Source organism: Eulemur rufifrons, chromosome 7, assembly GCF_041146395.1.
Source record: "Eulemur rufifrons isolate Redbay chromosome 7, OSU_ERuf_1, whole genome shotgun sequence".
NCBI classification, from domain to species: domain Eukaryota; kingdom Metazoa; phylum Chordata; class Mammalia; order Primates; family Lemuridae; genus Eulemur; species Eulemur rufifrons.
The window spans coordinates 143,529,388-143,673,566 of NC_090989.1; the positions used below are offsets into that span (position 1 = coordinate 143,529,388).

At 42.6% G+C, this 144,179-nt stretch overlaps 1 protein-coding gene across 1 annotated transcript; it reads right to left on the reverse strand.

Annotated features, from left to right (window-relative positions):
• Positions 1–41,954: 41,954 nt before the first annotated feature.
• TRANK1 (tetratricopeptide repeat and ankyrin repeat containing 1) lies at positions 41,955–115,413 on the reverse strand. The gene is made up of 23 exons (XM_069475502.1): positions 115,282–115,413; positions 111,355–111,481; positions 108,227–108,377; positions 105,623–105,741; positions 102,564–102,647; positions 102,204–102,342; positions 99,962–100,093; positions 88,137–88,307; positions 78,289–78,450; positions 75,190–75,444; positions 73,398–73,574; positions 69,876–72,758; positions 67,308–67,507; positions 66,874–67,011; positions 62,542–62,688; positions 61,455–61,611; positions 58,205–58,293; positions 53,935–54,038; positions 53,692–53,824; positions 49,273–49,418; positions 45,386–48,435; positions 44,646–44,744; positions 41,955–43,549 (listed from the first exon to the last, which is right to left on the reverse strand). Exons 1-23 carry the CDS (start codon positions 115,410–115,412, stop codon positions 43,449–43,451), a joined length of 8,895 nt encoding a protein of 2,964 aa, XP_069331603.1. The 5' UTR covers position 115,413; the 3' UTR covers positions 41,955–43,448.
• Positions 115,414–144,179: the final 28,766 nt, after the last annotated feature.

Consider the following 144,179-nt stretch of genomic DNA (forward strand, 5'->3'; position numbering starts at 1 on the left):
TTACTCATATTAAAGTTAAATAATGAGCACAATGAGGCTGTTTGGATAACACAAAAGTTTGAAATGAGGGCTTGTAGAAGAAAAAGTATTATGTTAAGTCATAGTCTCCAGAAAGTAAGGTAATCCAGAAGTCTATCAGTCATTAAAAAGATATAGAGAGAAAAATGTTCAACTGCAGTAACTTTCAAAGGAATATACTGCAGTGAAAATAAAATAACAGTGTTGAGAAGGTCTTTTGTCCTTAGTACTCAATGCTAGCAAACAGGGTGAGACGGACACTCAAAAGAATTAGTGGCACAATTTTTGAAAAGTAATTAGCTTTAAGATTCTATAAAGATATTTACACTCTTTTTCCAATAATTTCCTTTCTAAGACTCAGTCCTAGGGAAATAATCTTAGATACAGAAAGATGAGACTAACTAAAATGTATTTACTAAATGCCTATGGTTAGACATTATGGTAGGTGTTTCTGATCTTGAAAAACCACGAGTTAGATATGATTTAATGCTATTAATTCCGTTTTACACAGTGTCTAAGTAACTTATCTAACATCACACGGCTAGACATTCAGCCCAACTTTATCTAATTCTGAAGACCATATTCTGTGTCTTTGAAATCTCTTATTTATCAAGAACTTATATTCAGAAGGATCATCATTCCCCATACTTTTTGGTATACCATCTTCATTCCTTCCTCTTACCTAGAGTCATAATGGCTGTGAGAAGTTGAATGGGAATTTGAGGCTTCCAGAGGCACATCTTCAGCTCTCAGCTGGAGGATACTAATTAAATTCCAAGCAAATGTCCTCAGATGAAATTTGGCTCTCTTTACGTCTCTGAAATTGTTAGAGGAAAACATCTGGATCAGACAGGAAATTCTGAGAAAACCCAGGAATGCAAGTGTGGGAGCTCATTGTAAACTTCCCAATTCTCAATGAAAAATTCCATTTTTAAGTGCATTAGAGACAGATGTCAGTGCACCATGGGAATTGCCCATAAGAAATCAGCTCAATGGGAAAAAAACGTGTTTCAGAGACATAAAAATCAATGCTGCTCTGTTAATAGATGCCAATGACTCCTGTGAGACCTAAATCGTGGAACACTCAGCATGACTCAGGAACATTCCAGGGGACAGATAATAAGACTCCCAAGGCACTTGCCTTCTGCTCAGCCTGCATGAGACTAGCTCACGTGAGTGAGAAGTACCGAAGAACTCCGGGTAGTCAGGTCAGAATAACAAGGAGCTCTCTCCAAGAAAGAATTCATAGATGGGGCTGCTGTGCCACATTCTCCATTCCAACATGCACTCTGTGGACAAGAGCACCATGAGTGATGGTCGATGTCTGCCACGCTGGTTTAGAGATAAAGCCCAAGATCACTTAGGTGCCTACTTCCCTTGTTGAAAGCCAGGTATAGGGCTTGTTGCCCTGGTTAAGATGTGGCTTTATGCCATGGAAGGAAACAGTAATTTTTGGCTTATTCAAAAGATTAAAAAATATGAAAGAGAGTGATGGCCACTCATGGCCATTGCTGGGAATCAGGCTGTACCTGTCTTCTCCCTGGCTTGCCACACTCGCCCTCGCTGCTCCTCGGGCCTCAGCCCCTGCCAGCTTTGTGTAGGGCTTTCTGAGCGTGGGTGCAGTTAAGATCCTCGGTGATCCTTTGAATTCCCCTAGGATTTGCATCCTTCCCAGAAGCTGCATGGATAGAAGCCACAGAAAAAGCAGGTCACAAAAAATGCCTTGAAACTCTACCCCACCAGCCAGACCAGCAGTCTTTAAAGAAAGGGCCCTGTCCTTCTGAGAATCTAGGTCCTTGGTATTGTTTCTTTTCTGAGTCATCTGAAACTTAAGAATTCAGAAACCCTAGAGAATAAGAAAGAAATGTCAAATAAAAACTGAATAATAAAAAGGTCATATTCAATTACCATATTAGATGTTTCTTTTCTCCAATTAAAATTTTCTTATTCTCCAGTCTTTTGAAAGTAACAAAAAAAAAAACTTAAAGAAAATATACAGAATGATAGCAAACTGAAAACACAGAATGGAAAGAAATGGTGTGTAAATGGGAAATTTGGGGGGTCATAATGTTTACACCTTCTTCTCTCTCAGCCCCTGTGTCTAATCCATCACTAAATCCTGTCAATTTCACCTCCAAAATGGCTCAAATAATCCATCTATATCTTTCCAGCTTTATTCTTTTTTTAATTTAGAGACAGGGTCTCACTCTATTGCTCAAGCTAGAGTGCAGTGGTGTGACCACAGCTCACTGCAGCTTTGAACACCTGGGCTCAAGTGATCCTCCTGCCTCAGCCTCCTGAGCAACTGGGACTACAGGCACGTGCCACCACACCCGGTGAAGTTTTTTACTTTTTGTAAAGACAGGGTCTCGCTATGTTGCCCAGGCTGGTCTCTGATTCCTGGCCTCATGTGATCCTTCTCCCTCAGCCTCCCAGAGTCCTGGGATTACAGGCATGACCCCCACCTCCAGGCCCTACATTTTTCCATCTTAACAACCATCACCCTAGTCCAAGCCATCACCACATTCTGCTTCTATCACTGCCATAACCTCCTGACTCAAATCCCTGCTTGGATTCTTGCCCTGAACCCAGCTAGTCCACACCAGAAGCCAGAGAGGCTTTCTTAGAATGCAGATATGGCCATGTCATGCTCTTGCATAAAAGTCTTCAATGGCCAATAAACATTTGAAAAGATGCTCCCTTGTTACTCATTAGGAAAATGAAAAATTAAAACCACAGTGACATATCTCTACAAAATAACCAGAATAGCTAAAAATTTTTAAATGTAAAATATTGAGTAAGTATGTGAAGAGATTGGAACTCTCATACCTTGCTGGTGAGAATGTAAAGTGGTGTCATCACTTTGGAAAATAATTTTACAATATTGACTAAAGCTGCATATATAACCATCCTGTGGCTCTACAATATACCATTAAGTATATATATCCAATGGAAATCAATATTTCCCTAGACATGTTCAGGTAAGGCTGCGCAAGGCTTTGTCAGGTCTGCATTACAGTTTGACTTCTTTCTCTTCCCCTTCTTGCTTCCTCCCTCTTCACTTTAAATATTTTAATTCCTAGTAAATATCATGAACCCCACGCTCTGTCTCAGCATCTGCTTTAGAGAATCCAACCTGCAACAATCATTTCAGTGGCATCATGGAATTAACACAGAATTTGGAGCCAGACACACCTGAGCTGGAACACTAGCACTGGTGCTCACTGCCTGGGTGGCCTTGGGACCACTGCTAGCTTCCTACCCTCAGGCAGTCTCCTCATCCAGTGGAGACAATAAGATCTTCATTGCAAAGTTGCTTTCAGGATGAATTGAAGTAATGTTACATGACAGAATGTTAAAATGGGAGTTGGGAATGAGATGCCAAGCTATAAATATCAGATATCAAACTGAACTGAGGAACAGACCACCCCATAAGACTTTCAAAGTAGATATCCCACAGTGGATTACATGACCTTTGCGACTCCTCACCTATGTCAATTTATGAAACAGTAGGCTTTGAAACTCACATGTCACTTCTGGAGGTAAGGATGGGTCATACTTTTCACTTTGCTTCAAGACAAGAAATAGGGGCTTCAGAAAGCTGACGGCCCTACAATTAGGGAGATACAGTGGGCTCTTATCTGATTCCCACCAAGGAAATCAAGAGGGCAAGAGACAGGTTGAATGGAATGGATGAAGGAACGACAATACTGTAGTGGGATTACCCTATGCTCCCAAATCTTCTACAGGCAAAGACTTGAGAGTATTTCCCATGAGTGGGCTTGGGGAGTGGACAAGAGAGGGCCAGTCTGTGAGTCATCTTAGGTATTGCCTGGGAGGCCAGCCTAGAAGGACAAACAGAATTTAGCATTGGAAAGGTTGAAAATACTCCCTGAGAGTCAAACATCATGCTGGAGGTTTTACCTACATTATCTCAGCTGACCTTGAGAAACCATAAGGTAGCATTACAATAAAAGATTCTTCACCCTGTCAGAGAGAACAACTGGTTTACCCAAGGATGAAGGTTTTAAAGAATCCCAAAGCACCCTGCAAAAAAAGGAATAAGTATCTTATAGCTGCCACATCCAGAGACTGGTACGTTAAACAAGATACACTGGTAATGTACCTTATATAGGGCCTCCCACTTAGTTGGCATTTAATAAATGCTACATTCCTCCATGAACCTACATAGAAAATAGCAGCACTATGGAAATCAGAACAAAAAGAAAAAAAATGGCAAAGAGCTTGAAGAAAACACAATATTGTGAGACTATTCAGGCAAGGACATCCTTGGGTAGTTGATTTCCTCACATAAAACTAAAGTATGATTCATTTAGAGCTACTTAAAAGACTGGTGGGCAACTCTGAAAGGAAAGGTGATTCTCATCCAAATCTGTATAACAAATACACCTTGAGCACAGAAAATTTATGTTCTGCTCTGGAAACTTTTCAATGAAGGGAAAGTTGCCATGCACAAAAACACAACAGAATAAATGACAGCATTCCACATGGTTTTCTGCTATAAAAGTAATATATAAAAATCAATAACAATACAATGACTCTGGAAACTACTGGCAGTACCTACTAAAAATGAACGTATGCCAACCATATGATGAAGCACTTCTACTCCAAGGCATATACCTAACGGAAATGTGTACATATGTTCACCAATAGACATGTACAAAAAATGTCCACAGTAACCCTATTCATAATAGCTCCAAGCTATAACCTACCCAAATGCTCATCAATAATAGAATGGATTAAATAAATTGTAATATGTCCACATAATGAAATACTATATATCAATAAAAAGGAATAATTTGGAACGGCAAGCAACAATGTGGATGACTCTCACAAACACAATACTAGATTAATATTAAAAATATATATAAAGAGATACAAGTAGATCTACCATTTGATCCAGGAATCCCATTACTGGGCATCTACCCAAATGAACAAAAGATATTCTATAAAAAAGACATCTGCATTCGAATGTTTATAGCAGCACAATTCACAATTGCAAAGATGTGGAAACAACCCAAATGCCCATCATTACATGATGGGATTAGTAAACTGTGGTATATGTATACCATGGAATATTACTCAGCTATAAGAAATAACGAAGATACGACATCTCTATGGTTCTCCTAGAGAGAGTTGGAACCCATTATATTAAGTGAAGTATCCCAAGAATGGAAAAACAAGCATCACATGTACTCACCAGAAAATTGGTTTCCCTGATCATCACCTAAATACACATCTGGGATCGATACCAATCGGATATCAGACTGAGGTGGGGGTGGGGGGAGGGGATGGGTGTATGCCTACATAATGAGTGCATTGCGCACTGTTTGGGGAACGGACACGCCTGGAGCTTTGACTTGTGGGAACAGGCAGTACATGGGCAACGTATGTAACCTGAAATTCTGTATCCCCCATAATAAGATGAAATAAAAATAAATATAAAAATATATATATAAATAAATAAAATATATAAATAAGTTATAAATATAATTTGTAAATACTAAATTTATTATAATATAATATACAAAATATATATTATATAATATATTATATAATATAATAAATATAAAAATATGAATAAAATATATAAATAATGTATAACATAAAGAAATATATAAATAATATGTAAAATAAATAAATAAAATATACAATATTAAAAATATGTGTAAAGAACTCAACTCAACAGCAAGAAAACAAATAACCCAATTTGAAAAATGATCAAAGGACCTGAATAGATATTTCTCAAAAGAAGACATACAATGGCCAACAGGTATATGAAAAAATGCTTAAAAATCACTAATAATCAGAGAAATTTAAAATAAAACCACAGTAAGATATCACTTCACACCAGTTAGAATGACTATAATCAAAAAGACAAAAGATAAGTATTGGCGAGGATGTGGAGAAAAAGAACCCTTGCATACTATGGGAGGAATATAAATTAGTAAGCCATTATGACTATTAAGGCAAGGCATCCTTAGGTAGTTGATTTCCTCACATAAATCTAAAGTATGATTCATTTAGAGCTATTTAAAAGACTGGTGGGCAACTCTGAAAGGAGAGGTGATTCCCATCCATTTTGAGCTTCCATGGAGGAGTCTCAAAAAATTAAAAATAGAACTACCATCTACTCTAGCTACCCCACTACTGGGTATATTTACAAAGGAAATGAAATCAGTATGTCAAAGAGATATTTGTACTCTCGTGTTCACTGCGGCACTATTCACAGTAGCCAAGATAAGTGTTGGTCAACAACTTTATTGTTCATTAACTGGTGAATGGATAAAGAAAATGTGGTATACGTGCACAACAGAATACTATTCAGCCTTAAAAGAGAAGGAAATTCTTTGCCAAAACATGGACAAACCTGAAGGAAACTATGTTAAGTGAAATAAACCAGGCACATAAAAATGAATACTTCATGATCTCACTTATATGTAGACTCTAAAAAAAGTCAAACTCATAGAAGGAGAGTGTAGAATGATGGTTACCAGGGGCTGGAGAAGCAGGGGGAATTGGGGAGATGTTGGCCAAAGGATACTAAATTTTAGTTAGACAGGAGGAATAAGTTTGAAAGGGTGACTATAGGTAACGACAATATATTATGTACTTGAAAATTGCTAAGAGAGTAGAGTTTAAGTATTCTTACCACAAAAAAATAAGTATGTGAGTTAATTATTAATTAATTAGCTTGATTTAGCCATTTCACAGTGTATACCTATACCAAAACATCCTATTGTACACCATAAATACACACAATTTTTGTCAATTAAAAGTTAAATAAAAAAACATAATATTGAGCAAAAGAAGACCAATACAAAATATGTTGCACTATACGATTTCATTTATATAAAGAACAAGAATGGGCAAAACAAATATAGGAAGTTAGAAGTCAGGGTAGTAGTTCCCTTGGGGAAACTGTGAGTAGGAGAAGGCACAGGGTGAATTCTAGGATGTTATTCATGTTCTGATTCTTGATCTGGGTGCTGGTTACACAACATGCTCAGTGCATGGAAATTCACTGAGTCATTTTCTTATGTTCACTTCTCTGCATGGTATGTTCAAATTAGATAATCCCATTTCTCTACATAAGCAAAAATCAATCAGATAATCTTGTAGGAAATAAAATACCGTTCACACTACCAACAGAAACACTCAAGAATCAGAGTTAATAACAGGGAATGACCAAGTTACTTGCAGAGAAAATTTTACAACTCTATCAAAGAACATAAAAGAAGAACTGACTAAATGGAGAGCTATACAATCTTCATTGCGAGGACAACAACATGGCAAAGCTGTCAATTCTTACCCAATAATGTATAAATTCAATAAAATACTTAGAATAGTGATTCTCAAAGAGAGTTGCACAGACCAGTGGTTCTCAGATTTTGTCGTGCATCAGAATCACCAGGAGGGCTTGTAAAAACAGCTTGCTGGGTCCCACCCGCAAAGTTCCTCATTCAGAATTCTTCAGGGAGAGGCTGAGGCTTTGCATTTTGAAAAAGTTCCCAGGTGATGCTGATAGCACTGGTTCAGCACTTAGACCCTTAGAGAACCACTGCACTGGAGTCCAGGACCCCCTCCCCATCCCACAGAAAACCCACCCCCCACAGGTGCACTGACGCTTAATGTTTTATTGTGAGACCTGCACTCTACGGACTCAAAGTGAAGAAAGTTTGGGCCTTATCAAAATGCTAATTCATCCAGGACAGTGAGAAGGATTAGACATTTCCAGCTTTTGAATGGAGTCATCCACGCTGCTCAGGACCATCTTCTCAACTCCAGGTTACTCCTCAACCCAGTGGCTTCTATCTCTGCTGTTCTGCTAACACAATTGCTGCTAAGGGCTTCAGAGACCTTCTAACTATTGAACCCAGAGGGAATTTTCCAATCATTGTGCCTCTCGCTCTCCTACATTTGACACGAGTGACTCCTCTCCCCTCCTAAAACCCTTTAATACCCTTGACATTTGTGGGTATCTACCTTTCTGGCCATTCTCTCTTTACCTCCTTCATAGAATCCATTTGCTTTTTCACCCTTTAAATGCTGCTTGCTCCACAGCTTGAGCATCTGCTCATGCTCCTCAGACTACCTTCTCATGCCCACACCCTCATCCCACCCCTTTCCCCCAAGCGGATACTCATCTGTCAGTTCATCACCCAGAGGGTCTCCATTTAGCTGTCACACAGGCATCTCAAATCCAACACGCATCTTCTTCAGTGATCCCTAGCTCAGTGAATGGCACCAACATCAGCCCAGCTGCCTGAATCAAAAACTTGGAAGTCAACCTTGACCCCTCTCTCTTCCTTAGCCCCCATAGCTGATAAATAGCTCAGTTGTGAGCCTTTGCTAATTATAAGGTCCTCAAAAGGGAATTCTCTACTCCCCTACCTCAGACTCCTCACAAGTCACTCTGATTCATTCCTTGAGACTCAACCCAGTCATCTCCTCCCCCTGAAGCACTCCCTAACAACCTCCTTTCATGCCCCCGTAATTCCATAATCCCCAATCCTTACAGTATCTCTGTACTGACCACAGTGTGGTGTAGTTGGCTGTGTTCCTGTGTCCCATAGCTCTTCTCTGTGTTTTCATTTAACAAAAAATACTTATAAAGCACCTTCTATATGCCTGCACTGATAGGGGTCTTTAGGAGTCATCAGTGAGCAAAACAGATGAACAACTCTGCCCCTGCTGGCTGGAAAGCAAGCTCAAAGCACACTGGTTACCACTTCATTCAACTGCATCCTGGACTACAATTTCTACTACTGGCTCCAATCCAGTGAGACAGAACACTCACACAAGTTAAGTGAAGCAACTTTACTACTCACAGATAGGCAGCAAGAAAAAATAGAAGCCTAAGATTCACAGCCAACCAGTGCCCCAAGGCTCAGGAAAGCTGCCCAGGGTGGATGAAATCTCATCTTTCCGGAAAGCAGTCCACCCTGGGTTTTATACCCTGGGGGCAGCATGACATGCTAAGCTAAAGCGTTAAAGGACATCCTGTTTTAGGAGGGGCAAGAACAGCCTCAGCCATTCCAGCCAGTTCCTCCTGATCTCAGGATGTTGCATTCTCAGCACATTCTACAGTTATTCCTGAGAACTACAGCAAGAAAGGGAGAAGAACTAAGTCCAAGGCAATCTGGAGAACTGTCCTGCATAGGCCTTACATTCTAGAGCAACTGTGTCTCCAGGATTTAGCCAAGGCATGGAATATAGGCTTGATAAACAGTTCTTGAATGAATATATTTACACTGTAGTGTGGATAAAATAATCATAGCCTTCTCCAGAGAAGTCTTAAAGGAAAGAGAAGAGCAAACGTGGGGAAAGGCAGAAGAGGGGGCATACAGGGGAAGGCCAGCAAAGGGGAGGAGATGGCTCCCACATGGACCTAGACAATAGTTTCCAAATTAAAACCTGGAAACTTACAAAAGAAAATGCCTGTAGGCTCCGTTCCATGCATTGCCTACATCATTCTGTAGAGGGGCCCTGCTGGATCAGACTGAGAGCCTGCTTCTCTCTGCCAGGGGAACTCAATACCATGCTGCCAGGAGTCACCTCCTCATGTTGGATGCCTGTGGTGAGCTCAGGAGAGAGGGGAGTGATGGGCAGACCCAGGTGTCAGTCCCCAGGAAGCAAGAGACCAATGAGGGGCCTGGGGAGTCCTCAGGACCAGGGGACGAGAATAATGGGAGTGCACTTCTATTATTAAACAACAAATTACAACATTGCTGAGGAGACTTCAGTCTAAAAAGATGACTACTGAAAGGGGAGGATATTGAGGCAAAGGCAACAGCAGAGTCCTTTCTCCATGTCTCTTCTGACATGCTTTAGTGATTTTATTTCACGGTACTTAGGCCTACATATCAGTCCCTGACCACGTTAATCTTCCTCAACTGTGATCACCCACAGAATAGAGACCACCTCTCCTTCACTGCCTCAGCTCTGCCCAGCACCCTTTGTTAACAAGGTAGGCTGGGAAGGTGGAGGGAGGGATGGCGAGAGCCAGGCCAGGCTCTGCCAATGACTAGGTCTGTTTCCTCTTCTCTAATTTTATCATCATCAGCATCATCCAGTACTATGTGGCAGGCATTGTCCTAAGTATTTCATATACACTAATTCATTTAATCCTCACAACAATCCTAGGAAGTAGGTACAAGTACCATTCCTGTTTTAGGAACCAGAAGCACAGAGAGGCTAAGTAATTTGACTAAACCCACACAGCTTGTTAGTGGTGAATCCTGAATTTGAACCCAAAAGTCTGACCTCAGACTCCACGATCCTAGCTAATGGGCTCTATATTGTTTGGAACATTGATTAATACGTGGTGCTGCTGAGAAGGATTCTGAAACATGTCTGGACTCAACAGGAAGGTACCACAGTTGATTAGCAATGTCTGCAATGGTGGCATATATGCCATCTTTTTTATCCTTGTATTAGATAACTACCAAGACTCTCTCCCTGACCAAACTTTAGTTAGGCTCCTCTGAATCCTCTTTTCAACTAGACCTCAACCTTGGCCCCATCCTGTCTTTGACCTGCTTAGTCCACTCTTAGAAAGAAGCAGCTTTGGTTAAGTTATGCTGTGAGTTTTTAGAAAAAGAAAAGAAAAAAGAAACCTCAAGATGTCAATGGCTTACGGCAGCAAAGGATTACTGCTTGTTCGTATTGCATGTGGGCCATGAGTCAACCCCAGATCTGCCCCACACATCTTGTTCATTCTGGGATCCAGGCTAAACGTGCAGCCACTCTCTGGGACACATTGTTCTCATGGAAGAGGTAAAAGGGCAATGGTGGAACTTCTGCTGCACTTAAAGCTTATGTTTACACGCGATAAGTGGCACAGCAAGTCCAAATGGCCAACCCTGATGTCCTGGGTGGAAATGTAATCCATCCCAAAGCAGGAACACCTGCGAGGGGTGCTGTGGCCACAAGCCAAGTGGAGAGCAGCACTAGCACCTGGGAATGATCAGACAAGTTACCACAAGGGTGCCTAGTTCTGCCTCAGCTCTTTCTACCTCAGCTCCTCAGCTGTAAAGTGTGTGTGTGTGTGTGTGTGTGTGTGTGTGTGTCAGGGTGAAAGGGTAGGGAGGAGAGGTAGGAGGAATGGCTCTCTAAGGTCCTTTCCAGTCGCGATGCTTTATTTTATAGTCCCGCCCCGATACCTGAATTCCCCTCTTACCTGTCCGACTGGGATTTAGAACCATGGATTTCTCTTAGCACACCAAACTAGACACTTAACATACACCAAGAGTGTTTTTCCCCTTACACCTGAGGCTGGTGGTTTTCATGCACTGCACGTGACCGGCAAGCACTCCCAGTTTTACAGGGCTAGGCTGTTCCGCACGCGACTCGAAAGAGCAGGGTGCCCCCTGCTGGCTGGGAAGCAGTCCTGCCCCCAGTCCTGCTCCCCGGGGGCAACTGCAGACTCAGGCTTGCGTCTTTCACATCGCGTCCGCCCTGCTAACACTGCCGGCTCCTGGGTCCATCCGCCGCTGCGAGTGATGACTGGTGACCCTGCTTGAAACCCTCACAGCTGGGAGAGCCTGTGCGCGGCGGGGGAGCCTCGCCCCTGCGGTCTCATTGCCTCCAGAACCCCACAGTGTGACTAGGGCGAGTGCCATCCGCCCCTTCGTGAGCCATCCCCGCCGCCCGGGGCAAACCACAGCAGCACACGTGACTTTCCGTGCCAAGTGGTCTGCACAATCTCAGAGCAGCAGAAACTTGAGGGAGAGACAAAGGAGGCGCTCTGTCTGGAAGGAGTCCGGGCCTTTTCAGAAGAATGGCCCCCCGGGATGTGCCTCCCTTCCTCACTCAGTCTTTTTTCCTACTGAATCCCCGTTTTTCCCGTATTCCTTATCCTCCACAGGTCTCTCAATTTGGTGTCCCCAACCGATACCTTATTCAAGTAACCCACCCTTCCCACGAAAGGGGGACGGTCCTGCACCCTGCAAACTCCCACAGTGCCTGAGGCGGGTGCCCACCGAGGCGGCCCGCGGAGGGGGCTCCGGTCCCGCGAGGGAGGGCGGAGGGGGGTGCTCCTCCACTAGAAATGCTGCTCTCTTTGCTACCCCGCAAGGATGGCCCCAGCTTCCAAAAGAGCCTTTTGATTCTCTGTCTTCCCTGAAAAGGGGACGGTGGTGTTACCAGTTCCTACTTTACCTGCACAATTCACTGCATCGTCTTCTCTCCTACTGGTTCTGAAACCCCAGTAGTTTAGGACACTGTGATGGACACTGTGATGGATACTGTGATGCTCTGCCCAGAACCTCCAGGGAATGACTTGTTGCCTCAGCTGCTGGGAGGGCTGTCAGGGGACAGTCCTGAGCTGTCAGCCCCTTCAGATATTGCCTCAGCTGCAGAGTCATCTCATCCAAGGTCACATAGCTCATGTTCGATGGCTAATCAAGGTAGGGTATAAAGGCCTGGCCGTCTTGACCCAACTCCAGACAACTCTGAAGCATCATTCTAGTTACAGAGCTGCCTGTGAGGCCAGACAAGGCTGTTGTTGGGCCTGCTTTGCAGCTCAGCTTTCCTTTGGCTCATTTCTGCTTCCTTCTGCTCCCTTTCATGAGTGTTGGTCCCAAGGGCTCCACTTCATCCACATCCTGCAGGCTAAACTCCATCTCAGAGTCACTTTCTCATGGAACCCAACCTGCATCAGACAGTAACTCTGAAAACCACTGATACATGTACGTACACAATTAATACATATACAATTAATAGATGATTCCTCTTGATCTTACCTTTCCCTGTCACCCAAAACCAAGAACATCCAAAGGTATGTTTTTACATTTAGAGCAGCATTTCTCAACCTGAACACTATTGTTAGTTTGATCTGGAAAATTCTTTGTTGTGGGAGGCTGTTCTGTGCATTGCAGGATGTTTAACAGCATCGCTGGCCTCCGCCCACTAGATGCCAATAGCACCTGCTCAGTTGTGACAACTAAAAATGTCTCCAAACATGGCCAAACATCCTCTGTGGAGCAAAAGTGCCCCTTGTTGGAAATTACTGATTTAGAAGAAGCATTCCAGCAGGTAGATTGAGCAAGTTTAGGAAAGCATTTGGACCTTGAACATATTTTTTTACTTAATATGTAATGCCTCTTCTTGAGTACCTTGCCAGAAACTCAATCTCCAATTGCCTTCTCAGACATGCTTGTCAAAAGCACAGCTGAACAACAGATGCTTGAGAAAAGGGGAACTTCTTAGCTCTCCATTCCTCTAAATATTTTTCATCTCTTTCTCTGCAACAATTCAGATCCAAGAAAACAGCATGCCTGGACCACAGTCCTTGGGTTTAAAATGATGATGATGATGATGATGATGATGATAAAAACTTCCCCAGAATAGGTTCATTTAATAGTGATTTTACCAAGGGTAAATATAAAATGGCCCCAGGAACATGCCTGCCTCTTTTATGGTTGTTCAAGGGCCAGTCCATTATATTCAGCATTCCTAAAAGATGAACCCAGAGAATTTTATAAACCATACTCTTTCTTTCTTTCCTTCCATATTTTATTTTGTGGGTCAAAAGTACTATATCAAATTTCAAAAATACTGTATCAAATACCCCCTGTCCCTTTTACCAGGGTGATGAGGAAGACATACCTTATGACCATTAAGATAACAATGCTCTTATCAAAGCCATGTAATTGTTGGGGTCCTGGGAAGTGGAGAAAGAGAAGGGGAAAAGTGAATCTTTTCAGAAATCTACCACAGTATTAACATATGATTGTGGTCCACCCAACATTACTTCCTTTGGGGATGCCCACCTTTCTCCACTTTAGTTGGTGCTTGTGAATTGCCAATCACAGGGCCTTGCCTTTAAGACCATAGAGCAGGGCAAATGACCCATGGTTGGCCAACCAGATTCTCTCTCCTGGTTATTTGACTCTCAATTGAAAAAGTGCAATGTCTGAAGCTGTTGGAGCTGAATTATCTATTATTACTCCAGATAGTCCATGAATTCTTGCTGCTAAGATCTCTGGTGCCTCATCAGTTTCTATCTTTTCTTCAGACTTTTCTGTACACATGCCTCTAAAAGAATTTTGAAAAATCATATCCATTCTCACACATTTTTATATACCATCTAAAACATTTCAACATGAGTTTATTTCATTGTAGGGAATGTCATTTCTAGTGCATTGTAAATATTGACTCTTAAACCAAAACTGTCGCATTGCTTTTCAACTACCCAAAAGAATATAAATGCCAAAGCACTTTGAGACACATCATCACAATTTTTTAAAAAATATATGAACAAGTGGCTTAACAATTGGAAACTATATTACTCTTTCTTCTCCTTGAACTTATAGTTCCATTGCATATCCCCTCAGAATTCTATTCTACCTTTACACTAGAAAACCTCTAAGTGATCCTTCCATCATAGTTTTCTACAAAAAAATACGTACTATGAAATTAGTCTTTTAGTTTAATTATGTTATATTAATCACTAATATATCTCCACTAATATAATATGTAATTTAATTATTAATATACTATTATTTTCAATTTTATTATATTAGATAATTATATTATTATATGAAAACAGTTGTTTAAAACTACATTTATGGTCCTATTAATTTGATAAGCAATTATTAAACTAAAAAGTTAAACTTTTATTGAGAATGCATCTCTTAATGAGTTCAAGGGGAGATGGTGAACTATTTTTTTGTTTGATGCCACAGATATTTTTATGCCTTAGGGCAATGCAGCAAGAAAAACACAGGATGAGAGGTAAGATTTGTTTTATGGGAAGCAGAAGAAGGGCATGTTTTGATCACATCTGGGATTTAATTTATAGAGGTACTGAGTGATGACATAGAAAGGTCAACATCATTGAGAGTTTTATTACTCACAGTTCCCAAGAGAAGGGGTCACACTATGCCATGCAGGGACACATGGAGAAGCACCAGGATCAGTCAGGAGGCAGAAGGAGCAAGGTGAACAAGTGACCCAGAGCCTTTATTGTGGTTTTTGCCAGGAAGGAATGGGAATGACAGGGTAGGCAACCTTGAGTTTGAGATTGTTCAAAATAAAAAGTATTAAAAATAAAACCAGGGTGAGGAAGTTTAGGAAAAAAATCTGAATGTGTTGATTTACAAAGTGTATAAAAGGGGAACAATATTGCTCTTAGAGGTTGCCTCTGGGTTCAATGGTTTGGCTAAAATAGATGTCCTAATGGATGACGTAAATGCATTCCTACAACAAATATTCACTATGCTTAGAATATTCTACATCAGTGCTGTGCGCTGGGGACACAAGAGTGAGCAAAATAGGTATGATCCCCAATCCACAGAAAGCAATGGGCCAGCTACAGATATAGACAAGTGAAAGGCAATAACAGAATATTTTATGGGCACAGACAAGTGCTCAAATCTAGACTTTGAGTACAGGGTAGTCTTCACAAAGGAGGTAAGAGCCAAACGGAGACTGAGCAAAAAGCCAGAAAGGAAGGTGTTCGTAACTATATATTAAGATATGTTTTATATATTGCCTGACCTCAGGGATAGTTAATGCTAAAATCTAAGCATCTCCTGGAATCATCACTCTGATTTGGCAAGCATTTGACCAGAGCAAAGATGTTTCCTTTAGAGATGTCTCTTCAGGTGCTATAGATTGACTGTGTCCCCTCAAAATTCATATGTTGAAGTCTATGTGATAGTATTTGGAATTGGGGCCTTTGAAGGGGTGATGAGGGGATATTTGGAGATGGGGCCTTCGGGAGGTATTTAGAGATGGGGCCTTTGGGATTACTGCCCTTATGAAAGAGGCCCCAGAGAGCTCCCTTGTCCCTTCCACCATGTGAGGACACAGCGAGATGACAGCAGTCTGTGAGCCAGGAAGCAGGCCCTCACCAGGCAACAAATCTGCTGGCACCTTGATCTTGGACTTCCCAGCACCAGGACTGTGAAAAATAAATTTCTGTTGTTTACAGGCACCCAGTCTGCAGTATTTTTATTATAGCAGCCCAAACTAAGACACCAGGCATTGCTCCATTCTCAGTAAACCAGACTCATTCTTCTTTCTCCATCCCATGGAGTGGGGCACGAGTGTTAGGCTAGAAGCCATCTTCCAAAAGTGACAAAGTAATGCTCTGGGGATTTATCAGCACTGTCTTATAAACAGTTGCTATGACAACAAGAACACAAGACAGTCACCAACTGCATGCATCTCAGCAGGTTTTTCAGGCGCCCCTAAATGCTGCCCCCACGGAGGCCATGCTGTGACTGGACACTGTAGAGGTCTGTGCTGAGACGGTGGTTACGGGAACTTGGTATGTGGCATGTGAGAGAAGAAAGAAAGGAAGAGCCAGGGAATTTGGCAAAGAAACCCATAATATGAAGTGATAAGCTTTTGCCTTAAAGTAACAAGTTAAAGTTTAATGAGTCTGAGGAGTAACTGTGCCTGAATCAACATGAACTCAAGACCTTGAAGCTTCCCTCCTGCTTTTGAATTTGCCGGACTGCTTCGGCATGGAGCGTGCCCAGTGCAGTCTTGCAGCCCAGGTTGCATGGTTTCGCTGAGCATGAGGGGGCAGGGTCGGCAGTCCTAACTCTTGGCCATGCAAGAAGGATAAGACTGAAACATTTTTCTGACAGCAGCAATGTCTTCCTGGTTTTCCCATTGGGAGCAGCATGCCAATTATGGGCACTAAATTCTCCGTGGGACCTTGTTCAGGAAAAGTGAAGAAATGTGTGTATAATACTGGGGTGTGTGCCCCATCTAGTCCAGTGGGGGGCAGTTAGGAGGGGCATGAGGGGACCAGGTAAAACTGGGACTGTCAGAAAAGCAAGCTCCAGGAGCAGGCAGCACAGAGCTGTTCGCTGGGCATGTCAGCAGCCACCGCCGTGACCCTTATGCCTATGGTTGTCACATCCCAGCCAGTACAGAGCCCCTGCCTGACTTGGCATCCTCTCCCCTGGCTTCTACCTCCCCCTCTTTTTTTTTTAGGGTCTCTCATTTTGAAGCCTTGGCTAGCCAGCCAAGCAACGCAGCCATGCCACAGGCAAACCTGGTGGAGAGCTCAGAGCGCAGGTGAGCAAAGCCAATTTCTGCTGAGTAGGAAAGCTCTCACCCAGAGCATCTTAGTGCCTGGGTGGTGTTGGCCAGTAGGTCCTCGAAGGAGAGAGAGGAAGAGAAGCGCTTGTGAGGGGGCAGTGTCAGCCTCTCCCCACACTTGGGAAAGGAGGGAGGGCCATCCAGGCAGGCTCCAGGTGCTGAGGGTGCAGCGATGAATAAAATAGACAAAATTCTGACTCTCAAGGAATTTACATTCCATCAAGAGAAGACAGACAATAAAGAATAAAACGAATATATAAAGTAATTTCTAATTGCAGTAAATTCTATAAGGTGAATAAAGCAGAAAGCTGTGACGCAGAGTGGCTGAGGGGCTAGGAAGGGTGAGCATGGGCTTTACAGCCGAGGACTGCAGTAATCATCCTCCAAGGGAAGAAGAGAAGCACTTTGGGAGTGTGGGGGTGGAGTGGAGGCAGATCCTCTGTCATTTCAGCAGATTGTTGTCATCTGGGCCCGGTTGCCAAGCAACCCAGCCATGCCACAGGCAAACCTGGTGGAGAGCTCAGAGCGCAGGTGAGCAAAGCCAATTTCTGCTGAGTAGGAAAGCTCTCACCCAGAGCATCTTGGTGCCTGGGTGGTGTTGACCAAGGAGGTCCTCGAAGGAGAGAGAGGAAGAGAAGTGCTTGTGAAGGGGGCAGTGTCAGCAGTTCCAACTCTTGGTACCTGGAAGGGAACAAGACTGAAACATCTTTTCGACAGCAGCAATGTCTATAGCAACCATGCCTCACACTACACTAAGCAAATGTTGGCCAGAAAGATCACTGGACATCTCTTGTTCACATTCTCCCTTTCAGCTGATTGGCCCTGTGTCTTCATTGAATTCCTGACCCCACACCCTGACTGGCCAACTGACAGTCACAGAAGCACCTAGCAGCAGGGGCTCTCCCTGGAGGGCCCTATTTATTGCTCCGAAGCATGGAGACCTCTACTGAGCAAGGGGGATGCCCCTCCTGCACCTTTTTCAATTTGAACACACCCTCAACTGCCAGCGTCTTAGGTACGCTTCTTCAGCTCCAGTGGAGGGACATGTGCGTGGCACTACTCAAACTCTCGTCACTGATGATCAATCGACATCCTGGGCACTGGCAGCCTGGACAGCTTCAGGGTGTGTTTGCTGATGGCTTGGGCCTTCTCAGAAGTCAAGGGGCAACCTTCTTTCTCTCCTTATCCAAGAGTTTTAGTTCTGATGTCATGTGGCCAATCATCAGCCTCAGATCCTTGCATAAAGGGAACCCATATCTACCCCTCCTGGTTGTCCAGAACTGTTAAAATGTGAAAGCAAAAGGGACTTAATAAGTTAGTGGAAAATATTTGGAAAGATGCTGGAGAGAACAGAGGGGAGTCCAGAACGTGGGACCTCTTTTCTTCTGGTAGCACATGCCAATTCCAGAAGAGCCAGTTAAGAGGATAAGCTGTACTTTGGCACCTTTGTGGCCCTAGGGGCACAAAAATGAAGTCTAGAGCCCACCAAGGGTGAGGTCAATGGTAAACTCCCACATTTTGAGTTGGGACCCTAAAGGCTATATCCCAGGATTGAAGGTGAATCAGAACTAAAAACATTCCTTGCACATAAGTCATCTGGGTGGTCCAAAGAAAGTAAATCCCTGACCACGGACTAAGGCAATGTGGATTTTTAGTGCTCCAGGTGTCCAAGCCAGACAAACTTAAAATCCACTCTGGAGAAAAATAGCATCATTCTAGACTTGAAATGTGTTTACAAACAATTTTTCAAATGCATTTTCTGGAATACAATCAAAGAGAAAGAAGACGATAAGGAAGAAAGGATGAGAATAAGCAGAGAAAAAAACAAATAATAGAAATAGGCCCCAAAGAGTTCCAGATTCTGGAATATCAAATACAGACTTTAAAATAACTTTGCTTACTATGTTTAAGTACATTAAAAACAAGACTGAAATTTTTGGTGCTATAAAAATATTACATAGCAGATTTTAAAATGAACCAAGTAAGAAAATTCTAAAACTAAAAATACAATAACTGAAATTTAAGGGTAGGATCATCTGCACAGCTACTCAAGTAAAAATTGTTCTTAACTTCTCTCCTTTTTCAGACAACCATCCCCTACATTCAGTGCATCAGCCAAGTCCTATAAGTTCTAGTGCAAGATAGATTTCAGATATTTTCACTATCACCATCGTCATCTCTCACCCGGGCTCCTGCAGTAGCTCCTGAATGTTCTTACTCGTTACATTCTCGCCATGCATTTTTCACATTGCTACCATGGTGATGATCTTTTCAAAACATTAATAAGATCACATCTCACTCCTGCTAAAAACCCTTCAGTGTCTTGACATTGTTCCTAAAATCCAAACTTCTTGCCCTGGATCACTAGCGTGATATAGACTCTTTGCTTCTCTGACTTTACCTCATGCCATTCTCCCCAGTAATCACTACATTCCAGCCACATTGGCCTCCTTTTTGTTTCTGGAACAAACAAAGCTCTCCCAGCTTCCCCTTTGTACTTGTTCCCTCTGGTGGGAATACTCTTTCCCTGGTTCTTGCCATGGCTTATTCATTCTCATTTTTCACATCTCAGCTCAAAGTTATCGCCCCAAAGAAGTTTTCCATGACCTCCCAATATTGGCTTACTTTCCCCTAGGTACCTAGTTTTTTTTTTAAATTTCAGAATATTATGGGGGTACAAACCTTTTGGTTATATATAACACCTTTGCATCACCCAAGCCAGAGCTACAAGTGTGCCCATCCCCCAGACACCCATTAGGTGTGAATTTACCCATCCCCTCCTCCCCACTCCCACCTGCCCGGCATCTGATGAATATTACTTCCATGTGTGCACCTAAGTGTTGATCAGTTAGTGACAATTTGATGTGAGTACATGTGGTGTTTGTTTTTCCATTCTTGTGATACTTCACATCGAAGAATGGACTTTAGCTCCATCCAGGATAATACAAGAGGTGCTAGTTCGCCATTGTTTTTTTATGGCTGAGTAGTACTCCATGATATACATATACCACATTTTATTAATCCACTCATGTATTGATGGGCACTTGGTATGTTTCCACGTTTTTTTGTTAGTATTAGTAATTTTTATTAAATTGGATGATGAGTTCACGTGTCTATTTTACTTTTATGGTTTATAATATATATCAATATATATATAATATTACACAATAAATAAATGTTTACATGTATCACTTCCTTTTCCATTCATTTTTTTTTCCAGAATATTACAGGGGTACAAATGTTTAGGTTACGTATATTGCCTTTGCCCTGACCGAGTCAGAGCTACAAGCATGTCCATCCTTCAGACATTGTGCGCCGCACCCATTAGGTGTGAATACACCCACCCTCACATCCCCCTCCCACCTGCCCAACACCCGAAGAATGTTTCTACCATATGTACAAATAAGTGTTGATCAGTTAATACCAATTTGATGGTGAGCACATGTTGTGCTTGTTTTTCCATTCTTGTGATACTTCTCTTAGTAGAATGGGCTCCAGCTCCATCCAGGATAATACAAGAGGTGCTAGATCACCATTGTTTTTTGTGGCTGAAAAGTACTCCATGGTATACATATACCACATTTTATTAATCCACTCATGTACTCATGGGCACTTGTGCTGTTTCCACATCTTTGTAATTGTGAATTGTTCTGCTATAAACATTCTAGTGCAGATGTCTTTATTATAGAATGACTTTTTTCCTTTGGGTAGATGCCTAGTAGTGGAATTGCTGGATCAAATGGTAGTTCTATTTTTAGTTCTTTGAAGTATCTCCATATTACTTTCCATATAGGTTGTACTAGTTTGCAGTCCCACCAGCAGTGTATGAGTGTTCCTATCTCTCTGCATCCATGCTAGCATTTGTTGTTTTGGGGACTTTCTGAATAAAGCCATTCTCACTGGAATTAAGTGATATCTCATTGTGGTTTTGATTTGCATGTCCTTGATGATTAGAGATGTTGAGCATTTTTTTACATGTTTGTTGACCATTATTCTGTCTTCTTTTGAAAAGTTTCTGTTCATGCTCTTTGGCCACTTTTTAATGGGGTTGTTTGATTTTTTTTCTTGTTGATTCTCCTAAGTTCTATGCAGATTCTAGTTATCAGCCCTTTATCAGATGTGTAGCATGCGAATATTTTCTCCCATTCTGTACATTGTCTATTCGCTCTAATGATAGTTTCCTTGGCTGTGCAGGAGCTTTTTAATTTGATCAGGTCCCATTTATTTATTTTTGTTGCTGCTGTGATTGCCTTTGGGGGTCTTCTTAAAAACAGTTTTATTGAGGATTACTAATGCAATCTCTTTACTGGCATTTATATTTACCTATGTAGTCCCCTTTATTCGTGTTATTTCTTTGTATGACTTCAAGTTACTGCCTAGTGTCATTTCATTTTAGCCTGAGGGCTACCCGTAACTGCTCCAGTTAGAGCAGGAAGGTAAATCCAGTTCCTGCTACTCCATCTTGACCAGAAGCAGAAGTCTTACCCTAAATATTCTTTATCACACCACCTTGTTCATTTTCTTCACAGAACCACACTCAAATTATTTCACTTGCTATCTCTTTACTTAACTCTCACTTATCTTATTCATCAGCATATAAACTACATGGGCAGGAATTTTTTTTGTCTTATGTCCACTGTATGCACATTTATTATCTGGCAGATGCCTGGCACATAGCGAATTCTCAACAAGTATGTGTTGACTAAATAAATAAATGAGCCCACAGCATCCATTCTCTACCTTCCAACTAAGCCAACAAAGGTCCAGACACTTTCCAGATTGCTCTTTGGGAAGGGAATACAGCCCATCACTAGAAGATCCCTTTGTCACCCCTCCCCACTGAAGCCAGCCAGCACTTCCTCTTCACCTTCTTGCTGTCCCTCTCTTCCCCAAAGGACAAAGGGCCAGATTTGTCCTATTAACACTTTTTGTTTGGGTTGTACAATGAATGTTTTTCAGTCAGTGCCAAGATTTTATAATTGAGGGATTTCACTGACAAATATGGATTTCTAGCTTTTCTTGATCAACCAGAGCTGGCAACGCTGTTTACTACTTGGAAATGGTCTTCTGAAGTGTGGCCATGCTATCCTTCCTAGAAGGGTCACATCCTCTCCTGCTTACCACAATCCCCACCCACCCAGCCTCACTGCCCTTACCTGGAGCTGGAATTGGCATTCGAATTTAGGACCTGGTTTGGCATTTAAAAAGAAAACTTTCTCCAATCCACAGGAAATCCTGGATTTCCAAGACAACAAGACCCTGCTTGCCTTCTTGATTAAGCCCAGAAGAAACAAAGACATCAAATGTCCCCATTAGCTTCCCTGGCACATGATATTGTACCCTTTACAGGAGAGCCTATGAAAGAGACTGATAAAGGCTAAATTTTGAATCCACTATCATAATGAAGAGTAAGTTCAGCTGTGAATGACACATAACCCAAGAAGGCATTTAAATAACTGAACAGAAGTTTATTTCTCTCCTCCTGGAAGTTCCAAAGCAGGAAATCCAGAGCTGGTATGACACTCCCATGGTGGGTCTCCAGTTTCCTTGGATCTAGAACTCTGTCTTGCATGGCCCATCCTTCCAAAGCCACTTTATGACCCAACATGACCCCCTGTCTCTAGTAATTGTGCTCACATCCCAGACAGTAAGGAGGAGGAAAAGGAGAACATAGTATTCTTTCTCTTAAACACTTCCCAGAAGTTGAACAAACACACTAATCCTGTTTCCATGCAGTTCTGATCAGAACTTAACCACTTGATGGCCTTTATCAAAAAAACCCAAAACAACACATGTTGGCGTGGGTGTGGAGAGACAGGAACACTAATACACTGCTGGTGGGACTGCAAACTAGTGCAACCTCTGTGGAAAGCATTATGGAGGTATCTTAAACAGATTCAAGTAGACCTGCCATTTGACCCAGCAATCCCATTACTGGGCATATACCCAAAGGAAAAAAGGTCATTCTGTAACAAAGGCACGTGTACCCAAATGTTTATAGCAGCACAATTCACAATAGCAAAGATGTGGAAACAACCCAAATGCCCATCAATACATGATTGGATTAGTAAACTGTGGTATATGTATACCATGGAATACCACTCAGCTATAAGGAATGATGAAGATACAACATCTCTATGGTTCTCCTGGAGAGAGTTGGAACCCATTATATTAAGTGAAGTATCCCAAGAATGGAAAAACAAGCATCACATGTACTCACCAGAAAATTGGTTTCCTTGATCATCACCTAAATACAAATCTGGAAACGACACCAATTGGACATCAGACTGAGGTGGGGGGTGGGGGAGGGGATGGGGGTATGCCTACACAATGAGTGCATTGCGCACCGTTTGGGGAGTGGTAACACTTGAAGGTGCTGACTCGGGAAAGGGGGGGTGGGGAAAAAATATGAAACTATTGTTTTTAACTTGCACTGTTCACTTAATAATTTATCATGAATATTTCCCATATTATTTCATATCATTGTACAAGAAATAATGTATACATTATGAGGACATACTGTATCTAACAAGATATACTGTTAGACTCTTTGATTCTGTAAAATTAAATAAAAAAAAAAAAACAGAATCCTGAAGTGACACTCCATCAATATTTGACATCTAATAAACAAAAATTAATTATAGCAGCAGAAACAGATACAAGAATGAGTATCGACTCAATATTTAGCAAGATAATTAAACATTTGATTATAATTTATGTCTTTAGAAAAAGACAAAATTTGGGCTCCCTCTAGTTTTTATTTTTTCTGAAATCTGTTTCCAACAAGCCAAGGGAAGCTTTCCTTTTATCTATTGAAAATAAATGTAGGCATTGGTCACATGCTAATTCATATAAGCATAAAATGTGTACTATATTAGCTATGAGCATTTTAATTTTATAAACTCATAGCAGCAGTACATCAGACATTAAATATACCATTTTTAGATATTGTTTTACACATAGTATTATTTCTCTGAGATATTTCATAGTTAAACTTTAATTAAATTAATAATAAAATGAAAAATCTGAAATAGCAATTGCCAGTTGAAAAATACTGCTAACTTAACAATGTCATAATTTCGCCTAATTATTATTTCACTCTCTAAAATATATTGTTTAATAAACTATTTTATTAAATAAAAAAAAAAAAAAGAACTTAACCACTTGGCTACCCTTAGATAAAAAGAAGGCACACATATACTCTTTATTAGCTGGGTTCTTATGACCAGCTAAATACCAGGGATTCTGGTTTTATAAAAGAAAGGATACTGAGAAACCACTTGCAATCTCTGATGCTCCAGTATAGAAAAATATGGAAGAAAAAGACCTCAGAAGAATACAGCTTGCTTCAAGGATGATTTTCACTTGCTCTAAAGTTCCTTTTCCTCACCCCACTCCAAGGATCCTTTCTAATAAGCACTGGGGATCAGCCAGTGTTGCTGGAGGATCCAACACAGACAGGACTCCAAACCTTTATGTAATCTCAGGAAAATGTGGAGAAAAAAACGGAAAAAACTGAGATTGAATTTTCATACTAGCCTGGTGAAATGAGGGCTTGTACCAGTAATTAAATTACAATACAGACTAAGGAAGTTCTGTTTTTCTTACCCCGGGAAGACACTGAACAGGAACACCTGCTACTGCTTTCCCAGACAAATCCTGTAAAATGTGGAGCTCCAAAGTTGGCAAACTTTTCAGGGTAGGATAACCCATCTGTACCCGGGAAAATGGATCAGCTTGTGGGCCAGCTCCATGAGATTCCCCGGATCCCATTTGGTGTGAGAAACAGGCTGAATACAAAGATAGGGAATACGGAGACACATGATCTTGCAGGAAGAACTCTGGCTGAAGCTGGGTGTGGGAGAGACTGAATTATGAGCATCTCTGCAGTTGTCAATCTCTATTAGCTTAACAAACACACCACACACACACACACACACACACGCACACGCACACAGTGCTGTATTGTAAGCTAGCCGAGAACCTACTGAGTTCAGCTGGGAACACAACCCTGACTCCTCTATCATCTGATTTTCTTGAAAATAGCTGCCAGGGAAAACAAGAAAATGAGGAACAGGACAGGAAAGAAAACAACTGGAGGAGAAAGAACATACACCAGAAATGTGTTTCCATGGAATGCGTGAAAATTGTGACCATGATCTAAGAAATTAATGAAACAATCATCCCTTTAAAACAGGAGGTCAAAACAAAAATTAAATATTCAGGGAAGAAACAACATTACAAGACGTTTCAACATAGATTAAAATATATATCAAAACTCAAGAAAGAAGAAATAGCCCAATTGCAGAAACATAAGCCAATTTGGAAGGAGCAAAAAAGATAGTAGGGAATATGGAAGACAGAACAAAGAGTTGAAAAAAAAAAAAAACAAAGAAAATCTGCAAGGCAAAATTTAAACTAAACAAAGTCAAAGTACAAACCTGAGCAAATATTTGTAAGACGTGATGAGTAAGAAACTAATTTTCTTTCATATAAAGAATGCGATCTTAATGTGTTCAGACTGCCATAACAAAATACCATAGACTGGGTGGCTTATCAACAACAGCAATTTATTTCTCACAGTTTTAGAGCCTGGAAGTCCAAGATCAGGGTGTCAGCATGGTCACGTTCTGCTGAGGGCCTTCTTCCAGGTTGCAGCCAGCCAACTTCTCACTGTCCCCACACATGGAGGACAGAGGGCAGGAGAGCTGTCTAGGGTGCCTTTTCTAAGAGCACTGATCCCATTCATGAGGGCTCCACCCTCATGATCTAATTCCGTGTGGAAGGCCCCATTTCCTAATACCATGACATTGGGTTTTAGGATTTTGACATATGAATTTGAGAGGACACAAGTGTTCATTCCATGGCAAGGGCATACAATAAATAGTGAAAAGACCAGCAACCCAAGAGAAAAATAGTCAAAGAATAAGAGTAGACAGTTCATTGAAAAATCAATACAAACAGATTTTAAATGTCTGAAAGAGCTCTCTCATAAACTCAATAATAGTATGGGAAATGAATATTAAAACTCAGATTGCTGGATATTACTATTGCATTGGCAAAGGTCAAAAAGTATAACAACACATTGGCAAGGACATAGGAAAATATGTTTCTCATATGTTGTAAAAGGAAGCATAAATTAACCCCTCAGTCGATGGCAAGTTGGCAAAATCTATCCGAATTTCAAATGCATATGCACTTTGACCTGCCAATTCCTTTTCTAAGAATTTGTCTATAGATTTGCTCTCATGTGTATGCAGATATGAATCTACAAGGATATTAATTCCATCATTGTTTATAATAAGAACACATTGGAAACAATCTAAAGATCCATCAACATGAGATTTGTTACACATACATATGTTGTAGTTGTGGGAAAAAAATGAGACAAATCATTATATACTGATACATGCAATACATACAAGACTTGTCATTAAGTGAAAAAATAAAAGGCAATAGTGTTGGATGGAAAACTGGGAAGTCAGTAGTCAGAGGAGGAAAGAAGACTTAATATCCATAGTATACTCTTTTGCACTGATTTACTGTTTTACCTTATGTGCTTATAGATAAAAACCCAGTCAAAAATAATTAAATTATATTATCCAAAACATCTATTTCAAGCTCAATGATAAATAATAAGAGGTGTTTACTTAAGAACCAATCAAAACCAAGAGCAGAACAAACTCTCCAGATGCAGCAGCTGTTGGGAAATACTATAGACTGGTATTAGTGACCCCCAATTCTTCACTCCTTGTATCTCTGCCCTTTGTCTTTCTCAGGTAACCTGCAGTGGTTTCATAATGTAGGTGGGACATAATTCCACCCCTGACATCCATGTGACTTGCTGTAGCCAGTACAATGAGGCAGAAGTGATGAGGTGTCAGTTCTAAGACGAGGCTCTAAGACAGCAAGCACATCCCCAACCTTTTTGGCACCAGGGACCTGTTTCATGGAAGACAATTTTTCCATGGACTTGTTGGGGGGGAGGGGATGGTATCAGGATGATTCAAATGCATTACATTTATTGTGCAGTCAAACCTCTCTGCTAACGATAATCTGTATTTGCAGCTGGTCCCCAACGCTAGCATCACTTCTTCAGCTCCACCTCAGATCATCAGGCATTAGATTCTCATAAAGAGCACCCAACCTAGATCCCTCACATGTGCAGTTTACAGTAGGGTTCACGCTCCTATGAGAATCTAACGCCACCGCTGATCTGACGGGAGGCAGAGCTTATGTGGTGATGCAAGTAATAGGGAGCAGCTGTAAATACAGATGAAGTTTTGCTCACTGGCAGGCTTCTTACCTCCTGCTGTGTGACCTGGTTCCTAACAGTACCAGTCTACGGCCCAGGGGTTGAGGACTGCAGCTTTAAGAGACTCTGTGTGTTTCAGCTTGCTCTTATGCCTCTGTTATCTCCTTGAGAAGGATATGCCCAGCCTAGCCCACTGGTCCCAGAAGGAGGTGGGAGATGCGTGGAGAAGATTTATTCCAGCTACAATGGCTTAGCCAAGCTCAGCCTGGAGCAGAAACCCTAAGTGACCCACAGATGCATGAACAAGCCTAATTCAGATCACCCAAGCCCAACTTCATGACCTGTGGGCTTTAATAAAGATGGATTGTTGTTTTAAATGACTGTTAAGTTGGATTTTTACACAATAGCTGCTAACCAATAGGGTTTATATCAAGGTATTTTAATCATATTACCTTGGGTGAGGCACAGCAAGGCCAGAAGCAGATCAAGAGAGAAATGGGAAATAATCTTACAGTTTACTCACATGTAGTTATAGTCACAGGTCCCTGGGGAGAACGCAGCACACCATGCGGGGACACTCAGGGAGAGCACTGGGGTTGGTCACCAGGCAGAGGAGAAAGGGAACCTTAGGCAAGTGCCTTATGATAGTTTCTGTGGGAAGGGCAGGGTGAGGCAGGGTATGCAGGCTAGTTTGGCTAGTTTGAACAATTCCAGAATTAGCCAGTTTTAACAAGTTCTGGGGCAGAGGGTTGTCCCTGGTCATCTGGTACCTGCTCCTGGGGTGACTGGGGCAGAGGAGTGGCCCAGGTGCATTGTGGCCCTGCGTGTGAGAGCCTGATGTAGGCGCTGACTGGGGATGTGGACTTAATTGGCTTCTCAAGAAGGACAGCTGACCAGCCTCTAGACAGGGCCTCAAACCTTGATCAACAGTGTTTTTTTTTTTTTAAACTATAATATACAAGGTCATAGTCCCTGTGGTCTCATGGATTTTATCTTGCAGGATATATACTAAATAGCAGCCAGCGGCAGGGGTCCTGGGGAAAAAAATCAGAAAAGGGATACATTGATCATTATTAATTATTGGAACTAAAAGTCCATCGAGGATGGTCCAAATACTATGGCTGCATAACAAGCTAACCCAGAACATAGTGGCTTAAAACAATGATGTTTATTTTGCTTACAGATCTGCAATTTCTGTAAGCACTCACTCTCCCTGTAGGGCTCAGTGAGAACAACTTGTCTCTACTCCATGTGGCATTATGAGGAGCAGCCCAAGGGCTAAGGGGTAGAGTCATCTGAAGGGCTTGTTCACACACATTTCTAGTGGTTCGTGCTGGCTGTGGGCTGACACCTTAGGTGGGCCGTTGGCTGAAACACCTACGTGTGGCCTCTCCATATGACTACTTGGGCTTCCTTACAACATGGTGGCTGGAAGAGCCAGGTGAAAGAGAGTCAGGTGGGATCCGTATCACTTTTTATGCCTAGCCTTAGAAATAATGCAGTTCTCCTTCTGCTATTAATATATTCTATTCCTTAAGATAGTAACAAAATCCCACCCAGGTTCAAGGGGAGAGGAAATAGACTCCATCTCCTGATGAGGAGTGTAAAAGTGCTAGGAGAGCATGGGGATGAGAACTAGTGCTGTGCCAGCTTTGGGAAGATACAATCTACCCCAGGGGATGGGGAGCACAGGAGTAATGAGCAGGAGGTGTCTCTGAGCTGAGGGCGGTGGGCAGGGGCATGATTAAGCTTGGCTGTGAAAAGCCTGAGAGAGGAAGCAAGCAACGCCCTGCCTGTGGAGGAGACCAACCTGGGAGGTGCTGCTGGACAGCAAGGAGCTTTCATGGCCTGCCTGGCAGTTGTCCTCTTTCTTTAGTGGCATCTGCGCTGGGTGCTGCTGAGGGCTGATGACGGCAGCGTGTGGTGGGACAGGTTAAAGGTGTAACTGAAGTTTTGGGAGTCAGTGCTGCCTGATGCTGCATCAGTTCCCAGATGGGGTGCCCTGGGCTCAGATGGGCGGTGCGCAGAAGTGGCAAATCTGAGCACCATCATGGACACAGTGGGGGCAGCAAATAACATCCCTCTTATTTGCATAGTGGTATGGAGGTGTGCAGCAGTGCACCAAGAGGCAGCGAGGAAAAGCCACCTCTTTGATCTCAGTTTTCACATCTACAAAATGGGCATTACCTGCTTTTCAGGGTTGACCAGAAGATTAAGTACAGTGATATCTGGGATATGTTAGGTTACAAAATACCTGTTAGTGGGGGCTCCACAGAGAGGCCGTGATTGCTGTGCTTGGAGATCTCATGAGCATTCTTAAAGGAAAAGCAACTAAGTGCCAATTCTTTGACCAGGAATAGATTGATTCCCAGGTGTCGACATCATCTTGGGATATTAATTCCTGGGAGCATTTACAGGGAAGGCAACAGTGTCTCACAGGGGAGATGATCCACTTCTTGCTCCAAGCCTGACAGAGCTCAGAGCCTCCCACTCACTGCGGAGGACCTGCAGGCCGGGTTTCCCAGAGAAACCAGCTCACTCACGCTGCAAGGGTGGTGCCTGCGTTTGAAGCTGAGACTGACACACAGCCCCAGATTCAGGCTGGGAGAAGGCCAGGAGCCACGCTCTTCCCTCTCCCCGGGGGCCTCCCCTTGTTTTCTCTGTTCTCCCCTGTCCCCTCTCAGGAGCTCAGCTCAGGTGACCTGGCTCCTCAGCGAGCCAGCTGTCTTGCTGGGCAGTGCAGAGGAGCGTGCTGGGACGGGGAACAAAGGAGGCGGCACTTGAACACTCTGACACTCAGACGCACCCACTCAAGTGCACACTCTTGGCCCTGATTCTGTGTTAAGCTGTGAGCCAAAAATATGTCTCATCTAGATGGGAAAATGTGTCTAGATTAGCATTGTTTGCACTCCCCACACCCCCACCACACCACCAAACTTTGGACTGTGTGTGCACTAGGTCCGCTCCCAGCCTTCCCCTCTTTTCTCACCTGCCTTCTGCCCCTTGGGGCCAGCTCTAAGTTCACTTTGGAAGTCTGCAGAACTGGCTCAGGGGGCCCAGAGAATTCTTTTTAATGGTCCTCTGGCTCTTGCACTCCCTCCGAAACATAGGTCCAATTCAATTCAACAAACATTTATTAGGCACTTGTTATAGGCCAGCCCCCTGCTTACTGCCAGGACAAGCAACTAGGAAGCTCTTGATCTAGAGCAGCATGGTACGACAGGACTTTCTGGGGCAATGGGAATGTCCCAAACCTGTGCCATCTGATAGAGTAACCACTGGCCACATGTGGCTACACTGCACTTAAAACGTGGCTCGTGCAACTGTGGAACTGAATTGTCCATTTTACTTAATTTCCATTCATTTTCATTTGTGTTGCCATAGGTGGCCAGTGACTGCTCCGTTGGACAGTGCAGGCTGGGAGGCGGCAGGTGTGTGCACGAGAGCCCTCTTCCGCCTTCCGCTCTGAGTCTCCCAGCAGAGGCATGGAGGCCACACGCTGAGGGCACAGAGCATCAGCCCCCACCTCAGAAAAAGAGGGTAATTTTCATAAGGGATTAGGGAAAGTTTCTGAGAGGTGGTGGTCTGGGAGAAGAGCATTAAAGGAGGGAAAGGTCAATCTAGGTGGGAAAGGGAGTTCCAGGCAGACACCAGCACTGGGAAGAGGCACAGAAGCTGGAAAGTGCAGTATTCAATCAGGCTGGACTAGGGGGCTGAGGAGAGCTCAACTGGCAGGGGACACACCGGGGGCACCCTGGTGCCTCTGGGCAAGGGAGCTAGTCATCAGGTGAGCTCCAAGAAGCAGGCAGCTATATCCAAGACACAAACGAGGGGGAAGCGGGGCAGCCCTGGGAGGAGGTAGGAGCCATGGTCCCAGCAAGCTGGAGTGAAGACCTGAGCAGGGTGGAGGCAAGTGTTCAGGGGAGGGCAGTGTGAGCATCTCCTCGATGCCACTCCTAGCAGCTCCTACTCTGTCTTGCATCCCTAGCACCCAGCTAAGTTTCAGTCGATAAAAGGGGGTCAAAGTGCATAACAAGTGCCTGATAAATGTTTGCAGGAAGGAAGGATGAAATTGAGCAATCTCTCAGGCTTGGTGATCAGTTAGAATTTAGCCATGGAAATGAAACAGGGGTAGAGCTTCATTCCCTCACACTCCAGAGCCTACTAAGGGCTGCACACATAGGCATGGGGGATCAGGCAGAAAACAGCCCTGGCTCTGCCGGCGGGGAGAGCCCAGCCTCACTGAGGGATGCAACCAGCTTCCTGTGAGGCTCCTGACTGAGAGGAGGATGGCCCTCCCTGAAAATCAGGAAATTGGGAAGAAAAGCCAGTGGGCAGCCCAGAGTGTTTTGTTTGGGGCATGCTGAGTTCAGTGTGCAAGAGAGAAGCCCAGTAGGAACTCAGAAGTTGGGGCAGCGAGACTTGATTGTGAAGTCCTGAGCATAACAGGGAAATTGAGGCTGTGACAGTGGTGGGGATGTCCAGGGAGTAGAAGCAGAAAGGACAAGATGGAGGCAGGGGCAGAGCAGAACAACCTTCAGCTGCCCCACAGTCAGCCTGCTGTCTGAGCCCCCGGCACCTGCAGCGTTCTGTTCACCGGGATGACATAAATCCCTGGGTCCCCGTTGCTCAGCCAAAACGTGGCCATCACAGGCCTTTGTCTCTGTGATTGCCAACTGAGGCTAATGGACTCAACCAAACCCATTCTCCTTCAAATGTTGCTCAGAAACACTGACGCCTTTACCCGGTGTTATGAGCTGAATTGTGTACCCCAAAATTCATATGTTGACGTTCTCAGCCCCAGTACTTCAAAATGTGACTGTATTTGGAGATCCGGTCTCTAAAGAGGCAATTAAGTTAAAATGAAGTCATTAGGGTGGGCCCTAATCCAGTATGACTGAGACCCGCCAATACCTTGATCTTGGACTTCCAGCCTCCAGAACTGGAAGAAAATAAATTTCTATTGTCTAAGCCATCCAGTCTGTGGTATGTTGTTATGGCAGCCCTAGCAAAGTAATACACCTGCTCATTGTTGGTGGGTGACAGCCTTAGGCACGAAGTCCTCTAGTTCCCTTCTTATGCCAAATAGGTAGCCCCCTCCCCATTGAACAGAACCTCCTCTGCCCCTCTCTGCAGGACCCCACCCCCACACACCTGCTCCCCTCAGGACAAGGACGATACAAAGATTTTTAGATTCTTTCAGGTTGCAGTCTCCCACTTTAGTTTTTAAAATATCTCCTATAATAAGGGTAGACAAAACAGTGTTTGTCCCTTGGCAAAGACTCCTTCTCGGATGTATTTCCAGACTGCAATTTACTTGGACTAAACTGCAGTGGTTTTAATTCTACCTGGACACCCCCAGGCAGCCTGTGCATTTTTTTTTTTTTTTTTTTTTTGCCTATGAATTAAATACAAAGAAGGAACAGAGGGATAAGAAATTCAGCCACATGTACCCTCTTCCTCCAAGCCCCAGTCCAGCTGTGACCTTGAGACCCAGGCCACATTCCACCTCCTCAGCATATACAGCCTGACAGCCCAGCATCTCCGGAGTCTACTTTTGGTCTAATAGGATTTCTGCATCTCTAAACATTTTACCTGAAAGCTCTTGATAGGAAGAAGATTCGAGTTCTATCAGGAAAGTGCCTCAGTTACAATGCCAGGTCTCCCTGAAAACGCTCACCTGACTTGGGTTCTGAAGAGCCGAGTTTGGAGGAGCCAGGGGAACTGGTGATCGAGGGCAGCAGTCCTGCGGTCGGGCCCAAGGACTCCGATGCTTGGCATCGGGCATGCGTAGTCCCGGGATGACAGACTGCATCTTCTGCCCTTCAACCAGCTGTTCTGCCATCTCAAAGCCCCAGCCAGAGAGGGTAAAGTGTTTGTCCCCTCGCTCTGACCCAGAAAAAGTCACCAACTTGAACTGTACTTCTGTCGCCAACCCCTCACCCTTTGTGAAATCAGGAACATTCCACATGAGGGAATCTTTGCCTTCCTTGGATGGCCAAGCCCTGTGTTGTCCCAGGGGTCCATCTTCAAGGCCAACAAGACCAGTGAGAAAGATCCCCAACCGTGGGTCACCACTGTGGCCCTCACCCAGGAGGATGGACTTTGGGAGCCCCTCAGCCTGCACGGGATAGATAACCAGAGCTGCCACGGCAGCCCCACCTCCTTCCCTCTGCCAAATTAGCACCTGCAAGGTCGGCGGTTAAAATAACCAAAGGACCCCAGAGAATTGGAAGCATACTGACATCTGCTTGAAGGAAAACTGAAGGGAGGAGGAAATTGGTGGAGTAGAGGATGGGAAAAAAGTGTCCTCATGCTCAAGAAAATGTCCACCCTCTCTATGCCTGTACTTGCTGGGAGACCTTGTGGGCGACTGCTAGAGTGGAGGGCCTGAGGGACACGGCTAGACAGGGCGCTCAGAGCCTTGTTTCCATCTGCGTAATAGATGTACTAATGGCATCTCCCTCATGGGGTTGTCGTGCATATTCAGAGGCAGTCCCCGTATGAGGCAGTGCGGAAGGACTCAGGTAATACACGGTGGCTATTAGCAAAAGAAGCTGGGCAAGGAAGCAGGAGGACACCATCAGTTGTGATACTCACAGGCAAGGATGTTCTCAAGGAGCAAGGCAGAAGGTGTAGAGCAAAATAAATGAGAGCAAGATGTAAAAGGATCTGGTGATAAAGTTCAAGGTGTAAACAGTGGACAACCTCAGAAGCTGAGGTTCCCTCTTACGGGCAGCTGGAGATGCACACCAGGTGGTTTTGGGTCAGTTGGATGAGAAGACAGGACCAAGCCAGACCAGTGTGGGACCTCAAGGGATGTCGAGAAGAGCAACCTTTCCTACCAGGCTACCATCACCATGGAGCACACATTACCTCTTAATGTTGCTTTGTAAACACCGGGTGGGTGAAGTGGGTTCTTTTCTGACCACCTCTTTGAGATACAAGTATTTTCCCTCTTACACCTCTCCATTGTGATTTCTAAAAATTTCTTTATTGTTTTTTGTGACAACAAACATAATCCAAGCTATTTTTTAAAACCTGATTCTTACAGAATACTCAAGATCACCACCACCAATTTGGAACTAAATTTTTGTTTATTTTTACAAAAATGAATTGAACCACAGAGCCCTCTCTGCTGCTTGAGTTTGCAGTGATCTTTGCCATAGTTCCACACCAGCACATTTAAGTCTTCTAAAGACTGAACCACACTTGTGGTATTTAGCCATGCCCCGGCAGAATACTTGAGTTGTCTCCCATTTCGCACTCTCCCAGACACTCCTGCCGTGAACATTTAACTGGGCACTTGTAGGAATGTTCCTCTAATGTAAATCCCTAAAAGTAGGAAACTGGTTATGTACATACAATGAAATATTATTCAGCCTTTAAAGGAGGAAAATGACAGATGCTACAATATAGATGAAACTTGAGGGCATTATGCTAAGTGAAACAAGCCAGTCACAAAAAGACAAATACTGTATGACTCCACTTATATGAGGTACCTAGTCAAATTCACACAGACAAAGTAGAAGAGTGGCTGCCAGAGGCTGGGAGGAGGGGAAAATGGGGAGTTAGCGTCCAGTGGGTACAGTTTCCATTTTGCAAGGTGCAAAAGCTCTAGAGATATGTTGTACAACCATGTGAACATACTTAACACTACTAAACTGTACACTTAAAAATTATTAAGATGGTAAATTTCATCTTATTGTTATTTTACTACAATCAAAACTAATAACAAAAAAAGGAGAAAAAGACCCCCCCCCCAAAAAAAACTCCAAAAAGTGGGAATGCTGGATCCAAAGGAGAGTCCATTTTTAATTTTAACGGATATTGTTGAAGTGCCCTCAAGAAAGGCTGTTCTGATTCTTGTTGCTGTTACAGTATGTGAGTGGCCCCTTCTCCCACAGCCTCTCCAACGCAGGCATTATCAACTTTCTCTCCGTCATGATTTGGTGATAGCAGATGGTAGGGAAGGGGGACAAAAACTGACACACTGTACTTGAAGTATAACAAAAGAAGGTTTGTCTGCTCAGCCCCGCTCCAGATACTCAAGAGTGACCGCAAAGTAAACTCGGTTGCAGCTTTCTGCAGGGTAGGTGCCATCTCTGCGAATGCCTCCAGAAACTCCAGAGTTATTCTAGTTCTCTTCCCCCATCCCACTCCCTAACCTTAAAACGATGACTCCAAAAATCACAGAGTGGCCTACATTTCCCTGAAACAGCTGTCCTGCCGAATCTCTAAAACTTGGGTTAAAAATAGTCTCTGTCTCTAAAAGAAGGCCGAGTCCCTGGGAACAAAGCCCTCTTAGAAATATCCCCACCTCCATAAAGAGCACACAAAAGCTGACCCAGCGTGGTCCCTGGAGCTTCTCATTGCTCGTGACCCCTCCCTGCCATGGAAACAGAGCCCTGCTTGACATCTTTTCATGTTCTCCGTCCATCTGTGGAGGGAAAGTAGGAAGGGAGGGAAACAATGCAAGTACAACCTAGCTACCAGCTTGTGTCATTATTTCCATTTTACAAATTCCCAAACGGGCTCAGAGACTTAAAGTAAGGTCTGAATTCACAGTCAGTACGAGAAGCCAAATTTTAATCCTAGGTCTTGCCCCAAATATACCAAGGTGACAGCACCCTGTTCCCCATTGCAACCCTTCCCCTCTAAAGGTTCTATTATATATTCAGGTCACATCATCCATGAGAAGAGAAAGATGCATGTGTCTTAAGCAGAGAACATAGAACTCTGAATAGGGCTAGAACTCTGCGGCACCAGGAGACAGGTGTCTAAACAACAACCCACCTCAAGAACGCCTGGTACCTTGCTCACGGCTTCCCCCTCCTCCTTCCTGAGCCGGGAAACACATTTTCCTGGGTGGTGGGTGGAAGTGAGGATCAGCTGTCTAATGTTGTTGGCAGGCCTGGTTTCTCTGCTGCAGAAAGGAATTAAAGTCTATCAGGTTAAACAGAGGGGTTTCCAATGAACTTTAAGCTCTGTGCCGTTATGGGGGTGCTGGGTATGGAGGTGGCTCCTCATTCTGCCCACCTGGCCTTTTGTTGTACAGTCAGAATCTCTGAAGCAGATTTACAGTGACAAGATCAAATGAAACCGGTCTCAACTGCCTAGGAAAGACATTTGTGGCAGAAAGGAGAGCGGTTGCCTGCTGTGCTGATTTACCCATCCTCCCAACTGAAGACTGACCCAGGGACAGATTTCTGGCAACTACAAGGCATTGATCCAGAAACATGTTTAAGGCATCCCAGGCCCCAGATAAACCTGCTGAAGAAGGCCAGGGAGAATTTAATGTATTTTATTGCATGCATGTGTGTGTGTGTGTATGTGTGTGTGTGTGTGAGAGAGAGAGAGAGAGAGAGAGAGAGAGAGAGGTGTCAGGTATAGAGCAGATTATGATGGTATCATGGCTGGAGAATCTCCGAATGCCAGATTCCTGTCCTGCAAGGACCCTGAAGGAGATAGATGCATGAGGAGAAATGACAAAGAAGAGTAGCACGATGCTGTGTTGTTAGCTAAGCATCGTGCCCCAGACCTGCAAAAACAGTACATATCCAAGTGCCCCTCCATTCACATTTCAGTACCCAGGTGCCCCCTGCCCAAATGGCCCTGAGCCTCTTCCCCACTGATGCACTGGGTCCAAGGAGGCAGGGCGGGGTGGGACCAAGGGTGGCTGGTTGGGGGAGAGGGGTAGAGATATGGGATGAGTTTGGATGTGTGGCTGAAATGTCCACACACATACCAGGGAGAGCCCCATGGTATAGGACAAAGCAAAGGGTGGGAAGAGAAGCGGTCAGGAGAGAAGTCTCCATTTATACCCTTACCCCAGATCCCACATATTTTAGGGGCAGGCCTGTCCTCATGTGACATGTGGCTGCCAGTGGGCCAGGGGAAGCAGAACCCAGGAGCTGAGTGAAAAGAACCCTGTAATGGTCAGAGGAACCCACCACTCCTGCAGGTTGCCCTGGCAATCAAGTCTCAGCTGCGGGTGAAGGCCTGCACAGCCAGCCAGTCGCCAAGGTTCACAGGAAAGGTTTCCAGGATGCAAGTGTGGGTTCCAGAATCCTCCTGGGGCAGTAGAGTCCTAGGCACTACTGTCTTAGATCCCCACTAGGTCAGGGAAAGAGGTGGATGACACCCTTTCCTTCCAAGGCAGACCGTGTAATACGCGGACCCTAGTAGGGCGTTCTGCTCTGCCACCTCCATGCTCACCAGCCTCAGGCACACCCTCACTTCGCACAGATATAATTAGTAGTTATCACTCTACATTTTGGAGAATTGATCACAGATGCAACATGCCTAACAGTACCTGACACGCAGTGGGCTCTTGTTTTGGTTATCGATTGCTGTATAACAAGCCACTCCAAAACTTAGTAGCTTAAAACAGTAATTATAAATTCTCATGCTTCTGGGGGTTAAAAATTTGGGCAGATCTCAGCTGGCGGTGGTTCTGCTCCATTTGGCATCAGCCGGGGTCACTGACTCAGCCGCATTCAGCTGGCACCTGGGCTGAAAGGTCCGGCAGGTATTCACTCGCGTGGACGGTGCCCTGGGGCTCCTCCCTGCGTGCCTCTGCACACAGCTGGCTTGGGCTTCTTCACAGCATGGGGGGCTCGGGTATTCAAACTCTCACAAGGCAGCTGGACTACTCCAAAAGCTGCCAGGCCTCTCAAAGGCCAGACCTGGGATTGGCACAGTGTCACTTCTGCTGCATTCTATGGGCTAAAGCAAGTCATAGGAAAGAGACAGACTCCACTTCTGGATAGGTGAGTCTCTCTCTCTCTCTCTCTCTCACACACACACACACACACACACACAGATGGGGAGGAATTAATAGCAGCCATCCTTGAAGTCTACCTAGCCCTCAACTCTTTATTCAGAATTTCTGTTCTCTCTGTATTGTCCTCCCCCCTTTTCAAGAGAGTATTACAGCTAAGACTTTTGGCTTCCTCAGTCAGGAGTGAGGCAGGGGCCAAAGGGTGTCATGACCAATAGGGACGTGCACTCACCCTCATGGCAATACAATGCAGAGGTGAGAAAACTTCAGGGGGTGTCTCAATGGTTCATCTACAGAGGCTGGATCAGGGAGTGTCTCAATGGTTCATCTACAGAGGCTGGACCAGATGCCCAAGGGTACCCAGCCTTGCCACGCTCAGCTCGGAAGGGAAAAAGTCCTCCATCTTCTCAGATATCCTGCCAGCTGGGACAGAGAGGGTGCCCATGGCAGCCATGATGACCTGAAGGAGAGAGGGCCTCCCTTATTTTCCCCATACCACACAAGCCTCCTAATACATAAGAAACCCCAAAGAAGCAAAGGGTCCTCCAAAAATGATTTAGATGGAACTTCCCACAAAAGAGAGAATAGGGCTAGAGTAGGATTTAACGTAAATAAAATGTGACATTTCTTGCACAACTGAGATTCACCTGTCTTACATTGTTGTTAGATCATTAAACCCCAGGATTATCAAAGCCATGCTGAAATCAGATGGAAACACAGGATGTTAACGTCCGATGCCATTAACATTTAAAAAAAAACCAGAATACCTCATATGTATATTGGGTAAAACCTGGAATTTGCTTTGCTGAGATCTTAAGATTGAGTGTTTACAGCCTTTGTCATTTTCCTGGGCCACAGGAGTGACCCCCTGTCCAAGCCTAGAGGCCCTGAGAGCTGCAGAGAGTGAGGTGTAAGTCTTGTCCTTCCCCTGGCCTCATGCCTGTCACATCTCCACACGCCATGCACCCACCTGGCAGCACTGGACTCCGCCCCTTGGGAGGAGCCCAGAAGAGCCTGCTCCCTGGGCAGGAAATTAGTAGCTGATGCACTCTGGCCACCAGTCGGAGACTTGGTGACAGTCAAGACCTATCAGCATGAATATTCCCTCTTCCCACATCATCTGAGAGCAGGTGTAATATAAGATATTAAGTCACACAGAGCTCTATGAGCAGGTGCTCTTGCTGTGGTTAGTGCTAGCCAGGGTGCCCAGCAAACCTGGGGCTCATTTTGAACTGCAAGTGAATACTTCAGGGAAACTGAGGCAGGCTGGCTAGGAAAAGGTGAATTTTAGTAACTTCAGCCCTGGATTTGGGGCCAGGGGTGTAGGGGATGGGATTCCTGCATGTGAACTACAACAATCAGGGTAGCGAAGGGTGAGGGCGCTGAAGAGAGAGTAAAGCTGGCAGCTTTGTGCTGTGCTGTGCTGTGCTATCCACTGGGAATGACTTTGCCCAGCTGCTTTGTCCTGTCCTTGAGGGCCAGAGGCCAGGCTGCTCCAGGTGGGTGACAGTAGAAAACACGTAAGTTTCCTTGTGGGGCATTCCACTTTCCTGTAATAAAACAGTTGCCAAAAGACAAGTGAGAGATTGAAGGAAATGAGCTCTTTAAATGCCCAAGGGCTGGCACACTCTGTGCTCTGATACTGGGCAGGAGTGATGGGCCTCAAGAAATAATTGCTGGCATTTGCTGTTGACCTTGGTGCCTGAGGCCTTGTGGAAAGAGTTCTGGCTGGCATCAGAAAACCCAGGTCCAAGTCTTAGTCCTACCCCAAACTGGCTCTATGACCCAGGGTAAGTTATATAATCTGGGCCTCAGTTTCCCCACCATTGATTTTGCTAGGGTACTGAGATGCTAGCACAAAGCTTGGGATACCGTTAGCTCCCATGTCAGCTTTTGTCCTGCCTTCAGTCATCGGAAGACTGGACTTCTGTCCCAGACAGAGTTTGGAAGAACAAGGGCTCTTTGCTAAGAACGGTCAGGCTGGAGTATGTGTGTGTTGGTGGGAAGAGGGGAAGGAACAGCCACCAGAGGCATAAGACCCTCTCCCTCTGCCTAGCAGGCCTCAAGGGAACCAAACAGCATTCAGAGTGGTTAACACTGACTGCAAGGAAGTGGAGCCAATGTCTAAGGCAGTTAGGAAAATGGTTTGTTCTTTGTAATGGGTTTTTAGAAGATGATCTGTCCCTGCAAATTCCCTCCCTTGACTGGGAAGATGCACAGTAGGTGCGTATGTGCTTATCCAGCAGCTGGACACACAGGCGCGCCCGTAGGGTGAGCTAATGGGGTGATCATGACAAAGCAGAAGATAGCACAGCGGGCCTGACCACTGCCCTTTAACAGGCCTGCTCACAAGGTTGGCCTCTGGCTGGCATCTGGAACTTAGATACAGGAGGGTTCCCACCACTCCCAGGACTGACAGGATTGGCTCCCGATGCCTAAACTGTTGTTATAAACAATGTGGTTTACGCTGAACACTACTTCCTTCCGAAGACTCTGGGACTCTGACATATACTAGGTAGAAGATACCTATTTGACCAACCCCCAGGAAATCCTGAGCTCTAGGCCTCTGGTGAGCTTCCCAAAGGAAGCTTCCCAGAGGAATATGGCAATATTTTACATAGCAAGTTGTCACAACTCACTGCTGGGGAATTAATCCTGTCCTGTGTGACTATGAACAGGGCCCTTGGAAGCTTGCCCCTGGTTTCCCCCAGACTTGGTCTCACACACCTTCTCTCTTTGCCAATTGTACTTGGTATGATTCGGCTATAATAAATCAGAGTCATGATTACAACCACATGCTGAGTCCTGTGAGCCCTCTTAGTGAGTTATCAAACCTGAGAGTGGTTTGGGGGAATCCCTGACACACACTCCCTTCCTGGACTTCCAGGCCAGGACAACAAAGCCCCTGCAACTGGACTCCAGGACTCAGGTCATTAATGGAAACTACTGATCCTTCTGCTACATTCCTTTCTCCTATCCCAACCTCCACACCCACACTCTAAGGAGCCTTACAAGTTGAAGGGATGAATTCTTGCAGGTCATCTCTCAGGCCGTGAGTGCTATTGAACAGTGCTGATCTAGAAGGCAGCAGGATCATCTGTTCCAATTCTGAGCCTCTTTAATCTTAAAGCATAGGATCAGATGCTTTGCTAAGACTCAGCTGTCCCTGCTCACCTGACACAAGCAAACACTGACATCACAGCACAAGACCTGAGGGTATTCGAACACATGGCAACACTTTACAGAAACACTCTGCATCAGGCAGGAAGGGATCTTAGACCAATTTCCCAAAACAGGAAACTGAGGCCCAGCTAGGTTATGTAAATGCTGCTACTACCCATGCAATGCACATTTCTATCACCACTGCTTTCTCACGTTTCCATCTCTCTCTTACAACAAATCCTGAGGCTCCTGAAGGTGGTGCTGCACTCAGGCAATCAGTGCTGAATAGCTCTGACTCACCCCAGCTTACACGGCTCACTGGGGGCTGGAGAGGGATTGAATTCCAGGTCTTCTGCCTCCCACGGCAACATTCCTTCTTAGGGAAAAGGCCTGGTACATGGAATGGGAAAAACTTACAGTCCAAACCCTGCATGCTCAGGAGCATCCTAATTGGAGAGAATATGCACAAGGCAGGCCCTCAAGAACACTTCAACCAGCTGTGAGTCCCTGGACTGAGCTTTATTTCTCTGTCCCTGACCAGTAAGCTTCTGTCCTGACCAGCATCAACCGTATGACTAGAAGAGACCAGCTCCATGATTTACCCCTTTACTGTGAGGAGAGATTGAAAATAAACAAAACAATAGCAGCAGGTAAGAGAAATGATTTAACTTTATAAAAAGGTGGTAATACAGCAAGATTTGGTTGGGGTTTTGTTTCTTTTTTGTTCTGTCAAGCAAAGTTTATAAAAAACACCTGGAATAAAAATTAGAAACACAACCTAATAAAAATTAGAAACAAACATTTCAAGGGGACAGAGTCACTTAGAAGAGAAAACAACAAGCAGCTAAAGCAGCAGTAACATGGGGGAAAGTTGGTTCTCTTGTGAGGACGAATCAAAGACCAGTGTGAACCTGACCTTTCCACACCAGGTCGAGCAGAGAGGTGGGGTAAGGGTGGGCAGTGACCCTCAGAGAGGCAAGAAGGCTTCCCAAGTGGGACTACACTGAGGGCTGCTGGCTCAGTGGATGGAGCGGGGAAGCAATAGCCACCTACTGAAAGGCCCACACCCTGCCCTCTTACAGGGCCGACCAGCCCCATGGCAGTGATTCACAGCCAAATCCTCATGGATTGGCACTGTAGGGCTGGCTTCCTCCTCTGTCCACTTGCTCTTAACTGACCTGCGGCTCTGCAGGTCATGGTCCTACCATGGTGAGCTCAGCGGGGAGAAACTCAGCAGAATGTCAACCTAAGCTAGAGTGGCAAACTTGCCAAGGAAAACCAAGAAAACTAGACATATAGGGCCACATAAAAAACACTTTTCGGAATGTCTGCACCACAGCCAAGGCAGAGTTAGGACCACCTTGGAGAGGCATGCTGGGAATGCCCCCAGCAACATTCCCCAGCCTTTCACCTCTGGGCGGATTCTTGACTACATTCTGAGGTAGTCTAAACGTGACTTGCACAGGTAGCTGAGAACGGTCACAAAAAACAGGGCAGAGGAAGGGAGGGCAGAAGGGTTGTCAGAGAGAGAAATGGCTAACATGTGTAATGGAAGAAACCACACTACAAATGTAGACTTAACCAGAGATAACCGAATGCAGCCTGGTATCACGGCGGCCAATGGTAGGGCCCACACAGACCCTGAGCCACACGCAGCTCTTGTACTGCTTAATCTTGCAGTAGTGTGACAGGAGATGAGGGGTCCATAGAGGGATTTTCTGGTCCAGAGCAGCAGCAACTCTGAGGTGAGAGGTGTCTGTCTTAAACACCTAGTCCTCTGCTACTGACTCGTGTCAGGATAAGTAAGGATGAACCAGAAAGCCTGGGGACTTTGAAAGGAGGAGTCCCAATGTTCCCTTCAACTGTAACTCTAATCTACACATGTTTCGCAGGAGGAACTAATATTGTTAGACTTTACTTGGAAAACACTTAAGAGGTCCCTGCAGGTGAGGGAGTAATCAGACTCTAAGCCACCACGGAAAGACAAATAACAAGAACAAAAAGCAAAGGCCTTGTCAGACTCTCCTACTCATTTTTGTAATGCTAGTTCACATTCTTTTACTCTTGGGGCCCAGCACTCAGAATTCTAAGTCAGGATGGAATGTTCTAAAGGTTGAGGAGGCAGCAGCTGTGTGGATGTGGATGTTAGTATTTTTTCTGCTTTCCACATTTCCGTGAACGCCTCCTAGGACGGAGCTCACCAAAGTCTTCAACTTCATTTTCATAATCATCTTCTTGAACGATACCTGTTTAAAAAGCAAAAAACAGAAACAAAGTGCAGGATGGTGATTTTGTTTTTTTTAACCACTCCACTGTAAGATATAACTTTCTAGTAAAATCTAACGTCTCTGTAATAAGGGTGCCAAGAGAAAGAGTATTTTCCTTTGAGTAGTGATGTTGCTTCTCAAGAAGAGCCAGAGAAAACACCCTTCCCCAGAATTAAGCTCTTTTATAGGTTGGTTCCTCTGGCCTTACTTTAGTGGCCCTTTAAATAACAAAGAAATCAAGCAAAACCTAAAGTCAACCATAAACTTGAGTTGGTATACCAATTATCTTCTATTTCAAATAAGCACAAAACCATGGTCCCCAGAAGGGACTACATGCTAAATATTTTTTATTGGCACAGCCATTTGTGCCAAGTCCCTTCAAGTTTTCCCTAACTCTGGTGTCTGGATTTTCCAGGGGCTTCCAGGGTTACTGAAATACTTGGAGCAAGAAGAAATGTGGTCCAGCCAAGAGGGGGCAATAGTTGGAATGGGAAAGAGAGAAGACATTCCAGATCACACAAAACTTGGCAAGATAATTCTGACTGCCAGAAAGGAAACCTGATTCACTCTACACAAGCTTTTAACCCTCTGTAGGAAGATGTGTGCAAGTTTCCCCAATGATTTTGTTTGTTTTGTTCAAAAAGTGTATCCCCAGGCCTAGAACAGCATCGATACATACTAGACACTCAATAAATATCCATTGACTTAAGTAACTGATTGACACAGGAAAATATATTTATCAAGGGATGGCTTCAGAATACTTTGCCCATCCTTGGGAGTCCCTGCATGGAGTATACGCAGTGACTAAACATCATCAGTAACAAACAGTTCACGAGCAGCAGGAGGTTTTCAGCAACTAACATGAGCCTGGTATAACAGCTCTCACAGTCAGATAGGAAAGCTCAGATACTAATGTTGCCAATAATTGGACTCAATGGGGGTGATGATCCTAAACAGTGAAAGGCCATTATTGACATCACTGGGCAGCCCCACTTTAGATTCACCTCAGAGCCAGCAGTATTAAGAACCACAGGACCCAAAGTGTTACCTGTCCCTGGAATATAGGACTCCTTACCTTCCTCCTTTAAGCAGAGCTCTGTTTTCACCAACCACTCTCGTGCACGCCTGACCGACAGGATCAGAATGTTGACCAGCCGAGTCATCGCCTCCTCCGCTACAGAAACCAAAGAACAGGCTCTGAGTGAAGAGGTCATCACAGGGACTAGAACACCAAGTACTAGAGCCAAAGCCCCCACGCCCTGGTCTGTTTGTGCTTTCCCTGAGGAGAGCCCTCCTTACAGGATAAGGGACCAAAAGTTGCCTTCTGCTACCACAATAAACTACAATTAAAGGCTAGCCTGACACCATTACTGTGTATCTACAGAGACTGCCAAGTGCAAACATTTCAGAACACTTGTGTTCAAAAATCATTAAACCTTAAACTGAAAAGAGTGTCTGAATTATAGAGTGCTTTAAAATATGCAGTTTCACTGAGTTTATATATAACTTCTACTCAATGTTGCTAAGAACTAGCTTCTTCTTAGATCCTCTCCATAGAATTAGCAATTTTCTCATCTGTAGCACCTGGGGAAACTGCCTTGGCCAAAGATAATCACAAACTTATAATTGGGGGAGGGTGGTCCAAACAATGAGGTTTTGCTGTAATTTGAGAACGTACATTTCTGACTTATATTCTGCTAATGCCAAGATTCCATCATCCCCAAGTCAGAAGTCACTACAAAGGATTTAACTCGGACAAGCATTCTCAGAACCTGGGTCTAACCCCTTCTGGGCCCCATCTCCACAGACCCTTACCACCAGCCCAGGCCTTCCGCCTGTAGAGGTCCTCCACCATCTCTGAGACCCTTTTGATGTTCTCCTGGACCTTCCTCTGCAGCATGTGGCTGTGCTCTTTAGAGCCCAGGTGACTGTGGATCCACACACTCTGCTCGATGTCCTGCACCACCAGCTTGCCTTCGTCAATAGCTGGGTCTACCTTCTCAAGGAAGAATTCTGAGTATTTCTGGTAGGCCACTTGCTGCCTCTGGTGGCCTTCTAGGTGGATGTGCTGCTCGTAAGACTCGCTGTTCCTCTCCCGACACTCCTTCCCTTCCAGCTCAGCCCTGGAAAGGATCACAGTGTCTGAAGCCACTCCCTCAAATGCTTTGCTGGGGCTGAAATAGTTCTCAGGGCTGCGGATGAACTTCACCCCACACAGGTCACACTGAGTCCTGTCCACGTCAGCCCTTTTGAAATTCCCAGCCCCAGGCTCCCTGGCCTCCTCTCTGATGTGCTCCGTCTGGGTGCCCACTCTTCTCCTCCAGCTAATGCACAGAGATACCACCAGACACGCCCTCCTCAACTTTCGCTGGATGGAGGCCTTCCGCTGCTTTTGGGAAAGGATGGCGGCCAGGAGGTAGTCTCGATCTTCTAATGCCAGCTCATCTGTCTCATCCTCACCAAACTCACACTCAGATTCAGCTAAGTAGTCCACAGGGTCCACACAGAGCAAGCGATTCAGTCTGACTTCCTCATGATAGAGGCCGCGGAACATGGACCCTTTGGTTTGCACGCTGTCCCACCGCCAGTGGCAGTCCATCAGGTACTCTTCATCCCGCTCAAAGAGCAGTTCCTGCAGTGCCTCAGCCACAGACTTCACAGTGACTGCCATCAACACCCGCCTCACCACCTTTAGGAGCCTCTCGGGAACCTGGTCTGGGCTGTCCATGCTCATGAGCTGCAGCCTCGTCTCGATCTCCTGGAAGTGGCGGTACAGGAGAGGCTTGCATGACGGCTGCAGGACCTCCTCGGCATTCACTAGCATCACCAAGCACAGCACCAGTGTCCGCTCTGCCTCGCCTGAGACCACACAGTTTATTTCACTGAAGGCATCAAGCAGGACATTGAACTGCACGTTCTCACAGCCACATAGCACCTTGACAAGGTAGGAGAGGTGGAACCGGAAATCCTGAATGGCTCTTGTCACATCCTTCGGTTTGTATTCCTGAATTATGGAGAACACGTCCCCAAACTCCTTGTCCTTCTTGCTGAACAGGAACTCCCAGTAGTGCAAGAGTGCAATGTAGCTCTTGGGGAGGCACAGGATGGCATTCTTCCAGAGACGGGCCAGCACCACCCCGCAGTGGACAAACTGGAACTCCAACAGGGCCACTGTGTTTCCAATGCTGGGGACGAGTGGTTCTTTGCACCTCTTGACAAGGACATTCATGAAACGGAAAAAGAGCCTTTTGTAGTCTTCTGGGTTTCTGTACACATAGAACTGGTCGATGCAATTCTCCAGCAGCCGGATGAAACACAGGTGGGTCTTCTCCATACTTTCATCATCCTTGTTGGGTGCCAGCATGCCAAATTTACCTTCTATTCCTTTCATCTTGCTGCCTCTCCCCCTGCCCCTGTCATCTTTTTCAGATTCTAGAGCTTTGAGCTCCCTGTTGTAGTTGTCCTCCTCCTGGTGGAGCAGCTTTTCAAACTCCTCCGGGTAGTTGGAGGACAGAAGGAAAGCTTGCATGGCACTCAGCCACAGGTCTGTGGATTCCCGGCGGCTCCGTGCCCTTTCATTTTGAAACAGAAAGTGGATGTACTCTTTCAAAGCAAACCTGTAGGATCGGAAGGATTTGTAGTGTGGTTTGAGGATTTCTTTACATGCCATGGGATTTTCTGACAACACTCTCTGATGGAAATGCTTAGGGAAGAGAACATTCAGGAAGGATTTGCAAAGGCCATACATATCTGTAGACAAAATATCATCAATTTCTTCAAGTTCTTCAGCTAAAATTTTAGGGAATACTTTTTTAGCTTCCAGAAGCAATCCGTTGATTGCCACCAGGTGTATTTTTGACTGAACCACACACTTGGCCTCACAACGCCGCAGAGGCCTGTGAAAAGCATCACAGTTTTGCTCCTCACATTTTAAGCCTACAAGAAACCTCGTGCAGACCTGTGGGTAGGTCTTCCCAAGCAAGCTCTGTGCAATCTGACACAGCCTGCTCAAAAGGTGTTTATTTAAGGCTAATTTCACCTGGTCAGTCATTATTAAGTAATGGTCTTTTGTCTTCTTCTCTCTCAAGTTTAAATCCAGGTCAACAATTATTCTTAATATAGGCCCAGGGTCATTTTGAGCTATCTGGCAATACTTGGCATCCACCTGGGAAATCCCAAAAAACTCAAAGCAAGATTTGACCATTTCCTTCTCAGCATTGTTAGTCACTCTTTTGAGGGCCCTGACTAGATTGAGGAGGACTTCCAAGCCCCCCGGAGCCAGGGCCAGAACCTTCTCAGGCTCAACCTCACACTGGCTGGCTGCTTCATAGAGCGCTTCCACCACTCCAGCTGAGTGGTTGAGTGTGTCAAACTTGAGAAAGGCATCCTTGAGCTTCTGAAAGTCTCTCAGGATTACCCCCTGCAGGAACTGGGCCTCGGCGATGCCGGACAACTGGCTGGTTTGATAGCAAAGGTCAAGTGCTTCTCTCAGAATGGCCTTGGTATGTTCCACATCAAAATCCCTGGCCACATTGAGGCGGGCAGCCCCCAGCAGACATGAGGCCTGGAAGTCCTTGTCCGTAGTAAGCCTGGCAGCCTCCAGGAGGCAGCCGTGTTGCTTCATCAGCAGAGCAGCCTCTTCTCTCCGACCTTCCCTGTTCAGCAAGTCTGCAGCTTCTGCTATGCATTTCCGAGACTTCAGGAACACCAACTGGTCCTCTATGTCTAGCTTCGAGAGGACAGCCAACATTTCCTTGATCTTATTTGCACTAAGGTACTTTGCTGCGGCTTCCAAGTAAAACTGACTGGCAGAATAGGAGAGCTTGGAAATGGGAAGGGTCTTGGTCTTTAGTATTTCTTCATACCTGCAAAGACAGAGGACACAAATGTCAACTTATTATTGCCCAACCAGCAGAAAATTTCTTCCAAGATACATCAGAGAGAAACTTAAATAAAACTTCCAAGTGTAGGTATTACAAAATAAGACCAAAACTCGTCAGGCATTCAAGCATTTTTATAAATGCTTGATTTTACATCATTATCAGTATAATAATAATGAATAATAAATTCTTTATTCTTCAATAGGGCATTAGTGTGCTTTAATGAAATATAGCGGAGGTGCAACTCAAGCAAGTGGGAGTTAAGTTTGACAGTCAATCTATAAGGCAAAATTTATGCATAGTCAAAATTACCCTTGAAAATACTCCCTTCAGCTCTACAAAACCATGATAATCATTTGGGATATACAACTCTGTTCAATTTGATGTGACTAATGAGAAAGGATAAAATGGGGGCTGTATGCATATCAGCAACTACATTAGTCTCCCCCTTATTATCTAACTTACGATTCTTCTCTCTTGCCAGGTGTGCATGTGGTTGGATTTGTGTGAGATTAAGGAAACTCTGAAGGGCCTCCCTTCATTCTGCTGATCGAAGTCAGTATATCCTCTTATATACACACTCATAACACACCCTCATCTTCTTCGGCCCCCTCTCCTTGTGACACTCTGTCAAAGCTTATAAATAGAGTGGAAAACACAGTCTTGCTCTCAAGGCCCAGCACCAAGGCCACCACTCAAGCAGAAGGAAGGCAACATGATCATGCCACTTCGGAAGTGTCAGGGTACCACCACCCAGGGCACGCTGCCCCCAGGGAGAAGGAGGAGGAACGGTGGGAGAAGGGAGAGAATAAAACCACCTACTTTTCCACTGCAATAGCAGCTTCTTCAAAAAGCTCCTCTTGGCAGCACATTTTGAGTGCTAGATCAAATTCCTGAATCTGCTCAAAGCATCTGAAAGCGTCTTTGTAGCACTGGCTTCGCTTATAGAAATAGGCAGCATCTCTTATCTAGAACAGAGTAAAAAATTACTTTTAGAGTATTCATAACATAACTTTCTGGTCTTAAAAATACCACAAATAATAAAGAAATGGTTGTATGTCTGCTATTTATTAGAATCCAGTTAAAATCCCTAAAACATAGATAATATTAGGAAAATGAATTTACAGAGAGAAAAATAAGTTTAAATCTCAACCTCACACATACACAAAGGTAAGTCCCAGGTAAATTAAAGATCTAAGTGTGACAACCATTGAGGGAAACTGTATGAGGATACCTGTGTGACCTTGAGGTCACACGTAAGTAGAAGGAGTCTTCACTTAACTCCTTCAACAAATAGTATCTTCAAAGAAACCCAAAACACACAAATTTCAGGAGAAAAACTGGTAGATTTCATTACATCAGAACTGTTCAAAGGGCATATGAAATAAAGTTAACAGAAGACAAATATTAACATCTAGATCAGCACTGTCCAAGAGAACTTTCTGGGAAGATGGAAATGTTCTATATCTGTGCCAAACAATCTACTAGCCACTAGACACATCTGAATATTGAGTCCTTGAACTGAATTTTTAATTTTCGTTAATTTTAGTTAATTTAAAGTTAATGACTCACAAGTGGCTAGTGGCCACCACACTGGAGTGGGCAGGTCTAGAACGTAAGAAGGATTCCTGCAACCACAAGAAAAAGACTTTCCTGGAAGCACAACAGAACACTAGGCAAAAGATATAAACCGGCAGTTTGCAGTGGGGGAAACTTGACCAACCGACAAATAAATGAAGATGCTCAACCTCACTAATAATCATCGGAATGGAAGTTAAAACTACAATGAGATACATCTACCAGGTTTTCAAAAATTGGAAAATCAGAACCCACTGAACATGGTCAGGAATGTGCAGATCCCAGAACCCTTATGCACAAAGTAGTACAGCCATTCTAGAAAGCAAAGTGGCCATCCTTAGTGAAATGAAATATATGCATATCCTGGGGCCAGCAAGCCCACTCCTGGCAATACACCTCAAAAAAGTCTTGCACAGGACTATAAGAAGATGTGCTGTACCATGGTGCTGTGTATGGCAGCCAGGAGGCAGCAGCAGCCGGGACATTCATTACTAGAGAAAGGGAAAAGTCTATGCAGTGGACTCCCACTCTGGAATATACAGCAGTCAGAAATGTGGCCAGATCTTAACACCATAGCGGGAGGTGGAAAAAGTGAAAAAGACAACAAGATGCCATTTAGATAAGCTTAAAGTATATATGTATAGAAGATACCACTATTTATTCTTCAACAATGCAATCTGAGGACATATATTAAATGTATTAGAATGGCTGCCAATGAAAAGAGAATGGGAATAGAGACTGGCTGTGAAGAGGATGAACAAAATAAAACACAAAATGAGTGTGCCTTGTACCCACCAATGGTGGGTTTGCTGTGAACAGAAGAGTATACTTGACTCCTCTTCCTGTCACACTTGCCATCCAGCCCATCAGCTGATTCTGTCTGCTTAGCTTCCCCAACATTGCCCAGATGCACCCACATCCCACCACCTCCGCCACTGTCATGGCAGATCACGCCCCATCATCTCAGCCTAAGCCACTGCTAGACTCTCCTAACTGGCCTTTCTGCTTTCCACTCTTACTGCTCTACTGACCTCTCCACAGAGCATCCCAATAATGAACTTCATGTCACTCCGCCAGCCAAAACCTTCCACTGGCCCCCCGTCACACCTGAACAAAACTCAGTTCTCACCACAGTTGACAAGGCCCTACTGACCTGTCCCTGCCACCCACTCTTACTCATCTGACCATTTGCTCCTCACTTTGCTCTGGCCAGATTGTCTTCCTTGCTGTTCTTCAAATTCGCCAAAATGCTCCCATTTGGGGGCTTTTGCCTGTGAGGTTCTTGGCTGTGATGCCTTCCAGCAACTGTTCTCATAATTTCTGCTCAAAAGTCAGCTCTTTGACACATCCCCTCGCTCTCCCAGTCTAAAATACCAACCCCAACACATTCTTCTCCTTACTAAGCTCTAGTATTCTTTTTAGCCCTCAGCACCCCTGACATCTGAGACACTATTTACTGACCCCTGTATCTCTCTCCCACACTAGAAAGGCAAGCTCTCCAAAGGCAGAGGCCTCCACTTTGTCGTCTGCTGGTCATCTAGCAACCACAGTGCCTGGCACGCAGCAGGGGGTCTACCTATTTGTTGAATGTTTAGTTTCATAACTCTACTTGCTGCACCTGAGGTCCAAAGGCAAAACAAAATTGAAATGAAACAAAACAAAATACATGTGCCAGGCCCTCTAAAAATTTTAATCTTAGCTGGGTGACATTTAATGAGACAAACTACATGAAGTGCTAAAATAAAAAGCAAGATTGCTTCTATGTCCAGAGATCTCATAGATAAAGGAGCTCCTAGACCAATCTCAGCCACATCAATAAAACCCCATAACCAGTACATCTAACCACCCCATCTCTTTTCCTCTCCTTGACAATGCTGATTACTCAGAAGAAAAATCCCTGTGCATGAATGAAGGCCCAAGTAGGTGCCAAGTGTGTGCCCAATTGGAGGGAGAGAAGAAAGGGCTGGCTCTAAGCAGCAACTCCCCACTCTGGCCCACATGGGCTGTACTTATGGTCTCTTGGTCTCTTCCCACCCACACTTTCAGAGGCACAGCATGGCAGTCTAGCAGGGTAGGGTAGGTGAAGAGATAAGAAAGGGGTCTCTGGCTCAGTCATGGCAGGCACTGGTAGCCAAAAAAGAAAATGACAGGCATAGGCCTACCCCCTATAGTCACTTCTTAGGGTCTAGGGTGGTGGCACTGAAGGCTGGAAGGTGGGGGAACTTAGAGAGGTTAGAAACTATCCGTACTTCCTGGAATCTAGGACGCAGACTCCCACCCATACTGAAATATCTTCTCCAGGATCCTTATTCCATCCCATCTCCCACCTCCTAACAGTCACATCCCATAATAAACATGGAGCCGGGCAGGCAACATCAGGAGGGCCTTATCTTCTTTGACACTGACTTTGGGTCACACTTCAAAGTTCCCAATAGACCCCACTCCCACCCCTCATAATGCCCAGGGAGAAACCCGCCTTCTTACTGGAGGATCATAAAGCCCGATATGGGGAAAATGCCACAGGCCACCACTTAAGTGCAGCCTTGCCAACCACCTATAGTGAAGGACTAGACTGCTTTAAATTCCAATCCCTCATAACGATACATTAAAACTGAAGCTATAAGAAAATGTTCACCACTTTGATGTCATGGCAATGCCAAATGGCTATAAAAATTTCTAACTGCTTGCTTTCATCTTCCGTGTTTATCTTGTGACAGACAAGTAACAACAGTTTGTGGCCTGCTGCCAGCCTGCTGACCACTCTGTGAGTAGCTATGCCCCAGACTAGCAGCTCTGTCCCACAGAGCTCCCTGCAATGATGGACATGTTCTATAACAATGAGCACTTGTGATGTGGCTAGTGAGACTGAAGACATGAATTTTTAATTTTATTGCATTTTAATTAATTTAAAATTTAAATAGCCACATGTGGCTGCTGAATTGGACAGTGTAAATCTAGAGTAAGTTCTGAGAACATAAAAAGCCTCCATGCAAATGCCAGGCCATTCACCCAAACATAATCCAGACCTCGAACATAGAGAGAAGGCAGAAATATTCCAGAACCCATCTACCCTTTAGAAACATTTGGTTTCTGTGGTTAACACATTAAATGCCATGTGAGTTGTATTTAACTCAGGCTAGTTTTGAACTCAGCCTTGTGAAGCATATGAAGACTCAATTCTTCAAAGCAAATTCAGTAAGTTTGTCATGAGTCACATACAACTCAATGGGCAGGCAGTGTAAAAATTGATTCCAGTGCTGCATGAGTTACATATAACTCACACACAGAAAACAACAAAAAATAACAAATTTTTCATTAAATTAGAAAGGATTGTTTTGTTTTCAAAGTTTTTATTCTATTTCATAACACCATGGCCCCAGGAGAGAAAAAGTTTTTTCTAGTGTGGCAGTCAATGTGTTAATATCAGGCCTCAAAACATTAATGCAGACATGGACATATACATATACATACACACACACACCACACAGTCTACAGAGCCTGTACAGAAAAAAGGACTACCCTAGAGTAAACAGGGCCAGCCTCTCCCTCCTTGGAAGACTAGAGCCCCTTCCTGCTGCAAGTAGAGGTTAAGGGGCTCACCCCTCAATCTGATCAAGTGAAGCCCAGTTCCCCCAGGAGCAGCTGTGAGCTTGGGAGCCATACCTTTCCTAGCCTCTCGCACAGCTGGGCAGAGAGCTGGAACTCCTTGGCATAGCTCAGACACTTAAGGGACAGCTTTGGCTCACTGCACTCCAAATAGGTCTTAGCCAGTTCCAAATATTCCAACTGCTTTTCCCTGGGAGAAGGGAAACAAAATAGTATGTCCATGAAATGTTGACCTAACACCAATATATTTAACCTGCTGCTTTCATTAGAGAAAACCTGAAATAATCCCAAGACTCTTACTTAGGGCTGACTTTCTTGGATTTCATGTTCAGGGCAGTGTTGTGGGCCAGGGCCAACTTCTCCTTCTCAAACGCACCTCCTTTTTGGTAACATTTGGCTGCAACCTGGAATAGGCAAAAGGTTTTGATTCCCAGCAAGGTAATGGAGATGACATACAGAACAAGAGTTAAAGCATGCATTACATGTTTGTACTGACAAAACATTGCGTCTCACCCCAGCCCAATCTGAAAGAGAGGAGCAGGAATTTGAAGGTATGCTAAAGAAAACAGCCTCAGAGGATAAAGCTCAACAGTATTACCAGCTAACACTTCACATTCAATGGTTCCTTTCAGAAGGAAAAGGTGCAGGATACGTATTTTTATAGGCCACCATAATAATAACACCCTTGTTTAATCTTCCAATAGCCACAAGCAAAAAGTATCATCCTTTTATTGTATACAGTAGCAGTCTCAGGTCAGAGCCATGGAGCAATTGGCCCAAAGGCACCCAGTGGCTTTTCTGGGCTTTGACACAGTTGTTAAGTACAATGGCTACCTTGCGGTGCTGGTGGAGGTAGAAATGAGGATAAAGATGGTATCACAACACATCCAGATCCTTGGGGCATGCAGATCAGTGTTACCAGACCTTCGGACTACAAGGTGGGCAGACAAGTGTCACAGGGGAGTCAGCCTGCACCCTAATTCTTGCCAGCAGAAAGCTGCTTTTCTGAACCAGGAATGCTGAAACCATGTCTCAAAGCACAGGTTACAGGGCAGAAAGTTCACATTTTGCCTAGCATATAGACATTAGGTCTAAGTGTGGGCAAAGGAGGGACTGCGTGGCACTTACTGATAAAGTGGACAGGATGGCCTCTCTCTCCCTCATGTTCTTTGCTCTGCTCTCCCCAGCCCCATGGGCTTCCTTTCATTCCTGTGACGTGTGCCACACTCCTTCCCTTTGCACACACTGTTCCTTCTAATGGAAATGCTCTTCCATCCTTTCTCTGCCTGGTTAACTTCATTCATTCTACAGGCCTCAGATCAAGGCTCCCTTCCTCAAAGAAGGCTTCCCTGGCCTCCCTTTTCAGGAAAGTTGTTCTAGGAGCAGCTGGTCTCTCATCTGTGACACCTGCCACAGCTGGAACTGTGTACTGGTCTATGTGCCTGTTTTGCTCCCCATCGGATTCCTGAAATCTAAACATAATGCTTGGCCCACAGCTCAACAGGTATTTGTTGAATGAATGAATCTTTTATGGTGGTTCTGAAACATTCATTGACATGCAGCCAAAAACTCAATAAACCACCTGAGTCCTGAAGTCCTTTAGCAGAGTCAAAATAAAGTCAGGCGAGGAGAAGGCTTTTTATAACATTCTCATCTGTGCCGGCTCCCCTAAAAAGATTTTAGATTCAAACATTCAAAAAGTATTTTTAAAGGGATAAATAATTGGAAATCCCTGGGCAACACATATGGGTAGCACCAATAAAATTCTGAAGGGAACAAAGGGTAAGATTTTTTATCGCTTTCTAATTTCATACCCATACCTGCTGCCCATATCATCCCTCCCTTCCCTCCCTACCACCCATCCCCTGCCCCACTGAAAAAAATTCTTGGTTTTACAACAGCCAAATGTTCAGTATTTCTTTCTAATTATAACAAGGAGGATGGGAAGTGAATACTTTTGTGGTTCAGTCAACTTCTGTAGCTAAATACTACATATTTATGAAAATACTTTCCAGACAAATCCAAACCTATAACAGTGCAAATTCTGTTTTCTCACCCTGTATAACAGATTGTAAGGGTGGTAACAGTCCTTCACTCCTCCCTGTATCTGTCTACACCCCTTTACAGTGTAATTTTTCAGCTTTTCCCATCAAGAGTGCAGCCAGGGCTGGGCACGGTGGCTCACGCCTGTAATCCTAGCACTCTGGGAGGCGGAGGCGGGAGGATCACTCGAGGTCAGGAGTTCGAGACCAGAGTGAGCAACAGCAAGACCCCATCTCTACTAAAAATAGAAAGACATTAGCTGGACAACTAAAAATATATAGAAAAAATAGCCGGGCACGGTGGCACATGCCTGTAGTCCCAGCTATTCAGGAGGCTGAGGCAGACGGATTGCTTAAGCCCAGGAGTTTGAGGTTGCTGTGAGCTAGGCTGATGCCATGGCACTCTAGCCCAGGCAACAGAGCAAGACTGTCCCCCCCCCCCAAAAAAAAACGAGTGCAGCCTATTTCCCCTCCCTTCCAATCTGGGATGTGACTTGCTTTGGCCAACAGAATTCAGCAGAAGTGACACTGGGCCAGTTCTAAGGCCAGGCCTCAAGGGGCCTTGTGTGTGTCTGCTCACTCTCTTTGAACCCTGCTCAGGGATCATGTGAACGAGCCCAGACTAGCCTGCTAGAGGATGAAGGACACATGATCCAGGAACCCCAGTCACCCCTACCACCCAAGCCAACCCCCAGAAGCAGACCTGCCTAGATGACTGGCAGCTGAATGCAGACACAAGTTGCCCAGCTGAGACCAGAAAAACTACTTGGCTGAACTCAGCATTGCCAACACACACAGCTACATAAATGACTTGTTTTAAGCCACTAAGTTTTAGGGCTGCTAGGCAGCAATAAATAGCTGATAAATCCCAGATGTGAATTATTTGCCCTAGACTTAAACCATTTCCCTGCCACAGCAAACAAAACCCCTCTGGGAATTGGGCTAAAAATGTTTGGGGAATTTCTTCTTCCAACATGTCAGATATCAGACACCTCACACTGGGGCTTCTGTTAAGTCCTGACTTGTGACTTCATTGTCCTCATTAATTCCAGTACCTTCACTTGGGCCCAACTCCATGAAACTCCAATGAGAAGAAGGATTATTAGAGCAGCAGGACAAGGCCTCCAGAGAAATAACTGTCTCAAAACATTTGTTCAGAAGTGGTAAGAGAAACTACAGACACTTTCCCCGTAACACTTGAGGAGCTAGAGCTTCCTAACTTGAACACTGAGGCGTAGGAAAGAAAGCAAGTGATCTGTCCAAAACCCAGATCCAATTGCTCTTTCAAGGAAGAATCACCTACAGGTACAGGCCTGGGGCACTCCAGGTGCCTGGGGTAGTCAAATCTTAGGGAAATGTGCATTTTTGTGTGGTGGTGCCTATGGTGTCAGACACTGTTGGTTAGTTGCCCACAGCACTCCCCCTTCCCTCTCTTGCCTGGTGGCACAACCCGCATCCCAATTGCCAGATAGGATTGCTCTCCCAGACTCCCTTGCAACCAGGGGAGGGCATGTGACCTGGTACTGACTAATGAGATGTTAAGAGGAAGACCGCTGGGAACTTCATGATAAAAAAGAGATCCATGAGAAGAAAGTGCCTGCCCTTCATTCCTGCTTGGGACGCTACTGAGGGAATGGGGTGCTTGGAGCTGCTGCAGCAGCCATTATGCAACCATGAAGGGGAACTTCTCCGACAAGTTGCAGATGACACAAGGAAGAGATGGAATGAGACTGGGCCCATGCTGACTTTGTTGAGCTGCAGAACCAACCCCAAGATCAGACTTCCTGTTATTAGAGTAGATTAAAACAAAACGAAAAACACTCTTTTAGTTGGGTGTCTGCAACTTGCAGGTGAAATCACCATTACCACTACTTCATGGGTAACATACATGCCATTGTGCCCCATCTGAGACTTTGTGATGCATAGGGATGCCGAATGTGGGGAAAGCAATGGGCTCTTTAATCTAGTTTGGACATTTTAAGAGGTCTACTAGAGGTAACATTTCCTGGAAGAAGACTGCTCAGGCTCACTAAGATGGCTTATAGCTAGAAATTGGTCAATGCAGTCTAGTGACAAAGTTTAACCTATGGCTCACCAGACTCAGATTGGCAGTACAATCTATTTCTGGTCAACTTGAAAAAATAAACCAAAGACCAATCTGATACTGTTTTAAAATGCAGTGTGATGACAGCAAAAGCGTTTAAGCATGGAATACAGGAGGGAAAGAAAACAAATGGAAGGATTCCTTAGCGAGGCAAAGGCCATGGGTCTCTATGTACCTACTGAGCACATGCTGGCACTTGGTCAAAACGAATGGCTGTCATGCCTGCACTGACTAGGGAAGGAGCAGGAGAGAGCTCTCCTCAGTTTGAGGTGACCTGATGTTTCAGAATAAATAGCACACGCACCATCCTGTGCTCATCCTGTGCTAGTGACAAATGCAATAGTGGGAAACCCGCCTGTGAGGCCTGACAAGGCCTCCAGTGACAAGGACTCCTCACACCCTGGCTCCTAATCCAATCTCATACCTTCCAGCACTGGTGCTTGGCGTAGTATTCTCCTTGTGCAATCCACTCCTCAGGAGTTGAGGTCTTCACAAACATGCTATCATCAAAGTCTAAAATGAAAAAGAAAAGCAAGTTATCTTCTCTGGGCAATCGTTCACTTAAACCTATTGTCATGGGCTGAGTTGTGTCCCCCGCTCAAAATTCATTTGTTAAAGTCCTAACTCCCAGTACCTCAGAATATGACTGTATGTTGAGACAGGGCCTTTAAAGAGGTGACTAAGTTAAAATGAGGCCATTGGGGTGGGCCCTAATCCAATCTGACTGATTAGAAGAGGAAATTCGGACACACAGAGACACCAGGGCAAGTGAGCACAGAGGAAAGATGTGTGAGGATACAGAGAGAAGTGGCTCTTTGCAAGCCAAGGAGAGAGGCCTCAGAAGAAATCAGCCCTGCCAATATATTGATCTTAGACTTGCAGCCTCCAAAACTATGAGAAAATAAACTACTGTTATTTAAGCCATCTAGTCTGTGGTATTTTGTTATGGCAGCCAGACCAGACTAATACTTGTGTTGCCTTTCTAGTATTTGCTTAAGATATATTTTAGCTTACCAAACCACATTGGTGAGGGTATTGGAAGGAGGAAGTGGAGGAGAGAAAGGATGTAGTTTGGTTTTTGAATTTTGGGCTTCCTTCCTTTTCTATGGCTATGAATCAGAAGACAGATAGTAATTAATAATTCCTCCTTGAAAAGCCAAAGCCAAGTAGCTCTTAGCAACCTCCCATCAGGGTTTTAGCAAGAAACAAGGTGACAGGATTTTACAGTATGTCCAAATGTGCAGGCTGTGCCCTCATTACAGTAAATAAGTAATATGACACATTCCTGTTGGTGGGCACAAACCATTATAAGGATCTGCTATCTGTCCCTTCTGTTATCCTCACTAGCCCGCTGGTGACTGGATCAGCCCCATCACCTGCAGCTCCCAGAGCATCACCAACCATGGGTGACAATCCCTGCGGGTTCTGAACCATAGATTCACGAAGTGCATAAAAGACAGTGAATACCAGAGCTGAAGGGATCAGAGATACCCAGGCCAGTGGATATCAACTGGGAGGTTGGGGAAAACATGCTAGATTTGTTTAAAAGGTGCACAAACAAACATTAAGCCTCATAGCCTGATCCCTCCCCTCTCCCTCTTCTAGTGCACTGTAGCACTGTGCAGTGATGACTTCAAAGCATCTTGTTCTGACTGCACACCTGCTATTAGTGTTCTGGTGACATTTTATTCCCACAGCAAAACCCTCTATTATCTTGGAACAGGGTTAGTGAACTCTACAGGTGCCATGTTGATGAAACCTAAATTTCATAGTCACTACACTGACCCCAAGTTCCCTTGCACGATGGATGGGAACAGAGGCTCTGCAACACTTTACCATGTGCAACTTATATTAATTAAGACTACTTTTTCTTGCATTCTTAATGCTACCAAAACATAAAATTAATTGTAATCCTTTTTCATTTTAAATTTTTAATTAAAAAAAATTACCTAACTTGACGATCTCTTATAGTGCCAGAACATATTTTGGAAATAAAAGGAAAGATGAGCTGCAGGAAAGATTGAGAATGACCATGCTACTGCTTTCCTTTTAGTTGATGAAGTGAAGGCCCAGGGACAGAAAGTGGGACCTGAACAAGGTCATGTAACTACACAGGTGAGTTTTTATGAGATGCTACATTTCTTAACTCTAAGCCTTTAACTTTTCCCATCACACCACAATAGCCAGGTCCTAGGAATAGAAATCTAATCTTAGTCCCCAACCAAGCCATCAGCAATAACCAGAAATAGCCTCCATAAAACCAGCAAGAAAACCACTGAGAAATGCTCAGGAAACCAGCAATCCTCTCTATAGTAGCCAAGCCCTACTCCTTGTCCTACCCTTAGAAAAGTTAACTATGACCTTGAGGAGCCAACTCAATAACTCATCCTCAAGAAAGACAAGTTTTCTCCTTTTGAAGGGCTAATTATTTCTCTTCTCAGTTATCATATCAGGAGACCTTCACTCCATTTTTTAATTAGCTAAGCATTGTAAATTCTGAAAATAATACATAATGATGCTTTTTTAAACCCTGCAAACAGCTCAAAAGGATATAAAGGTCAAAGGTAAAAGGTGTCCACATCTACTCAACAAACTCACATTCACCAGTGGTGACCAGAAGTCACCACTATAAACAGTTCTGCATCAGAAATAATAGGTATATACAGTTATTTACATGCATGCTGTCCCTCCAAACTCTTGCTATTTAAACCCTTGTTCCCATAATCAGGAACTGAATACAGATAAGTCTTCTGATAAATCCCTTACTATCCAAATTCTTGGTTCTTGTTTTGTAAAACTCAGTAACCAAATAGATTCAGACAATCTGTTATCCTTCACTGTCTGAACTCTCACAAACCTAGTTCTTGATATACAAACTCAGGAACTGAATTGGGTTTGATAATTAAAGACTTCAGTAGGTGTTTTTGTGTGTGTATATATGTATATATATATATATATATACACATACACATGCATAAACATTCTATTCTGATATATACTGATATACATAAAAGCTTTTATATTTGCATTATGTAAAGTTACTTATAAATTGGATCATTCTATCCATACTGCTTTAAATTTTGCCCTTTTTTCATCTAATACATCTTGAACATCTTTCCATGTCAGTAAATGGAAATCTGCCCTATTCTTTTTAATGGCTGCATAGTAGTCCACCGAAAGAACTGCATTTAGCTTTTCCCCCATTGGTAGATACTTAGGTTGTTTTAGTTTCTTGTAATTACAAACAAGGCTATAACGAGCTTACTTATACATGTATCTTTGAGATGTTGAACATAATATCTCAGATTTCTATAAGTGAAAGTGCTGGGTCAAAAGGCATGTGCAATCTTAATTTTGATAGATATTGTCAATCAGCTTTTCAAAATCTCCCAGAAATTTGTATTCTCCCAACAGAGCCCACTATCTCTAACCCCATCCATGACCCTCACTTTTAAAAGACAAATAAAATGTCTTCCCTGAAGGAGTTAACCTTCCCAAGCCCACTCCCACCATATTTTCCCACACACCTTAACAAATGAATAACAACTTTCATTTCTCAGAAGATTATGGAAAGAAAGTGCTTTTAAAACACTATACCCTTTATACCTGACCACAAGAACAGTTGAGATAAACATGCTTCCTCCAACAGTGAGAATATTTCAATGAGATCTTACCTTTATTTTCATCTGTCTTCACAACTTGGACAAAATCTCTTCTAATGAAATACTTGAACGCGGGAGCCCGTTTCTCTCGGTTTTCATCAAAGATCCAGAGGTTGACCCGAGCCCGTGTGATGGCAGTGTATAGCTGCTTCAGCTCTCCATTGAGGAGCTAAAGATAATATCGAGGACAAAGATGATGAGCCTTTTGTCTATAGCTGGAATGTGACACATGTCAATGGGCCAACTTTGACTTTGGCAAAATACAAAAACCAAATTTTGGAGAAGCACAGCACAGCTGAGAGCAGGGCACCAGGAGCTCACTGTGACTGCAGCACAGGTGAGCAAGGCTCTAGTGAGGCCATGAGAAACTCCAACCCTTTCCCACACCATCTGTACAAGATGACCCTTGAATCTGCCATAATTTTTCTTTTGCTTTTTCTGTCTTTGCTATAATTTTGAAATAATTATAGATTCACCAGAAGTTACAAAGCTAGCATAGACAAGTTCCCCTCATTCAGTTTACTTTAATGGTAATATCTTACACAATTGCTGCAACTTATTTTTAAAAGTTAAACCAGTCATACATTTTTTTTTTTTAACCAGTCATACATTTTTTTTTTTTTTTTGAGATGGTCTTATTCTGTCTTCCAGCCTAGAGTGCAGTGGTTGTCATCATAGCTCACTGCCACCTCAAACTCCTGGGCTCAAGCAATCCTCCTGCCTCAGCTTCCCAAGTAGCTGGGACTACAGGTGTGTACCACCATGCCCAGCCATACACTTCTATTGTAACTATCATTAGTACTACATTACTCAAGACCTATCCCATGGATTGCTTCAAAATTTCTGAATAGAACTAAGTTAGTTCCAAAGGTGACTGGAAGGTACAACCCTCCCCCTTCCACTTTCAGACAGCACCCACCCAGCAAGCCCAGCTCTCTGCTGGGATCCCTGCCCCTCCCTTGCTCATTTCCCACTCTGTTGTTGATGTACAGGAAAACCAGGCAAGTGCAAACCCCCATTTTTTATCTTACTTTCTCATCTAAGCCTTGTTTACTGGTTCCATGTCAAATAAGCATATTAATAAACGGCAGAAACTCACCTTGTACATTTCTGGATTCACCATGAGAGACCGACTCTGAGAGGAGCTCGGCTTCTCCAGGGGCACTTCAACCAGTGGCCAGTTTTCCTCTCTGGAGTCAGATGATGAAGGTGTAAATGAGGAAATGACCTTCCATTCCTTGTAAGCCTGAACAACAATAAATTAAAGACCAACAGAATATGCTTTTGAACTGTACACACAGCCTCCCCAAACTTCACAAAGAATTGTGCCCCACCTGGGAGCCAGACTTTCAACCCCAGCTGTGAGGAAGGTCCACCTTGTGGCCTTAGAATGGATGGGTAGGGGCTCAGGTTGCACAGGCAGGGATCAGGGCAGCTCCTGTGAAAATTTCCCATACATATGGCCAAGACAGCAAAGGAGCCAGACACATATGCCCACTTCTAGGAGGAATGCAAAGATCCCAGAAATTTATTCTCATTGAAAGAATTTTAATAAGCAGAATGGACAGAGAAATCCTCACCCCTTCTCATAACATGGTTAAGAGATCCCACTTAGGATCAGCAGTTAAGACATATATAGCAGAATTTTCTAATTAAATTATTCAGCCAAGGATGAAGAAAATTTTGGTGCTACAGGGTACACTGTGCAAGGTAGACTCTGAGATCAGACAGAAAAAAATCCATATCTCAGTTTTTCCACTTATTAACTATGTGACCCTGGACACATTGTTTATTATCTCGCTCTGTAAAACGGGGATAATACTACCCAACTTTGTTGGGAAAATAAAAAGAGATAATGTCAAATGTCTAGTACAATGATAAATAGTTGATATTGTCCCCAGTTTTTCCATTACCCAAGCCCCAAAATCAAAGTTACTGTGTTGACCAAGGGTTGCTAAATTTTTTTGATAAAGGGTCAGATAATAAATATTTTTTGGCATTGCAAATCACATAGTCTTTCTTGCAACTACTCAACTCTACCACTGTAGTGCTAAAGTAGCCACAGTCCATAAATAAATAAGTATGCCATGTTCCAATAAAACTTTATTTGGGAACGCTAAATTGAATTTCAAATAATTTTCATGTGCCATGAAATATTATTCTCCTTTGGATTTTTTCCCAACCATTTAAAAATGTAAAAACTATTCTTAGCCCACAAGTCATACAAAAATAGGCAATGGGGTAGATTTGGCCAGAAGGCTTGGTTTGCAGACCTTGGTAAAGCTTAAGTACCCACATTACATGCAGTATTTAGAATTAAAAATGCCTAAGAAATTTCAAATTTCATACTTTCCTGTGTCTTGTGAGAGCAAGCTAGTTAACTCTTCCAACCTTTACTTGTCTTTTTACAAAGCACTGATACAATTGATTACCTATTTTAAGTTACTCCATAACTTGAACTATGTAAATTGGGTTAAATTCCTTAAATATTGCCTATTAAATAGGAATGGTTATGCTACTAATCAATTATGAAATTAATTGCCATGTTCTGAAAAAAGATGTTAATCGTGAAATCATTTAAGTAGTGGAAGGTTTAAAAAAAATCTTTAGGACATATTTATGACTATCCTCTTTGTGAAGCTAAATAGACAACAAAATTGTCTGCCAAGGAAAAGTAGGTAGAAGACACAAGTACTTGACATTTGAGAGGATCCTTCTGGCAGGCAGCATGAGGTACAGACTGGCTGACCTTGGGAAGCACATTGTATTTTAAAACTGCTGAAAGAAAAGCAAAAGCTGCTCAGATGGCACATGACTGACCTGCTTTCATGAATCAAACACATTTTATTTTCAAGATGATGCCCTTTAGGAGGGAACACATGTATTTGTAGCAAAGATACAGGCCTGCAGCACTTGTGGCAATAAAAGCAGCAGCATTTAAAAGTCTTCCAGCTTCTTCTCTTGGGATCAACAATCATGAAGGGAAAGGCTTAAATTTTACTAGCAAGCCTACCTTTGACGGGCCTTTGCTCTAAGTCAGACAACCCATAAAGGTTGTGGTTTGCAAAGTCCCTCCAGTCCCATTCACACATGAATGTGAAAGAAAGGAATTCCACTGAGGCAGAGATTATAAATGGCAGTCACCCTTCCATGTCCCCACAGGAGGACAGTTTGAGGATGGCGGTAAGAATGACTGTCTCTCCCCCAAAGATGAGGCAACATCCTATAAAAGAAGGGTTTGGTGTAGCCATTCCAACTCAAAAGATGGCTCTGGTGACAATGTGGTTGAATAGGTAACAGTAAATCCTCCAGAGAGAAGAATAACAAATCAGGGCAACAAAGACCCCCAACCCTACCCTCCCACACATAAGCCCAGGAAACAACTGCTTCAAATAGAGTGTTTGCCTGAAACATAAACAAGAGGTGGGAAAAGAGGCCAAGGAATGAGAGAGAAGCTCCCCACAGTTTCCCATGGTCAAATAGCAATTACTGTTCAGCAGCCTTCAACCAGTCACTGGAAAATGGCCCCATATGAGCAGCCAGACCACAGAGGCTGGGGATATATGTGATCTGTATTTCCTCTCCTTCTGTTAAAGCATTTCTTCTCATTTGCTGACTGACTCCTTTTGGTCTGCAGGTTGTAAATAATAAAACAAAGGTGTACTTTGTGCCAGGGAACACATGATCACATTAACGCTGGAAACCACCACATCAAAAGTCTTTTTATTGTACATGAGATGAAGCGGATGTTAATAGAAAATTTAGTTTGGGATTGTTTTAATTTCATGCAACTCACTGAGCCATTGGTGGGAGCATAGGGTTAAGATGTTCAAGCTTTTGCCATTTCCAGGATCAAGGTAAGACAGAGTAACTGGGTTTTTCTTTTACAAACAGAGCCAACCACAAGTTACAGATCCTTAAGTCTAGAGCTACTTGAGCATCTTACTGGCACAAGCATGTAATTGGCACTTAATAAAGGACAAGAATAACAAAGTATTACCCTTTCCTCTTTTAGGAGAGCCTCAGTCCAACCATGACTGCATGACTGATGGAATTTATTATTAGAAAAAGAAGGTAGTCCTTAGAAATTAAAAATGGTCCCAGGGTTAATGAGTATGCATCTGATTTTATTAGCAAAATTTAACAGAAAAGGAATGTACATAAGAAATGGCAATAATATGCTCATTGTGGAAGGTTCTAGAAGCCAATTCACATGCAAGGCTTTAAAAGGATGGGAGGACAATGAAAACTCAAAGCATCTAAGTTTATCTCCAGGCTCTGCCACCTACATTATGATTATGGGCAATTTACTTAACCTCAGTGACCTTCTGCTTTATCTAGAGTGAGAGTAATAAAAATACATATAACCTCAGAGGGTTAGTGAAGTGAGACAATACATTCAAAAAGTACTATAAAGCACCCATAGCAATATTAGTCATAGGTTTTATTAAGGCAAATATGACATTAAAAAATGACCAAAAAAAAAAAGTAAGGACTATATTTAAGGCTCAGTTCTGGGGCAGATTTTAAGGTGTCAAAGCCAATAGTGCTCCTGACCTTGGTATAAAATAACCCTTTCAAGCATGCACCGTGTGCACTGGAAGTCTGCAACAGGGACCAGGACACAGCCAGCTAAGTCCCCAAAGAAGATCCCACAGCACAGTCAGCAGCCAGCCTGAGTCCCACCAAAAGACAGTGGTACAAAGAAACCAGTGGCTAGAAAACCCATGACAATGGCCTTGAGTTGGTAGCTCTACCCATAATGAACTAAGCTTGCGGAGAAAACCCATCACAAGGACTCAGGAGCCGAGTGAAAGCAACAGGCCAACACAGAAGTCACTGGGGGTCAATCTGGGGACACTTTCCCTGCCATCATCTGTGTGGGCTGCAAGCAGTTGTAGGGAACCCATGCCAGAAGGGGGCTCCCATGTAAGGCAGCCCCCAGATTACTTGATCCAGAGGGTGGGAACCAAGCTTCATTTGGCTTCCTGGAGTTGTCTCTATCTATGTACTGACTTTGCCCGGTTCTGTCCTCATAGGGTGAACATTGCTAACCTTGCCTTCACTTATAAGGCTCTCCTTAGAGCTTGATCCAACTTGGGCATTCCTGGGAGCCAAGGATAACAGTGGCTAATGAAAACTGGATACTGGCACTTGGGTACTAGGAATTCCGTAAAGACAAATACAAGAGAGCCAGGGAAGGGGAGGGCACAGAGAGAACCAGACCATGACACACTGTGAAACAACCAACAGCCACTGTCAAAACCCACAGCTAAATGTACAAAACCCCACACTAAATGGATGATGTTCCAAAATACAAGCTGGCACCTGTGACAAACTCTCTTATCCTCAGCTCCAAATTCTTGTGCCCAGAGTGGAAGTTCAGATCACATATACATCCTCTGTGTGAAAAGAATTCAGTATAACATACCTCAGAATCAGTAAAAAAGTTGTAAAGGAGGACATCGTCAAATTCTAAGCCTTTTGCTTCATAAACTGTTAGCACAAGTGCTAACCCTAGCTCTTCTGGAATATTCTCTTTTGCTGTTTCATTGGCTACAAGGATTACCTGAAGAAAAACAAAACAAAACAAAAGAACATCAAATTCCACAAACAAAAACCTGGTAAAGTTCAAACTGTTTCTACAGAAGACAGGTAATGTCTTTAAAGAGAAATGGTCAGCATGAACTTGGTCAGCCAGACCAGTGGAAATAATAAAACAATTATTCCCTCACCCATCTTGGAACTCACCCATTCTCCAGCAGGGGCTATTGAATTCTACCTTGTGGAATAAGCCTACTCTCAAACCTTTTTTCAATTGCAAACTGCCTTTGATTTCAAAATATACAATCCGAAGAAGTTTACCTGGTGGGCTCCAAATTCAATGGGCTGGGTTTTCCTTTTATTCCCTCGTAGCAAAATTGCCAAGTCGCTTACACTACAAGACTCTAGGACAGTTGGTTTGGGACCATCAAAGAGGCCAGAATCCCTTGGAAGGCGATCAAAAGATTCTGGGAAATAGAACTGAAGTAAGTCTACTACTCCAGATGCCAGATTGAGGATTCCTGGGATAAAACAAAAAACCTATGTCAGATATTGTATAACATGGTTGAGTTTTTCGGTTATTTTGGGGGTGGGGGATGGTTTGGGTTTTTTTGTGAGAAGCAGATTTGGGGGATGTATGACAGGATGTATGACTGCAAGACTATTTCCAGTTTCCACCGGATTATCACTGTAGCCCCAAGCCACACTACTATGGGTGCAATGGGTGAAGGCAGAGATGTGCTGCTATGCTCAGAGGGTTTTGTGGGATCTCATTCCCAACCTATATTCATATTAGAGAAAATTACCTCACAAGGAAGAGTCAAGGCAGAAATGTAATCTAAACAATTAGATCTCATATAAGGGGCTATTATAGCCTATTGTAAGAAAACAAGAATTACCCTGTCCCCTTCTCATTGGTGCTTACAGCACAACATTGCCATGGTAACAGTAGTGCTGAATATTAGCCGGGGACAGCAACCAAGGCCTCTGTCACCCCTTTTCTATCAGGTTTATACCCAGTTGAGAGAGGACTACACTAAGAAAAATTGTCAGAGCAGGAGAGATTTTCCAAAGACCTTTTCTCCCTGGGTCCCATGCCTTCTCTAAGCCTAAAGTGATATTGATAGTGACATTCACTGAATGCCTACCATAAAATAGGTACCGTCATAAAAATCATCCTGTTTAATCCCCCCAAAACAAATCCTCACAACAACTCAGTGACACAAATGAGACAATCTCACTTTTACAAATGGATTCCAAGGTCTGATAAGTTAATGAACACCTCCAAGTGATGGAATTTGAAGCTGGATTGAATACAGATCTTCCTGGGTCTCTCTACTACTCTAAGAGGCCATGTGCCCTTTGCCTAATGCCCAGTAAAACACAATGGTCTAGGTAGAACACCATGAAATGGGCCTGTGTGTCCCCATTGCTATTATCAAACAGTAAAGATAAATTTTACTATCAAATACTACTATTATTAAAAGTATACAATATAAAGCAATCATGAGCACAAGTGGAAACTGCTGAACCTAAGCAAATCAACTGGTATTGTGGTCCCCTCCCCATCAAGAGGTAGCAAGGGCCAAAGATCTAGCTACATTAATGGAAGAATCAGAAAAGGGCATGAAAGTGTTCACTGCAGTGGAAAAACTGGAATCCACTTAAATGTCCTTCTAGGGGACTAGATAAGTCATTTTTGATAAAATCACAATAGTTCAACCATAGAAAGGAATGAAGTGCTAACACATGCTATAACATGGATAAACCTTATAAACATTATGCTAAGTGCAAGAAACCAGACACAAAGGCCACATAGTGTATGATTCCATTCGTATGATATGTCCACAATAGGAAAATCCATAGAAACAGAAAGATGAGTCATTGCCATAGAGTGGGAGGAGGGGGGCAATGAATAGTGACTACTATGGTTATGGGGTTTTTGGGGGGTGGTGAAAATGTTCTGGAATTAGATAACAGTGATGGTTGTACAACCTTGTGAATATACTAAAAACTACTAAATTGTGCATTTCAAATCAGTGAATTTTTTGCTACGTGAGTCTCAATGTATGGATTAGAGTTCCACATTATCAATATGTTTATGAAATCTCAAAAAACATTAGGCAAAAATCCACAGTTACAGAAGGATATGTCAGGCATGATCCCATTAGATAAAGTTTCTAAATATATAAAATAATACTCCACACTCATCATGGCTATTTGTAGGACATAGGAGGTGAATTTGTTATTATCTATAAACTATAATGAAAATATTCTGGCATTGGTACCATGTTATTTAAACCCTTTGTGCCTCACTTTCCTCCTTTGTAAAATGGGACTGATGTCTACCCTGTAGGGTTGGTGTGAAGATTAAGCACAGGTGCTATATGTAAACTGCTTAGCATCATGCCTGGCACAGAGAAGGGGCATAACTGAGATATAAATTGAAAGCATCTGAATGTGTGTTAGCTCCCACTATCTCCCAATCCCCTTTGTTTTGTTTATCCTTGTGAGAAAAGCTGCTTTAAAAATTAATGACTTGTAACTTGTATATTACTTTATATAGAATAAGCAAGTATTTCCAAAGTTTTTAAACAAAAGTTCTCAAGCAGTTTAAGTGTTCCCTTGAAATGTTTTCATGTCATGGTAAGCTCCTTAAGATAGAATTACTTAAAGCTCCGTTTCTACCCAAACAAAGATTGAATTATCAACTTAGGAATGAGCGGTAGCAAAATCATAAGATAGCTTGACTATATTTACTAACAAACCCCAAAATACTACCCTTACTTCAGCTGTAAAAACCTAACAAGAATTAGCCTGCAGCTTCAAAAGTAGCCCAAGGTCTGTGTCAAAGCACCACCAGTAAGCGAGCCCAAGGCCTGGACCTACCCGAGTGGGACCTGTAATTCTGGTACAGCTGGTGGATCTTCTTGGGCTTCCGGACAGCACACCGCTTGTCTACGGTGTTTCTGCTGGCGTAGTGGAACAGAGAGCGCAGATCACTGAAGCGGAAGGCCACACCCTTCATGATGCTCTGGGCTGTGTCCCCGGTGAGGAACATGGCATTGGGGTCGTTGATGCATTTCATCAGCAGTGCTAGCTCAGCTTGAGTAAAGTCCTGAATCTCATCACCGTAGAGCTCGTGGATGGACCATGGGAGTACCTTGAGCTTGGACAGCCTCCGAGACAGGTTATACAGAACATCTTCTTCATCAAAATAACCTTTCTGGGATCTGATTTGCTGATATACACAAAAAAGACTATAGATTTTGCTCCGGTCTTCCTTGAAATTGGGGGACCGTTTCCTCCCTAATTTCTTATATGCTTCTTCAGTGAGTCTCCCCTGGGGACAGCTGAGGGCCTCAAAAGAACCCTTCAAAAAAGATTTTATTTCTTTCCAAATCAGTGCAGGGTTGTAGGAGGTCTTCCCTTTGACCATTTTGGGCCATATTTCATTGGTGAACACCTCAAATGTCACATACACCCGGGGATCGCTGTCACCTGCGCGTATTTCTGCAGCTTTATCCTCCTCACTGTAGTCCCCATCCACCTCAGCCTCTTCTTCGTCCTCTTGCCAATTGGGAATGGGCAACTCTTCCTGCGTGGACCATCCTACAATGGTTCTTTTCAAGCTTCCATCTTCATTTCTCAGGAAAAATGGTTTTGGCAGAGAAGCATCAAGCAGGAGGAGCAGCTGTTTTGAAGTGACAAACAGAGGAAAGTTCTCATCCCTCAGGTCCTGGAGTTTGTGAATGTTGGGTTCCAGTGGTCTGTAGTGACTAGTAGCCTTGGTAGACTTCGAAAGCTCAATGAAATTCCTTTGTACCTCCTGGCACAGGACGTGGTTCTTGGTCACGAAGATCTGATGTAAATGCTCCAGCTGGTGGGGATGTCCTGGTGCACATACTTCTGCTGCTTGGCTGACCCCAACTGGCTCCATACCAGCTCCCCCGGCACAGGCTTTGCTCTCCTGTTCCTCATCTATGCTGTCTACTGTTTTCTCTTTGATGGAAACTTCCTCTTCCTCATCCTCTTCCTCCTCCTCCCCACCTGGACCCTCTTTTCCAGGTTCCACTTCCAACCTTCTCTTTGGTAAGATCTGTTTGTCCAGTAACGGGCTGCCTGCCTGCTCAGCCTTTTCCCAGTAAATGTGGAATTTCTTCCACAACCTGTATAAGCAGCAGGTTGTCTTCCCAGTGCCACTCCGCCCAATGAGGATGATGGGCTCCAGCGGCCTGGGGTTGAGGTCAATCACCGCATACTCCAGCTCACCCACCCGGAAGGGGTACTCCACTGTCGCTGTCATGTCATTGAGGATGTTGAAGGCCATGTTGGTGCTGAAGCTGTGGAACTTCATGATGTTATACTCTGTCTCCACTGCACTGGCTGGGGGAAAGTACTCGGGATCAGCATGCTCCCTGCTCTTCTCTGCCTCTGTGTCCTCCACATAGCAGCGGGGTATACGCTTTTGGATTTTCATGTTAGCTGACACCTGGCCTTTATTGATACCTTTCAGCTTCTTCCTCAGGACACAGGACAAGCCCCGGTTGTAGGCACTGCAAATAGCCCTGATGGAATCTGACAGTTTGCAGTGATCTAAGACGATGTCCCAAATCCGGATGATTTCTGTGTAGACTCGCCCCGACTTCTCCATAGAGTATGTGTTCCACTCTGTAGCAACGATCTTCTCTGGCTTCTCACTGCATCGAGGGGAGAAGTCGATAGCGAGCTCCCACAGCATCCGGGCTCCTTTGTCCAGCTTAGCTTCAAAGAGTTGGATGCTTCCTTTCAGGTGCTTCAATCGCTTCTGCAGGCCCTGGGTCCACTCACCATTCCCCAGCTGCTGAATAGCAAGGATAATTTTCTTCTTTATGACCTTGGTCATGACCTTACTGGACAGCTTCTTCAGCATTTCTGAAGTGCACTCAATCTCCCAGGTCATGTTATCAAAGTCCTGGAGACAAGCCTCGATCTCCTGCATGCTCCAGTCACCCTGATCATCACTGCCCTCCCTCTGTCTGTTACCAGCAGGAATGATCTGCGAGGCCCCAAAGCCAGCCTGACCATGTCCTTCCCCTGCCTCAGGGACAGCAGGATTGTGCCCAGTACAGTCAGAGCCCCCGGCATCCAGGGTTTGCTGGAGCTCATCTTTCTTTCCTTCCATGCCAGCTCTTGCCTCCAGTGGCTCAGAGCACTGGGGACAGTCCTCTGGGACAGATGTATCCACTTCAACCTTCTGAATCAAAACTGTGATATCCTGCACAAGGCGATCTCTCAGACAATGTGGCTCCTTCCTAGTCACCTGGGCATCTGGGAAAGTCTCCCAGCTGTCAAGGACTATACCTCCTTCAGATAAGGTTCTGAAAGTGGTGTTGCATGGCAGTGATTTGAATGAACCCTGGGACTTAAGCTGAGACATCTGACCAGGGGCAGCAGACCTCGGGAGTTTCCCCAGGTGAGCAGCAGAGTCCTGTCGGCCTCTCCGCCTGCTCTCCATCAGAGCTTTGTTCCAGGCCAAGAGTAAAGAGTCGGTCTTCTTAATCCGGTGCCGTGCATCTTTGCCCTCTTTGTTCTTCAGGTTGAAGTTGATGTCAAACTTTACCAGCAGGTCTATCAGCTTCTTGGTGCGTTTCAGCATGCCTTTCTGAAAGAGGATGTGCATCAGCGTATTCCCATTGCTATCCTGGATGTTGGGGTTGAGGTAGTAAAATTCGGTGGGATTGAACCAGAACAGATCCAACAGGTGACTAAGAAAGCTAAAACCGATGTCAGCTGAAAGACACAAACAAAACGCTGTGAGTGCTGAGCCACTCTTCTTGGGGGAGAACAGACCCTGGGTTTGAGAGACATGCCAGCCTGTGGCATCTCAGAACTCTGGACTCCCCAAAATATCTGATACGGATTAAATAACATGATGGTTCTCAAACAAGGGCAATTTGCTCCCCAGGGGACATTTGGCAATGTCAGAAAACATTTCTGATTATCATAACCAGGGTGGTGCCACTGACAGCTAGTAGGTAGAGACCAGGAATACTGCTAAATATCCTACAACACACAAGATAGCCCCTTACAACAAAGAATTATCCAGCCCAAATGTTAATAGTACCTCGAAATAGCCTTGTAATATTCTGGCAAGATCCTTTATGTCAGGATCCTTGAAAATGGCTTAAATGGAAAGTATTTGTCAGCTACCAAAGGCCAACTTTGGAACTTAAGAATTCTCAATCAGCCCACCCTCACCATTCACCATGATGGTCACTGCTTCCCATCACGATACAGGTGAAGGCCAGGAGATGTGGGCCTTTTTCAGATCATTTGTTTTCTCAAAAGGAAAGACCAAAAAGCATAGCATCAGTTCTAATATCCAGCTTCCCCTTCAAGAAAAAGAGCACTTATAAAACAAAGGCTTACCTTTGATATCTAGAAACATGTAGAGTGCTGCATGCAAAGGAGTATCACCTTCTGTTAGAGAAATACCACGGGCATCTGCACCCTTGGTCAGGAGAAGAAAAGCCAACTCAAAGTCCTTGCGTTTCAGGCACATGGCAAGCGGTCTCTCCTGGCTCTCCTGGAGACCCTCGGGTAAGGCTGGGAGAGGGCAGAGGGGAAGGGCACTGTGAGTGACACTCCTGTGCCGAGGCACAGCCTAGCTTGTCTGATGAGGGAGGGGCCACTTCGGCCATTCAGTTACAAGGGAAGAGTTGATGCAGACCTGACTTCCAAGATCCTCTGACCACCACACTTTCTGGGAGACAAAGGCTTCCCAGAGCCCAGCTCCTTCAAGTGCCCTGTGTGTGGGCCATGCCCCACCACCTCTCCAGCTCCCCATCTTGTCCCACCACAGGAGCACAGTTCTGACCATCAGCATTGCCTTGCAGTGAGGACAGGGCATGAGAATAACTGAAACCCCAATGCTTGCCTAACACCATACCTGACACAACTGGTATGAGCACACTTTCTACACCCTTGCTCCTACCCTCAACTTCCATCTTCCCTGATGCCTCTCCACCCCCACATCACCTTCCTATTAGCTCAGTCCACACAGCCCCTCTGCCCTGAGGCTCCCTGACCATCACCAGAAGGCAGACCCACCACTGCGGACCTGCAGCCCTCCTGCACATGCCTCCAGCGGCTGTACATTCACCTCTGTGGGCTTGGTTCCTAGCAACTGATCCTGGGAGGTGCTCTATAAGTGCTCACTGAATCAAGGAATAAAACAGGAATTCCAAAGCAGCTGTAGTTTCCAGGCAAAGGAAGTAACATGCCATGCAAGAAAGAGGTTTGAATAAATAAATTGGAGAAGCCACTCCATCTACCTTCTGAAGCCTGTGGGTGGAAGCAACACAGAAAGGCTTTGCACTGTGTATGGCACTTCGACGGCTGAGGACCAATGTGTTATTGCTCCTTATGAAGGCCATTTCCCCTTACAGGGCAGAGCAAGCAAAAAACCACACAGCCAAGGCACTATTTCAAAAGACTGCATACATTGACTCATTTAATATTCAAAACAAGCCTAAGAAAGAGGGACTATCATCATTCCTATTTTACAAATGAGGAGATAAAGGCATAAATAGCATGCCCAGGGCCACACAGTTTGTAGTGGCATTAGTGGAGGTGTGAGGGACGGGGTAGGAGAAAGTTGGTGTTTCTGATTAGTTTAAAAATAAAACTCAATCAAGCAAGATGTCTGCACACTCCAGATACAGACCCAGCCACGTAGGACTGTTCTGTTTAAAGCAGCAGATGCTTCCACCCACCAATTATTTGGCTGTTTCTTTAAAATCAAGCATCTCCAATCCTAAACTGTTGATTAGAAAAGAATGCCATAAGAGTTGACAAGGATACACACAGCGTATCCCGTGCAAGGAAAAGTCTAGCCAGAGGTCAGAAGGAGATGACCGCTGTGGGGTAAAACAGAGCCAAGGACCATCCACATACCTGATTTCCCCATACAAAACAAAAAGAGAAGTGGAGGGGAGAGGGGGAATAACTGGAATTCACAAAAATGCAGAGTTCCTATGGGGAAACTCACTCATGGGGCAGTAACCTCCACTATTGTTTCAAAACAAGAAGATACAGGTGAGAGAATGAGGTAGAAAGTCATGGTGTCTCCAAAAGCAGAGGAAAGGCAGGCAGTGGCCTGGACTCCCCCGTCTGGACACCTTAGACCATTCTCCAGTGCTTATCATCTAGTCATTCTCACCTCCACAGTCTATCAGGCAGCTCAGGAGCTGAGTCTTCCGCTTGTCCCAGGCGCTGAGGTGGGGGATGATGGTACAGATGTCTATGTCTGACAAGTTGCAGTCTTTGATGAGGCAATCTCGAAGTGGCGGCTTCCCGCTTACTTTGCCAGTCAGTAGCAGAAGCACTTCTGGCCATTTCTGTTTTTCCAGTAAGAACTTGACTAAGGTATTGGCACAGTCTCGATTAATGTCACAGACCAGGCCAGGAGGAATTTCTTTAAAAATAAAAATAAACCACATTCCAAAAATATTCATATGATTTCTCTTCCACCCTCAACTACATCCATACATAATTAACATGGATTACAGGTCAATATTTTTAAGCACTGAGGAAACTATAAACAATTAATTACTTTGGGCATGTTAGGTAACCACTTGTGAACACCAGTGTAAGCACTGACCATGAGACCTCTTGAAAAAGTTACAAATGCCCTATAAAGAGTACAGAGCCCTGCCCAGGGGAGAGCAGATGATAACTGTGTCTTAAGGCAGAATATTTGAGTTTTGGGTATTCTATTGAGATCAAAAGGGTAAAAGCCTGACTTAAATTTTGTATATTGACAGTGTGTCCTGCTTAGTAAACACTGAAATACAGGGAGATGCCACAGAATAATTAAAAAGTTGAGAGTTGTGGGTTAATGGTTACAGGATGGTTTACACCTCAATTCTTAATTTTTTATCACGATATATGAGTGTTTCCATCTGATCTTTGATGTCCAGAGACAGAATAACTGTTACTCCATTTCATAATGCTGGTGAATCTTAAGGGTAGAAAACTTTTTAAATAGATCTTCAGTAAGAAGATGGTCAAATTTAACAAATAAAAATATAGGATGCCAGTTAAGTTTGAACTCCAGACGAACAACAAATAAAATTTTTATGTAAGTATATACATGAAATATTTAGGACAGATTTATACTAAATTATTCATTGTTTCTCTGAAATTCAAATTCAAATTCAAATTCAACAATACAAATACAATTCTGTATTTTGTCTGGCAACACTACCAGTAAGAAAGCAGGCAGGGAGAGCAGAAGAGGAGAAATCAAGGATTATCTAAATAAGAGCAACCTGATTTGCATTTGCTAGTTTTTGCTTCCCATCCTTTGCTAAGTTTTCTAAAATGAATATTCATTTTAATATTCAAAATATTCATTTTAAAATAATAAAACATTAAATATAGGCTAGTCTATCATCTTATTTTAACAGGAATAAGAATAAAAGTATAAACGGCAAACTTTTAAAAGAGGCATTTGCAATTTTTGTTCCCTAGGATCTATTTGCTCATCTTTTTGTAACAGCACTCTCTGTCAAGGTAGGATGGGACAGGGAAGCACATAATTTGGACCTAAGCCAATCAAGACTCTCCATCCCCCTGACCACAGGTATTGGTTCAGAGGTACACACTGTAATCAAAAGTGAAACCTATGATATTTATTCAAACCGCTGAGAGAGAGATGGAGCCACAAGTCTGGAAATGCTGCACAAGTCATAAATTAGAATCCTCATTTTCATCTCCACAGAAAGTCTGAGATGGAAGACAAGCAGAGGATAGCTGAGTTGAAAGATGGGAGATAATGTGTCCTAGTGACATCGGTTAGATACCTGAAGCCAGCTTTACCTGAAACTAGCTCTGGCATTTCTATTATGAGAGTCAAAAAAATGACTTTTGCCAATGTAAGCCATTTGAGTCTGTCACTTCCAGTAGAAATAGCTCTAAAATATCCAACCCTATGGCCAATTAAGGATACAAAGAGGAGAGAAAGGAGAAAAGTAAATAGCGAAAAAAAGAAGAATCTGGTAGATTAGAGACCTACTCAACTCTGGAAGAGAGTTGGGGAAAAGATCTTCAGTAAAGATACAAATATGGAATAGAGAGGAAAAGGAAAGTAACCTAGGCAAAGTGAGAGAAAGAAGAACCCACACCAATACCCTACAGAGAAACAGCGAAAGCATGGGAACACAGACCAAAGACACAAAGGACATTCAGAAGTAGCATTCCCATCTTGTGGGCTTTGTGAGATTGTTACCAAATACCAACAAGTCAGGTTTTATTTTCACAACCCTAAGGATAAATACAGACAGTCTTCATGGGTCATGAGGCAAATGGAACCAAAGGCTCCCTAGATGTAGTTTGCACATATTGTCTGTATCTAATAGATCCCATCCAAGGTGGCCCCATCCTAGAGTCTTTTATCTTTGTGCTTTGTGCTATTTATCTTTGATCCATCCTTATCCAAGAAAACAAGGCCAGTCTGACAATCTAGCCTCGTCTCAACCTACCCTAACAGCTAATGAGTATTAGCATTGTATACACAGGATGTTGGACTAAGTGTTCTGCATCCATTATCTTATGATGTTAGTTCCCCAGCCAAGGCAGGGGGGATGAAGAAACTGAAGCATAAAGAGGATAATTAATTGGCCCAAGGTCACAGATCTGGTAAGTGGTGGCACCAAAATTCAAATGCTAACTCTAAGCCTTAAATACTTTCATCTGCTGTATACCCTGAAAAGTATTTTTGGTTCCTCTGGCCATGGCTTCATACATTCTTTGTAAAATTGAGACATTTCAGCCTTATGTCAATTTCAAAAAAAAAAAAAAAAAAAAAATGCTAAATTTCACCTACTTAGGATTTCTGGAATCTTCCCTAATTATCTAAATTTTGTCAGCCAAAGTCCTTTTCTAGAAGTTTCCTGATTTCCCCATAATGAAAAAAAAGGAACAATTCTACAATAACTTTATTCTCCGATATGAGCCAGTATCTATAGTAGAGACAGAGATCTGTGGTATTTAAAAAATGACAGTATATACAAAGAGTAACTCTAGTAGGATACAGTAAAAACTAGTAACAAAGGTTACCAGGGGGTGGGATTTAGAGACTGAAGTTCAGGAGTACATAATACACTTTTCACTGAAGAATATTCTGTGCTGTTTGAATGTTTTACATGTGGATACATTACTTTTATTTTTAAAAATTAATTTTGAAAAAGTTACTAGAAAAGAGTTTCAATGGACATAAATCATCTTTAACACAACTGAATGTTGTGAAAAACATTACCTTGCAGAGAAGAAAGAAGGAACAAGAACCTCTGAACTACCTCTTGCTTCAGAAAGTTTTGATGCCATAACTGGTTTCCTGAGTTCATGTACTTCACCAGCCGCTCCAAGGCCTTCCTGAAAATGTCGCTCTCACTAATGGGCCCATCGCCATTGCTGAGTCCTACAAAACAGCACCAGGTGATGCTTCCGAATACAGAAATTGCAGTTGCAGTAGATCACAAAAATAACCACAATTCTTCACCCCTCCAGATATCCCCATGCTTTGCAATGTGACTTTGCTGCTCCTCCCATCAAGAAGTGATTCTGGCCTGGCTTCATGACTTGCTGTGACCAACAGAATGCAGTAGATGTGATTTTTTGTGCTAAGAAGCCTTGTATAGGTCTATTGGCTCTCTTGAGACACTGGCCTCTACCATGTGAACAAGGCGATGGCCTGCTGAGAGATAACAGACAATACAGAACAAAGAGAAATCAGCCTAATTGTCCAAACTGAGGCTGCATAAAAGTGAAAGAACCCAGCAAAGACTGCAGATACTTGAAGGAGGTCACGTAAGGCCATAAGAACAGCCCAGACAAAATTGCTGACCTGCAAGATCATGAGCTAAATAAATGCTTGTTGTCTTAAGCCACTAAATTTTGGGGGTATTTTGTTATTCAGCAGTATACAATTGACAGAACAATTCAGGGAGTGATGGCAGGAAGATAGCTTAACACAATGGCAACATCCAACGACGTGCCAGCCACTCAAACTTCTATGGCTTATAGGCAAGTGTAAAACATCAAGTTAGTAAGGAGCCATCTCTCTGGCTATCAAAGGAAAAACAGTATCCCCTTGGTTCAATTTATTTAAGAAAGTAGTCATGTCAGGATGAGAAAACACCTACTGATAAATTGTTAAAAAAGGACAAACTATTTGGTATCAGATTATACACTTAAAAAGCATTCTTATTTAAAATGGAATCTTACTGAAAAGATAGGGGAGCAAAACTGGATTATTTTTTTCCACACCAAATGAAAAGCACCTGGCCCACAGTAGAAGGGCTATCATGGTTGTGAAGAGATGAATGAATATTCAATGTCATGCTCTACCACAGTGAGAACACTTTAAAAGAGATGGACTTTGGAAAATGGGAAAGAAATTAAAAGTATCCCATCTTTATTCAGGTTCCCCAGCAGCAGACCCTAAGTCAAGGATTTTTGTGCAAGTAGTTTATTAAAAAGAGGAATACCACTAAGGGAGTAGGGTAAGTAGGATAGGGGTGGGTGAGGCAGCCAAGCAAGCGTGTGAGCTCCAGCAAAGTCCCACAGAGGGTGGCCTCAGCCTGACCCTACAGGGAAGCTCTGGAGTATGAGTCACACCTCATAGTTGCCCCCATGCAAGGCAAGGGAAATGGGCTTTCATATGGACTCACATCTATCAATCACTGACTACAGGCTGCTTTGGAAGAATGTAAATTACCAGGCACTTCTGGTTTGAAGGAGCATGAACAAAACAGTCTTCATAAGCCCAAAGACATTCCCTTGAGAATAAGCCTTAGGTGCTGGCTTTTCAAAGTGAAGGCACACCAATTATTAGGGAGCACAAAGAAATGGTAAAAGGGATTCAAGGAGATCCAGAAAGAGCTCCATTATCTGCTACATCTTCTGATCACACATCTTCTGATCACATTTCAACAAATCAAGTCAGAATGGCCAAAACATACACTTACTCACTTCTAGGGCAAACATTCATTGCTCTCTCTAATCAACAGAGCTTCAGGTGCCAGGCAGAAACAGGATCCACTATCACAACAACCTCCAAAGAGAAAATGATAACCATTTGGCAAAGGAAGATCCACATCACCTTAGCTGGAAGCTCACTCTGAGATGAAAAATGTGTGGTATAACAATATCTGGCTTGTACTCCTGGACTGTGCCCTTCCACCTTCACCCTAAAATAACTATGAATACACAAAAAGCAATGAAAATTCACAGCACAGAAAAAATGGTACCCTGGGTAAAGGAGAAACTTCCTTCAGTATCAAGCTGATGGAAACTTGCTGCTTGTCCCCCTGCACCATGCCACCAAAAGTTTTTCGGAAATATCATTCTTTCCACGGGAAAATTAGTTTAGTATAAAAGTCACATGAAAATAAATAGAAATGTACCAAGTACAAGAACACAGACAATTAGATGCAGCTGTATAATAAATACATGATTACATGGTTCATACTAGTTAAGAAGGCAGCTATAGATCAGAGAAAGCTCCAAACATCAGGAAAGAAATCAAAGAATGACATAGAAGGAAAGTTGCTAAATACTGACAAATGGTATCCCTGAGTAAGAAGGCTGTGGGTGATTTATTTATTTCACTAAACTTTTCTGGCTTTTTTTCTAAATTTCCTGTAAGCTTAATAAGAGACAAAAGAAACATCAGGATACAAAATTGCTTATACATTACAATCACAGTTTTTTAAAAGATGACTATGTAAGTACTAAACAACAATAAAAGATTGAATAAAAATATGCCAAAGTGCAATTACAACAAATTTTGTTGTTATATAAAACTATATTTTTACAGATTTTCTACAGTGATCCTACTTAGCAAATACCACAGGTCCTCGAATAACATTTCATTCAATGTCATCTCATTGTAACACTGATGAGAAAACAAATCAATTCCCAGCAAAGGCCACTGTGTGGAGTTTGCACATTCTCCCCATAGTTGTGTGGGTTGTGGGTTTTCTCTGGGTACTTTGTTGCCTCCTACACCCCAAAGATGTGCATGTTAGGTGAACTGGTGTGTCTAAATTGCCCCAGGATGAGTGAGTGTGAGTAAATGAGGGAAGATATCATATTTTCTAAGCATCCTTTCTGTTAGCATACTCAGACTCTTGAGCGTAGGCTAGAAAGTGATGGCACATAGAACAAACTTAGCTTGAAAAGTGTGTGTGTCTTGAATATAGTTTTGCCATGTTTTTAAAACAGCAGAAATCAAAACGAAATGAAATCAGTATGTTAAAGAGATATCTGCATTCCCATGTACATTGCAGGATTAATCACAGTAGCCAAGATATGGAATCAATCTAAGTATCCATCAATGGATGATTGAGTAAAGAAAATGTGGCGGGGGGGGGGGGGGGGGGTGTGTGTAGTAGAATACTATCCAGCCTTTAAAAAGACGGAAATCCTTTCATTTGTGACAACATGGATGAGCCTGGAGGACATTACGCTAAGTAAACTAAGCCAGGCACAGAAGGACAAATACCACATAATCTTACTTATATGTGGAATCAAAAAAAGTTGAACTTACAGTAACAGAAAGTAGAATGGTGGTTACCAAGGGCTAGGGGGCAGGGAATATCAGGGAAATGTCTGTCAAAGAATACAAAATTTCAGTTAGGAGGAGTAAGTTTAAGAGATCTAATGAACATGGTGACTATAGTTAATAACAATGTATTGTATTCTTGAAAATTGCTAAGTAGATTCTAAATGTTCTCACCACAAAAAAATGATAAGTATATGAGGTAACAGATACGTTAATTAGCTTGATTTAGCCATTCCACAATGTACCTGGAATAACATTCCTGGAGTAACTGGTCCTCAAAGTCATTTTTGTTTTTGTTTTTTGTTTTTTTTTTGAGACAGAGTCTCACTCTGTTGCCCGGGCTAGAGTGAGTGCCGTGGCGTCAGCCTAGCTCACAGCAACCTCAAACTCCTGGCCTTAAGCGATCCTACTGCCTCAGCCTCCCGAGTAGTTGGGACTACAGGCATGCGCCACCATGCCCGGCTAATTTTTTGTGTGTATATATATTTTAGTTGTCCATATAATTTCTATTTTTAGTAGAGACGGGGTCTCGCTCTTGCTCAGGCTGGTCTCGAACTCCTGACCTCGAGCGATCCACCCGCCTCGGCCTCCCAGAGTGCTAGGATTACAGGCGTGAGCCACCGCGCCCGGCCCAAAGTCATTTTTGTTCAGTGTCATTTTGTTATAAACATTGATGTCTCACCAATGTCTCTGCGGGGTTTGCACATACTCTCCTTGTCTGTGTGAGTTTCCTCTGAGTACTCTGGTTTCCTCTCACATCCCAAAGATGTACACATTAGGTGAATTGTTCTGTTTCAATTGTCCCAGTGTGAGTGAGTGGGGGGGGGGGGGGGGTCCTGCAATGGGATGGCTTCCTGTCCAGGGCTGCTTCCTGCCTGGTACCCTTACCTGCTGGTAGAGGCTCTGACTACCTAAAATCCTAAACTGGAATCACTGGGTAAATAATTATCTTACTTGTTTGTATTAAACATTCTTAAATGTAAATATTGCTCACATTTATTTCAATGTTTAATATTAGAATTGTTTTGGTCTTTATAAGTTTGGTAATGTTTTTGGGAGAGGAAATATGCTTTAGGAACTTAACTCTTGTTTATTTGTATCAGTTAGCCAATGATAAAACTGGTTTCATCATGTGTCATTTTGCTTAAAGTTGAAGTTTCCCACTACCTATCGACATCTTTCTAGAAGAAGTTAAGTGACAACTCACTGTATATATAAGCAGATTTGACATTAAAAATTAAAAAGATCTAGCTGGGCATGGTGGTTCTCACATGTAGTTCCAGGTACCTGAGAGGCTGAGGTGGGAGGATCGCTTCAGGAGTTCAAGGCTGCAGTGAGCTATAATTGTGCCACTGTACTCCAGCCTGGGTGACAAAGCAAGACCCCATCTCTTGAAAAAATAAAAACAAGATCTTCAGAAGTTACAGCAGTGTTTGGAAGTATCAGAAAATAGAAACAAACCATTTCAAAAAGAGAGATCTCATTTTCGCCCAAAATCTCTCAAGCTATAAAAGGCAAAAAACTCTTAAGTTTTATTATATATATTTTTATCAATTTATATCTATATACTCATCCTATTTTTATAAAAGAAAATAAAAATGTATAACCCTAAATGCATGTAATAAAACTAAATTACAAAAACCACAAATAATTTTTATAGTAGGTGAGTTTATAGAGAATTTTTTCCTATATTTCATAAATTTTCTTAAAAATATTGGTTTTATTAAAAAAAAAAAACGATGATGAACATCTTGTAAGTTAATACCCCATGCCTGCATATACTGAAAACGAGCATCACCCTGGTGCTGAGCACAGAGCCGAAAGCAGCTAGCTCCCCACTAGAGGACCAGAGAAAAGGATTCAGAGGCCTGGATTTGAGCACACTCGAAGAAAAGGCCAATCACTAGTGAATCAGAGAGAAGATCACAAACAATTGTGAAAAAAACAAAGGCTCCAATCTTGCTGTTCTTGGTCCTAAGGAACAAGCTGACTAGCAACAGCAGCTAAAGAAAGTGGACATGTTGCCATCTGGTGGTGACCATGAAAGGCGGGTAAAGACAGTTCTATAATCTTGACTATTTAGGATTAAAGCCTTGGTCCTCAAAGTGGTTCCTGGCACCCCATGGCAGCTGGTAAGAAATGAATAATCCCAGGTCTCACGTTGAACCTGCTGAATCAAAATGTACATTTTAAAAGGCTCCCAAATGATTTGTATGCATGTTAACTTAGGGAAGCACTGGTTTAGAGAACAGCAGAAATCTTCAGCAAGACCCTTTATTTCTCATCTAGATGCCAAAAGTAGCCCTATCCAAAGAGATCAGCAAAATGGGGTACAGCTACCTTCAGGAAGAATCATGGGAGAAAGCATCTTTTATCCTAGCCTATAAATTGGAATATTCATTCATCTAGGTACAAAACAACCCACGTCCTAATGGTGCTGTACTCAGGAACACAGATGTTAAAAAAAAAAAAAAATCATCAAGTCAGACTCCTTGGTCAGGAACAAGGGTAAAAACCCCCAGTAGCAGCTCTTTCCAGAGATAATGCTTCCATGGGTCCCTTTAACGGATGAGGATGGGGAGGGAATGAGGTCCACAAAAACAAAGTAGAGGCTGGGCACTCTGCCTCATGCCTATAAACCTGGCACTATCGGAGGCCGAGGTGAGAGGGTTGCTTGAGGCCAGGAGTTCAAGATCAGCCTGGGAAACATAGTGAGACCCTGTCTCTACCAAAAAATAAGAGGAAAAAAAAAGTAGATCCACCTTCATTTCCATGGCCCAGGGTCCTCTCCTTTGACTTCCCTACTGTCTTCTCAACTGCTACTCTGGATAGAAAGACCTTTTAGGGGATAAGGTCTAAAACTACACTGTCCCATACAGTGGCCACTAACTTAAAGTTAATTACAGAAAATTAAATTTCAGTTCTTCAGATGCACAAGCCATACACATTTCAACTGCTGAACAGCTACATGTAAATAACACGTATCATACCAGACAGAGTAGGTATAGAATATTTCCATCATCTCAGAAAATTATATTGCATAGAACCAGTCTAGAAAGATCCCCCAGCTCCACCTTAGGTTTTCAAGTTTGTGCAACTTGCAAAATCTTAGAAACAAAATGTATGCATACGACTCCATATAACCCTATGTAGGCATAAAGGAACAGTGATATTCAGTACATAATTCCATTCAGAGATCATTACATACAGAGATCATATTCAGACACTGACTTCTACAAGGGTTCCACTGCTAAGAGTACTTTGGGAAATATAGGAAGATTCTACCTTGCTAGCCCTTTCTGATTAACTGTCATCCTCTTCTTTTTAAATTTTTATTAGTTCTTTTCACTTTTAACTCAATGTTTTTCTGCAGGCTTATACTATTCCTCTAGCATGGCAAGAAAATCTTTGTGGTCAATGGTCTGGAAAACTTTAAAGTAATCAAAAATTCAACATGTCTACCGTGGAGTATCAAGGGCTTTAGACTTGACTGCACGCACTACCATCACAGGCTCCCCAGTGAGCTGAACGACAAGCCTGGGACGATGCACATTCCTCTCCTGCATGCTTTTCTGCCAAGCAAGTGTAGCTGAACTCTCATGAGAAATAAGGGGACAAGCTGAGATTCTACAGTCTCTTCTCTTGGTTCTAAACTCAGGCTCCAGATTTAACTGGCGAAGGAGAGACTAGAAGGAAGAGCAAGAACCCTGTCTCAGAAGATGAGGTGTTTTCTAGGATTAACAGATATTCAAAGATTCTACTATACAAGAAAACCAAACAAAATCAAAACTTTAAAAACTAAACAAAAATGAATGACTTACGCTAAAGACTGCAACACTAAAGGGACTATACACAGTATTTTAAGAATTAAGATTAAAATTAATAAAATATAAATTTGGGCTGGGTGCGGTGGCTCATGCCTGTAATCCTAGCACTCTGGGAGGCCGAGGCGGGAGGATTGCTTGAGCTCAGGAGTTCGAGACCAGCCTGAGCAAGAGCGAAACCCTGTCTCTACTAAAAATAGAAAGAAATTATATGGACAGCTAAAAATATATATAGAAAAAATTAGCCAGGCATGGTGGCACATGCCTGTAGTCCCAGCTACTCGGGAGGCTGAGGCAGTAGGATTGCTTGAGCCCAGGAGTTTGAGGCTGCTGTGAGCTAGGCTGATGCCACCGCACTCTAGCCCAGGCAACAGAGTGAGATGCTGTTTCAAAAAAAAAAAAAAAAAAAGATAAATTTGCAAGCAAATCAACCATTTTCTACCACTAATTAGTGGTCCTTTGTTGTCATTTTAAAACCTGGAGATTTATTGGCAAAGCAACCTGTTACTTTCGATTTCTCCATTTGTGGAAACCATCTGAAACCAAGATTACATGCACAAGCTCTCAGAAAGCATTTCACAATAGCTTATTAATAATATTACCTCACAGAAGACATCACAATTCCCTAAAACATGAGGTCGTTTACAAACTAAACATGGTATGTCACTCTTTAAAAGAACATCCAAAAAAAAAGAGGACTCTGCAAATACATTTCCTCATTCTTATGGTCTCATGGAAATGACAGAAGATATTTAAAATAAATAAATAAAATTAAAACATAAATGGGGGGATGGAGGGTGGGGAAGAAGTGTTTAAAAAGCAGCTTCTATCCCCAGCCTGTCAGACTGAATCCCAGCCCAATACACACCCCCTACAGGCTGCCTTCAACTGGCTGCCCACTTGCCCATTCAAGGGAGGGAGTGTTTCCAGGGAAACATATATAAATAACTGCAGGAAATGCACACTAGCCACCTACTAAATATTAATCAACCTAGTCCTTCAATCATAAATACAAACCATACAAAAAATCAGAAGACAATTAGGGGAAAGCAATAGCACAAAAAAGGCAAGAAGATGAGTCAACTAACTCCAAAAGTAACACAAATAATTCAGAGAAGAGAGGAGATAGTTTTTTTAATTCTCGTTAATTTTCTTAAATGCAATTCAAGATGTGGCAAATGTAAAACAAGAATAAGCTGTTACAGATAAGAAAAAATCAGAACAAGAAAGAGTTCTTAGAAATTAAAACTATGATTTGCCAAATTAAAAAATGTAGCAATGGACATGCTGAATTGCAAAAGGAAAAGCTAAAGACCAAGGGAAAGACCTGGGAAGAAGAAAGGAGATAAAGAATATTAGGAAGTAGAGAGACATGTATCATGAATTCAAGAAGCTCAACCATTTAGTAGTAATGGCAAAGAGAGAAAAGAGACCTTGGAAGGCAACAAATAATAGAAGATAATTTCCCTGAGCTAAGACAGATAGATTTAAAGGGATCAACAGGTACCAAGCAAGAAGAATGTAGATACATCCCAGGGAAATTTCAGAATTCCAAGGACAGAGAAAATCCTAAGAAAGGAAAAACAATGAGACTAACATCTGACTTCTAATCAGTAGCAATGGGGGCTAGAAGACAATAAAACAATTTCTTCAAAGTTGTGAGGAACAAGATTTATTTATATATTTAATAAATATAAAATACCAAGGACTGATAAACACACTAAAAAAGGCTGCCATTAAACTATGACATGTCACTGATTGTAAAAGACATTCCAGTTTCAACAATGTTAAAATATGAGAGAAATACAACTCACTATGGATGAAATACAATGCCTATATTCAGATAAATTATCAATCAATATGAGGATAAAATAAAGACATTTTCAAAAACTCCTTAAGTCCACTATTCACACCTCCTCCATAAAAAACTTACTTAAGTAGGTAATCTAGCAGATCAAGAAAGCAATCTATGCTATAACATGAGCCACAAGAGTCATATATGAGTGCAACTACAGGAAGCATAAAAATATCTATGTTTCATTAAACTGGGATGCTTAAAGGGTATCACATTTCAAGAGCAAGTTTTGGGGACATTTTAGTGATTCTGTTCTATGGGTCCAGTCATGTCACTAGTTGCAGAAAGAATTATATTTACATAATCATGCCACCATGCAAATGCCATTCACTGGTTTTCAATTTTTAGAATCTATCTAAAAATTGAAAACTTACAGTTAAGAAATAGAATGTTAATGATAAAAAATAACGTTACTAGACAAAATCCAATAAGTAGGACGGACACAGCCAAGCACTTCATCTTATATAGCAGAGTCTGTCAATCGATGCTGTCCCAAAGTGGTAAATCAAGAAATAGAGATATAGGTGTATATTAAATTATTGGCAGTAATTGTTTCTGAGAAGTAGGCATGATTTTTATGTCCTATTCTTTCTTAATGTTCTTCTTTTTTTTCTATGTGCATGCATGAAAAAAATTACCCATACTGTCCAAAGGTGGACATGGATAAGTTCCCAGAATGTCATAGATGCTCTCTAAATAAGAGTTGTCTCATTCTACCTTTCAAAAAAAGCGAAAAAGTTTTCCAAAGATTGGGAGGTCTCACTTCCATGAAGTGTGCCAAGAAGAAAAAGAGTGATTTGTATCTAATATCACAGAATCAATTTTAAGTCCCCCAAAAGTTAATCCACTGGAAGCTGTACCTGACAAGTCCATAGAACACATAGCCAGCTTTTCCAAGTGACTGTTGATTTTCTCGATGGCTTTGAAGTTCTTATTCCTCTTCAGGACATCCACAGCAGAGCGAGACTGTCCATCCAGCAAAGTGGGATCTGCTCCAAAGCGCAGGAGCATCTGCACATCCTCTGTTTGTCCTAGGGCAGGCCAAAATGAGAAGTGGGGATTGTCATGATTCCTTCCGTAAGGAGATGTCCCCATGAGTGCTCTTCTTCCCAGTTCCCTGCCTGAGCAGCCTGGAGTAAAAGGACCAGGGTCCCTCTGTTTATAGAATCTGAACTGCCAGGCTCGGGGCAGGCCACCCAACTCCCCTGAAGCAAAGAGTTCTGTGTGGAGCGGGAAGGACAATGGCTTTTAAAAGGTTCAGAAGTGCGCTCCTCTCTACCTTTCTCCCCTCTCCTTGGCAACAAGCTAGGAGAAGGGGAATCTGGTTACTAGGCAACAGTTACAGCTGTAAGGATAACGGCAAGCTGTGACTTCAGATTTCTTTATTCCCTAGAGAGGAAACAGAATATTCTTCCAGAAAAAAGCCCATATGGGGACAGGAGAAGAAAGTGGCAATTGCTTTGGCATCAGGAGTTTTTTATTGTCACTGTTACCACCCCTCCAGCCCCAACCCTCTGGCTGTCAACTCCATTTGCTGCTCTAATGTGTCTATTGCCAACCATTAAGGTATCTCTGTGATCACAGATACGACAATTTGCAGATTGAAACAGGTATATCCCTGGGGCTACCCCAAGACTTATGTAAGCAGAGAGAGTTAAATCAGTGCCTGATCTCCGACTTTCATACATAAGCTTTCCTAAAATTCACCTCCTGACAAGGCACCTTTATTCCAGGTATCATCCTGCTCATGGGGTTCTCCTTCCCCATCTCCCCAGTCACAAACTCTCCTCCCACTTTACAAAAATTGTTTTAAATAAAGTCATACTTCCTACCCATGGAGAATCCCACTGTGGTAGGCAGAATTCGCAGATGTGTAGGCACACCTTCTCCCTGTTATTCAATCAAACACTAACCTAAATTCTGCTGTGATGAGACTCTGCAAAAATAATTAAGGTCCCAAATCAGCTGACCTTAAGATAGGGAGATTACCTAGGTGGGCCTGACCTAATCATATGAGTCCTAAAGGTCAACATTCTAGAGGTCAGAGACGGAAGAGTTCAGAGATTGGAAGTATGAGAAGGAGATGCACAAGAAATTCTCCTCTGCTGAGGGAAATTCTCCTCTCTGAGAATATAGGGAACCACAGAACAAGGAATATGTGTGGCCTGTAGAAGCTGAGAGCAGCCCCTGGCTGCTATCCAGTAGGGATATGGGAACCTCAATCAAAGAACTGGATTCTATCACAACCATGTGAACTTGAAAGATGGCCTACAACTCCAGATGAGAACACAGCCAAAGCCAACATTCTGATTTCAGCCTTGCAAGACAATGACCAGAAAACTCAGAACACCATGCTTTATTACTGACCTATAGAACTGTGAGCTAATCAATGGGTGCTGTTTTAAGCCAGTAAGTATATGGTCATTTGTCACATAACATAGAAAACTAATATAATTACTACAGCACACTGCTCCAAAGGAGGTAAAAAGTCCTGACCTTCAGGGTATCAACCCAAGGGACAATTAAAACTAACTGATGCCTGCAAAGCCCCTTTAAAAGGCACTACAATCCACCACTTACTTACCTACTTCTAAAATTGTATTTTCATGTTTAATAATTATAGAAAATTTTGCCATATTTATGTTATTCAGATAAGCTATGCAGTAATAATTTTTGTACTAATTCAATCTAGAAAAAATTTAACCCTTAGAGCCTTACGATAACAGAAATGTTTTAAAAGTAGTTATACAAGTACATTTGTTCCAGAAGAGTATCACTGGATGACCTATAAGATGTTTAAGCATAAAATGTATTAGAGAAAACTTCTTTTAGAAAAGTAAATTGGAAATATGATCCAAAAAGAGGAATGCACAAGTTGAAATTTTTGACTATTAAAGAACTTGTACGTGATTTTTTTCTTTTTTTTAGCAATAAGAATTCTCAGAGACTAATGTCCATGCTTTTTAAAATGGATGTTGGAAGATACCAAATTTTTGTGGCATTTTATTATATCCTATTTTATACAAGTAAAGAAGATAACAGCTTTATTTTAAAATATCAACAGGTACAAAATCTAAAAATTACCTTTTCTTACAATTAGACTCACAGATAAAAAAAATTCTAGACGTCATTTTGAAAATACGTAAAGAGGTACACAGATTTTCAAAAATTCTTTAAGGGCACAAGGAAGCAAAATTTGAAGACCACTAAGAAATTAGACTTATTTTTTTGCCTAGTTTTTTGCTAGTTTTCCTGAGAACAACCCAGTTTTCCTTTGAGAAAGTACCTCTTCCCCCTCAGCCTACCTAACTTGATGGAATGAACAGCAAACAAGCCCGTCGCCACAACATCCTCCACCACTGCAGAAGCTCCAGGGACTAACACCTCACCAGGGTCTGGCCAATTAGATCATCCTATCCTCTGGCTGTCCCAAGCCTCACCAGGATCTGGCCAATCGAATCATTCCTCACCAGGATCTAGCCATTCAGATCATCACATCCCTCAAGCTCTGTCCCACCCCTCAGCTCCAGGGGTAACACCTGACCAGGATCCAGCCAGTCAGATCATTCCATCCTTCTGGCTCTGTTCCATCCCCACCTCCAGGGGTAACACCTGACCAGGATCCAGCCAGTCAGATCATTCCATCCTTCTGGCTCCAGTAATTGGTTCATAGAAGACATGTGACCAAAGTCGGTCACTAAGACATACCGGTAGGACTTTTACTGCAATACTGATTGGGACCAAGACTGACAATTTGGCGGAAAATAAGCCAGAAGGTTCTGGCAGCCTCAAATGAAAGAGAGCCTGCCTAAGAATAAACCTAACACGGAAGAAAACAGAGCTAAGAGGCAAGACAGATTTTTGAGGGCACCTTTGGAGTGAGCACCTACGCCCAACTCTGGACTCTTCAGTCAGATGAGCCAATAAATTCCCTTTCTTACTAAATCAGTTTGAGTGTCTATAGCTAGTAACCAAGACAGATGCAACTAGCCCCAAACCATCCTCACTTATTCAATTCTAGATGACCATTTTCTTGTCCTCCCAAGTCAAAGCTCCAGGCGTGTCCGTTCCCCAGACAGTGCGAATTGTACTCATCATGTAGGTATACACCCATCCCCTCCTCGCACCCCCCCTCCCCGAGTCAGCACCTTCAAGCATGACCATTCCCCAAATGGTGAGCAATGCACTCATCATGTAGGCATACACCCATCTCCTCCCCCCACTCCCCACCTCAGTCTGATACCGATTGGTATCATTCCCAGATGTGAATTTAGGTGATGATCAGGGAAACCAAATTTCTGGTGAGTACATGTGATGCTTGTTTTTCCATTCTTGGGATACTTCACTTAATATAATGGGTTCCAGCTCTCTCCAGGACGTAGAGAAAATAATTATACACTTTGTATGGAATCAGAGAAGACCCCGTATAGCAAAAGCAATTTTAAGCAATAAAAACAAAATGGGAGGTATTAATTTGCCAGACTTCAAACTATACTACAAGGCTGTGGTTCTTAAAACTGCCTGGTACTGGCACAAGTGCAGGGACACAGACCAGTGGAACACAACAGAAAAACACATATGTTTTTATTTGTACCTCATAAAATATTTACAGAAGAAAACGTAAGATATTAATAACATTCAATCCCCAGTGGCTAAAAGACAAAGGTAGGATAGAGACTCTCAGTATATACTTTTTTATTTTTGAATGCAGTATGTTTAAAATTAAAATTTATCAAAATAATGAAATGTACAAATCCTTCCAACAAGCAATTTCTCAACTAGGAAATCATCCTACAAATACATTCCCACTGATTCACAAAGATATGTGTAGAAGAATGGTCTCTGAGCATCATTTGTGATTGCAAAATAAACTAAAAAACATTCAAACATCCATGAGTAGCATATGGTCACAATAGAGAATTCTGTGAGCTGTTAAAAAAACAAAATAGCTATGCAGGTACTACTAGGAAAAGATGGCTAAGATACGTTGTTTAGTGAAAGAAGCAAGTTGCTAAATTGTTTTGAAGTGTTTGATTTTTTTTTTTTTTACTAAGAGCATGAACTTTCAATTTTTTTCCCTTTAAAATTTTTTTAAATGAGATATAGTTCACATACCATAAAATTCATCATTTTAAAGTATATAATTCAATGGGTCTTGGTATATTTATAAAGTTATACAACTATCACCATTATCCAATTCCAAAACGTTTTCATCGCCCCAAAAAGAAATCTTACATGCATTAGTAATCACTCCCCACTCCTCCTTTCCAAATCCCTGGAAACCAATAATCTACTTTCTGTCTCTAGGGATTTCTTTATTCCGGACATTTTATATAAATGAAATCTGCAATATGTAGCCTTTCGTATGTAGCTTCTTTCACTTAGCACTTCAAAGTTCATCATATTGTAGCATGTACCAGTACTTCCTTTTATGACTAAATAATATTCCACCAATGGATATACCACATTTTGTTTATACATTCATCAACTGATAAAGATTTGGGCTGTTTCCACTTTTTTGGCTATTGTGAACAATGCTGCTGTGAACAATCATATACAAGTTTTTGTTCTGGCATATGTTTACATTTCTCTTAGCTATATATCTATGTGCATATTCTTGGGTCTTATAGTAACTGTTTACCTTTTTTAGTAACCGTCAGATTGCTTTCCAAAGCAGATACACCATTTTTCTTACCCACCGGTAATGTATAAAAGATCCAGTTTTTCCACATCCTTGAAAATACTTGTCCTTGTCTATCCTTTTTTCATTTTAGCCACCCTGGTGGGTATGAAATGTACTTTAAATTTTTATACTAGTTTTTAGAAAGGTGATTCAAAGAAGCCTGCACATATGACTAGGCAAAGAAATGAATAGAACAAAAAATCCACAATTAGTGGCATCTCAAATCACTGAGGTCAAAATAGACTTTTAAATAAACAGTGCTGAGACAAATAGGTAGCCATCTGGAAAAAGATAAAACTAGATTCTTACATTAAATTCCAATGGACAGGGAATCTAAATGCAAAAAAATAAAGCCCTATAGGCACTAGGAGAAAATATGGGTGAATTTCTTTTTAACTTTGATATAGTAGGGAAAGACTTTCTAACTCTAACTCCAAATCTGGGAGCAATAAAAAAATAGATTGATAAATTTGACTACATAAAAAGAAAAAACTGCATAACAAAACAGATCAAAGTCAGAATATAACTGACAAACTGGGAGAAAATATTCATAATATATACTATAGATGATAATGAACAAAGAAATTTTTAAAAATTGAGGACAAAGGACCAAAAACCATATAGAAAAATGGAAAAGAAACAAACATATAATTCACAGAAAAGGATATAAAAATGATTCTCAAACACTTAAAAAAAGTTCAAACTCACACATTATTAGAGAAATGCAAAGTAAAACAACACTGAGATAACAATTCTTACCTATCAGACTGAAAAATTTTTTTAACCATGACAATAAATTATACGTTGTGGCTGTTATATGGTGTGGCTGTTGGGAGAGAGGCACCCTCATACGTCATTGTTAATGCAAATCAGTGCAACCTTCCTAGATGAAAACTTGACAAGATCTAACAAAACTACATATGTGTTCATGCCTTGAACTGATATGGAGTGATTTCCAGGAACTCTAAAGGTAAAATCCAAGTGCCAAAAAATATCTATACAATAATTCTTCATGTGAAAAAGAAGCAGATGTAAGAAAACACACATGTATCTGCTCCTTGCTGCAAAAGAAATCCAGGAAGAATAAGCCTGAAATTAAAGAAACTGATTTTCTACAGGGATAGATGGGAAAGGGACAGAAAGTAGGAGGAGATGGGAATAGGGAGGTGGAGTAGGGATGAGGAAGTGACACTTCTCTAAGTATATCTTCTTATAAAGTTCTGACTCCTATAATTACAGTAATGTTTCACATGCCCTTCACATACTCAAAATATAAACAAACAAAACCAGGCAGGATGTGGAGAGAATACTAAAATGGAATACAAACACTAAAAAAAAATGAGGCTAGGTGTCCTACAAATTACTAACATAATCATAGTAAAGGGCATAGGAAAGAAAAGAACTAACAATACCTAAACTGGATGCTCTAAGGCTGAAGACAAAAAAACACTGAATATAATTGAACATAAAATGAACATAAATCTAATCAGTAAATGTGTTTCTCACAGGGGTTTGGGTTAGCTAGTCTGAAATTCTCATGGAACTGAACAAATAAGTAAATATATTATAGATGAGAGATGTTACTCTTCTCATCCCTCAATTTTTAAAAAAGGCAAATTAGAAAAGAAGAAGTCAAATTATCCCTGTTCACTGTTGATGTGATCTTATATCTAGAAAAATCTACAGGCTCCTCAAAAAAACTCTTAGATTTGATAAATGAATTCAGTATGTTGCAGGATACAAAAATCAACAAAGAGAAATCAATAGTGTTTCTTCTATGCACCAATAACAATCCAGTAGAGACTAAATCAAGAAGGCAATCCCATTTACAATAGCTACAAAAAATACCCAGGAATATATTTAAGCAAGGAGGTGAAAGATATCTACAAAGACAACTACAAAACACTGATAAAAGAAACTGTAGATGACACAAATAAATGAAAAAACATCCAATGCTCATGGATCAGAAGAATTAATATCATTAAAAGGACCTTACTACCCAAAGTAATCTATGGATTCAATGCAATCCTTATGTTGGAGCAGGAGACTAGGCAACAGGGCTGAGACCAGATGGATGCAGGGGCTTAAAGACTGGGTGCAGGTGTTAAAGTAAAGAATCCTCAAGCAGAAGCTAATTAGAGGGGCTGATAACTGCAGGCAAGAACTGGCTTCAGCCAGCTGGTCAGCTATCTCTGTCACCTTACATGAACTTTGGCTAATTACAGTATTATTTACATTGCAGTTTTAAAATTTCTCTACCCATGAAATCACCATGACAGGTGCAAGACAATCATATAAAGTATGAAAATGGGAGGGAACCCAATTTTAGGAATTACTACCCAAATTCTTAGTAAACGCCTACCCCTTAGTCTTGAATATTCTTCCCCTGAATTAATAAGACTTCAAAAGACCAAAAACCACTTCCCCCCAGTGCAGCTGCTCTTTTTGAGCCTGCCTGCGCTGAGAGTGTACCTTTGCTTTCAATAAAAAAGCTGTCACTTGCTTGGCTTAAGTAGTGCATCCTGAAATTCTTTTGTCCCCACCATCACCAAGAACCTGGAAAAACCTCCACTCAGAGGCTGCTAACACCTATCAAAATACCAATGTCATTTTTCACAGAATCAGAATTAAAAACTATCCTAAAATTCACACGGAACCAAAAAAAGAGCCCAAATAGCCAAAGCAATCCTGAGCAAAAAGAACAAAGCTGGAAGCATCACATTACTTGATTTCAAATTATACTATAAGACTATAGTAACCAAAATATCACAGTACGGCCGGGCGCGGTGGCTCACGCCTGTAATCCTAGCACTCTGGGAGGCCGAGGTGGGCGGATCGTTTGAGCTCAGGAGTTCGAGACCAGCCTGAGCAAGAGCGAGACCCCATCTCTACTAAAAATAGAAAGAAATTATATGGACAGCTAAAAATATATATAGAAAAAATTAGCCGGGCATGGTGGTGCATGCCTGTAGTCCCAGCTACTCGGGAGGCTGAGACAGGAGGATCCCTTGAGCTCAGGAGTTTGAGGTTGCTGTGAGCTAGGCTGATGCCACGGCATTCACTCTAGCCTGGGCAACAGAGAGAGACTCTGTCTCAAAAAAAAAAAAAAAAAAAAAAAAAAACTAAATACACATCTGGGAACGACACCAATCGGATATCAGACTGAGGTGGGGGGTGGGGGAGGGGATGGGGGTATGCCTACACAATGAGTGCATTGCGCACCGTTTGGGGAATGGTAATGCTTGAAGGTGCTGACTCGGGAAGGGGGGGTGGGGAAGGGAGGGATATATACCTACATGATGGGTGCAACGCGCACTACCTGGGGAACAGACACGCCTGGAGCTCTGACTTGGGGGGAAAGGCGGTACATGGGCAACGTATGTAACCTGCAATTCTGTATCCCCCATAACAACAAGATGAAATTAAAAAAAAAAAAAATCACAGTACTGGTCTAAAAATAGACACATAGATCAATGGAACAGAACAGAGAATCCATAAATAAAGCCACATATTTACAGCCAACCAATCTTTGACAAAATCAACAAGGGTATACACTTGGGGAAAGATAATCTTTTCAATAAACGGTGCTGGGAAAATAGGACTACCATGTGCTGAAGAATGAAACTGGACCCCTATCTCTCACCATACACAAAACCAACTCAAGATAAATTAAAGACTTGTATGTAAGACCTGAAACTATAAAAAATACAAGGAAAAAAACAAGGGAAAACACTTCAGCCCATTGGGCTAGGCAAAGTATTTATGCACTAAAACTGAAAAAGCACAGGCAACAAAAACAAAAAAGACAAATAGGACTTAATTAAATTAAAAAGCTTCTGCACAGCAAAAGAAATAATCAAAAGAATGAACAGACAACCTGCAGAATGGGAGAAAATATCTGCAAACTATGCATCCTACAGGGGATTAATATCCTGAATTTACAAGGAATAACTCAACAAAACAGCCCAAATAATCCCATTAAAAAGTGAGCAAAGGACATGAATAGACATTTTTCAAAAAGAAGACATACAAATGGCCAACAGGCATACGAAAAAATGCTCAACATCACTAATCATCAGAGAAATGCATACTAAAACCACAATGAGATATCATCTTACAACAATCAGAATGACTATTACTAAAAAGATAAAAAAAAAAAAAATAACAGACGGTGAGGATGTGGAGAAAAGGGACCTATACAGCGTTGGTGAGAATATAAATTAGCACAGCCTCTATGGAAACAGTATGGAGATTTCTTTTGTTCGTTTGTTTGTCTGCAAAAGTTTATTTCAGAAGTGTGGTTTGATAGGTATAAATGCAGACACACCATTCATATTCCTGCCATTTCTGAAGAGCACATGTGGCAAATTAGGAAAATTGGTGTGGATCTGCTCTACACATCTTGGGTTGTAGTAAGTCATCATTAGTCACATGGTTGCCACTGCCTCCCAAAACAAACCCATCTTTTTTCCAATTTATTTATTTTCTTTATTTTTAATTTCAGAATATTATGGGGGTACAAACATTTTGGTTACATATAATGCCTTTGCATCACCAAGCCACAGCTACAAGCGTGTCCATCCCCCATACAGTGCACTCTGCACCCATTAGTTATGAGTTTACCCATCCCCTCCACCCACCTCCCACCTGCCCAGCACCCAGTGAACATTACCTCCACGTGAGCACCTGGAGATTTCTGATAAAAATAAAATTAGAACTACCACTCAACCTAACAATTCCACTACTGGGTATCTACCCAAAGGAAAAGAAATCGTTATATAAAAACTACCTACACCCATATGCTTACCGGAATACTATTCACAATAGCGAAGATATGGAATCAACCTAAGTGTCCATCAACAGAGGACCGGATAAAGGAAATGTGATATATACACAACAGAGTACTATTCAGCCATAAAAAAATTAAATCATGTCTTTTGCAGCAACATGGATGGCCATGATCTCAAGTGAAACAAGAAAGATAAATACTGCATGTCCTCACTTATAAGTGGGAGCTAAATAACATATACAGATAAATGTAGAGTGTGGAATAATAGATAATGGAGACTAGAAAGGGAGGGTGGCAGATGATGAGAGATTACATAACACATACAATGTACGTTATTTGAGTGGATTCCCTAAAAAGCCCTGACTTCATCACTATGCAATCTATGCATGTAACATTATACTTGTACCCCATAAATTTATACAAAAAAAGGGAAATAGTCTAAAAGTATGCTGTCCAATATAGTAGCCACTAGCCACATATGGCTATTGAGCACTTGAAATGTGGCTAGTCCATATTGAGATGTGCTGAAAAAGAGTAAAACACATGCTGGCTTTCAAAGATTAGTACAAAACAAACAAAAAAAGAATAGAAAATATATCAATAATGTTTATATTAATTATAAAAAGAAATGATAATATTTTGGATACATGGGTTATATAAAATATATTTTTAAAATTAATTTCATCTATTTTCTTTTTTAGATGACTACTAAAAATTTTTAAATTGCGTATGTGTACATGAATGTTTATAGCAGCATTATTCATAATAGTCAGAAACTGGAAACAACCAAAATGTCCACCAACTGATGGATGAATAAACAAAATGTGATATATTCATATAATAGAATATTACTTGGCAATAAAAAAGAATGAAATACTGATTCATTCTGTGACACAGATGAACTATGAAAATACGCTAAAGAAGCCACTCACCAAAGGTCACAAATTATAATTATTCCATTTATGTGAAATGTTCAGAATAGACAAATCCATAGAGACAAAAAGTTGATAAGTGGTTGCTTAAGGCTGCAAGGGTGGGGGGAAATGGGGAATGATTGCTAATGGATATGAAGTGTCTTTTGGGGATGATAAAAATGTTCTAAAATGTATTGTGATGATGGTTGTACAACTCACTATCGCAAAAAGCACTGAATTGTCCACTTTAAACAGCTGAATTATAATATGTATGAATAATATTTGAATAAAGCTCAAAAAATCCATAGGATGCCTTTTCTGTTTCCCTGGGTATAGGTTCCTGGGTCCCAGTTCAGAAGGGAATGACATTAGAGTAACAAGCCTCCCTTGGGCTCCTGCAGAGATTAAACTAAAGAAAGAAAACTGCAATTTCCTACCCAGCAGACCAGAGGTTCCCAAATGGAAGCCTTTGGGCTGTGTCTAGTCCACAAACATGTTTAATTCTGAGCTTACATTTGAAAATCATGAGATTTCAGTTTTTAAAAATCCCGATTCCCAATATCTTCTGCCATCAGCAGATGACAGGCCAGCCTGGCTGCCCTGATGACCATTAGGCTGCAGAAGCACCAGGCACAAACTCCCTGCCACTCCCTGCCACTGAGGCTGAGAGTCCATTACCATTATGGAAAAAATGTTCTTCTCCATCCAAAACAAAAAACAAAAACTGAGGGGTCTCAGAGTTTCAAGAAAAGTGAGTGACTTCAGAGAGCTCTGTGGGAGCAAACACAGTCTTCGTGTTTCATAGTATAACAAGGTACACCTGTGTCAAAAGAACCAGCTTTTCCTTGCATGTGCCAGCTTCGCTCTTTCACGTGGCCCATCTGGCCCCAGTGGGTATGGAAGTCTGCAATTCCTGTGTTATATTCTAAGCACCATAAAGGCAGAATCATGTCTGTTTTCTGCTTCACAATTTATCTCTGGCAGCTAACACAGATTTGGCATAAAATATAGCACTTAGTAACCATGTGATGAGGGACAGAACAAATGCATGAGAAGCCCATGTCCTAGTCATTCAGCCTCACAGAAGCCATTTAAAGGTGAAAGAGCACATGGAGCCCAAAATTCTTCCTTCTCTCACCTCACCTCCTTTCTGCATACAGCCCACTATCAAGCATGTTTAACCCCCTGGGCCAGTGACAGGATTGAATGGGTAAAACGTGACAGTCGGTCGTGTGGGCCTTCAAATGCCTGAAACAATCCAGCCCACAGCACACCCTCCAGCGTGGTGTTGCTACTTACGCTTGATGAGGTAGCCTGGGGAGTGGGTGGCCACGATGTGCAGGACGGTGCAGCCATCCTCATCCTTCTGGTTGATGCGGCCTTTCCACTCAGGCTTGTGCTCCATGAACCACCTGAAAAGATGGTTTTCCCCTAAAGGGAATTAAAATGACTTACTGACATTATTTGCTACATACAGAAAGTCAGCAAAGTGAGTCAATGTGTACCATATTAAGGTAACCAAATGGGAACTCCAGCATGTTTCCACTCCCCACAAACAGGTGTGGGAGACATGGGAGTTTGTAAATTGAAAGGATGAGTAAGGTCAGGTTCACTAGAAGCCTGAGACAGGGTTTCTTATACATGTGACTGAGCTAGAGATGTCAGGAGAAAGAGAGCGAAGGAAGCAGGGCAGGGGAGGGAGCTAAGCAAGAAAGTGGTCCTAGCTGGAGTCGCTCCAGCTGATCCCACAACCCTACGATGAGTTCTGGGGCAGGAATTGCACCACAGCCTTGGCCCACCCTGAGGGATGGGAGCTGGCCTTTTGCATCCCCATGTCAGTTAGTCAAGAGCTACAGAATGCGCCTGGGGAGCGAGGGGAGGTCCAGAGGGAACCTCCCTAAGAAGTGTGCCTGTTGACAAAGAGCAATTCTTGAGCCAAGGGGGCAGCTGTGAATTGTTGGCAGCCAATACTGACAGCAGGTGGGGGTGAGGGGTGCTGGTGGTGAAGAGGTTTCCACTTCACTTATCAAGACAGTATCTCTGATTACATTACCTTACTACATTACTATCAGTAGGACACACATTTTAAATTCTTTTCCCAGACTCCTTCTTTGTAGCTCCTGAGCTCTTGGAAAGCCACAAACCTCTGCCAATTCTGTGGACACCATTTGTCACCATGTCAGAGTTGTCCTCTGAGAAATGAATTAGGGATAAACTTGAAGGCTTGTTCTTACCAATACCACCTGTAACTACAGGAGCTAACTTAAAGAGTAGACATAGTAGGGAATCGTGACATTCATAACCATAGGCACACTTCTCAGCGTTCTAGTTTCCTAATTTGAAACTGGAAGGGTTAAATTGCTTTTAATGAGGCTTTACTTTTAAATGTTTTATCCACCAATCCCTGTGTAAGAATAAAATCTCTTATGGATTCCCCACAATATGAAACAGATAATGGCAGCACAAATCTGGTTAAAGCAAAGAAGGTCCCAACTCATCATTCCCCCATTCCTCAAGAGATGATACAGCCTATAAGAAGTAGACTAGACAAGTTCTCTTGGCCCCTTCTGGCTCTAAAACAGTATGGGCAAATGTCCAACAGTGATGCCACATACTGGAAAGAAAAACAAACTTCTGTCTTAAGTGTGAGTGTGTGTTAATGATAAAATAAAAATATTTTAAAATTTAAATCCTAAATCCTATAACTAGATGGTGAAGCTTTAAAAAAAAATAATTTTATGGGCTGGGCACGGTGACTCACACCTGGCAGGTCTAGGCAGGAGGATCAATTGAGGCCAGGAGTTAGAGACCACCGGGGCAACATAGCGAGACCCCATCTCTACAAAAAATTTTAAAAATTAGCCAAGTGTAGTGGCACATGCCTATAGCCCTAGCTACTCAGGAAGCTGAGGCAGGAGAATTGCTTGAGCCCAGGAATTAGAGGTTGCAATGAGCTATGATTACGCCACTGCATTCCAGACTGGGCAACAAAATGAGACCCTGTCTCTAAAAAAAAAGAATTTTATGAAAACAGCAGTCCTTTAAAAGAACCACAACCAACCTGTACCAGCAATAGCCCATGTTTCCCTTGAGTTTCCCCCGCCCCCCTCCCGCCAGCCACAGTCCCAGAACACAGCAATCACCAGAAAATGAATGTTAGGAAAAAGACCAAAGCTGCCTTTGCCAGCAGGAGGAAACTCCACAGCTCTCCTGAGAGTACTGCCCAGCAAAAGCTGTCTGTCCCAAGTCCCCTCCTTGGGTCCCAGGGCTCCATCCTGCTGCCAGGATCTGTCTAGGAACATGGAATCCTTTCAGTTTGGGCCTCCTGTAGCTACCAGGTCCCAGGAGAAATAAAAATGATGCTGTTTCCCTGCTGCTTCATTCATTTGAATAATCAAATAATTTAAATATTCAAATGATTTGAATATGCTACATTCAAGGAAATAAATTCTAGTTTCACCTGAGCTCAGCAGAGTCCCAGAGCCCAGAGCTCAGAGCCGGAAGGGCAGCCTGTAGGGTATATAACTGGGAGAAGACTCACTTGCTTTGATACAGAGTCGCATGAGGGCATGAAGAGGGTACGGTCCTATAGTCTCAATACTTGCACCAATGGAGATCAGCCACTGGACTAACTTAGGAACGTGTTCCATTTTTTCATAAAGTCCAATGAAGACATATTTCTGGAAAAAAACACACAGGAAGAATCATGAAAGTCACTGCAACAATAGGAAACTTCAAACTTCTTCACCCATAGTTTGGAATCAGTACTAGATTAGCTGTGGCCCAAGCCTAAGATTATTATAAATAACAAATTTGTGGTGAGGTAGTTGAAGAGGAAGGTCCCAGATACAAGGCTGAAGTAGCCTGATTTGAAGCCTTATGTTTCAAGAAGCCACCTTACCTCAAAGAGACTTTTCAGTGATAACTCTGGGACATGGATATTTTTTGGTAGTCGGTCTTTTTTCGCACACAGAAGTAGAAATGACTGGTGGGAGGGAAGAAAAAGAACAGGTAGGAATAACGTTCTCCACATAGACTTCTAGAGCAGAAAGGTTATTTTAAGCTTTTAAACAAGCAAACAAAAAACAACCCACCTTCTACCCTTGTCTCCTTTTTAAAGCTACCTGCCAAGTTTTTCAGCCTGAGCCCTGATAATCAAAGTCTCTGTCTAGCCAACCTCCTGTTCCTGCTGAGGGCTAAGGTCCCTCCCACTTCCTCAAAGCCTGCTGAGGACAGGAGCAGCTGATGTCATGCAGCATTTCAGACAGTACAGTGGTAGTAGGGTAAAAATTAAAGTAATTCCCTGCAAAGTTCTTAAACCTTAGCAAGCAGAAGACTCAAATCCTTTAGAAATACCCCATCCCAATCAATTCTTTAGCACATCAGAGTTTCATAAGCCCCAAGTATTTGGAGCCTATCACACCCTACTGAGTGGGGTGCTGGACCCAGCTCCTATCAACTAGTGAGCTGATTGTGCACATCTTTTCCCAACTCTAAGTCCTGTATGTCACAATAGCACCTGGAAATTGGCCATGGCTAGAGTATTTACACTATGGAAATTGGCAAACGCTACAAATCAGGACATTTTTTTTTTTCTTTCCCCAGAGAGCCAGTTGTTAAACCAATGACCCTATCTAAAGTCACTGGGGAGACTGAATCCCAGAGAGGTTAAGCAACTTCCCCTATGCTACAGCATATCCTGAGAAGACCCTATTGAGATCATCTACCTATGCCAAAAAATCTAAGAATTCCAGGCTCTGGTATGACCATGACTGGAGACCCAGTCTCAGCTTCAACCTCCCTCATGTATGCTCTTGCCAGTAGATGCAGGACTATAGAAACTGAGCCTATGGCCACATCTGACTTCTAGTTTCTTTCAGTTTGATGCCCATTCTTAACTGTTCACCCTAAGGAGTCCCCACTGCCCACACTCAACCCCTGATGATATATGTTTAGGTTCTAACAGTTCCCATTGCTGGCCTGGCTTTTATAAGATGCCTGTGTCTCCAATATTTGGGAATTACCTGAGCCCCACTGCAGGCAGCATGTTAGACCTGCCACTTGAGCTGGGCTGGATTCCTGGGCTTTCCCTTGGCTGGCTGGGATGATAACCTATTAGGAGCTGCCTGGCTCCCACTCTTTCACTCCCCACCTAGGTCATGTCTACCCCACACTGGGAAGAAGAAACAGAGTTCCTTCCTGGGTGCTATAAATTGAAACATATTTCTGCTAGCAAGGCCTAAAGCTTCCTACTCGTAGAACCACTCTAGCACTTGGCATCACAGAATTTCAGAACTTTTTTTAAAAATAAAACTAGAAAGATCCTTAGAGATCATTTAGTCCAGCCATCTTATCCAAAGAGAAAAGATTTCAAATGTCTTTAACAGGGCCCTGGACTTCCAACTCCTGGTTTCCTGAGAGTCCAGTCTGCTTTCCTCATCCCCGATGCCTGCCCTCCCCAAGGCCTTTTAATATGAGGATAACCTTCAGGGCACCCATGGCTGGAATTTAGGGGGTTTCCCATAAGCCCCTGGAAACTACACATATTATTGTTTGAGCATGCAAAGAAAGCCCCATAGATTTCATTACATTTCCAATGAAATCCATGACCTTGCCAAATATTTAATTCTCTATTCTAAAGTCATTCAGCCTGCCTGGATCAGCAGTCCTTAACAGGTTGCCCTTGCTCTTGGTGACTTTTCTGGACTGCTCAGCTTTAGAAAGCCCAGCAGGCCCTTTCTAACTAAACTCCCTGTCTTGGCCAGCCCATTCTTATGAGCACTTATACCTATCATTCACTGGGTCCTTAGTATATGCCAGGTCTTACAAAACGCCTTAGTTCGATGCCTGGCACGTTGTAAGCCTTCAACAAATATTAGCTGATATTATTATTAGGTGCTCTGGTCCATTATTTCTGATGCTTACCAAAACCCTGAGAGAATAGAGGTCTATATGCTGCAACTTACAAATGAGGAAATGAGGCTCAGAGAGGAAGTAATGAGCCCAAAATAGTAAGCGGAGGATTATGATTCAAGACACATCTCTGTGAAATAGAAGTCCAGGCTCCACAGTCCATCTGCTCCTTCATTCCATGGATTCCTGGCCCCAGGTTCAGGTCTTACCCTGATATAGTTTGGATATATGGCCCCTCCAAATCTCATGTTGAAATCTGATCTCCAGTGTTGGGAGGCAGGGCCTGGTGGGAGGTATTTGGGTCATGGGGAAGATCCCTCACGGATGGCCTGGTGCCCTCCCTGAGACAATGGGTGCATTCTCACTTTATTAGTTCACGGATAGCAGGTTGTTTACAGGAGTCTGGCACCACCTCCTCTCTCTCTTGCTCCTGCTCTCACCATATGACACACCTGCTCCCCCTTCACCTTCCATCTTGGTTAGAAGCTCCCTGAAGCCCTCACTCGATGCAGATGCTGGCTCAATGATTCTTGTCCAGCTTGCAGAACCATGAGCCAAATAAACCTCTCTTCTTTATAAATTACCCAGCCTCAGATGTTTCTTTATAGAAATGCAAAACTGACTAATACAGATCCTACAACCTCACTTGCTGCTATTCAAATGTTTAAAACCATACAGAAACCCCTGTGAGCAGCACAGACAGGTCATCTGGGCCCACACTAGCTAACGCAGTATAAAAAAGATTGTAAAGATGAACATGCAATTATTTATTTTCCTCATTAGCATTTGGATTTTACATTTCTTTGTGACAATGGAGACACAGAGCAAGGAGTGAGGTTGCCACAATCTAAGTATTTTTCCCATCTTTAAAACTTGCTGATTAATCTATCTCAATGAGTTGCCATCTTTAATGATATCCCAGTTAAAAAGTTATTCTGGCATTAAGGTAAACAAATAAAATAAATTATAATTCCTCAGTGCAACAGCAAGAAAACATGTAATCAGGCATGTACTTTCTCCATAAAAGAGCCATCTCCTTTTACTTACATGCCATAATCCTTTCTTTGCCAACTTTTCTATTACAGTTTGCCACACTTCTGTTGAGAATCCACTCGTGAAAATATGATCAAAACAGGGCAAGAAACTTTGCAAAACAATGGAGTCACCTAAAAGAAAGTTTCATAGTTAGGAAATTTTAATGTGGAGAAAGTCTAGAACATTTGGGAAAAGGTCCTCCAATTAAGACCACACATAGACAAATGGTCAATTAAAGATATCAGAAAGAAAAGCATTTTCAAAGTGGTATAATGTCCTTTATAATTGACTGAAGTGGCACTTTGTTTTTTTGTTTTTTGTTTTTGAGACAGGGTCTTGCTCTGTCATCCAATCTGGAGTGCGGTGGCCTCATCATAGTTCACTGCAACCTCTAACTCCTGGGCTCAAGTGATCCTCCTGCCTCAGCCTCTCGAGTAGCTGTGACTACAGGCACGTGCCACTATGCCCAGCTAATTTTTCTATATTTTATAGAGACAGGGTCTCAATGTTGCTCAAGCAGGTCTCAAACTGCTACCCTCAAGCGATTCTTTCACCTCGGCCTCCCAACATGCTCAGATTATAGGCTGAGCCACCTCACACAGCCAAAAGTGGCGATTATTTTAAGTTCATCCATAAAAATCAATCCCCTAAGAGATAGGCAGTGTAATGTGAACTAACATTCACTTTACTTTTCTATTTGCCAAGCCCAGTGACATGTATTTATATTTAATCCCCCAAACAAATCACCAAGGCAGTGCCTATTATCTGCATCTACAGAGAAGGAAATGGAAGCTTGAAGGAAGTTACAAAGCTCACTTCCTTTGAAAAATGTGACAAATATTACTGTTACCCAAATGATTAGAAACTATTACAAAAGAGGGTAATATTCATGACATATCATACAGCAAGTTCATGACAAAAACCAAGATTGGAACCTAGATCTACCAACTGTTTTAATCAATACACATCTATCTAACCCAGTGGCTCATCAACCTACTGCATCTCATAATCCTCCAAATTACATCTCTCAAGCTCATGGATGAGAATGTCCAAGGCAACAGGTCAAGTGTCAGAATAATTTGGCACATCTTCCAGAATTATTAATTTCAAAAATAAGTAAATATCAAAACAAACACAAATATCAAAAAAAACATATACTATATGAATGGATACAAAATTTCCATAAATATATTTTTCAAAATTTATAAATTGGGTCATGGACATACATTTACCATCCAAAAAGGAGTTCTTTGGTGGAAAAGTATTAGACGCATTCCTTTCAGAAGTCCTGTTAACTGTCCCCTTTCAGGGTGAGGGCAGAATGAAAACCACCCAGATTATCTTAAGGGGAGGTCACCAAGAAGCAGTTGCTTGGAATTCCCATTAACTCCAGCCTGGATTCTGGCAAAAGAGCGACTTTTAAAAGATGCAGAGAAGACAGTGAGGAAGTGCAGGGAATAGGCCAAGCTATCAGATTAGGAGGTAAAAGAGACCAGCTTTGGCCACTGTAGGCAAAAGGCCAACAGGAGAGCTATGACCCATCAGCCCTTATCTAGAGACCTTCTGCTTCTCTGTCTAGGGGACACGGCTGTACCTGCCTCTAACCCCTTCCCACTGCCTGCTACTGCTCTAACCCCTCCCTGTGCCCAACTTGTCAAAATCTGTGGGACCCCATGCACAGACCACAGAAGTTGCTTTCTCACAATAGCAATGGGAACAGTTGAATCGATAACAGATGATCAGTTGTCAGCAGTGATTTCCCCACATCTGAGAGCCAACGACTGTTCCTCAGCAATGCTAACATGTACCATTTTTCACTTTCTAACGTCTCTGAAATTGGAGCATGTCTTATAATTGATGTTGTTTCTCACTGGCAGAACATAAACAAATGGCACATCTTAAATTAGTACAACTTAAATTTGATCAAACACAATGTTTGAAGACAGCAGCCTGGTTACTGGCAGAACTTTAGACTGCATCACCACTGGCAAGGTGCATACAACATTGTGCTTTACAGGTTTCTGATTTTGACTAATCTGGGCCCCTGACAAAGCCATCTCACAGGCCATTAGAGTAGTAATCTAATGCAGCAATGCAAAAGGGTCCCTTCCTCCAGCACACAAGTCCTCTGCTGATGCCGAGCTGGGCAGTGAGCAAGCATCGCAGCCATGATGCTGAGCACCCATTATCAGCTTTCACAGGATCCTCCGTCAGCCCTTCCAGGTTATTTTCATAGCAAACGAGAATATTTTCTAAACATATTGGAGAAATACACATGATAATCACAGGAAAGAGCAAAAATCACATAAGACAAGAAGTATAAATAAGGAAATCTCTGTGAATAGCAACATGGAACACTTAAGGGGTCTGAAACAAAACTCCCAAAGCCTTAAGTCATTTGTGCAAAAAGACTTAGTTGTTTTTTCAAAAGCATTAGCCACCAAAGCTTCCAAAATGCTAATGTGAAAACCAGTTTCATTCAAACTACATGAATCAGCCACGAAGAAATTATCTGCCCTGAAATTATCTCCACGGGAGCCTGAGTCCCCAGAAACTATTCAAATAAAATGACAAGTACTTTAAAAAAAAAAAAAAGTGTCCCCAGTTCTGACTTACTGCTCATAGTGGTGAAGACTCCAACAAGGAGATCAGCAACCTGTGTCTGGTCTTGACTGCTCCGCAGAAGTCTCAGACCCTCAAAAAACATGCGAGCAGCTTCATAAGGCTGGCGCAACCGCAGCAAGGAATAACCAGCCCGGTAGTATCCCTGGAATAGGAAAAAAAACAACACAGTAATGTACTACATCTGTCTTACCTGCCACTGAAAGGAAAGGCAAGATTGGCAACATGGGGAAATCCAACTCTGGAAGTCTTGCTTCTCTGTAAACATGGACTTCTAACAAGCATTGGATACAGGGTTTCCACATTATATTCTGTGCCACATTTTCCCTGTCATTTTTAACTGCCAAGAAAATAATCACTTTTAAATCCATGACTTATACATCATCTAACATATGACACAGAGAGAAAGAAGTGGGCCTGCTTCCAATTACATGTGTGGTTTATTTATTCATACCTCAAATCACGGCGTGGGCCGGAACAGAGGATGAAAAAATCCTACAACTAGTGTTCAGGAAAAGAATACAATTGTCATGTAAACACAGTTGTTTTCTGCTCCTTTCAATCAAAGTAAACACAATTTCTACTGGGTATGTAAGAAAAAAAGAATGTAATGACAAGCATTGAGATTTACTGAGCTCCACATCTGGTATATATTAGCAATATATATCAGAGGCCAAAAAACCAAATTTGATTTCTGTAAAAAGGACTCTTGAATAGGAATAAAATGATATTGCCTTCTCCACTTTGATCATCTGAATCAGCATAAGGGATCTACCAAAACAATTTTCTAAATTAACTAGTGTTCACCAACTGGGTTCATAAAAAAGCAAGCACTTAAAAATTCCACATAGCACCAAATCTCTGATTATTTAATGATTTGTTTTAACCTTCATTTGAAAGTCTAAAGACCTCAGATAACAATTTAGAAAAGGAAAAAATGTGTGTTTTGTTTTCTTTTGTCCAACCAAGCAAGCAAGCTAAGATGGTACAAAATCTCCCATTTCTTTGCCTTCCTCAGATTGAAGTTTCTTTCTTTTCTTTTCTTTTCTTTTTTGGAAAGAGGTAGGGGATCAGAATATGCCACCCCAAAAGATGCCAGTCTGGCATAAGGATTATTTTGACCTGAAGGCATTTGAGATTCAACAGATACAAAAAGAAGCCTTCCCAGGTCTTCACTTAACTGACTAAAGGAAGAAACTCCTAAGAAATGAGAATTTCCAGAAATTCCTTCTCTCAGGGAAGTTTAATGGCCATGAAGAAGACTTAAAAGTCAGCACCAAGATGGGCCTGCACAAACACAAACCTTGCTAAGATAGCCCTTATCTTCCATTAGTTTCCTCTCTCTCTCTCTTTCTCTCTCCTATTTACATATATACCTTCCCACAGTTTGTAGCTCCTAGAAGCTTAAAAATCCTTTGTCTTGTCATCTCCCCAATTGTCACTCTTTGTTTAAAACGGTATATAAGCTCTCAGGCCTATCCGCTTCTTTGGGGTCTTCACTTCTTTTATAGGAAGATCCCATGTCACATAAAAGTTAACATCAAATAAGATTTATATGCTTTTCTCCTGTTAATCAGTCTCTTGTCAGTCTAATTTGCAGGGCCACAGACACTAAACCAAAAGGGGGTAGAAGGGAAATTTTTTTTTCCTCCCCTGCAGACTACAGAGGACAATGGCTATTGGGGAGGAAAGTAGAGATGGAGAGAGACACCCAGGAGCTCTGAGCAAGAAGGGGAGGTACCCTGATAGCTGTGTTATCAGGTTTGGCCACTCAAAGAAGAACCAGGAGCATCACCCAGGACCACCTCAGCCCCTTGGGCCACAGCCACAGCCTCCACCTCAGGGATGTGGGCAAAACCCAAATACTCCTCATCCCATACCAGTTTAAGATGGCAAAATCCTAAAATGTCTTTGAGAAGAATTTCTCAGGAATGCACTCCCATTTTCAAAACTAGTCAATAACTTCTAAAGTATTCGCCCTCCAAAAATAGAGGCTTAAGAGTCAGTGTCTACCTAAAATGTAAAATCTCCAAATCCCTCTCTCAGGGTTGGAGTTATCTAGAGGTCAAACCTCCCCCACTCCCTTCCGTTCTGTTTCTAGCGGTCATACACGAAATGCAGATCACTGAGAACGTAAGAACTCCTGTTCACTGAGTACCAACAACTTTACTTAATGTTTCCTTAATCCTCAAAGCCACTCTAAGGCATAGGCATTATTTCACTTTAGAGTTGAGGAAAGTAAGGCTTAAAGAGAGAAAAGTAAACTCATCCAAGCTGCTGAAATCAGTACACAGCAGAGCATGAGACAGAAAGGCCGGTGCTTTTTCCACTTTATTGTGGAGCATCTCTATAAACTGCCTGTACCACTAATTTGACACTTAATTTTATATATGCTTCTTCAGCTGCCTCCAGGATTGCTGGTAAATTTAAGGCCTCTGATTTTAATGCCAGTCCCCTCCCCAGCTTGAATGTGAATTACTCAAGGGCTGGTGTCTTCTACTCCTTTTGTCTCCCTTGAGGCACCAAGAAGAGTGAAGGTGCCTTGAAGAGTAGCACTAGGGCATTTTAGCTGAAAAAACAATCACATGATCATTTGACCTTTGTTAACAACCTTGAAGAGTCTTACTGGCCTCTCAAACTTCCCTGATCTCTCCAAAGAGCTAGTTTCTACTGTAAGAAATGCTTCTGAAGAATCTGCATTGTGCTGTCCACCCAGCTTGCATTTGAAATAAAGCCTTGCTAAAATGAAACTTGCAAACAGCAAAGAACATGAACAGATAATGAGTTATGGTGTGACTACATTAGAACAAAACAAGCTGCTCTGTGATCTCCACTGCACTCCATTCACTAGGAGGCCAAGCTCCCCTGTGCCGTACAAGTGCACTTAAACCCTTGGCCAGCATGGTTTTCACTCTTCTCCAGATAATTCTCACATGCCCTATGGGCATCTGTCCAAAGTGCAAAGAGAGTCGAACTAGAAGCACTCCTAACATTTCCATTTTAAAAATAAGGGAGTGAAAGAAGCAGGTTAAGAGAAAGGAGGCAGCAGCCCCCAACCCCAGCTGCCACTCTCCTGTACCTTCACTTGCCCCCCACCATACCCTCACTCGCCCCACCCATACCTTCACATAGGTTGGATCCCACTGGAGACATTCCTTGGCAGCAACAAATGCCTCGTTCCACTTCCCAAGGCTGTAAAACGCATTGGATTTGTTGCACAGCAGCACAGCCAAGTCCCTCGGAGGAACCCTTTGAGAAAGAACAAACCAGTGGTCTGTAAAGCAATCATTCTGCAAATACAGAAAATCCTTGAAGGCCACCACTCTGGTACTGGCTGCTGCCATCAGAAAGTGGGCGTCAGCAGAAAATGTCTCATTTATGCTTATCAGACCAGTCTCACAGGCTCCTAGAAAGCCTGGATCATTTACAGTGTACAAATCTGTCCTTCCTCACTCTCAAATCTCTGCTCCCACCTTTTAATGACAAATGTTCTCAACACCTTGGTTCCATCCCCAACTGATTTCCACGGATCTTTTTATTTTTCCAGACCATCGGATAAAATTCTGGGAAAACAGTGACCAGTCCTAATGATGGAGAGGATGGAGTTCCCACTGAGACTTTACAGAGTTCAGACATGGTATGAACCACCCTACATGCATGTTCATGCAGAATAACTCAGAGCATATCACAGGAAGCGCCTTTCAGAACATGTGATCACACCATCTCCACTGCCAGCTCTCGGGAGAACAGGCTGCAGGTAAGAGGCCTGTGCAGGCCCCGGGAGCAGGGTCTATGGGCATGGAATTCCAGGCTCCTGGTACCCATAGTGTGGACCAACGGGGAGGCAAGGGCTCTGGGTGAGTAAGGCCCTGGCCCCACAGGCTCCTGCCTATGATGAGAGCCACAGCTGCAAGATGGCCAAGGGGGTGAGGGCACCCTAAAACATGGCAAGGCAGCGGCCTCTTTTGTCTGTGTCTACTAGACTCTAGGGTAATACAGCTTCAAGGCTAGTGCTGAAACCAGGTTGGAAGAAGAAAGAAAATGCAAAATAAACCACAATATGTCAAGAGAAGCCCAGGTGCCACTGGAATGTAAGACACATGAGGGAGAAAAGCAAGGCTTATGATTTCTTTTTTATTTAATATTTTAATTGTGAAAATAATGCAAATCACTGTAGAAAAGTTAGGTAATACAGATAAGCACAAAAATAAAACAATGTATAAATCATCTCTATCACTGTCCCCACCCTCAATGCTTTATGTGTCTGGTTCTTTCATGGCCCATCATTCCCTCTCAGTGCAGGGAAGAGGCTCCAGAAACGCAAAAGAGGCAGTGAGTGATTAGCACGCGAGCCGCGACCGCCAGTGTTGGAGATCCCTGGTGTCCATCACAGACACCCTGGCCGGTGCAGCCATTCCCAGCCACAGTGGCTGTTGGCTGCAGCTAGGGGCTCTCAGCACCCCCTTGTCCAGAGATTTAGCCTCAGCCTAATAAGAGCTCCCCTCTCACCAGGAAATAACACCCATGATTATGGACTGAATTGTGTCCCCTCTCAAAATTCATAGGTTGAAGTCCTTAACCCCAATGTCAGCATATCTGGAGATGGAGCCTTTGGGAAGTAACTATGTTTGGATGAGGTCATGAAGGTGGGGCCCTCATGATGGGATTAGTGCCCTTATAAGAAGAGACACTAGAGAGCTCGCTCTCGTGTGTGCGCGCGCGCTCTCTCTCTCTCTCTTTCCATTATGTGAGCACACTGTGAGAAGACAGCCATCTATAAGCCAGGAAGAGGGCCCTCATGGAAACACCTTGATCTTGAACTTCCCAGCCTTCAGAACTGTGAGAAATAAATTCCTGTTGGTTAAGCCACCCAGTCTATGGTATTTTGTTATGACAGCATGAGCAGACTAATATAGGCCCACTCCCCAGGGGCCAGACAGCCTATAGCCAACGCCTGACGTGAGAACCAAAAGGTTAGCCCCTGGCCTCAAAGTGGAACCAGCTCTGCAGTACAGTTCCTGCCCCAGAACTCCCTGTGGGATCAGACCAAATCTGGCTCCAGTTTAGACACCATCCCTGCTTGGAGCCTTCCCTTGCTCCATCCTGCCTCCCTCAGTCCCCTTCTCCTGAGAGTACTCGCTCAGTAAGTCACATGCACCCAAATCCCTATATTAACTGACAGCGGCAGGAAGGCAAGAAGCAGGTGATGAGCAAAGGGAATAGTGTCAGGAAGGCCCCATAAAAGGTAACTTGTGAGGGTCCAGAAGTCCCATCAGTGGTCACGCAGGTGGTAAGTGGTGGAGCTGAGGTTTGAGCACACACAGTGTGGGGTCAGTCTACAACCTTAACCACTATACAATACTACCTCTTTCTAGGAAAGTTCAATGTTCTACCTTGAATGAGGAGCTCTAGGCCCAACCCTGACACGATTGTGGTGTGTACTGGGACAAGGCAGGACAACAGAAACAACAGGTACAAGCCAATTACACTCAATGCGAATTCAACTAGATCGTAGACTCTAAGGTGAGTGGAGTCAGAGGCGGGAGCCATGTTTAAGTAATTACTTTGGTGCCATTTCTCAGCACAAGTTTAGGTTGTGTGTACCCCCACAGATGCCAACCTCTGCTTCCTCTACTACAGCTGTTCCCAAAGGATGATCTGAGAACCTCTGGGGGTCCTCAAGACCATTTCAGGTAGTCCACAAGGTCAAAAGATTTTCACAAACGTGGCCCCCAAATAATGTTACCTTTTATGGAAAAGAGGCTTTTGTGATTAACAAAAGATGTGGCAGATGTGATTAACATAAGGATCTCGAGAAGGGGAGATTATCCTGGATTATGACATGATTACAAGGGTCCTTACAGAAGTAGACAGAGGGAGACACTAAAACAGAGGAAACAGTGATGGGATGGCAGAAGTAGAGATTGGAACAATGACTTCTGAAGATAGTGGAAGGGGCAGCAAGCCAAGGAATACAGGCAGCCACTCAACAGTGCCCACCACCTTAGTGACCAGGCAGTATGTACTGTGGCCAGCAAGTAAAGAGCATAGATAATTAAGAAAAGGGCAGGGAAATTGATTCTCCCCTCGGAGCTTCCACAAAGAACAAGCCCTTGATAACACCTGGATTTTAGCCCTGTAAGACTCATTTAGGACTTCTGACCTCCGGAACTGCAAGAGAATAAATCTGTATTGTTTTAAGCCACTAAATTCACAGTAATTTGTTACAGTGGCAACAGGAAATTAATACAACAATAACACTAAGACATTATGCACCTTTTTCACCCTCATTCTCTCACATGCATACAGGAAGTTTTCCAGAAGCTACATGACATGTGATATGGCCAACAGACTGAATGCAGAAGCAGATGTAAGAAGCCAGCTGTCTTCTATTGAGACAGACATTAAGGAGATTTGCAAAAATATACCACTCTTCTTACTAAATTTTTGTTTTGGAAAATATGGTCATTTTTCATAAAAATATAACATGTAATGGGATTATTGATATTTTAAATGAATTAGTAAATACATACTTTAAATTCTTTCTCAGTTTTAGGTTCTAATATAGACTGTTTTGATAGCTACAACCTACATAAACAAAAGTTCTTTGGGGTCCTCAATAATTTTTAGTAGAACAGGTCTAGTAGAAGCTGAAGGGGCCGGGAAAGGGAAGGTGAGCCTTACTGCCCCAGTGGTATGCACTGTGGCTAGGGAGTAAATGGCACGGATGATTAAGAAGATGAAATGAATGACAGTGGGGGGGTTTGGGGACTTCTGCCATCCCAGGAACTCTGACCCCTCAGCCAGTCAGAAGAGGAAATTCTTTTATGTTTATCAACAATCCCCTGCGTTTCACTTTCTATTTCCCTTATTACACTAACATTCTCGCTTCCAGATTTGCGAGCTGAGAAGCAGAGAAGACAAATAGGAAGTGAGGGAGAAAGGAAACAGAAACTAAGTGGTGTGGTAAGAAATGAGAAGAAAACATAAGCAACAGAATCCCCATTTACTTAAAGAAGAAAAAGTGGGGTGAAAATCCAAACACTTACCCCCACTGGCATAGCTGCAGGAGAATCTGAATGGCTTCATCATACTTTCTGATGGCCAAAGAGAAGTTCCCATTCTTAAAAACCCGGTTGCCAGATTCTTTCAACAGCTCAGCATAAACTACTGGGTCCATCCTGTGAGGATATGGAGGAAAGGCTTGCCGCCGCCAGGCCCGTGCAGGGCACGTTCACCTTCACATCTGCAGTGCTGAGAATCTGGACAAGGAGTTTGTTCATTCTGGCTCCACCCACCTCAGAGAGCACAACCTGGCAACACCTCTCACCACCAGGGAACCAGACAATGTCTGACAAGACCATTTCTTTCTCAGTTCTTTTCTGACCTCAGGAGTGGCCAAAATAGTTCCATTTATTCAGTTTTAATGATCTGGAGGAGGTCTCTTCCATGCATGAGGCAACATAAACCTGGCAGGTAGTGAGCACTATTTCTGTAATAGGCTCTAGTATTACTCTCTCATCTGTCCACCACCACAGCCTGTAAGAAGGCATTGTTCCCACTGCTCAGATGAGGAAACTGAGGCTCAGAGAGGTTCAAGTCATTTGCCTCGCGATTTGCTAATGGCATTTCCCAGTTCTGACTCCAGATCTACCAATTCCAAGTTTCTTCTCTTGACCCCTGGACCATATCACCCTATTGGTACAAGCAAAACTCAGCTGACAGTCCTTCCTCTCTCTTAGATGGTGGGACAGGGACGGAAGGTGCAGTCCTGAAGGCGTGGATATGCAAGTGGCTAAGACACAGGGACACAACCACTGCCTCTCCTGCCCCCTCCCTTCTTAAAACACTATCAGATAAGCCTTGGAATATTTGTCCCTGAGACTGCCATTGTCTGCCTACTTGTCTGCATCCCCCAAGGGCACTTGCCTCTTTCAGGTCATGACCCCTATTTTGTTCATTTTTGTAGCCCTATGGTCTAGCACATAAGGGGCGTTTAAATATCTGTGGTATAGCAAATTGAATGCAAGAGCCAGAGAAGATGCACATTACTGATTTTCTCCAGTGTGGCCTGGGTGGCTGGAGAGAAATACCTGGCAGCCCTGACTATGTGGCAGGCCTCAATAAGCGTGCCGAACAAAGGCAGGAGAGGACAGCGCCCAAGAGAGCTTCAAGCAGCAGCTGCCAAGGAGACAAGGGAAAGGGGAGGTCAGAAGAGATGTCCCTTAGGATTCCATCTTCTAGGGATGGCAATGGGAAAGGCAAATTGGTGGCGAGGATCTTAAATATGTGGACAATTCAGGTGTTCACAGATGCCAGGTATCTATGGGGTCATAAAATCTATTGGGTGTTTTTGTTGACCAACACAATTGTTGGATAAATAATAATTATTACTATTTTTGTCATTTCAAATCTTGGTGGGAGGTCGAGGCGGGGAGTAGACCCAAGCAGGTACAAATGGTAGTTTATTTTAAATACATTTGGCTTCTTGGGAATATGGTATGTAAACGGTGCTACATTCCTTGGGCAGAGCTTTATCAGAATCAGACACATGGCTCTTAAACAAGTCAGAATACAAAATCCTACCTACACTTTTCATTCAACAATCTCTAAATTATATGACTCTTATTTATACAGAGATGACTGAACAGAACATGAAAAAAAAATTAAAGAATTGATGTACCAGAGAATAAAGATATGTTTCTCTTCCAAATATTGTCAGTCATTTGTCAAATAAGTATTTCTTAAACTGGTCATGATCACACCTGTAGAACAAGAAAACCCCTATAACTGAAAGGGAGTTGATACCCCTCCTTTATAAATAACCTTTTCCACTGCAAGAAAAGACCAATACTCTGACCAAAATGTACCAAGGGTTCTAAATAGACAATTCACAAAAGAACACCAAGTAATTTCTACTAAATATATGGACAGTGGATAAACAGGATCACCCTCACTGGTGCATAAAGAAATGAAAAATTAAAAAAGATATCATTGGAAAATAATTACAAGAATGACACCAAATGTTGTGGGCATCTGTTACAGGGGAAATGCACTATATCATGGATAGATTTACCCTCACTGATGTTTGCCACAGTGAAAAACTGGAAATAACCCTAACTGTTCCATAATGTACAACAGATTTAAATCAGTTATAGAATATCCATAGAGTAGAACATCCCACAGTTATTTTTAAAATGATGTTATGAAAGAACATTTAATGATAGAGTAAGTTAGTAAATGAAAAATACAGGCTACTGTAGGGGTGAAAAGGCATATAATCCCAATCAAGTTTCAAATACATAAAATATATTGAAAATATGCCAGAATGTTAACAGTCACACCACTGGGATTAGGCAGGGTTTTAATTTTCATCCTTGTTTTTCTGAATTTCCAATCACTCTACAATGTACCACCTTATTAATCAGACCATAAATGTTATTAAAATGAGACTCTCTAAGAGTTTAATTGAAGAATTCAAACACAAAATGTTTCCACTGTATTTACAAATACAATAAAAGCTATTCACTTCAGAATAATTTTTTCATACTCCTCTAGAAACCAACAGTCAGCTTTTAATGATATGTGGGCAATCATCAAATGTATTCACTCACTTATGTTTCTTCTTTTTCTTGGTACAATCACAGGAAAGGGGAAAGGAGGAATGCCAACCACACGGATGGCTTTTTATTCCTAACATGATTCACTGAGAGTTACATTCTCAGTATAGTGAAGAATGCTTTATATCTCCACCCTAGAATATAGATGGCTCAGTTTTCATTTCTCTTTAAACACACACACACACACACACACACACACACAAAACACACAACTGGTGGTCTACTTGTAAGATGAAATTATTAAATACAAGTGGTAATAATTTAGCACAGTGACAATACCCTTCATAGCTAGTCTGTACTAAGCACTCACTAGATGCTTTATATCATTGTGTCTTTTCATTCTTATTAGAAGCCCCATGAGGTAGGCATGACTGTGTCCCCATTTTACATATAGGGAAACTGAGGCAAAGAGAAGTTAAGCTACTCGCCACAGTCAAGTAATGCTAGAATTTCAACTTTGCCTCATTTTAAGAGCTAAACTACACTCCGAAGGGCCAAGACAGAGGCTGAAAGGTCAGCATCCCGTTAAATCCCTACAGTGTGTGATTATTTTGCCTGGCACTGAGCCCCACACCTTCAGTTTTGTTAATGGTGCAAAAGCTACAAGATACATAAAGACAGTTGCACAGCTGCACCACTGGCTTTCAGTCATTTTCACCGTGTCCCTATGAGAATTCAAAGTTCAGTTAGGAGGCGTCGCAGGCTGCCCAGCTACACCCAATGAAGCAGATGCAAGAAAAACATAAAAGTACCAAGTAGATTTTGATATAAGCAAGTCTGAAACAGAGCAGACCCAGGTTGTTGTGTTTCTTATTAATCATTGTAAATATGTATACACATGAAATTTTGTAACTGACTTACAGGATTAGAGCAAAGACTGCCAACAGGGGTGGGCTCCTGGGGAGCTGAAATGGGCAGAGAGGGAGGCTTTACCTTCATACTTTACCTGAGAACTACCTGAATTCTTGACAACAAATTCGTTTACTTTGAGGGATGCCAAAAGCCATCAATGATCCCAGATCAACTCTGGCATGCTGGGGATACAGACAGATCCATGTTGAGGCCAGAAAGAATAACTTTAAAAACTGACTCCCTCCTCCCTACAGGAAGGGGGCCATAAACAGTCAGGAATAAGAATCCAAAGTCAGAATTCATTCTGGGAACTTCGATTTGTTTTCTTTGCTTTTCTTTCTTTTTTTCTTGGGGGAAGGGGTGCAAAGGCAAGAGAAGAAGAGTAGGGATTCTCTTAAGAAACTCACTCAAAATCTTTCAAAAGGCCTCTGGAAAAGTATGAAGTGCTGGTTGCAAGCCAAGCCTTCCCTATCCAGGGCATTTAAGTAGAACAAGAATGACCAGATCTCCTTGCCACCCACCGCAGCTGTCTCACCAGCCTGCCCCAACCCACAAATCCCAGGTCAGTGGCCTGCCATACACCGAGGGCTGGCTCAGTCTAGCTTCTCTCCTGTGTCCATCAACTTTAAATTGCTCCTCAATTGATAGCCTCATTTATACCCAACTATATGCATGGTCAAGATGGTGATTCTAAAACCAGTTGCCAAGTCCAGCTCTGAACTGTCTTTGTAAAATTTACATCCTAAAAGTCATACTCCCTGCAAAAAGTAAACACCATAAATAACTACCTCCCTAATATGTGGTGTCTCTTGACTGTTTTTAAATCCATACCTTTTTTGGTGAAATTTTCTCACACTCACCTAAGACATATGTGCCTCCCCATAGGATTTGCAACTTTCAGAATACTCCAATCCTAATATTTACATAGCACCTTCCCTACACTAGGCACTGTGCTGGGCATCAGAGGTTTGATAGTAAAAGATGGCCACTATTCCTATCTTTCAGAAGTGTATTGTTTGTTAGGGAGATAAACATTACATTAAAAAAACCACACACATATTATAATTAACATTTTTTTCTTCTTGTGAAGAAAAAGTAGAGGGTATAAGAAAATAGTAGAATACAGCTCAGACTGCAGAGGTCAAGGTTGATCTTTCCTGAAATTGACATTTAAGTCAAGATCCAAACTATGAGCAGTTAGATAGCCCAGTAAAGAGGAGGGGTAGGTGGCCAGGCCAGGGTAGGCAAAGAGCTTCATAGTTCAAGAACTGCCAGGTGAGTAAGATACAGAAGTGAAACTGGAGGAGTAGGTAATGGTTGCAGTGGATGGATGACCCTGAATGCCATAAGAGGGGCTTGGAATTCATCTCAAATGCAACGGGGAATCAGCACTGTCCACTAAAACTCTCTGTGATGATGCAAATGTTCTATTCTGCACTATTCCATACAGTAGGTACTGGTCACACACAGCTATTGTACATTTGAAATATAGCTAGTATAGCCTATGGCCATACCATCCTGTATGTGCCTGATCTCTTCTGAAATATAGCTAGTACAACTGAAGAACTGAATTTTAATCTAACTTAATATTAACTTTACTATACATGACCACATGTGGCTAGTGTCTACCATACTGGATAATGAAGTGCTAGAAGGTTTTAGGCTGAGGATTAGTAAGATCTAATTGATACTTCTGGATCATCCTGGCTGCAGGCAAGATGAAGAGAAATGGGCCAATGTAAAACGAATGCAGAAAGTATAGCCAATAGGAGTTGTCGATGGACTTCATGGGTGTGAGGTGGGGAGCAAGGCTTTTAGCCAAATTTTACTTTGCAGTATAGAATAGGGACAAATATAAATGCATATAACATTGGATTTTCTTTTATACACACACACACACACACACACACACACGCGTGCGCGCACCCTAGCCCCCTGATGCCAGTGCATCTAATGGCATAAAGTATATGCTCTATGGAGTACACAAACTTGGGAAATACACAAAAGCCTGAGAAGGGTACCTTAGGACTGGCAAGGATGTACCAGACAGAAATATATTCTGTAGGATGATATACCCTGTGAGCCAAATATGGCATTATCAACGTCTGAGTGTTTCAGGACAGCGGCAGCTGGGGGAGAGGAGGCAGCAGCCACAGAGCGCCATTCTCTCTCTAGAAGAGAGCAGGTCATCCCTATACCAGCACCAGGAAAGGTATTTCTCCATCTCAACCAATCAAAAGTCAGGATGTGAACTTTCTTCCTGTTTGTTTGTTGTTTGTTTGTTTGTTTAAGGGAGGCCAGGGAGGTGTTAGAAGGTTAGTGGGAGAAGAGAGAACAGAGGTAGTTTTAGAGTTTCTCCAAGTAGCATTTCTCTCATTACCAAAGTATTTAGTAAATTTGGGGCAGCCTCTAGATGCATTAATCTGGAAGTGGTTTTACCTATAGCATGCATTCTCAATGTGGCAATATCACCCCCACAGGAAAGAAAATGAGTTCTTGGGGAGTGAAAATTTTTATTCTTTTTATGTACAAAGCACAGATATACATACAATACAGAAACAGATATACAGTATTACCTGTGGTATTTAAATTTCACAGGGGCAGGGGAGAGCTATATTAGCTACAAGTCTAAAAAGGTTAGGGGGCGGCTATAATGAAATAAAGCTTGAGAAACACTGCCCTAGAGGAAACTGAGGATGGAAGAAGAGGTGTTAAAAGTGAATGAAAGATCTTTCTACTGAAAAATGGATAAATAAAATGTGGCAAATACATACAATGGAATATTATTTAGCCTTTAAAAGGAAGGAAATTCTGACACATGCTACAACAGGGATGAATCTTGAGGGCATTACGCTAAGAGAAATAAGCCAGTCACAAAAAGACAAATATTTTATATGTAGTACTGAGTAGTCAAATTCATAAAAACAGAAAGTAGAATGGTGGTTACCTGGGGCTGGAAGGAAGGAGAAATGGAGAGTTGTTGTCTAATGGGTATAGAGTTTCAATTTTGCAAATGAAAAAGTTCCAGGAATTGGCTACCCAGCAATATGAATATACTTAATACTACTAAACTGTACACTTAAAAGTGTTAAGATGATAAATTTTGTTATGAGTTTTTTACCACAATTCAAAAATTTTAAGCAAAAAGAAAGCAAAACAAAAACCCAGTAAGGAAGAAAAAGAAACACTAATACACCAATGTAAAATAATATGTTCTAGACTTGTATTTCTACTCCAAGTTTGACAGAAAAATTATCTTCCTTATGCCCACTATGCTACCCCAAGATACACAAATGATGGCAGGATACCACAACCTCCCTTGTTTCATGGTAGTACTGATTTACATGCACATCCAGGAAAGCAAAGGCAGCCAAGACACTAATTGCTGGCCCCACTGACAAAATGGCAACTAAAATTCAGCTCCTAGCAGGCATCATATGCAGGTGATTTGCAGTCCTCAAAGTATAATTTCTGTGACCATAAAAAAAAAATTCTGTTATGCACTAAATGTATTTGGGGTTATAGTCAAATGGTCAGACAACACACATCAACAACTCCCATGTAATATTACAGAAAAGACGTACAGTAGGGATCTGTTATATCCCATTATTTTGACAAGGCCAAATTTTTTTCTCTTAATATTTTTATTGAGGTAAAACACAATAATGTGTGTAAGATGCAACAATCTTAAGTGTCCAGGTTAATTTTTATAACCATATGAAGTCCCACCCAGATCAATATATAGAACATTTTCAGGTCCCCAGAAGGTTCCTTCTTGACCATTCCTGGTCTAAACCCACCTTCACTCCTCTTCTTACCTGTAAGCCACAGGTGGGTTTTGCCGGCTCTTGAACCTCCTAATCACACAGTGGGTTCCCTCTTGGGTCTGATTTCTTTGCTTAATTATTTATGTGTGTAAGACTCACCTATATTTTTGCATGTATCAGTAATTCATTTCTCAATGTGTAGTGATTGTTTGTATGAATATATCACTTTTATCTATTCCATTGACGGGCATTTTGATTGTTTCCATTTGAGATAATTATAAATAAAGTTGTTAAAAACATTCTTGTACATGGCCTTAAGTGAGCATAGGCCTGCATTTCTTTTAGGTACATTCCCAAAAGTGGAATCTCTGGGTCACAGGGGAGATGTACTGTTTAGTTTTGATAGAAGTTGCCAGTTTTCCAAGTGGTTGAACCAATTTACACTCCCAATAGCAGGGCATTGGGAGTAAAATTGCCAAGACTTGTTAATACTAAGTATTATCAGCCTTTTAAATTTTAACTAATGTGGTATCTCATTGTGGTTTTAATTAACATTTTACTGATGACTAATAATGTTGTGGGCCTTTTCACAAGTTTATTGGCCATATCAATGTCCTCTTTTGTGAAGTTCTAAATAAACCCAATCCTACAGAGTTGTTTGTTTTGTTTTTAATAAGTAACCACTAGAAGACGATATGCAGACCCACTTGAGCTCATTTTCTTAGCAATAATATCACTACTAGACAGAAGGGGAAAAGGTGGACTTTGACCTGGACACCTGACGTCCATAATTCAACTACACAGCATTCAAACTATGATAAGGTCAGGGAATAAATTTTCCAAAGATGCTTGCCAATAAGTGGCTACAGGGATTTCACTAGATTCTAGTTATTCTGGCACGGTGCCAGGAAATGTTTTTATAAAAACTAAAAACAGGTTAAACTTTTATGGCAGAAACTCAAAAGCTGACCCTTAATAACAATTAGCAATATTTATAACTTAGGAAGCTCTGACACTCCACCCATTTGGCTACAATGAACCATTCTTGGGGCCTATAAGTGGCCACTCCTGCCAAACAGAGCCCCATTTTTGTTTCTGTTACCTACCTCTCTACCCTAAAGCCCCTTAACCTTAAGAGAAGCTGACCCCACCCCTAGTTCCTAAGGGTCTGATGAGCAAATCCTATCTCCTTGACAGGGATTGGTTCAGTACTGAGTGTGGGGCACAATTCAGGCCCCTGAAACTTAAAATGATGTTTTCTGGAGGATTCTGAGAAAGCGTTTTATCACTTTTCTGAATAAGTTTCCAGGAGAGAATCTCTCCATTACTTAGAGCACTGTCCAATGTGGAAGTGAAGCTGCAAATCTCAACACCGAGGTGTATACACGTGTGGCCCTAAACTCAGCTGCATTTTGCTTCTGGCCTAAGGATGAAGCTAACACTCAAAGGAAGATGACAAGGCCCAGGGAATCACAGGAAAATAGAAAGGAGCCATTGACTTGAGAGAATCGCGAAGCCAGCTCTATCTCTGGACTTCTATTTATGTGAATGCATCACATAGCATGTGTTTGACTGCTAACACTCGTCTCCTTTATAAAAGAGGGAAACTTTCCCAAAACCCACAGGTAGACTTCTCCTTTTGTTTCACTGGTCAGAAATAGGAATCTGGGAAAATAAGTATCTGGCCCTATAACGGTTAATGGTCATGGAAGAGAATATTGGCAGGTGCTGTTCAGTTTGCCGAACAATAGCATGTCCCAAAATGAGCTAATAAATATCCTTATTGCTTACGTAGGTTTTCTATTGCTTACAACTAAAAGCAGGGTAATTTAGCTCTGTGACTATTACTATTCTATCTGGCTACTAGTACCATTCTATTACTGTTCTATCTGGAACATTCTGTAAATATGGTAGCCACTAACCATATGTAGCTATTTACATTTTAATTTAAACTAACTAATATGAAATATAATTAAAGCTTCAGTTGCTCAGTCACTCTAGCCACAGTTGAAGTGCTCAAGAGCCACATGTGGCTAGTGGCTACCATATTTGACAGTGCAGATCTAGACTATCTCAATCACTGCAGGAAGTTTTACTGGAGAGTGCAGTTCTAGACAGAATAGGAAGCTGGGTACGACATCTGAAATATTATTTTTCTACTCGGTGGAAAATTTAGACTTCAACCTCTTATGCATGAGAGTATGATAGCTGTTTCTCCAAATTTTGGTGTGCAGAATCTATGCTCCAGGGGCCGGTATTGGCATGCTTTTGCTATCCTATTCCCACCTCTGAGCATCATGCTGTCTTTCCATCCTGCACAGCATATAATACATAAAGATGAATAATATCTGCAATCAGGAACTAAGTTCTCTTGGAATTACTTCTGCCCCACATTTTGGCATAGAATGTGGGAATCACAGATTGTACTGAGTAAACCAGGCCCACATCTCCTCCAAGCATCCCCTGGTTAGTGCCCAGAATATTACAACTGGAAACTAGTTCGTTGCTCCATAGCTTCCCCATAACTACAGAATTTTAAGTTTCTTTCCTATTTGTTCCTTTAACGAAGCAAAGACCTGCAAAACCAAGGTACAACCCAATAAAACTGCAGTTGACCTTACAAAGCAAGCATGAGGAATATTTTCTGACATGATTTCACAAAGCAACTTGTTTTTTGTTTGACAGAGGGATAGAAAAAGGTATTATTCTACTGGGTTTGATCCCTACTTGACTAGCTGTGTAGAATTTTCAATAAAGCCAACTTTAAAGTCCTATGTTTCCCCTGATATTCATATCAGGACTTGATTTACCTCAAACTGACTCACTCTTGTCCCTCGGCTAACCAGTACTTCAAAACACGTTTTTCATTAAGTTCTACATTACAAATGAAACATCTCACTACACAAGAAAAGCAGAAGCAGGACTCCTGGGAAGGTTAATTATATTGACACTGCTTTATGATTTGATGTTTACAGGTTTAAATTAACTCAGGACTAAAATAACTTGTATCTGTCTAACCTAAAGAAACAGATACAGACATACATTTTCAATAAGAAAATTTTTAATTAAAAAATATGTACATATGTAATTCTCATATGGGCATTTTTTTAAAAGTGCCTTATAAAATATCCATTAACAACTTTAAATTTATTTATTTATGAAAAATAAAACTTTACTCAAAAATATAGTCTTGAATTTTTTAAATACCCAACATGTTTCTGTTTGGGCAAATTCACTATTTTACAATGTCAAATCCTCCCATACTAACGAATTAATGTATATTTTCAACCAAATGTCAATTTAAAAAATCAAGATGTTTAAAGAAATTAACGAAAGAATTCTCAAGTTTATCTAAGAAAATAAATAGAATAACCAAGATATTCTTAATAAAACAAGAAGTATCAAGAGAGAATCTTCTCTAACATTTTAAAATGTATTTATAAAACATCTAATTTTTTTAAAGTGTGGTACTAACATGACAGTTAGCACAGCAAAGGAACAAAATTGAATATCCAGAAATAAACACATACTATAAATAGAAAAGAATTCTATGTGTGATAAAGGTAGCTTTTTAAATAAATTGGACAAGAATGACTCATTTGGTACAACTGATTAAATGTCTGGAAAAGAAGTAAAATTTCTACTTCATGTGGTAGGTAAAGTAATGGACCCCCCCCCTCAAAGATGTCCATACCCTAATCCCCAGAATCTATAATTACATTGTATTATATGTCAAAAGGGACTCTGTAGATGTAATTAAGATCCCAGACCTTGAGATAGGGATATTATCCTGGATTATCAGGGTGAGCCCGATCTAATCACATGAACCCTTAAAAGCAGAGAACTCTCTGTGGCTGGACTCAGAGAGATGTGGGGGAAGAAGCAGGCAGGAGAGATGCAGCAGAAGATTTGAAGCATGAAAAGCACTGGACCACCACTGCAGGCCTTCAAGGTGGAGGGGGGCACAGTGACAAGGAAGGTAGGCAGCCATAAGGAACAGAGAGAAGCTCCCAGATGACAGTAAAGAAATGGGGAGGCCGAGGGCGGTGGCTCACGCCTATAATCCTGGCACTCTGGGAGCCGGAGGCAGGAGGATCACTTGAGGTTAAAGGTTTGAGACCAGCCTGAGAAACAGCAAAACTCCTTCTCTCCCAAAAAAAATAGAAAAATTAGCCAGGCATGGTGGCGTGCTACTCAGGAAGCTGAGGCAGGAGGATCACTTGAGTCCAGGAGTTTGAGGTTGATCACGCCACTGCACTCTAGCCAGGGCAACAGAGTGAGACCCTGTCACAAAAAAAAAAAAAAAAAAAAAAAAAAAAAACCCACAACAAAACAACAACAACAATAAAAAAGAAATGGGGACCTCAGTCCTATAGCTACAAGATACAAGAAACAAGACCCTGCTAACAACGTTTGGAAGAGGATTTTTTGCAGACTTTCCTGACAAAAGCCCAGCCAGCAAACACCTTGATTTAGGCCTTGTGAAATCAGCCAAGCTAACCCAACCCAGACTTCTGACCTACAAGACTGTAAAATAATAAATTTGTTCTGCTTTAAGCCACAAACTTGTGGTCATTGATTATGGCAGCAATAGAAAAAAAGTACACATTATATACTAAAATTAGTTCCAAATAAATAAAAAAAGATCGGTGTAAAAAAGATACCACAATAAAAAGCAGCAAATTGTTGACACACAAAGCAACATGAAGAACCTCAAAAATGTTCAACAGAAGAAGCCAGACTTAAAAAAACATATACTGTGTGATGCCATTCAGACAAAGTTCTAGAGCAGACAAATCTAAGAAATCAAATCAGTGGTTGCCCGGGGAGAGGGGTATTGACTGGAAAGGGGCATGAGTGAACTCTCTGGAGGCACAGAAATACTCTATATTTTGACTGTGGTGGTGGCCACACAAATATACACATTTGTTAAAACTCATTGAACAGTACACTTAAAATCTGTGCCTTTATTGCATGCAAATATTTCATTTTTAAAAAAGCATTGAGAAAAAGAAAAGCACTAAGAGAAAATATAGGTACAAATTTTAGATCATCTTCAACCACCCTAGGGAGAAATTTAGCAATATCTAACAAAGTGACACATTATATATGGCCTTTGACCCAGCAATTCAACTTCTGGGAATGGATTTTACAGACTAACTGTACACACAGGAAATGGCATATGTACAAGATTATTCACTGTCAAAGTATTTGTAATAAGGTGCAGCCTCTCACAACAGAATATTATACAAATGTCCAAAAAAAAGAATGAAGATGCTTTCTATGTACTGATCTGGGATAATCCCCAAAATATATTTGAAAAAGCAAATGTAGAACAGTGTGTATAGTATATTCCTCTTTGTACAAAAATAAATAAAAAAGGAAAGAAGGAGGGGCTAAAGAAGAGTATATATTTGCATTTGCTTGTATATACACAACGAAATTCTGAAAGGATCCACCAGAAATAAAAGTATTTACATTTGTGGGGGGTAGGGTAAAGGGCAGAGAAGGGAGACTTTTCTTTGTAAAATTTTTATAGTTTTAGATTCTTGAATTACATTCAAAGAAGTTTTAGTGCAATGAAAAATTTTTTTATAAAATATGAAATCTTCACAGTTGAGAAGATCATTCTAATGAAACCAAAAAGAAACCATGGAGAAAGTGAAAGACATGAATCCATGAAAACTACAAACTCATATATATGTATCAAAAGGCCCAGAAAATAGTTTAGTAACAACCTAAGTCAGCAAGATTAGGGTAGAGAGTTACTCTCTCCTATTGCCAGTGGCAGGATAAAGTGGTACAGCATCTATCTATAGAAATGTTAAATGCACAAACTTGTGACACAGCTATTTAGCTGCTGGGAATTTATTCTACAAACATACTTTGTTCAAGTACATGAGGATGTCCACCGCCTTGTTATTTATAAGAGCAAAGTGATACAAATCCAAAAGTCCAACAAGTGGAGAAGTTTAAGTGTGGCACAGCTTACAGTACAGAACTGCATCAAAATATGCAATTAAAGTGAATTAAAAAAATTGGAGAGCAATTTGGAGAACAACTTGGAGAATAAGTTGAAGAGCTTAAGGATACATGTGTGTATATACACTTCATCTATTGAGAGACTATCTAGAAGGACACTTAAGAAACTAGTAAGAGTGGTGATCTTTGGGGAGTAGATCTGGGAATGGGAAGAATGCTCGTGAACTATAAAATAATAAATTTTTCTGTTGTCTTAAGTCATCCAGTTTGTGGTAATTTGTTATTGCAGCCCTAGGAAACTAATACAACACCTCTCTGAATATATTCATAGAATCACGTAACTAGAGAGGATTTAATAAAGTGAGATGGTTGGACAATAATTTCTGGAGCAAGGGACCCAAGGCTCAGAGATTCGGGAGCCTGAGCCAAGTCACACAGGAATAAACACCAGAGGTGAAACCAAGCTTATTTCCTGGCCTCACCTCAGTACCCTGGTCCACATCACCTGCCACCTGTGGTTGGGCAGGAAAGCCAGGACTAGAACCCAGGTCTTGCTCCTGGTCTAAGATGGTTCATGATAACAGTATATTGGCCATGGTGATCCCTGCATGTTATCTGAGTTTAATCCCTGCAACATTTACAGAACCTTTGCTTTGTTTGCTCAGCAAGAAAAAATATTTGGTAAAAACACAGTCCCAGTATTTGCCTATTTTCCAAAGGAGTTCCCTGAAATTACCAGCCAGTTAAGCAGTTACAGCTGGGAAAGTCTGTGGGGCTCAAAGCCTTGCCCCACTTCCCAGGACAGGCTAGGCTGTGAGCACCAGGGGTAGGAGAAGTCAGCACTGTGAAGTCCAAAAATATCCCCAAGTCTTTTTCTACTGAGATTCTTCCTTTGGGAAGAAGAGCATCTGCTCAGGGGCCCTAAGAAACCCTTTTCAGCTGGAGGTCGATGTCACTACGGTAGGCATGCTCTGGATGGCTGCTCAGCCCACCAAAAAGGCCTTCTAAGGGGAGAGGTGAGGTGCACAGAGGCAGCCCCAGGGCCTTCTGTACACTCCATGTGCCAGATCTGCAAGGCCAAGGCTCTTCCCTGGAAGTTTCTAAGCTGGAACTTTGGGAAGAGTCCTCCAGTGGCAGAAGCTGGGGTGGGAGGCTCCAGAGGGGTGCAGCCTTATTTCCCACCCTGAGAAGAAGCCAATCTGGGATAAGAGAATACGATGTCTACATCCAGAGAGAAGAGAGGCAGAAAGAGGAGCTTCTGGAGCCCACACTTCCACATTCCATTGCCTGTGGGGCTGTCCCTCGCCCCTTCCCTGGTTACTGAGACATCAGCATCATTCCAGAACTCTCCTTTTGCCTAAGTAGTTTGAGTTGTTTTTTCTTTCATTCATTAGAAAGGAAGGAAGCAAGCAAGAGTGATTTGCCTATAACTTCACATTAAACAAGGATCCATATCAGGGGTGTCCTACCCCCACACTACCCTGGACATCTCTGCTCACAGTATTCCTCCCTGTAGGGCCTGACAAGGCCTCAAAATCCTTTGTGCAACATTCATTCCAGATGGCCACACATTGACAACCCAAATGAATCCTACATGCCATTTCCGGTTTACACTGATAACGAAGACTTGGGTCAAAATTCAACTTGTACATCCAAGCACAAGCCTCCAGAGTGCCCTAACTAGGAAACAAGCCAAAGACACAAAGTAAACTGTTCCCAGCCTCACTCTCAGCCTGCCTACCCTAAGAAGCATGCAGGACCAGGAATAGCTGTCCCTGAGTTGGGTTAACATACACCCTCCAGAGATATCTTCCTCGCCAGGCTGGATTTATAAAATGTCAGCCTTTTCACTGCTGTCCCTGCCCCGGCCTCACCCAGCTCCAGCTCAGCCTCCTCACCAGCATCAGCAAGAGAGTCCCCAAATCTATCAGATCATGTGCTGTGTGTCCAGGTTAAAAAAGCCTCCAAGATCACCCAGGCTCCCTCCTCCACCCCACCTGCCTCTCAAGCACAATTTCCATATACATTGGCTCTTCCCCAAGGGACTTTCAGATTCTCTGGGCCCATCTCCCTCTCTCTACTCTAACCCCTCTGCAAACCTCACTGTCTCCTGGCATGCCCACCCCAGCAGGATGAATAGCCACAGTCCGCTCTGCTATTCTCAACACATCTATAAAGCTCTGTGTGTCGCTGTTATATAATACCACTTAAGACCCTAAGTTACAATTTACTTGTATGTTTGACATATATTTCCCACCCAGCCTCTGTATTTCAGGTGCTGTGCTAGTTCTCAACAGCTCTGTGCTAAATACTTAATTATTTTACTGCTTTTTCCAGCAGCCTGAACTCCCAAGGCAGAAACTAAGTCTTAGTAAGTTGTATTATTTCTGCAACCGAAGGTCTCAACATCATTGCATGAATAAATAATTCTTTGACCACTTCTTTATCAGACACAGATGATAAAGCTGGAGGAATGGGAAAGGAAGAAAGGTTTTGGGAGTTTAATTCAGACTAGACGATTTCACCGGTGGTATTAGATTTTTGGCCATTTTCTGAAAAGTCAAGAAATGTTGAACTGTCAGCTATTCCCTTGGAGAAATACAAAAACTTAATAAAAGCCAATCACACAAAATACAAACCAAAAATAACCAGATAAGCCCAACCAAAGTAAAATCACAGAAGTTGCTGGCTACTTGGGGAAAACAAAGGAGAAAGATGTTTACAAGTTAATAAGCACCTGTTCAGAATTTAATGGTCAGCAAATAAGGCCACATATCCCCATGTGCAATCATAGTCCTAGAGATTAAGAAATGTTAAAAAGCAAAGAATAATCCTGTAGATCAGTAGTTCCTAGATTTTTGGAACTGGCAAACACCACATTTTGCACACACAAAAAAGAAATTAAAGGGAACCTAAAATAGGATTGCCAACTATTTTGCCAAATAAGAGTATTTTTTTAAAAAAAAGCATACCATCTACTGTCCCCATAATTTGACAAAAGAAGGAATATGTTAACTCCAAAAAAGGAGGAAGAATGTAAACTCAGACTAAATATAGCCATTCTCAAGGAAGGATTCTCTGAGAGCCTCACCCTAAATTTTAGTTGTGGATAGGGTGCAGATGATATGCACCTTGAAGGACAGATGACAGTACCAAGTCCTTAAAACCAAGCCAGGCCCCTGGAAGATGCTCAAGACATAATGCCAAAGAGGCTGGGCTGGGTGGCTCACACCTGCAATCCCAACACTTTGGGAGGCCAAGGCAAGAGGATTGCTTGAAGCTAGGAGTTCAAGATCAGCCTGAGCAACATAGCAAGACCCAGTCTCTACAAAAAAAAAAAACTTTAATTAGCCAGTTGTGGTGGCATACACCTGTAGTCCCAGATACTCAGGATGCTGAGGCAGAAGGATCCCTTGAGCCCAAGTGTTTGAAGTTACAGTGAGCTGTGATGACGCCACTGCACTCTAGCCTGGGCAATAGAGTGACAACTTATCTCTAAAAAAATAATAATTAATTAAAAACCAACAAAAAATAAGGTTAAGTAGCTAAGAAAATTGAGACAATTAAAACAAAATTATTAATTAATTTTAAAAAAAAAAAAGACAAATGAGGAGGTTAAGCATCAGAGAGCAGCAGGTTACTCATAAATCTTGATTCAGGTACCTGTGCTAAATCCAGGCTGCCCAACAACTGCCATATTTCCCTCATTTAGGCTCCAGCTTGTTTATGGGGAGCACTTGGAAGCTATAGACGGTTGTGAAGTTGGGAGCAGCCCCGAGGAAGGCACAGCCATTCCTGTGGCAGCCCCTGAACAAAGGTGCTTTCTCAAATAAAAGACAACTTGAAATTGGATAATAGCAGCCCAGTCATCCACTCCTCCAGATCCCTCCTCAATCCTCTCTGTAATATTTTAAATGCTACTTAATGGCCTACATTGCACCTCTCACGCCCAAGGCCATAGCAATCTGCTTCCGTCTCAATCTTCAGGCCAAGTCAACCCCAGCAGAGAGGCTAAATCACCATCCGCTGCTGCATAGGGAGAATCTGGAGGTGCCTAGGAGCTCCACATAAATAAAACTATTCTATCTCCCACAGACAGGGACAGCTGAAGGGTAGCCGCTTAGCAGTACTGGGAGGATCTGCGTTCTAGCCCCAGCTCTAGCACTAGTTGATAGTTTCCTGAAACATATGTGGGGCCTTGAACTCGGTCTTGAAAAGTGTGGATGTTGGCCAGGCTGAAAGATATATTTATCTTTAGTTAACCTTCTATATAAAACACAGAGCTTTGTATACACACATACACACACACACACACACACACACACACGGCTTCTAATCTCATGTACAATAAAGTCCAAATAGCTCAGATTCCCATTCTAACTCCTACACACACACACACACACACACACACACACACCCCTCAACTTTACCTTTCTAGCATTCTCTAACACTGTATGTATGCCATGTTGTAGCCACAAGACCCCAAATTCATGTGGCTCCCTCCCACTCACGTCTTTGCACAGCAATGTAACATGCTGGGACTAGTGCCAGAAGGAGGCTATAAGGATATGAGTGTTTTCATGGAAGAGAAAATCCAGAAACTTGAGATCAAGTCCCACTTTCTCTCTTCCAGGCCTGGTGTCAGGTGGCAAATTCACTTAACCCTAGGCCTCAGTTACCTTACTAGAAAACAGGGAGAGTATTGCCTACATGACTGGACTCCTTTTTCCTCAATCAGTCAACAAATATTAATCAAGTGCCTACTGTGTGCCAGGCACTGATGCTTGGGATATGTGAATGCGCAGAACTAACAAAAAACACTGCTGCCCTCATGAAGCTTACATTCCAGCACAGGTAGATCTGTAAAATGGGGCTTGCTCATAATATTTCTGTGGGAACTAAATAAGATAATATATGGAACACATTTAACATAGAGTCTGACACAGAGTAAACTATTATTATTATTACTATATCAATGTTTGGAGTCTAAGCCCTTTTGTTCCCCATTATTCTTAATAAGAAGCTGCTCCTTTTATCTGACTGTCCCTCTCTCCCTCCTGGCACCCTCAATCTGCCTGCTAGAAGCTCTCTTCACCAGTCTGGGTACAGCTCAAAACTGACCACCCATACTTCTTCCTGGGAAGGAGTCAGGAGCTGGGAACTCCTGGAGTGCTTGTCTGCATCTCCACTAATTCCTTCCCACAGGTCTGCCTGGCATTAACTCTGTTCTACTTAGCAGAGCCTATGTCTTATATATTTACAACCTCCATAGCCCAATACAGGAGGCCCTCGGATATATCTCAAGAATGGGACTGACTTGAAAAATAAAAAGCAAAAAGATGTGAGAATAAGTAAGAAGAAGGGGTATATTAAAGAGAAAGTCTAGGGGCCAGATTATAGGGACCCTTAGTACCTGGCCAGTGAGTTCAGACTTGAGTGAACCCTGGAAGTCATCAATGTTTAAGCCTCCAGGTAGAGTGCACCATCACGGGCAGAGGATGAGCCAGTCCAAAGATAACCAAAGGAGACTGCCCTAGAGGCCACAGCTGGACACGAAGGATGAGCCCATCCCAGTTCAAGGCTGCTATCTGAGCATTCTTGTCACAGTGAATCAAGATTGTCCAGTATGGTGCTATAATTTTCTGTATTTTCTCAGTTGTGCACTACTGGCACAACTGGCCTGGTTTCCTCCAAAACATCATCGATTTTTAGGACTAACAATCCTGTCCCCTTTCCAAGTTGTCCCCATTGACAGGAGGACTCAGTGCTTAAAAATAAAAACATCCCAATCTAAATGTTGCTGGAACTTCAAAGACAGGTATAGCTAAACCCAGACTTGGCTTGCCTCCAAAACACACAGGGAGTCCACCAGCTCACCGGGCTCATGGGAGCTCACACAGGCTGCCATGGTAAGTGCAGGGCGGGCACTGACACTGACATTCAACATTCTAGCAAAAGATGAACATGACTCAGGTAAACTGAGTCCAGGGTAACACAGGCAAAGGTCATTCACCCTTCCAGATTTTCAACAAAAACAAGGAAACAAAGCAATATTTGCTTATGAAATTTGAGAACAAGAAAAATATCTGGTCAGGCATAATGGACCTCACTAACCGAAGGATGAACGTTTCTTTTAGTCAGGCACCATGATATTTTTGGCTTCCAGAGATGTCTGTTTACCTGGTTCAATACACTTCTTTTTTTTGAAACTTGAATACAATACACAACTTTTTTTTGAAAGTTGAAACTCAACCATTCTCACCACCACAACCACTGGCCCCACTACCAAGCTCTGCTATAACTTAATGTCTTATGGTGTCATCTTGGCTAAGGAGACTGTCCATTTCCCCCAAATTTCTCTTTCTGGCAAAGATTTCTTATAACAAGGGTGCATCTGGCCTTGGGAACTTCAGGATGTACTCCAAGGAAACTTGTTAGAAAAGCAGTGAGCACATGGTCATTCTAAGGGCAAGGCACTGACTTGTCAATTCCACTTCCCTATCTAGAAAGGCAGAGAAGGGTCCATTCCTAAAGGTAAATAAAATCAATGCCAGATTCTTGACAATGGCCAGAGGCCCATACCCCAACTTCCACTTCAGTTTTTAAAAACATCTTCCTCAGGATCACTTTCCTCTTCCCAGACATGGGGCCTGCAGGCTCTGCTTTGGCTGCTGAAAGAATCTTCATTCCAAGAAGAAAAATATAAAATAATAAGAGGGTATGTACCATAAAAGTGGGTCTTTGGTAGCAACCACAGAAAACAGAACCAACCAGCAAAGAGAAATTTAAGAATTTCACAAAGGTAGTCTCTATTTGGCTTCTCACAGCTACGGACTGGGAGTCAACAGCTAAGGTGTTGAATCCCAGATCTACCACTAACTAGCTGGTAATGACTAACAAGTGATGGCGTTTCTGGGCCTCAATTTCTTCATCTATAAAATGATCATGGTCCAGCTCTCGAGGCTGCAGCTGTGGAATTCTGAGCAAAGAGCTAAAGAATCCCATTGGTAAACTATGAATCCAAAGTTTATGGTAGCCATGCAGCACCCTCTTTTCTTCCTCAAAAACAAAACAAACAAACAAAAAACCCAGGAGGCATTATGTCCCTACCTCCCCAGCATTCACACAAGTCCCCACTCGGCTCCACGCAGGAAGCTAGCTTGTGTGTGGACACACAGCCAAAACCAGAGTAACCAGAAGCATCTACTGCCTGCCTTTGCTACATCCCACAGCTACATCCTATAGTACTCTCATTATTCAAGTACGCATTTCCTTACACAAGCATGAATTTCAGTCTCCTTCATCTCTCCTATTTCCCCAACTTCCAAAGTCCATTTCCCAGGGAAATGCTGACAGTCTCCTCATCCTCTCTCAGAGTGCCCCAAAGAGAACCTGCAGTTGCCACCTAAAGCTGGTGAGTCATAAAATCAAGTTAATGAATTAGGATCAGCTTTATAAAATCAAATAGAATGGACAATATCATTGTGCCTCACCCTGTAGAGAGAATATACCATGAAGCTCTTGTTGCAGTTTTATGCTTACCTATGTATGTAGGTGGGTGGGTGTGGATCTCTACTGTGGGTCTTAGTCAAAGAAAAAACTTAGAAACCCGTGATCCTATGGCAGTGGAATGCAACTCTGGGAGTGAATGCTACACACACCCATCCAACTTCTATCCCAGTAGTGGATGCAAGAGCCAGTGAAGGGTACTTAGAATTCAAATACCCATTCTGCAATCCTACAAAACAGACTTGACTGAGAAACAATTGAAACAAACTTCTGATGCCCGCCCCCCAATCCCGACAAGGTAGTACTTTCTGTAAAGCACCAAACAGGATGCTCAACAAAAGACTAAGCTATCAGGGTAACAGCCTTGCCTCAAAAAGGTGCCTGGCACCCAAATGGTCTGCACGAGGCAGTGAGAGAGCACGCCGGTGCTGGGAACGCAAGGCCCTTTACCCCCAGCTCTTCCTTCCTACAAAAGGATTTATTGGGACAAGAGCAACTGGGCTGGGGAAAGTCGGGGGACTGGAGACCTGAGCCCCATTCTCTCTCCGCTTTTTACATTTTGTCTTTGTTTTTCAAATTGCACACCTCCATAAAAAATTTCCCTAAGAACCACCAAAGCTTGCAGCTGCGCAGAAACACCCCCAGCTGGGAGCAGAGGTGGCCCGCGCTGCACACCTAAGATAGACTCCATCTCAGCAGGGTTGCCAGAGTGCGTGGGCTTCCCTGCGCGCGCCACCGCGTAACCAGGGTAGATGAGTAAGGGGGGGACGACAGAGCAAGCTCCCAGGCGACAGGCTCCAAGCCCACGTTCGAAAACGCTTCGAAGCAAAAGCATGGGCTTCTGAGGACTCTGCTTCCTAGCCTCGGGTCCATACTGCTACCCCGCCCCTAGACTTGGTTAGCCGAGGGTGGCGGACAGTGTAGCCAGTTCCGGCCAGCCCCGCAGCTCACGGTCCGGCGGGCAGGGAAGGAGGCCTCCTCTTACCGGGAAGTGCTCTTCAAGTTCCCCACAAACCCCGCCCTTCCCGCCCGGCGAGGTTCCCATGCACCTCTGTACCCCGCGCCCGAGCGCCTGCCCGCCCGGAATGCGTGCCCCGGGGGCGCGTCCGCTGGTCAGAAACGTGGCGGTGGCCCCCGGGTCCCGCGAAGGATGTGGGAGGGGAGCCCGAGAGCGGCGGGTTCGAAGCCCGGGTGGGATCTAGGCAGGCCGCGCGCCGCCGCAGTCTTGTCGCAGCGCGTGCCCTAGTCCCCCAGGACCGGGAAGGCCGGACCCGCCTCCCGCGCCCGACCTCGCGCGCCAGGCCCAGGTCTGCATGTAGATGGCCGCTGGCCCCACGGGATAGCCCAGCGGGCCCGCTCGGCCGCCGCCTGGGGGCTCGCCAGCCCAGCGCGTGGCCGATTCCCGCCGGGAAGGGGCGCGGGCCTGGAAGGCCGGAGGCGCCCCGCGCTTCCCGCGCCGCTACGCACCTAGCTGCCCGCGGGTCCCACATGCCTGGGGCCGGAGGACCCGCTCTGGGACGGCCTCTGGAGTCGCTTTCCAGTGGGCAGGGTACGGGTGCGGCAGACAGTGCGGTAGACCGAAAGGTCCGGGAAGGGACGGCGCGGTGCGGCGTCGGCGAGCGGGGCCCCCTCTTCCCTGTGGCTCGGCTCCCCGCCATGGTGAGCGGGGCGGGCACCGGGGGCCCAGGCGGTGTGCAGCTGCAGACCTATTCCAAGTTTCCACGTAGTTGCGAGAGCCCGAAAACTGTCACGTGCACGTCGCCGCTGGGTGGGAGGGGGTGTTTGTCATCCTGTTCAAAAGGGGCGTTTCGGTGTCTCACATCATGCCTGGGAATGCTCCAATGGGGTGGCTCATGGCCGCCTTTGAAAAACGAGTGCTTCGAGCCCGTTAACACGAGGGACCCGACACGCACCCTTCCAACATGCCCCGTCAGTAGTGAATCGTGCTGTCCTTAGTGGGGCCCGCCGCACTTGTTGCGGAAATAATGTGATCAGCCAACGGCTTCAGCGTGGCTTTTCTCCTTCCCTCGTTTCTCCCTCTAACAAAAGAAAGTACGAAGCACCAACAAGCCCCTTAGCTCCCACTTCCTGGTTACCTCACTTCAGGAGTTCGGGGAAAATTGAGGACTTACTGTGTGCTCGTCTCTCCACCCTCGGCACGCTGGGGGTTCAGGAGCGAAGGGGGCGGCGAGGCCTCGGGCTGATCGACGCTCTTGGCCCCTTTCATGCCGAGCGACCCTCTCACACCACAGGCGGCAACTAGCAAGGAACTCAAGGAGGATTCTGCCTCGTCCCTCCACGTCCTGGAAGGGCAGTGGTGACCGACAGAGTTGGGGAGCAGTTAGCACCACCTCGGGCCGTCACATCCCTAATGGCTCTCCGCGCAGCAAGCTGCACACCCTGCCAACCACCGCTCCGGTCTGGTCTTCCCAACTCCTCTGGGGCGGGGATTACTTTCCTCCACGCCGCCTGCTGCAGAACCTGCCCAATCAGAGAGGGAAGCCCACGGCCCTCTTCCGGGGCCAGGCCTCGGCCTACACTGCCTCCTGGTGGTTCTCGCATGCTTCCGGGGGACCACCACACCAGGAGCGCCTCGTGGCAAGAAAGCCATCTCACAGAGCTTTAGTGAGAGGAACCGTATTGTTTTCAATGAAGCAGAGAGGCTTTGGTGACATATGGACACACCTCAAGCACACAGCCCGTGTACTTCTCTGCACTGGTCATTCCGAGTCATGAATTAGTCTATCAGTCTAGCTAGTGGTCTTCTTGCTAGTTCTAGAGTCTCGCCTCCTCTGATTTCTTCTGTGCATTAATCTTCTCAACATAGCACATTGCATCACCTCCAGGTCAAAAGCCATCAATGGCACTCCATTGCCATTGCCTACTAGACACAAGATTAAGTAGCTGGGCATTTGAGACTTCACAATTTTACCCCACTCTTTGGTCTTAGCCTCCTCACACAAATACTCTACTCCAGTAGTTCCCACCCTTGGCTACACGTTGGAATCACCTAGGAAGCTTTCAAAAATACTGAAGTCTGGCTCCTGCTCCCAGAATGTCTGATTTAATTGGTATGGGGTATGTCACGGGCATCAGGATTTTTAAAAGCTCTCCCCATGATTATAATGTGCAGTAAAGTTTGAGAACCACTGCTAGTCTCCAAATAGTTGGACTACTTGCTATTTACCAGACATCATTGGTCCTTTCACTTTTAGAAGATTTTGCATATCCTTCCTCCAATGATTTTCCCAACATCTCCCAATTGTATATTTAGGAAAGGCCCATGCCACTTCCTCTGGCATGCCTTTTTTTTTAAGCAACCCAAGAGATTGGTGAGGGAGCTGAAGTTTAAAAAGTTGCTTCTACAGTTTGACCACTCTTTTCATAAGCATCTCAGAATCATGTCATGCTTCTTCTTCTGATATCTGTCATCAGAGTCCTCAAAAGTCACATTAGTGTGTTATCTTTCTTTTTAAAATTTTTTCTTCTTGGTCTTCTATTTTTATATTTTTCCTGAAATGTCACAGCTTTGAATATTTTTATCAAAATTATACATTCACACAGTTAAAAGAGCAGTCAGTCCCTTTTGTTCTTCCCACCTGAATCCCTCCCTAAAGGCAAACACTTTTACATCTTTTAGCTGATTATTTTGATGCCTGTGTTCATGTCTCTAAATAAAATGTTTGTATTCCTACTTCCTGTTGTTGGGGATTTTTTCCCCACAGTTTTATGCATCATCAGGTAAATTTTTTGAGATCGTGTTTGCCTGAAAACTTTCAGCCTTAGTATAGTTCTGCTGGATATAAAATTATGGGGTGGAAATTATTTTCCTTCAGAATTTTGAAGCTTTTACTCCAGTGACCTCTAACTTCCACTACTGCTATTGAGAATTCCTAAAACATGCAATTATAGATCTTTTTATTGGACTTCTTTTAAAAAAAAAATCTTTAGAAGTGTGAAGAATCTTTTTCTCCCCAGTGTTTTGAAATTATACAATGATTTGCTTTGATGTGGGCCAATTCATCCATTCCACTGGGTACTGGGTAGGTTTTTTCAGTCTTAATACTGAAGCTCTTCAGTCTGGAAAATAATCTTGAATTATTTGATTAATTATTTCTTCTCCATTTTCTCTATTCTCTCTTTTTTGGAAATCCTATTATTCAGACATTGGACTTCTAGGATTGGTCCCTATGACACAGTTCCTTAATTTTCAAACCACTTCTCTCTGGTTTTCCATCTTTTTTTTTTTTTTTTTTTTTTTTGCTCTAGTTTCCAGAAGATTTCCTCAGTACTTTAACTTTTCCAATAGCTCTTTTTTATTCTGTAAGCATTCCTTTGTTGGAGTACTCCATTCTCTTTTTGATGATTACATACATTTTCTTATCTCTGTGCAGGTATCAATAGTCTTTTTTTTTTTTTTTTTTTTTTTCCTTCAGAGGCTCTATTCTCCAGGATCCTTTTTCTGTTTATGTTTTGTTTTGGTCTCCTTGTTATGGTTCCTCAGAGGCTTATCTGCTCATGACTAAGACTGGGGAACCCCTTGTTATGGAGTTTCCTCGGAGGCTTATCTCCTCATGACTAAGACTGGGGAACAAGATATTCATCAACAGAGAACTGATTGAATAAACTATGGTACCACAGATTGAATAAACTATGGTACCACAGATAACTATGCAACTGTACTAAGAAATGAGGAGTATCTCTATATAACACTATGGGCTGATGACCAGGAAATATTGTTAAGCAGGAAAAATCCAGGTAAGAATAATGTTTATAGTATGCTACCTTTGGGGTAAGAAGAAGAAGTGGATATTTGTATGTATTTGCTTATATTTTCTGAAAGAAACAATGGAATGAAAACCAAAAATGAAGACATATGGCTGCTTAACTTAAAAGGGGGAACAGGGTAGAGGAGACTGAGAGGGAAGGTAGTCTACTTTTTTATTTTATTTTATTTATTTTTTTAGATACAGGGTCTCACTTTTGCTCTGTCACCCAGGCCGGAGTACAGTGGCATAGTCATAGCTCACTGTGCCTTCAAACTCCTGGGCTCAAGCAATCCTCCTGCCTCAGCCTCCTGAGTAGCTAGAACTACAGGCACCTGCCACCACGCCCGGCTAAGTTTTTGGCATTGTTTTTTTCATAGAGATAGGGTCTCACTATGTTGCCCAGGCTGGTCTCGAACACCTAACCTCAAGTAATCCTCCCACCTTAGCTTCCCAAGTAACTGGGACTACAGGTGTGAGCTGGCTGGCTTCTTTAAATATACCTTGTTTGATAGTTCTAGCTTTGGAAACATGTAAGCTTTTAACATAATTGAAAAGTTGTATTTAAGGGGTTTTTTGTTTGTTTGTTTGTTTTTTAGACAAAGTCTTGCTCTGTTGCCCGGGCTAGAGTGCTGTGGCATCAGCCTAGCTCACAGCAACCTCAAACTCCTGGGCTTAAGCGATCCTACTGCCTCAGCCTCCTGAGTAGCTGGGACTACAGGCATGCACCACCATGCCCGGCTAATTTTTGCTATATATATTTTTAGTTGGCCAGATAATTGGTTTCTATTTTTTAGTAGAGACAGGGTCTCGCTCTTACTCAGGCTGGTCTCGAACTCCTGACCTCGAGTGATCCACCTGCCTCAGCCTCCCAGAGTGCTAGGATTGTAGGAGTGAGCCACCGCGCCCAGCCTAGCATTCTTAAGTTGACATTGGCCACATTGATATAATGATTTTAGATAATGATACACAAGTAATGAGAAAAAGAAAAGAGGAGACAAAAGAAAAGAGGAGTAAAAAGAAGAAAAAGAAACGTGAAAAATTTTAAAGGAATGGCAAAAACAATAGTCAACAGAGGATAACATATCTTTTCAGTACCTAAATTATGTTAGCATTTTTACAGGCGTGAGCCCCTGCACCCGGCCTGTATTTAAGTTTTTTAAAGTAGTTCTTAAAATTGAAAACAAACTGAGTCAAGTGAATGTAACTGTATATCAAGCGGGTAGCATAAGTACACAAAAATTATTTCAAGTGATTTTAAAACACAGAATTTTGACAAAAGAATGTACCTTAAGGGGAAAAAAAGTTTTAAAAAATCTTGAACTTAATATTAACAGTTTTATTGTAACTAAGTATTATTGGTATGTTATTTTTAAAACATTTATTTAAAAATATTATTTGGTAATATTTTCATTACTAGAACAAGCAAATAATTAATTATGACAATGTCATTCAGAGCCAAGATTTTCAGTGTAAAAGAAAAGAAATACAAACTCAAAACCTTTAAGGAAAAATTCTGTAATCTGAAAACTGAATTGGAAATATCAGTATGAACTTGTGGTTTATTTTCTAGGTCTATTTATTCTGTCCACCTTTGACGTGATGCAGTACCGCTGGGTTAGGTAACAATGCGTGCCCCTGGCACCCAGGAGGTGATCTCTAAACACCAGTCTTCTCCACAAGAAACCAGGACTCTACAGCTTCTAAGTCTAGGGCAGAAATGTACCAGTTGAGCCTGGGACATTTTGTTATTCCAGAAAGCAGAGAAGCTACCAAAAAGTAATGGGGTTGTGTCCAAGGATCCTGGGACCAACTTAGAAGGGCTTTCATGCTCAAACATGAAAAATTAAGCATTAATTAAAAGGAGGAATCATTTTTCTAATTCTATCATTCTTTCTGTATTTATTAACTGGAATTCTTCTATAATTATGGAAGAATTTTCCGTCTATAATCATTTGGTTGCCCTGAAAAACAGTTCCTGTAGAAAAGGTAGGATAAATGCTTATTTTTCTTCTTTTATTTACCAGTTTCAGAATGAGTTGGTGCCCTAGAAAGCAGTGAAAATTTTTTAATGAACTCATGGATTTTTTTCAAATATTTGATGTACTTTAATCATCACAATCATTTTTTTTTCTTAATGCTCTAATTTCTCACATTTGAAAAGCGTAAGCTTCCTTGTTAGTGATCATCAATGGTGGTAAAAATCACTAGGAGAAAGGATGAACCTGGCTGGCTTTTTTATCCCACTTATCAGTCCCACTATCACTAAAACTGGGACAGCCAGATATTATTAATATGTGCCTCCTGATGTGATGCAAAAGGAAGTACACAACAACACAAAGGAAGAATTCTTACCCCCCAAAAATTGAGTCTGAATTTAAGCAAGCCCCTAAACTAGAGGTTCTTAACTAAGAATCCATAGGTAGATTTGGGGAAGTTTGTGGATTTGATTGGAACATAATTTTCATCTTTATTTTCACTAATCTTTAACTGAAATTTAGCATTGCCTTCAATTATAAATGTAGACAAAAGCAAAGAAAAAACTGCAATAAAAGCATTACCCAAATCTTTGTGAACAATAGAAATCATGGATTCTTTCATATCTCATTACAGTTATGGATACCTTGAAATATTGTTTTGGATCACACCTGCTTTATAATTATTATTAGGCCTGCTATTAGGTCTTTTTATTTAATGTGTTAATAAAGAAGACATTATTATATTATATCACATATTAGGGGGGGTTTTGTTTTGGTTTTTTTTTTTTTTTTTTTTTTGAGACAGAGTCTTGCTCTGTTGCCCGGGCTAGAGTGCCATGGTGTTAGCCTAGCTCACAGCAACCTCAAACTCCTGGGCTCAAGCAATCCTCCTGCTTCAGCCTCCCGAGTAGCTGGGACGACAGCCATGCGCCACCATGCCCAGCTAACTTTTTCTATATATTTTTAGTTGTCCGATTAATTTATTTCTATTTTTTAGTAGAGATGGGGTCTCGCTCTTGTTCAGGCTGGTCTCAAACTCCTGACCTCAAGCGATCCTCCCGCCTCGGCCTCCACAAATTAGTTTTTAAAATATTTTGAGAATTATAGTTCAATATAAATAATTATCTCTGTCATCCTGTGCATTTTATTTTATGCATTTAAAAATATTATTCTATTACCTGGTTGATCCTTCCAGTAAAATATATATACAATTATAAATATATATATAAGCAGGGGTCTATGGATGTCATTATATTGCTAAAGAGGTCCATGACACATAACAGGTTAGGAATCCCTGCTCTAGATCTATCAGTTCATGGGATGCACAGAGGATATAGAAACACATGTGAAAAGGTCGCGATGGGCTGGGTGTGGTGCCTCATGCCTATAACCCCCTGTAATCCCAACACTTTGGGAGGACAAGGAGGGAGGATCACTTGAGCTCAGGGGTTCGAGGTTACAGTGAGCTATGA

Coding starts and splice junctions, on each gene's coding strand:
- TRANK1 (XM_069475502.1), bottom strand. CDS start 115,412: ATGGACCCAGTAGTTTATGCTGAGCTGTTGAAAGAATCTGGCAACCGG. Junction 100,094..102,203: donor GCGACTCTGTATCAAAGCAA/GTGAGTCTTCTC, acceptor AATTCCCTTTAG/GGGAAAACCATCTTTTCAGG. Junction 88,308..99,961: donor CCCAGGCTACCTCATCAAGC/GTAAGTAGCAAC, acceptor GGCCTGCCCTAG/GACAAACAGAGGATGTGCAG.